At 46.9% G+C, this 111067-nt stretch overlaps 4 protein-coding genes, 1 long non-coding RNA gene and 1 other non-coding gene across 6 annotated transcripts; 3 read left to right on the top strand and 3 right to left on the bottom strand.

Moving 5' to 3' along the window:
- Positions 1-14003: 14003 nt before the first annotated feature.
- LOC135821693 (uncharacterized) lies at positions 14004-20371 on the bottom strand. The gene is made up of 3 exons (XR_010554390.1): positions 19972-20371; positions 15593-15639; positions 14004-14598 (listed from the first exon to the last, which is right to left on the bottom strand). It is a non-coding gene; the product is annotated as an uncharacterized LOC135821693 (long non-coding RNA).
- LOC135821684 (uncharacterized) lies at positions 14717-22776 on the top strand. The gene is made up of 4 exons (XM_065334685.1): positions 14717-15237; positions 16829-16980; positions 20918-21155; positions 21653-22776. The coding sequence occupies exons 1-4, from the start codon at positions 15168-15170 to the stop codon at positions 21898-21900; spliced, it is 708 nt and encodes a 235-aa protein (XP_065190757.1). The 5' UTR covers positions 14717-15167; the 3' UTR covers positions 21901-22776.
- A 1961-nt stretch (positions 22777-24737) lies between these two features.
- Positions 24738-42280, bottom strand: LOC135821674 (uncharacterized). The gene is made up of 7 exons (XM_065334676.1): positions 42005-42280; positions 38684-38896; positions 37768-37912; positions 36408-36679; positions 35976-36037; positions 27915-28000; positions 24738-25542 (listed from the first exon to the last, which is right to left on the bottom strand). Exons 1-7 carry the CDS (start codon positions 42152-42154, stop codon positions 25463-25465), a joined length of 1008 nt encoding a protein of 335 aa, XP_065190748.1. The 5' UTR covers positions 42155-42280; the 3' UTR covers positions 24738-25462.
- An 8289-nt stretch (positions 42281-50569) lies between these two features.
- Positions 50570-76828, top strand: LOC135821666 (alkyldihydroxyacetonephosphate synthase, peroxisomal-like). The gene is made up of 22 exons (XM_065334666.1): positions 50570-50994; positions 52901-52990; positions 54176-54266; positions 60692-60818; positions 62447-62521; positions 63118-63189; positions 63596-63675; positions 64331-64411; positions 65747-65872; positions 66193-66246; positions 66587-66641; positions 66919-67046; positions 67536-67587; positions 68185-68261; positions 68479-68541; positions 69169-69218; positions 70001-70070; positions 71634-71695; positions 72506-72595; positions 72781-72880; positions 75160-75217; positions 75942-76828. The coding sequence occupies exons 1-22, from the start codon at positions 50816-50818 to the stop codon at positions 76085-76087; spliced, it is 1926 nt and encodes a 641-aa protein (XP_065190738.1). The 5' UTR covers positions 50570-50815; the 3' UTR covers positions 76088-76828.
- Positions 67768-67839, top strand: Trnap-cgg (transfer RNA proline (anticodon CGG)). Its single transcript has one exon. It is a non-coding gene; the product is annotated as a tRNA-Pro (tRNA).
- Positions 76660-96029, bottom strand: LOC135821658 (uncharacterized). The gene is made up of 11 exons (XM_065334660.1): positions 95617-96029; positions 95453-95535; positions 90905-91000; positions 89709-89818; positions 88522-88693; positions 87830-87955; positions 81280-81376; positions 80819-80900; positions 79522-79797; positions 79017-79289; positions 76660-78428 (listed from the first exon to the last, which is right to left on the bottom strand). The coding sequence occupies exons 1-11, from the start codon at positions 95782-95784 to the stop codon at positions 77014-77016; spliced, it is 2898 nt and encodes a 965-aa protein (XP_065190732.1). The 5' UTR covers positions 95785-96029; the 3' UTR covers positions 76660-77013.
- Positions 96030-111067: the final 15038 nt, after the last annotated feature.

Below are 111067 nucleotides of genomic sequence, written 5' to 3'. Positions count from 1 at the left end.
ACGTAGACCTACGCGGTATGGAAGCAGTGCATGTACAATCAAGTAGATCTAACGTAAGTCGTTACGTGTACATCATGCAGGTGTCATAGGGCATAGGCATTACTACAACAACCACTGCAGTATAGTTTTATTACTATAGTCTATAGCAACCACTGCAACCACTGCAACCACTGCAGTATAGTTTTAGGTAAAACGTCTAACAAAAGTCTTTACTTTGAAATATGCACACAGAAAATGAAAGTACATGTACCAGTAATTCAAATTTGCCTGAGAAACAAGACAAAAGGGAAAATGAATTACTTGGTACATGTACATAGGCCTTTGCGGATAATGCCGGCAGAAAAATTGGCAGAATTCGGTGCTTTTTCTGGTAAGTTTCATGCATGTTTGGTATGTGGGTAAAGAAATGGAGCAGAATTCGAGGAATTGCCCGCCATAAGGTTTGTATGGTTCTGCAAATTTCCTGCTTTTCGAGCAGAATCCGCCAATGCCTACATGTATGTGTACATGTACCTAGTAACGATATGCATTAACTTTTAAATGTTGAGGGAGACATACGACTGATATAAACATAATCAAATTTCTGTTGTCGGAAGTAATAGGGCTTGAAAGTGCTACGTCACAGCATAGCAACAATTTCAAAAATTCAAAAATTGGATCCACTTGGATCCAGTTTTTGTATGGATCCAAGCACATTTCAAGCCGTCTTACTCTCAGCAAGGTGATGTAACCAGTGAAACTGACTGATTTGGCTACTGGGGGCGGGGTTACAACTGGTGGCGAAATAAAAGTCACACCTGCATGCGACATGAGTGGGTTGCTATGCACCCACATACTTAGGCAATAGCAAAGTCACACCTTAGTGGATCCAAAAATAGAAATCTGATGTCAACTTACTACTCCCTGGCCATTTTGACGTCATCACTTTCAAGCCCTATGGATCCTAAGATGATTCTGGACGTCTGGTTCGTCTTTGACCTGGGAAGCATGGAATGCCAGTTTGACGCCAGGACTCCAGCTCCGACCATACGTTCGTTCTTGATGAATCTGACCCTTGTTCTGTGCACTGATGCGGAGTGCTCGGCGGGGCTCGGCGGCAGTTGCTGGAAACGCATGCACGACCGCGTACATTTTTGATGTCTTCATAGGACCTCGACCACACAGTCATTAGGCCTAGTTCCCGTTTAATTAAAATGCGCGAAATAAACCCACCAACCAACCAGGTACTATTAAAGCGTGATAAGCATCATCGACAGTACTATGGCCATTGGCATTGCTCAATTGTACAGCTTAGGAGTTTCAAAGCCCCATCGGCACAGCTACCGTGTGTGCAGACCCCTACTACGTGTAGTTGCAGACTTACAGATTAAAGCTAGATTGTTGGTTGCCGTATACTAGCACTGATGCACAGATGTATTGCATGGATAACAAGAAGAGCGGTGCATGAACCGTTCTAGGAATGGGTCGATTCACCACTGCACTGCTGGTATCGATAATTATTATTCATAATCACAACCGCCGCACCGGATCATTCTGAACTGGTCATTATCACCAGCTGATACCGCGTGTCGTTGCTGCTGCATCCGTCAGCTTGCGGCTTGCTACACTATTGAAGTGTCAGTACATGCATACCACGCATCAGTACAGGGCTGGAGTTTGGCTCTTTTGGGAACGACGTAAGTCGTTAGCTCGCAGATGTCCGGAAGATTCCAAAGCACCGCGTAGAAAGGGGAGAGAGCAGTCAATCGGGTGATCCAACTACACTGTAATTATGCAAGTAATTAGGCACGATGCCATCACAGTTTACAGTAATATGCAAGTGAGAAAAACCCAACACGGGGAAACAGGAACGTTTACGCATTCTCTCCTTCGTCTCCCCTCCTCTTCTTCCTCTTCCTCCTCCTTTTTACCACGACAGTTGTAGCAAAGATGAGTGTAGATCTACATGAGTGTAAGGTTTGCACCAGGGAGTCGTATAGACCCGGGTCTATACGACTCCCTGGTTTGCACATCCTGACAGTATGGGCTACAATGTCATAATAAACGTAGCTGCTGATTATGGTCTTCACACCTCTCTACGTACATTTTTCATGAGCAACTAGGGACCATAGTTTTGAAGCGCGATTTGGCATGATTGTTATGTAAGTGACCATGGTGACAGGTCCACCTACTGTAGTGCATGTACATTGTTCTGCACCTGTGTACATGGTGTATGATTGTACCCCTGGCCCTGTTGCCACTGGTCTTCGTGCAAAGGGGGATATGCGGGGGATATACTCGTACATAGCCCTTGGCGGATTATGCTGCTCGGTAAATTGCTGAATTATGCTTTCCATTATGCCCAAATTATGACAGTGATTATGCTACATTTAATATGCTGGAATTATGCCACTTTGTGTTACTCAGTACACAGCATACTCGTCAGAAGGGGAGAAGACAACAGAATACAATAACAAAACAGCAGGGAGAGTAGGGGCTGCAAAGCAAGCCCGTGCTGGGGAGGCAAGCGCACAACACCCACCTATGGTCTCGGCGTTAACTGAGGCTTGCGCACCATAGCCTAAAAGAAGTGAGTGATTTAGTGCGATAAAGACAAGAAAATGTGAGGTAGAATTGTTGAGGGAGAGAGAGAGAGAGAGAGAAGAGAGAGAGAGAGAGAGAGAGAGAGAGAGAGAGAGAGAGAGAGAGAGAGAGAGAGAGAGAGAGAGAGAGAGATAAGAGAGACAGAGAGAGAGAGAGAGAGAGAGAGAGAGAGAGAGAGAGAGAGAGAGAGAGAGAGAGAGAGAGAGAGAGAGAGAGAGAGAGAGAGAGAGAGAGAGAGAGAGAGAGAGAGAGAGAGAGAGAGAGAGAGAGAGAGAGAGAGAGAGAGAGAGAGAGAGAGAGAGAGAGAGAGAGAGAGAGAGAGAGAGAGAGAGAGAGAGAGAGAGAGAGAGAGAGAGAGAGAGAGAGAGAGAGAGAGAGAGAGAGAGAGAGAGAGAGAGAGAGAGAGAGAGAGAGAGAGAGAGAGAGAGAGAGAGAGAGAGAGAAGAGAGAAATGATAGCTTGGAGTCAACCATAACTCCGAGAAGTTTCAGGTGTGGCTGCTGTGGGATGACCTCACCTCCAAAGTTTATTGCAGGGATAGGCCAAGGCTGTCGATGGCAGGAGATTTGTAGAAGCGGCGACTTAGATGGTTCAAACCGTACATGCCACTTTGTCCCCCATGCATGTATCGCACTGACGGAAGCTGGGAGACTGTCAGCTTGGTGTAGGGCATCGTCGCGTGTTTTGATGCAGGCGCACAGCGTAGTGTCGTCTGCAAATGTTCCCATTTCAGACCCAAGAACCAGGCAGCTATCAGCATCATTCACGTAAAGGAACAGGGACGGTCCAAGGATGCTGCCTTGTGGCACTCCTGCAGAGATCGGATAGCGATCGGAGCTCTTGCCGCCAATGACCACTTTCAGCGAACGACCTGTTAGGTAGTCTGTCCAGGAGGGTGCCCTTCACACCAATGTTCTCCAACTTTTGCAGTACACCTGTGTGTGAGACTTTGTCAAAAGCCCCGGCGATGTCGACAGCAAGCACCTCCACAGATCCACTAAGGCCAGATGTGGCCGACCACTTGTGGTGTACATTGTAGTCCCGTAAGTAGATCGGATGGACCTAGACCTTGGCGAAAGCCACATTGCGTTAGTGATAGGAGGTTTTGTCCCTGTAGACAGTTCATTAATACGCTGGAACATAGAGAAAGAGCAGTGAGACTGGTCGGTAATTCTCTTCAGCGGATTTGGAGGACTTTTTGGATACTGGAACTACTCGAGCAACCTTCCATGCCTGTGGTTGGCAGCCTGTAGTGAAAGAAAGGGAGAAGAGACGTGCTAGGAGCCCAGCAAGCTCAGTTGCGCATTCCTTGAATACCCTAGCTGGGATATTGTCCGGTCCAGTGGGTTTGGATGAGTATCGCTTAATAATACACAGAAAACTAACACTTTCTCTCTACAGCTACGCGAAATAACATCATTAATTTTGTCAAGCTTTGTTACCTGCCTCCATGAGAATGTTACGTAGCAATTCACAGTAACTAACACTTTCTCACACATTTCATGTCGCGCTACATACAGTATCATAATAAGTATGATATGTACAACTGCCATATCATGGTAATTGTTATACAGCTGCACTGGGCACTGGGCACTGGGCACTGGGCTTGACACTGATTCATGCCGGTATAGAGCAGTACTCTCAGGGCAGGGTCAGATGATCGATTCATTTCGTGAAACTCAGAATTACGAAAAAGAGAATCAGTGTGAGTTTTTCTCAAGGTCTCACTATAGCTCTTGCTTTTCGTTTATGTAAAAACCTTTTTTGCTAAAAATCCTAAAATGGAATCAGTCATTATCCGGCACGCTTGTATTATATCAATTGTACCACATTAACCACAATGTGTAACTGGAAATAATACAAGTCCTGTTGTCACCTCATGCTTTATACCCATGCTTTATACCCATGCTTTATACCCATGGCCTTCACCTGCAGTTTGTGGATTCAGACCACCTCCATGATAACTGAGTCTCAGAGAGTACTCATAGCTGAGTGCGCACTTTTTCAGCTTCAGCCTCTCATAACCACTCATAACCAGGTTCTATCTGAGGCTATTCATGTGATTGCCACTAGGGAGTCGTAAAATACGTATTTTACGACTCCCTGATTGCCACACCTTATAAAATACCCGTATAATTTTGAATACATCCTGAGACGTGTATATCCTGATACATTTTATTATAAAGTTTCAGTGCAGTAGGGTGGATCCCAGGTGGCCCCGGCGGCCTAATGGGATACGTCACAGGAAATGAACATTACTATTGACGAAAAACCCGTTTTGCAAGAATTGAGTGGGTCAACTCTGCATTGGCTCAAATTGTCTTGTATGCATCATGTGTATGTGGTGCGACCTCAATGTATACATCTACATGTAGCATTCCTTCAGTCTCCTGGGCCCAAAAGCATATATCCAGTAATAGTGTGGTCCGAGACTCCAGGGAGGGACCTGCTGAGCTCAATCGAACGTCTTGGCACCACAAAATCATTTACTTAGCGATGTACCTACAAGTGAATGTTTAATGGGAATACTACAAGTCATGTACAGAACTGTGGGAAGTGTGCTAATGCAGCGAACAATGGCTGGGATGTACCCATGAAGACAACGCGGACAGGGCAAGACCTGCTTTATGTGAGAGAAAGAGGAGAGAGAGGGCCTGGCTCCGTGGGGAAGGAAGGTTATGGCGACTGCTGGCGAAGAACCGCCGCTTTGCACTGAGGACGAGAAGTGAATGGATAAACAGTGCAGCCGCACTAGGCGGCGTGAGCGTGTATCACGTTGCCATCTGGAATGGGGACAGGTTCGCTGATCCTGAGGCCCAATTGCAGTTTGCAAAAGTTGGGCTGGAGACACGGAAGACCGGGGCTCTACCCACCGTGGATGGTTGTAGTAAGGGACACTGCTTCCGAACATATGCACGGTGTGTGTCCTCCGCCTTGTAACATGCTGTCAAGTTTCAACCAACAACAGACACGGAAGGAGTGGCAGCACCCACGTCCCTGGAGGATAATCAGTTTCTGGTTCACTAAAACACGGAGCTACAAATTGTCAGTACTGTCCTATTGGGCACGCTGCTTTAAAGCCTGGGTGGTCAGGTGATACAACCGAGTTCCCTGTCGATACTCCCAACAGTTTCACTCTTCCTGCAACAGTGGCTATCAACCTCCCTCTCCATCGTCGAGAATAATTACATGTACATGTATCCCATATTCGAATTCCACAATATCACAACGAGCAGTATGCATCCTTGCACGAAATTATAGCGGATCAGCAACGTTGTGCCAGAGGTGATGTCTCTTCGGGAGGACATTCAGGGTCCCTAGGAGGGTACAGAAGACGCGATCTCTAACGACGTTGGGAATACATTGCGAACGAACTAATAATTACTTCTCTTTGATTGAAGATTCTGCGACGACGAATGTACCGGTATGTGCGCTGTTGCCAAGCCGTGACATGTGACGTTATCAGGCCCTCGCTCGGCGAAATACGAAAATCGTCTTCCCGCTCGGCTCGATCGCTTCTGGACAACCGTTCTTGTTCGAGGAGTCTTCTCTTACACCTACCTTCGTCTTGGCATCGAAAACTCGAGCAAGAAAGGTTTCTCTCCCGAACACGAATACGAGAATCAAAAAACTATACCAAGAGTACATAACCGGTTACCGGTTTGTAGTCTTGATTATACCATCCAAAAAAAGTCGGTGTGCAGTATCTGGGTGCGGCTTGTGACCCGAGGCGGCATAGTATGCCGCGGAAAATACGATGCAATCATCGGATGAATATGACTGGTACTGTCCCTCAGCACACCGCATACTGAGAAGGCCTTGCTGAAATCAGCTAGCATAATATTTAGCAGAAAATCGGAAAGGCGACGAGGAGACAATAATCTAAGAGTAGTTGCAGTAGTAGTAATAGTATTTTATTATTTTACTACTACTAGGGCAATCCCCACAGACTGTGAGTCTTTTTACAGGGTACCCTAGGTAAGTGCGTGAATCGATGATGATCTTAGTAATACATGATGAAACTCAGAGTTGCGACACAGCTTCCAATGTCTCTCTCTTGTGTAATCCCAATGAATAGTACAAAATGCGAAAGGTTCTCAGATAAACCAAACCGTTCCACTGGTGATGTGTGTATTGTTCATAATGACTCAGTGCGCATTTTGTACTATTCATTAGGGGTAAGCGGATTATGCCGGCATAATTTTTGGCATAATCAGGGCTTTTTTGAGAAGGAGCATAAAATGGTATCCGAAAAACAAGAGCAGATGCCCAATGAGGCTGTTATACACACCCGCTATTGAAGGCATAATTGAAGGCATACTTTTTGGCATAATCAGGTCCTTTTTGAGAAGGAGCATCCGAAAAACATGGGCAGATGCCCAATGAGGCTGTTATATACACACCTGCTATTGAAGGACCATACATAGCGCGTATTGTCGATTTGGAATAGTATTTTAGCAGCCACTATTGAACATCTCCCAAAAGTTCAGGGTTTGCTTGTGAATTTGGTATTCCTCTTGCATACTATTGTCTTGTACTTCCACAAAGCTCCCAGTCCACATCATGACAATGGTCTGAGTCCTTTTTTCATGACAATTATCTGTTCTTTTGGTCTTTTGGTGAATCATAATAATTATTATACATTGTAAAAGCAGGCTGTTTTCTCGAGCATCCGCTAGAGCATCCGCTAGAGCATCCGCTAAAGCACAATCTGGTCATTTTCCGAGCATAATTCGCTTACCCCTACTATTATAGGGTACCTCACTTCAAACTCTCCAACTACGGTCTCTTCGCTGCATACGTTCACTTCACTTCCAAAAAATATAAATTGTAACAGTTCCCTGTTAGCGCTAACCTTATCTGCCCTCTAGCTCTGTATCTTGCACCTTTCCCTATCCTGTCAGCACGCGCGTTATCACCTTAGGGCACGAAGTGCCCTATATCAGTTGTGTTGCCTTGAGCAAGCATTGTCTTTTCCAAGAATACCTTCAAACGGTTACACTGGTAGCAGAGGATGGTTAACATGGTGTTCTTGGAGCTCGCCATTGTCGTGGCGATCCCTCGCCATTGTCGTGGCGATCCTTGTTTTTTCTGTGTTGCTATTCAGGTTGGCCAGCGAGGTCCGTGAAGCCAGTCGCCAAGTCAGCGCCCGTCTGAGCAATCGACAACAACCGCTCCCTGTGCCGCCCGCTCATTCGTCCGGGAAGCCTCGGCACGCTAAGGAGCCGCCGATCTTCGATGGCAAGCCCTCGCAGTTCAAGGAGTGGGCTTTCTCCATTGAGCTGGCGATTCGGTCACTGGGAATCACCGACTCATCGGTGATGGTGGATTACGCAGCGGGCTTCCTGAGCGGCAACGCCAAGCTATGGCTCATCGCATCGTTGGATACGGGTGTGGAGTTCTCGACGTGGCCAGCGCTGCGTGAAGCCCTCGCCAAGGTGTACGGTCCGTTGCATCATCAAGAGCGGGTGCGACTGGATCTCTTCGCTGTCAGGCAGCACTCAAGCTTGGAGAGCTATGTCACCGAGTTCTCGCGCCTAAGCCTACAAGTGCCTGAGATCGACGAGCTGACCCGAGGACTGCTGTTCGTAAATGGACTGCACCCATCTGTCAAGACCCGGGTGCTGCGAGAGCACCCCACTGATCTGAGCCAAGCGATCAGGTCAGCGCAAACGGCGGACCAACAGCCGAACCCGATTCAGCACCGAAGTCAGCTCGTACGACCCCAAAGGCTAACACCGGAGGAGAGGCGTCACCTGAGTCGGCAGGGTGGATGCTTCGCTTGTCGGAAGCCAGGTCACCTAGCTCGGGATTGTCCCAGCAATCAACACCCAAACGCTGGTCGCCAGTGAGAAATGGCGTGCGCTCGCTGGCGACCAAGCGGAAAGCACCCAACGGTTACCCGGTTGACATACGCAACCGTTACAGCGTACTAGAGCTGGAAGAACCGACGCTGCAAGCTGATTCGGAAGATGTTGCCGAACAGGAATCCCATGTCAGCAACGTTGATATCGCAGTACAGGACACGGAGCTTCCTTTGGAGCATGACCTTCTCCGTGTTGAGGGCAGGATCAACGGCCGCCGGGCAATTATGCTTATTGACTCGGGATCGACGCACGACTTCATATCGGAAGCTTTCGTGCAAAGAAACGGCCTTGTTACGGAGAGCAAGGACGAAACACTGAAGGTAACCCTGGCTGATGGCTCATCGACATCATCGGAACTGCAGAGGACCGGTCCGGTAAAGGTTATCGTGAAAGACTTCAGCGACACCCAATCTTTCACAGTTTTTCCGTTGAGCCGCTATGATGCTATCCTGGGCAAGCCATGGCTGACCAGACACAACCCGGATATCAACTTTCAGACCAACGAAGTCAAATTGAACGGAGAGCCGCTCGTTGCTAAACCCCCTTCCGGCCAAAATAGTGATACGGAGCGTCAGGAGTCGCCGCCAATTGAGAGCATGCTCATATCTGGTTCTCAGGCTCGCCGCGAGTTGAGGAAAGGCGCGCAGGGAATCCTGGCGTGGGTCAACGCTACTGACGACGAGGAGGAGGACAGCAAGCCATCAGCCGCCAGACAACACCCAGATCATCAAGAGCAGCTGGCTAACCTTCTGCGGCGGTACTCGGACATCTTTCCAGACGACCTGCCGACCGAGCTTCCGCCAGAGAGGGATGTCGACCATGAGATTGTGACTGAGGAGGGTGCCGTTCCTCCATCACGGGCTGCCTACCGTCTCCCCAAACCCGAGATGGACGAATTGCAAGCCCAGCTCACGGAACTCCTCCGCAAGGGCTTCATCGAACCCAGCAAGTCACCATACGGTGCCCCAGTCTTTTTCGTTAAAAAGTCTGATGGCTCATTGCGCATGGTTTGTGATTGGCGGAATTTGAACAGGATCACCATCAAAAACAAAGCTTGCCTCCCAAACATTGATGACCTGTTTGATACCATTCAAGGGAGCTCATACTTCAGTAAGCTGGATTTACGCTCGGGATATAATCAGCTTAGGATCCGTCAGGAAGATGTACCTAAGACGGCTATCAATACTCCCTTCGGTCATTTCCAGTTCCGGGTTATGGGCTTTGGATTAACTAACGCCCCTGCCACGTTTCAGTCATTGATGAACAGTATTCTCCAACCGTACTTACGGCGGTTTGTGGTAGTGTTTCTGGATGATATTCTTATCTTCAGCGAATCCTGGCAAGATCATCTTGAACATATCCAGACAGTTCTTGAGACGCTCCGGAAAAATAGGCTATTCTGTAAGCAGTCGAAATGTGAGTTTGGTGTCAAGGATGTTCTGTTTCTAGGGCATCGCATCGACGGTGAATGTATCGCTCCAGATCCAAAGAAGCTTAAAGCAGTGAGGGAATGGCAGCCACCGACGACAGTTACGGAGGTGAGACAGTTCCTTGGTTTTGCGAACTACTTTAGAAGATTTATTGAGCACTACTCTACTATATCGCGGCCATTAGAGGAGATCACTGGCAAACATGCCAGGTTCGAATGGAGTGGCCCCCGTCAGCATGCATTCGAATCCCTGAGACAGGCCTTGTTGAGTGCACCGCTGTTGAAACTGGCAAACGTGCAGAAGCCTTTCAGAGTTGCAACAGACGCAAGTGATTTTGCAATAGCAGGCGTCCTTCTCCAACAAGGGGAACGCGATAGTCGTAAGCTGTCACAAGCGGAGCGAAATTACACTGCTGCAGAACGCGAAACCCTGGCGGTGGTGTTTGCACTGCGATCCTGCAGAATTTATCTATTCCAGCATTTTGAAGTGTTCAGTGACAGCATGGCCGTAGTCTACTTGAGCACAAAAGCCAATCTCACTAAGCGCGAAGCTAGATGGGTTGAATTTCTTGCAGACTATGACTTCACAGTTAATCACAAACCCGGCAAGGAAAATATGGCTGATGCGTTATCCCGCCGTCCTGATCTGCGCGGGTCAGCAATAGGCAATGTAGTTGAGGAAAAGGATTGCCCACCCATCCTACCAGCACCCCATTTGAATACGATTGAGTTTGCTTTGGAACTGAGTGATAGGGTTGCTGAGATGATTTCGGAAGCATATCAGAATGACGAGCAGCTTTCCCCAATAATTCAGCGGCTGCGCGGCGATTCCTCTGATAATCTACACGAGCGGTACTATTGGGATGAAGAGTCCAGGTACCTATACCTCCGTGCAGCACCAAACAATCGCTTGTGTGTACCCAAGTGTGCAGTAAGGCTTCAGCTCCTGCAGGAGTACCACGACTGTGTTACGGCAGGCCATCAGGGACGGGATCGTACATATTTCCGGCTTCGTCAATTCTTCTATTGGCCCAAGATGGGCCTTGACGTGAAGAAATTTGTTAAGTCTTGCGGCATATGTCAGCGCACTAAGGGTGGGTTGCCTAGATCCGGTTTGCTGCAATCGCTCCCACTCCCAGTACCAGACACCCCCTGGAAAGATATTTCCATGGACTTTATCGTTGGCTTACCCCAGACCCCTCAGGGCTTTGATGCAATTTATACATTTGTTGACCGGCTTACAAAATGTGTCCATTTAGTCCCCACGACTTCCAAAATTGACGCTAAGGGTTCTGCTGATTTGTATCTCCAGAATGTGTTTAGATTACACGGTTTGAGTTCCACTATTGTTTGTGATCGGGACCCAAGATTTACTTCTGAATTTTTCCGGGAATTGTTTCATCAATTAGGTACCACCTTGTCGTTTAGTACTGCCAATCACCCACAGACCGATGGGCAGACTGAGAGAATGAATAGAGTAATTGAGGATGTGCTTAGAGCGTTTGTTAACCACAAACAAGATAATTGGGACAAGCTTCTGCCTCTTTGCGAATTTGCAATTAATAGTTCATATCAGTCTTCCACTTCTAGCACGCCGTTTTATCTAAATTATGGACTTAATCCCAAGTCCCCACCAGATTTCCTGGCACGGAGGGGAGGAGGGAGTGCCCCAGACTGGATCCAGGATCGGGCGGATGCCGTCAAGTTGGCAAAGGACGCCATGATTGCCGCTCAGGCTAGACAAGCTCAGTATGCAGACAGGGGAAGGGTGCCCAGCAACCTGAAGGTTGGCGACATGGTGCTGGTGTACAAGGATTTCCTAACAACCGCAGAAGCCCGGGATCAGCCTTCACAGAAGCTACGCCCTAAGTGGTTCGGGCCCTACCCAATCATCAAGAAGATCGGACCCAACGCCTATCAGCTGGATCTACCCAGCGCTATTCGGTGCCACCCTGTCTTCAATGTCACTGCTCTGCGCCGGTTTGAGCAGAATACTATTCCCGGCAGGCGGCAGCCACCCCCGCCACCGTTCACTGACTTGCACGGTCAGACCAGATACATGGTGGAGAAGATTCTTGACGATCGCCAGCGAAGGCATCAGACTCAGTACCTTGTCAAGTGGCAAGGGTACCCAGACGACGAAGCGACCTGGGAGCCAGAAGAGAACTTGCTGGACGAGGCCGGTAGGCCGATAGTTGCTCTGAGGCGTTACAGGGCGTCCAGGGCATGTTAGTGACACTATGGTTACAGCGAAATATTACTCGCTCAAATTCAATTGCACGTGTACCTTGAGAATTCCCACTTGATCCTTGTTGTGTTAAGCAATCCATTCCCCTCCTGTTTTAGATTTTCTCCATTTCCGTTATATTCACTCGCCTGACTGTCCTTGGTTACCTTGCACGGTGCTTCAATTAGATGAGCGTTGTTGGGTTGACACGATTTCATTTTGATTATTCCCTTTCCACATATTCCTCGACTCCCTGGAGGCACATGTGCCTCGCTTAGGAGGGAGGGATGGTGTAACAGTTCCCTGTTAGCGCTAACCTTATCTGCCCTCTAGCTCTGTATCTTGCACCTTTCCCTATCCTGTCAGCACGCGCGTTATCACCTTAGGGCACGAAGTGCCCTATATCAGTTGTGTTGCCTTGAGCAAGCATTGTCTTTTCCAAGAATACCTTCAAACGGTTACATAAATAATATTAGATACAAATGGAATGCACCAAATTTTCGGGCATGGCCCATCTTCAGGGTGAAAAAAAACCATTCAACTAAAGCCAACAAAAACTGAAACGAGTATATATGCTGTGTGGTGCGGTAGTGCTGGAAATCTTTGTATGTGTGGAGGGTAGCAGCAATGGTGAAGTGTGTTGGTAGAAAGGGAAGGAGCGAAAGAGACCAGTCGAGAGCTGTGTCTGTAAGTGTGAATATGTGTTAGTGCGATGTGAAGGGAAAGCACGAGAAGTGTGGTTACCAGCAGCAATGGTGAAGTGTGTTGGTAGAAAGGGAAGGAGCCAAGCGGAGAGCTGTGTCTGTAAGTGTGAATATGTGTTATTGACATGGAGAATAGAATGCAAAGCATGCAATGTAGCTGGGTCCATGGGTGTGAAGACCAAGATGACGACAAATATTTGCTTAGCACTATATAACCATATAACCAGCTAGCACACATAAACATCAAATATCAAAATATTATCATATCTTATATTCGCAACATCACAGTCTACCACAATTTACAACACCAGCATCTAACACAATAGTTTCACACTGTGTCCAGCAGTCTCCAGCCACGATCCCTGTTATTTGTTAACACTTGGGCGTTTATCACGAATGAACATTGCTTCACGTATACGACGATTCACAAGGGACGACTGCTTGGCTCTCTGTCTCTCTGTCTCTCTGTCTCTCTGTCTCTCTGTCTCTCTGTCTCTCTCTCTGTCTCTCTCTCTCTCTCTGTCTCCTCTCTCTCTCTCTCTCTCTCTCTCTCTCTCTCTCTCTCTCTCTCTCTCTCTCTCTGTCTCTCTCTCTCTTTCTCTCTCTCTCTCTCTCTCTCTCTCTCTCTCTCTCTCTCTCTCTCTCTCTCTCTCTCTCTCTCTCTCTCTCTCTCTCTCTCTCTCTCTCTCTCTCTCTCTGTCTCTCTGTCTCTCTGTCTCTCTGTCTCTCTGTCTCTCTGTCTCTCTGTCTCTCTGTCTCTCTGTCTCTCTGTCTCTCTGTCTCTCTGTCTCTCTGTCTCTCTGTCTCTCTGTCTCTCTGTCTCTCTGTCTCTCTCTCTCTCTCTCTCTCTCTCTCTCTCTCTCTCTCTCTCTCTCTCTCTCTCTCTCTCTCTCTCTCTCTCTCTCTCTCTCTCTCTCTCTCTCTCTCTCTCTCTCTCTCTCTCTCTCTCTCTCTCTCTCTCTCTCTCTCTCTCTCTCTCTCTCTCTCTCTCTCTCTCTCTCTCTCTCTCTCTCTCTCTCTCTCTCTCTCTCTCTCTCTCTCTCTCTCTCTCTCTCTCTCTCTCTCTCTCTCTCTCTCTCTCTCTCTCTCTCTCTCTCTCTCTCTCTCTCTCTCTCTCTCTCTCTCTCTCTCTCTCTCTCTCTCTCTCTCCCTCTCTCTCCCTCTCTTTCTCTCTCTGCTATTGGCGCGCCTGGTTGTGATGAAGCCGAGACCCAAGGTCGGCAGAGCATCCCAGACCACGCCACCATTCCCCTTATTCATGGCTCACACATGACGGGTTTACGTGGCTCTAGTAAAAAAAAACAAAAAACAAAACAAAAACACGACAACAGCCTTCCAGCTTGGAAGGTTCTAAGTAGTTACAGAAATAACCGTGCTAGCATTGTGCTCATTCCAAATCGCACACTTTAACGCTACCTATAATGCTAGCATTAGCCATGTTATCCTCCGAGGCCTACTCACCATTCCTCTAAAACTAGTAAAAGCATATTCTGCTGAAAAATAATTGCCGATTTCGACAAGGCTGTGCCATGCAGCATGTGCACTGACTCAGTCTGAGGCACACGTAACGACGTTACGTGCACGATGGAGACAGCAGTACAGGTGCCTAGGCACACTCGTACTCACTTGGCAGAGTGATGATGCAGTTGATGATGATGCAGGTTCCGCCAGCATCAACTGAGCCACGTTGTCAGATCTGACCACACTGCCGCCTGCCGGCCTGCGCTGCATCATGGCCTGTCGCCAGACTCGCCACGCGACGCAGTCGATCCGTGAACCGGTTTCCAACTTTACGTGAAAGAAAAATCATGGCATATGAATGACTTTAGTTTTTGTAGTACCGGTACTAGTACTAATAGAGTAGTCAGGTAGTAGTCCGACTCCGAGCCAGTCCGACCGAGCCTGAGGTAAAACCAGTGAGGTCATTATTTTCACAGTGACGGCGGTTCGCACTTCGCGTTTCGCAGCAGACCACCACCGGCTCCATCGAGTTCAGACAGGTAGTAGCTACTTGTCCGTCACGTTCAAGAGGGCGATAGCCATCATTCATAGCCTATGTATAATTATATCGCCTGGTATCGGTACCGCAGTAGAGTTCACTATAAACTAGCGCAGCAACAATGGTGGGAGACAGTCACAAGAGACCGAGAACCCCAGTTTCAGCTCGCTGATTCACTTGACGAGTCGCAGGGTACATCAGTCAGTGTTCATTGCTGCAGCTGTTGTTGCCGTTTCCGTGGGTTCCATCTCCACAGATACCTCGGAACGTAATCCGGAGACTACAAATATCGGCAGAGTGGATTTGCATTCTTCAGGGAACATTGCTTCGGAATTTAACTCAACGAAAGACTATAAGCATGGGATCTACTTTAACACATCTCAGTAGGAAGCTAATGGGGAAGAAGGAGGTCCGTGTTCTCTTTGTCGGTAAGACCTTAGATCCATGCAGAGACTGTCTCAGTGTTGAGACTATGATTGAATCCGATCATGTTTGCCAAGTGTTAGAAGGTTTGCAATGACTAATCATTTTTTCTGCTTCGCACAAGTACGACGCTATCAACGTAAGGGAGGTTTTTAGATGTGCACGTGGACTAAACATACTGTGAACCGCCCACTATTCATGTCACTACAATTTTGTTAGTATAATAATTATTATATTCGCGATTACTCAGAACCAGCAAGTTTACGATGGCAAATGTTCGCGGAGCACTTTAGCCGCATACATATCGGTGCACGCTCTGTTGAAGTTTGACATGTCAATGACCTTAGATCCATGTATTACCTGACTTCAGTTCCGATCCACTGATGATTGGGACACGAAAATCGATTCTGGAATAACACACGTTTAAAAAAACTCAAAACATGTTGACATGTGGCATGGTTATGTCTGCAGCACTAATATTGTTTATACTTTATAGCTGTAATAGCTGCTGTAATTAAACAAGTCTCTGCATAGATTGTTTGTTATGCTCTTCTTGCAAAAATGGCAAACATTAGGCAGTTTACAGGAATTGTCAAAAATAGGGCACGTGATGGAGAAAGAAATGTGTACTCTCTTGTTGAGGCAAAACCGTTTGTCAGCAGACAAGGCAAGTCTGCTTGCTTGACAAGTTCAGATCTACAATGACATAAGGAAACATGGCCTTCTGTGTGACTCCATTTGCGGTAAACTACCCGTGCAGGAGCTCTGCCAGGTCAAGCGAGTACCCAGGCTTCTGGAGCTCTGCAACGTTGTTATGTACTTTCCGAATCAATCCCATGCCTATTTGTAGTGTAGTGGATATGCATAATTGTCAGATATGCAAGAGATATCTTTAAAGAAAACTTCCAGGACACCATAATTATTACTTTCTCGAGCGACACATACGTATGTCTTGTATACACCACAGCTACTGTTGGAGGAGACAGACGAAATGATTTTGTGTTCAACTAACGTTGGTACGCTCATACCTTGGTTATCCAGACCCCAAAGTTACGGGCACTTCGGTTTACCGGGCACCCTGTGGACGAGTTTCAGTGGAAATGCTACAACCACACTCTCAGTCAGTTCTCAGTCAGTTCTCAGTCTCTTTTGTCACTTTTTGTGGAAATTGTGACGTCAAAGGCCATATCTATGGCCTTTCCGTACCAAAATATATGTGATTCGGAGTTACAGACATTCCGAATTTACGGGCAGTGGCCGGTCCCGACCCGCCCGGATATACATGTAGGAGGTATGAGTGTACATGTAGTTGTGACACAGGCCAGGTACGTGTGCTGTCCACGCATGTACACCTGCATGGCTAGTGATCTTCTATGTGCCACATTTCCAAATATGCCGCGAACAAGAGCCAAGAAAGCCATAGGAAGACAGGCTAGGAAATCGATGGGCATCTGTGCCTTCATGTGAGAGCTCTTGGTGTCGGTAGGTTATATGCAATGCTGCGAGAAGCCTTACTACGGCCACCACCAATATACCGGTCCACGCATATGCAATTACCGGTACATGTGCTTCACCGTATTGTATTGTGATGCTTAGGTCTGGATGCTGCTGGCAAGACAACAGTGCTGTACAAGCTGAAGCTGGATGAGGTCGTCACCACGATACCAACGATTGGCTTTAACGTGGAGACACTGGAGTACAAGAATCTTATTATGACCGCGTGGGACGTTGGCGGCAGAGACAAAGGGGTATGTACATTATACCCATGTATAGAGACAAAGGGGTATGTACATACAGTGGCGGATCCAGGGGGGGGGCCCAGGGGGCCTGGGCCCCCCCTTTGAAAATTTCGACCTTGGTCTAGGATTACAGTAGACTGTAGAATGAGCGCTCGAAATTACTTGGCGTGTCAAGTGGGTCACGCGTGCTGGGTACTTTTATACGTGTCCGATCACTCCGGTACATGGTGTCACGCACCGAGCATGAGTCTGTACTAGTCAGCGCGCTGTGTACCGGTGTACAACTACTGTACGCACTGCGACCTGAGGACACGGCCGCACTTCAAACATGTGAAAAACGTGCCAAAAATGCAGGGCCTGGTACATAGTGCAGCGATCGCGTTGGGCTGAAGTCCTGTTTGGTGCACGGTGCTGTCGACTTCGTCCTTCCTTTTTTCTTTTTCAATTGTCAGAAACTACAAGTATACGCTCTCTAGCTCTCTACTTCGCTTGTAGCCAACGGGTTACCTTCAGATATGAGATGAAGAGGAAAGGGTCTGACATCAGGTCGTTCTTCAGTGGACCGGTAGATAAGAGAGCTCGCGTTGGAGAGCCGTCCAAAGGTCCGTCGCGGCCGCTGTCGAGTGGAAATGTTCCAGTGCAGTTTGAAAATGTCGTGAGAATGGAATAAAACTAGAAACCGGCGGATTCTGCTCGAAAAGGTGGCATATTCTGCTCGAAAAGCAGTGAAATTGGCAGAATCATACAAACCTTATGGCGGGCAATTCCTCGAATTCTGCTCCATACTATAGTATTTTTATCCACATACCAAACATCCATAAAACTTACCAGAAAAAGTACCGAATTCTGTCAATTTTTCTGCCGGCAGAATCCGCCGGACCCTAAAAACAACTGCTCTTCACAGCTTCAGGACTTTGTTGTTGTTGTATTTGTTGTTTTGTTTTGGGGGGGGGGGGGGGCGGATACCTTGGGCCCCCTCTTCGGCCAAGTCCTGGATCCGCCACTGTGTACATATACCCATGTATAGAGACAAAGGGGGTATGTTCATATACCCATGTATAGAGACAAAGGGGTATGTACATATACCCATGTATAGAGACAAAGGGGTATGTACATATACCCATGTATAGAGACAAAGGGGGTATGTACATATACCCATGTATAGAGACAAAGGGGTATGTACATATACCCATGTATAGAGACAAAGGGGTACATGTATGTACATATACCCATGTATAGAGACAAAGGGGTATGTACATATACCGTATTATCTCTAATATAAGCACAGTCTCCAATAATAGCACGTCTCCAATAATAGAACACCTTGGGGCAGCATTCAAAAAATATAGTGCTCAATCTCCATTATAAGCACACTGTGTAAATTCATTATCTGTACCGGCGAAAAAAACCCTGAAATGTGTGTGTCTGACAAGAATTTGGCATGGCAACAAGCCTCTGAAATGAGGTTGAAATAATAATGGAACAGTTTCCAATAAAGGAACGTCTCCAATAATAGCACGGGGCGGAGGTACATTGAAAAAATCAAGGACCGTGCTTATATTAGAGATAATACGGTACCCATGTATAGAGACAAAGGGGTATGTACATATGATATACATGACATGTATATGCCGTCTTCTCAGCGGCCACTTCTGATAGTCAGAGCTGTATACTGTAATTTGCATGTTTGCGGCCAAGAAGCTCATAATAGAGTATTACAGTAAGATCGGGCGCCGAAGAACGCAGGGGCTCGAGCGCAGCCTAGGAAAGTTCTTAAATTTTTGATTCTAGCCAGACCGTTCTTATTCACACGCGCGCGGCGAGTCGAGTGACGTCATGACGTTTGTCATGTACATGTACATGTACATGTACATGTAGTGCAATGTAGTACTTCTAAACTAGTGGGTGTCGTAAATGGGAATGACTGTACATGTAGCAGTTACTGTTTACACGTGTACATGACATGTACTCACCTCCCATGCATGTAGAATGTTCCAAATTTTAAAAGTGTTCTTAAATCTGATAATTCTAGCCTGGACTGTTCTTAAATTTTGCCGGTTTTCCAGCCTGGGTGTTCTTCGGCGAGGTGTTCTTCGGCGCCCGATCTTACTGTAGCATCGACAGCCATGCTATAGCCCAGGATCCAGATGAATTCCTGTGATAACCAGTTGTGATATTATACATTACTTGGACCAGAGAAATGACTAACCCTATGGGAGCTCCCCAGATGAGTTGTCACTGTGATATGAATTGGGGAAGTTGCCCATCAACTGGGCCCGGTGAAACAGCACTGTGGTCACGGGTAAAATGACACAAACTGCTGATTGCAAGTACCAGTAGCCATTGACCGATTGAATGCAAACTTCATGTGATCCACACCCACTGATTATTATTTTTAAGATTTATTTTAAATCTTGTGGTTTCACAGTGTTATTTAAAAATTAATAGACATGGTTAGCATTTTACCGTTCACGCTATTTTCGACGGTCGGCATGTAGAGGGTGAGTCTACTGATTCTTGTGTGTTTTCGAGACACGGTTAGCAGTTCGGCTTCTGAGTCCTGACTCCTGACGCAATGATCGACTTGTGACGTAGCCCTAGTTGGAATCTTACCGTTTCGTTCTACGGCTAAAAAGAGCTTTCTATCGTCGAAACGGTACCAAACCGACGGTATTTTGGGTGTTGGGTACGAGTACCGTTGGATCTAGCGTGAACGGTAAATGCCATGTATACACACACACAAAACGGTACAGGCCGACCGTCGAAAATAGCATGAACGGTAAAAATGCTAACCATGTCTAATAATAGTACTGTGAAACCAGAAAATTCCAGTGCTACATTAACCAAATGTTGGTAACTTGAGTACGGGGGGGGGGGGGTCATACTGTTTATTATTACAGTGTTCCATGATTGTATCTAAATTAGGGTGAGTTATGAGTATGTGAATGCAATAAGACATGGGCCACAAGTATTTTGTACCAAATAGATCTCTCCACCTACCTGTCGGGTTGGCAAAATACCAAAAACATCATCCAGTCTGCCACTGACGTTTCCTGGCTGTGAAGTATGTGATGGAAGCCAACCAGACTGGCTACAGGCTGGCTCACGGTTTGGAGTAAGCGCCGCATGGTGGCCATGTTGACGATAACATTAATAACCTGTTGACGGACACACAGTGGGACGATAATGTTATCATTCTTTTGTAGACATAGACACGATGACTCCGTGACTTACCAATCCAGAGTCATCTACCGGTACTTACATGTACTTTGGGCTAACTGTCATGATCTTCGGTGCTTACTTGAAAGATCAGGAGATAACCGGCACACATTATTATTTGAATATTATTATTTATTTATTTTACATCAGAAGCTCAACAGTGCAGCTGCACAAATATAAAGGGGCCGATGGGACAAAAATAAAAAATTGTAAATGTTTAGAAAAGAGAGTGGTGCACATAAAGCGAAAAGAAGAAAAACGTATGCTGAACCTGGGCAATAAATAGCTGGTGAGAGGCTAAACGTTCCCAATGTTGTCAAACAAAATTGCACGATATCGGTCAAAACAAACTGGATCATCCAATAAGCGCTTAATGCCACGATCAAACTGAGAGATAAACAAAGAGGATTTCAAGTCATTAGCCTGTAGAGCATTAAAAAACAGAGCAGCACGAAGCACAAAGGATTTTTGACCGAGTGGTGTTCTGCACATTGATGGGAACTTGGCCCATGCTCAAACAAGTACATGGGATATAAGCAGTACTGCCCTTGATTGATCCTGAATTTGGCTCAGTGCAACATGTACATCTACTGTGTAGTCTAGCCTACTACTGGCAGTACTGCATTATCATCTCACTTGAACTTGCATTGTTGCATAAGCAAGTGTATTGTAACCATGGTAACGCTATGTTATAATCCTGAATTTGATGCCATGTCTGCTATTGCAGCGGGCACTTGTTCGACACTATTACCAAAACACGTCAGCGGTGGTATACATCGTTGACAGCAATGATCATGATCGCCTTGACCAGGTGCGAGATGAACTGCAGATGGCCCTATGTGAAGACGAACTACGAGGAGTACCGTTCCTCGTGTTTGCCAACAAGCAAGATCTTCCGCACGCAATGAGCAGGGACGAGATTGTTGATAAACTCGGCATGAAAAAAATACGGTGCCGACCATGGGGTAAGCAGACTCAGGCTGAGATTCTTTGTTTTGTGAATCCACCATTATTATTATTACGGTATTATTCAAGCACGAATACAGCTCCAGTGGAGCCTTAGACTTCATTTTACTTCACACTGCTGGAAGAGTTATAAGTTGAGTGTTCCATTGTGCACGACTTGTGGGTTTACAAATGTGTGTTGTAAGTCAACCTATGTGTGGTTCATACTGTGGTGCCATGACTGCACTAGTGTAGTAGACTACTAGTAGTACTAGGAGTAGTAGTAACTAGCCAACTGTGACTCAGAACACACACACACTGCTAAGTGTAGTGCAGGTAGTTTGGGGGGGGGGGGGGGGTAATTGACTAGTAGTGGATTAAAGTGCAAAGGAACAAACGAAATGAAAACAGGATGGTGACTGAGATCATACAGTATCTGTCAGCACAAAGATGTGCACAGTGTGCTGTATGTTAATCACCGTGCCGTTTCCTGCATGCACTTGCATTGGTGTTACAGCTGCCTTCCCTACTTGTGCCACAACTGGGGATGGTCTGTATGATGGATTGGACTGGCTGGCCACTGTTCTATCCACAAAGCAGATGCATAATGCAATGGCCGAGCCCATCAAGGAGACAGTCAGCGAAGCTAAGGAACTGGCACAGGGCATGGACGTCATGCCGGTTGCACACTGGTTCAAACAACTGACCATGAAGTGGTGGGGATGGTCGAGCCAACCTACCCCAGATTCTGTGGATGCTTCATAGACCGCAACCATGGAAACGTGACAGACAATGTGGAGACAAGTATGCACATGTACATGAACAATGAGAGCTCTCCTCATCAGAACAATGAGAGCCCTCCTCATCAGAACAATGAGAGCCCTCCTCATCAGAACAAACAGAATCATGCTGAAATTGTGCTATTAGGATATTTTTCTGCAGCCTTTATTTGCTATCTATATATGCCTGTGCTGGTTGGCTGGTTGGTCACCTGGAGATCCGTCAACACAGGCATAGAGCTGAAGAGAGCGAGTGGCCGAGGTTGCGCTGACTAGTTGGTGGTGGCTATCCGAGATCCACGACATGCACGGCCTCAGTATCAGAACTGCCACCACAACACCGGCAATGCAAGAGCTGCAGAATGTTGGAATGTTTGAGTCTGCTTTGTTCGTTCTGCCATTATCATTTATGTCATGCAAGTACTGTTTTCTTTCTGAACCATTTTTTGCAAATGGTCAGTACTTGTACCCGGTGCTTTCCTCTTGCTGTGTAGCTTACGACTTCGGAGTTCTCGGCTGTAGTTTATTAGTAGAATTGTACAGTAGGATTGCTCGTATTATGTCACTTTTGATACTCTGTACGCCAGCTATCTGTATCATGATTACAGTACAGCACTCAATAGTTTTCGAGTTTTTACTGTATGATCTCCATTGTAAGCCCCGCACTTGAATTTTTCAACCAGTCCGGACCCCGGGCTTATATTAGAGACCGCGCTTCTAACTAGAGACTGGGCTTATAATTTTTCAACCAGGTACATTTTACATTGCCTATTATTTTTCATTATATCAGCAGCACAAAGTTTCCCAGCAGGTACCGGGACTGCAGTTTTGTGCTTCCTGGTACACTAGTCTGAACTTTAGAGCTCGGGGATCACAGACTTTTACCACAGCATGTGTTTATGTGATACCGTGCGACGTCAAACATGCATAGAAGAGGTGACGCAGCACATTCATGCTACTGTAGCGGACATGGAAATTCAGTCGATTGACCGGGGCCGGGGCCCTCAGCGCGTACAGAACGCTGCATGCAGTGCACATGTTGATCCGATGCGATCAGCGCGCTGCAGCGCATAAATGCACGTGTGTACCGCATTATCCATGGCTGCATGGCCAACGCCCTGGGGCCGCTAGACGTGCGACCGGATTTCCATGTCCATAACAGTACGAGTCGTACATCCTCATGGGATCATGGGGTTCCGATGAACGATCCCGGCAGTTTCAACAGAATAGAACCTTTGAGAGAGACCAGAGACAAGTCTACCGTGAACTTCAAGGGGACGGCACTACACCCGCCAAACCATCAGGTGGCACCTCACTTGACTCACAAGAAGCTGTCGCCTTCTGGCAAGGCATCCCGCAGTGACGCGTATTTAAGCGCATGTGCCTATATCCAGGCATAAGCGCACCCTCACAAATAAGCGCATGGGCTTATAAGTGAACCTAAATGCAATTCCATCCCGCGACACACGGAGTCACGGACACCACAAAAACACCATGTTCACATAGTTTAATGTGCAGTGCGGTATCGCACTATTAGCATAGTTATACAATGTACCGGTACACTAGCAACTCAAGCACATGCGCCTATGTGTGAGACAAAATGACCTGCAAAAAGTAGCAAATAGCGCAAAAACTCACTCATAAGCCGCGGCATGGGCCTTTATGTGCATCACTACGGTATGGCCGGCCTCACCCGTGACCATGGTGACATACTCAGATAATCAACAAGCAGAGTGGGTGACCACTGTGGAGAGTGAGCTAAGTGTAACGAAGGTCAGCTATAAAGAACTAATTCTCTTGCAAACTGGTGTTCGTTATATTATCAGGAGTCAACTGTACATGCTACATTGGCACGGCAACATTTTAGCGAAAACACTTCTTTCGAAAGCAAAGGTGCCAGCACCGACGCAATCCACACAGTCAAGTAATAATTTTGTAACTGAACGTTTTCGTTCCCTTCTCATCATGGTTAAGTACAGGGAAAACACTTCTTTTGCTAAAATCACTAAAATATCACCGGCGCTCAAGTAACATAGTTAGCTGTTTTACAGTACTGGAAAAATTTTGGCAGAGATATTATTTTCGGTAACTTAAATAAATTCGACGGGTTCGCGTACCGGGCAGGTCAAGAACAAGGAGCCGTACAACTTACAACTCCCTGGTCAAGAACCACCTTTCCGCTTCCGTGGGACGCCACCACCCCATGATCAGGCGTCAGATGCGGCTCCTAAACGGTGGGGGAGGATAGATCAGATCCACCAACCAGAGGCCAAAGGCCTCAATCCCATTTTGCCACATCCATGTATTACTCATGCCAGGCCACGAGTTCCCAATTAACTGTGGGTCGCAGCACGGTTGGAAAAAATCCTTCCGCTTCCAAGCAGGACTTGAACCTGGTACCTCTCGTTTCTCAATCATGGTCTTAGACCAACCCACTGTGCCTTCGGTAACTTCAGTATAGGTAATTTTCATCTAAAATAAAACGCGACCAAAATTCAACAATGCCATGCCACGCAGTGTGCAAAATGCATTTTTTTGGATCTGGAAAACTGGTTTACCGAAATTTTCGCGCTACCGAACCGTTGATTTTGGGAAATACTGAAAATATCACACCACCGAAAATTCCCGGTTTTACAGTATATCAAAACTGAAGCACATCATTCTGCAGGTGCAGTTTTCCCGGGCGCTAAGTTGCTCCAAAGAGCTAGGGAGTGATGGTCTGCTGCGAAGAGCTAGGCTGTAATGCTCAGCTTTTCTTAGGCTCCCGATCGAATTTCGAAATTTGTACATTTCGAGTTGACTTGGAACATGGTAGCATGAATATAGGCTTGGTCCTGGTTTATTACACAAGTGCATGTGGCAATGCAAACACTCAATGGAGACCTATACTATTTACATGACATTGTATACACCTAAACAGCACAGCAGTGGGACAAGGCTAGCCAGCACATTGTGACTGCATGAATGCATCCTTCTGTATTATACGTACAGATAAAGCATCACGCAATCACGCAGGTATGACCAGCACAGAAGTAGACAGCAGTTCAACAGAGAATAAGCGAAATATGATAAAAATTCAGGATAGCCAGTGCAATGTACCGTCCTCATACAGCTGGCCAGCAGTCTGCGATAATCCCAACCAATTACTGTGCATATGCACATTTTGACACACACAAAACACAAACGGGAAAGCAATATAAGCAAAAAACAAAAAGCGCACAGCGGGAAAAACTGAAGCATATAGCCACAGTCAGCGAGTAGCGAGTTAGAGACGTACTCCGCGAGAAGTCTGGAAACTGTAGGAGCAAGTCACCTACTTCTATTGTGAAGTCTGTATAGCACTCAAGGCCATAAATACAACAATTAGGTCTTGTCAATGAAACTTAAAGACGGCCAATGAAACTTAAAGACAGCCGGAGATTGTAAACCGTTGTATAAACACGATGGATAGTACAATGATGATAGAATCTGAGGGGTTAAGATAGCGCCCGTCATCCCACCATGCACTATATGAGCATGGCAGCAAAGTGAGACAGGCAATGGTTATGCTATGTTCTCTGCACAGTGTGAGGCAATGTGACGCGTTCCCTCTGCCGTGCTACAGCATAACTGTACACCATGATACCACCTGAGCAGCAGCAGCAGCAGCAGCAGCAGCAGTAACCGCAACACAACACAACTCACTCAGCTACTTGAAGCGTGAGAATAAGCACAGCTGGCAGCCAGTTGGCCCAACCGGCAGGAGACGTCAGGAAGGTGACTGCTCTTGCATGAATCCGCTTTGAGCAAGAGAAAGACCTGATTCTGTTTCACTTCAGGTTAGTTTAGTGTGTCATTGTAAAGCTCAACCAAAAACACTCGCACACTTGCAGTACACCGATATTAATAAACAGGTGTGTACTATTTTGGGCATTGGAAAAACAGCATCACCAAGTAGGGCTGTGTCAGCTGAAGTTTTCTTCGGGTTTCGAGTTTGGGTAATTTCCTACTATGGACAATGTCCCCCCCCCCCCCTCTCTCTCTCTCTCTACCTATCTATCTCTATCTCTCGAATAATATGTACCTCAAACTAAACACGCTCTTTGTGTGTTGGAGTTCATTGTAATCCTCTTTCCGAGAGCTTTTCAATGAGCCCCATACTGTCAAAATCAGCCAGTCACGGCAGAAAGTGCAATGCATGTATGTACAAGGTACGCCTCGCATGACCTACAGACAGGACCCCACGTTCAAAACACGGCCACAGGTGGGTGACGATGGTGGGGCGCTCTCGTGACACTTCACGGTACGGGCAACAGACGTAGTTTAGAGGATGCCACAAGAATGTATGATACAATGGGAATCTGTGATAGCTCTAACCGCGACATGCCACCTGCGAGTGCCAACATTGTGTGCAAAGTGCATGACGGGATGTACTTGTACACTAATACAAGCCGTGAGGAATGAACAACCCACAACCACCAGGCGAACAGTTGACACCATGCATGGTGACTTTCACAATTCATCCCAGTGAAAGGAGTTACACATCTAACTAAGGGGCTGCGTATAAGAAAAAAAGTTCGGGCTTATTCGCCTTGGGCTTATTTCAACCGTTTACATGACTGTTGTTTGGGGCTGAGTTCAGGTGGGTGACTGCGAGTTTTGCGCGCACTTTATTTTTCAAATCACACATAAGCACAGTGGTAAATGTTCGTGAACGATGAAATTTGGATCAAGAAGTGCCTGCTCACGCTTCTACTGCCTTTCCGATTGTCCCTTATTTTCGAAAAGACGACGCTTTCACTGAACGAATAATCAGAAGAAAAATTGCGAAGAGAAGCAAAAGAGACGCAATGTCCACGACGAAATCCTCTCGGGTTCACGAGGCAAACATTGAAAAATACGGAAAAACTCGCCTATAAGCCCAGGGCTTGTTTTCTTGACCGTTTACAAGAGAATAAACAGTTGACACCATGCACGGTGACTTTCACAATTCATCCCAGTGAAAGGAGTTACACATCTAACTAAGGGGCCGCGTATAAGAAAAAAAGTTCGGGCTTATTCGCCTTGGGCTTATTTCAACTGTTTACATGACTGTTGTTTGGGGCAGAGTTCAGGTGGGTGACTGCGAGTTTTGCGCGCACTTTATTTTTCAAATCACACATAAGCACAGTGGTAAATGTTCGTGAACGATGAAATTTGGATCAAGAAGTGCCTGCTCACGCTTCTACTGCCTTTCCGATTGTCCCTTATTTTCGAAAAGGCGACGCTTTCACTGAACGAATAATCAGCAGAAAAATTGCGAAGAGAAGCAAAAGAGACGCAATGTCCACGACGAAATCCTCTCGGGTTCACGAGGCAAACATTGAAAATACGGAAAAACTCGCCTATAAGCCCAGGGCTTGTTTTCTTGACCGTTTACAAGAGAGAATAAGCCGTGGGGTTCGATAAGCTCGGGGGTCAAGGGCAGGGCTAGAATAAGCCCGCCATACCATGTAAGCGCGCGCTCTAAAATGACTGGGTGACATATGAAGGCGGGCTTATCGTAATCCTAGGGTTGAACAAGCCCGGGCTTGTTTTTCTCACGTAAACGGCCCCTAAGGCTGCGTGCACACGGCAACGCTGGGGATGAAAAAAGGTGGCACTATCAGTACTGTCCAAGTTGAGAAGTAACAAGAAATAACGCCCAGTGCAATGATGATTTTCCCATACCCGCCAACCGTTGCAAACCTGAGATCAGGATAATGACATACAGTACCTAGGTATGAAAAATTGAAAATGTATACAAATGTAGCTGTGAGGCAAGCGACAAATGCACTTTTGGGTGCATATGTCCTATTACCACCCTGGATATCGGGACGGTCCCGGTCAAATCGGTATGGGTGGCAGGTATGTGATCCACTCAATCCACTCAATCCACTGCACATTTACAGCCATGCTGTGCCGTGCTAAAACAACTGCCAGCACATTGTCACCGATCATTTACACACATGAACTCAGGGCAGTATATCCAGATACACTTACATAGAGTCAAGGACACGCCCATGCCTGCTCGACCACTGACAGAGTGAGAGAAATACAGCAGTGCTGCCACAATCAAGAACAAGCGCCTGCACAGGCACATAGAGAAAGGGTAGACAGAGTGCAGACTTGCATCGTAAGAAAATCCACACGCAGAACAAGATGTATAATAGCACTGCCGCTCATGGCCAACTCATACTGCCATCACATATCGCACTTTCTTTTCCGGTAGGTTCCGATTTTCAGCACAGTGTTAACGGGCCTGTCCTTCATAACCCAGGTACTCTATATCAGTGCGGAAATGACTGGTACATGTATAGTCTAATTCAGGGTCGTCCTTGAAAAATGGTGCTTTACAAGTATAGCCCATTGATGGCTCGGTCTTTTACTCAGCCGATACATACTCTATTGCCAATATAGACCAAGTCTCGGTCAACATCTTATTGGTCGTCATCATTCCGCACCCCTTACTATAGGCCACTGTGCATTCTAAAAGAGCGAAACCAGCCTTCCAAAACTTCGCTTTTCAAACTTGGAGGAGTGCATGCTTTACTAGTAATACTACTGTGATACATATGTAGGTTGGTTCTCTTCATGTTATTGTGACCAATTTCATAGATGTTGGTTGCCTTGTTGCTTTCTCTCCCCTCTCCTCTCACCCAAGCCATTCTGCATAAGCGAAGCTGTGGACGCAGCATACTGCTGCTACACTTCAACGCGGGAATGCGTATAATAATAATAATAATAATAATAATAATAATAATAATAATAATTTGAAAGTAGGACGGAGGCAGAAAATATTACAAAAAATGTATTATCTACGCATGCATCTACGCAAGAGTCACCACCAGCCAATTAGGACATGTGTCACAGTATTGAACGTTTTCGTTCCCTTCTTGTCAAAATACTACAGGGAATGATGGAAATAAGCTAAAAGACTACAACTATAAGGAAAAGAAGTTCAGAAATATATCACTCCAATTATGTGTAGAAGTGACACGAAAAAAAAAATAATGAATCAAGAAAACAGCATGCAAATCCAGTAAGTGACAAAAACGTAGTGACAAGAAAAAGAGAGAAATATCAAGAGATCTATTTCGCACCTTCACGACGAACAGTGCCAAACAACTGCAAAGACAACACATTCTCCTTCTGAACACAAAGCTCAGGGTCTAACTTACGTATGTACAAAGCTTCCAACACGGCAAGATGTAACAAAGACCTACCACGCGACAAAACAGAGAATACATCATCGGAATACCACTCACGACAACTAGCACTGCCCGACAGGTGACACTTGATTGCCGAGGTACCGTTTCCCTGACCCGACGACTTGGCCGTTGTCACCTCCGATATTGCCGCTTGCGAATCTCTCCCATTACGCCCTGCGTCCCTGCAATTCCGATTGCCTCGGTCGAGATCAGTGTGCTGCCCCACGTCCAGTCTGTCCTGCTTCCGTGGTCTACCTCGTTTCTTCACATTAACCGTTGTTGTCACTTCCAGTATTGGTTCTTTTGATTCGTCAACAATTCGTCTCCTCAATTGACTTCTGGTGACTCGTCCGGGGCTCGATTGTCCAGACATGTACCGTCAACATGTACCGTTGAATCTTGTCCCTGTAGCTGCACGTGGTTCTCGACCTCGGCGTGGTCGTCCACCGAAGTGTCCAGTGCAGTCCATGTCTGAGGTGGACTTGTCCAAGTCCGCTGTGGATACGCTTGCCGACGCCTCCTCCTTTTCGTCGGGCGGAGGGCTGGAGCCAGCCCAAACAACAGTCAACAAGAAGAAGAGACCTATACGGAAACCACCGAAACTGACATCTGGACAATCGAGCCCCGGACGAGTCACCAGAAGTCAATTGAGGAGACGAATTGTTGACGAATCAAAAGAACCAATACTGGAAGTGACAACAACGGTTAATGTGAAGAAACGAGGTAGACCACGGAAGCAGGACAGACTGGACGTGGGGCAGCACACTGATCTCGACCGAGGCAATCGGAATTGCAGGGACGCAGGGCGTAATGGGAGAGATTAGCAAGCGGCAATATCGGAGGTGACAACGGCCAAGTCGTCGGGTCAGGGAAACGGTACCTCGGCAATCAAGTGTCACCTGTCGGGCAGTGCTAGTTGTCGTGAGTGGTATTCCGATGATGTATTCTCTGTTTTGTCGCGTGGTAGGTCTTTGTTACATCTTGCCGTGTTGGAAGCTTTGTACATACGTAAGTTAGACCCTGAGCTTTGTGTTCAGAAGGAGAATGTGTTGTCTTTGCAGTTGTTTGGCACTGTTCGTCGTGAAGGTGCGAAATAGATCTCTTGATATTTCTCTCTTTTTCTTGTCACTACGTTTTTGTCACTTACTGGATTTGCATGCTGTTTTCTTGATTCATTATATTTTTTTTTCGTGTCACTTCTACACATAATTGGAGTGATATATTTCTGAACTTCTTTTCCTTATAGTTGTAGTCTTTTAGCTTATTTCCATCATTCCCTGTAGTATTTTGACAAGAAGGGAACGAAAACGTTCAATACTGTGACACATGTCCTAATTGGCTGGTGGTGACTCTTGCGTAGATGCATGCGTAGATAATACATTTTTTGTAATAATAATAATAATAATACAAAAAATGTATTATCTACGCATGCATCTACGCAAGAGTCACCACCAGCCAATTAGGACATGTGTCACAGTATTGAACGTTTTCGTTCCCTTCTTGTCAAAATACTACAGGGAATGATGGAAATAAGCCAAAAGACTACAACTATAAGGAAAAGAAGTTCAGAAATATATCACTCCAATTATGTGTAGAAGTGACACGAAAAAAAAATATAATGAATCAAGAAAACAGCATGCAAATCCAGTAAGTGACAAAAACGTAGTGACAAGAAAAAGAGAGAAATATCAAGAGATCTATTTCGCACCTTCACGACGAACAGTGCCAAACAACTGCAAAGACAACACATTCTCCTTCTGAACACAAAGCTCAGGGTCTAACTTACGTATGTACAAAGCTTCCAACACGGCAAGATGTAACAAAGACCTACCACGCGACAAAACAGAGAATACATCATCGGAATACCACTCACGACAACTAGCACTGCCCGACAGGTGACACTTGATTGCCGAGGTACCGTTTCCCTGACCCGACGACTTGGCCGTTGTCACCTCCGATATTGCCGCTTGCGAATCTCTCCCATTACGCCCTGCGTCCCTGCAATTCCGATTGCCTCGGTCGAGATCAGTGTGCTGCCCCACGTCCAGTCTGTCCTGCTTCCGTGGTCTACCTCGTTTCTTCACATTAACCGTTGTTGTCACTTCCAGTATTGGTTCTTTTGATTCGTCATCAATTCGTCTCCTCAATTGACTTCTGGTGACTCGTCCGGGGCTCGATTGTCCAGATGTCAGTTTCGGTGGTTTCCGTATAGGTCTCTTCTTCTTGTTGACTGTTGTTTGGGCTGGCTCCAGCCCTCCGCCCGACGAAAAGGAGGAGGCGTCGGCAAGCGTATCCACAGCGGACTTGGACAAGTCCACGTCAGACATGGACTGCACTGGACACTTCGGTGGACGACCACGCCGAGGTCGAGAACCACGTGCAGCTACAGGGACAAGATTCAACGGTACATGTTGACGAATCCGTGCGCCCAGGTGCTGAAAGGTTCTACCTACGTACCGATTTTCACAATTTCGGCACTGAAAGAAATAGATTAAATTACTTTTGCTTAGGGTAGGTAGAACGTCCTTCTTCACGCTGAACGCACGGGTCGTCCCAAAGATGACATACAATTTGACACACGGATAAGAGGAACAAACAATATTCCGCACCTCCTTCTCGACGCGCGAAGAACCGGCACCAACCCATGGCAAACGTAGTACCACAGGGCATCTCTCTGGTCCAAAAGTAATCGTCTTTTCCAAGGTCGGTTTCTGGTTGATGAGTTTCATTAAAAGTGTCTTTGGATAGCCATTCTTTGTCATTATGGTTAAGATTCGTTCTAGTTCCTCGTCCAGCAGATGAGGGGAACATATCCTATGTGCACGGTAGACAAGGGCCTTGACGAGGTGTGTTTTGGACTTAGTTGGAGTAAAACTTGACCATGGGATATACAAGCCTGTGAAAGTGGGCTTTCTATAAATTGTCGTGTCCATGTTGTGCGTATCCATGTTACGAGAAATACTAACATCCAGGAAAGAAAGTGTACCATTGTTTTAACCATCTGATGTGAATTTTAATGCTGGATGTAAGGAGTTGAGAGTTTCCATAAACCTATCACAGGTTTCCTTGTCGTCGTCGTGACAATACACATCATCAACAAAACGACAGTACATTGATGGCCAAAGTGAAGGGTCAATAGACGACTCGCAGAAGCCAACAAATATGTTCGCCAAGACTGGTCCCAAAGGCGATCCCATGGCGACTCCATCATTCTGTTTGTACATTATATTGTCGAATGAAAACTCCACACCAGACGTGACCATGAACATAAGGGCCGGGTTCCACTGCGGCTCCGCTGCTCCGCTGCTCGTCTTTCGCGGCTTGAAACGTCATCATTACCATAGTGACCGCGGCTGGAGCTGGAGCAGCGAGGCCGCGGCTCACCGCGAGCTTTTGCTACGATTCTTGACCAAAAACTGCGAGCCGCGGTCGCGGCTCGACCTGTTTCCCGTACTTTGCATTGTTTCGGACGCCAGAATTTTAAAATTCAAAATTTATTTCGTTGCGCAGGCCAGAACACGAGGATTTTTTTGATTTCGGGCGCGCAGGCAGGTGAAACGTCATCAAAAAGTGTGGACCACGACCGCGGTACCGCCAATGGCGAGTGTCAGTGGAACCGCGCTGCTCCGCTGCATGCAGCCAAGTGCCGCGGAGCCGCAGTGGAACCCGGCCCTAAGTTTCACGAACTCTGTTTCATTCAAATCTGGGGGAGTGATAGATCTGTTATGGTATAACGCCATGGCGCAAATGTCTATTGTTTCTCGTAAAGGAACGTTGGTAAACAAGTAAACAAGCGAGAAACAATAGACATTTGCGCCATGGCGTTATACCATAACAGATCTATCACTCCCCCAGATTTGAATGAAACAGAGTTCGTGAAACTTATGTTCATGGTCACGTCTGGTGTGGAGTTTTCATTCGACAATATAATGTACAAACAGAATGATGGAGTCGCCATGGGATCGCCTTTGGGACCAGTCTTGGCGAACATATTTGTTGGCTTCTGCGAGTCGTCTATTGACCCTTCACTTTGGCCATCAATGTACTGTCGTTTTGTTGATGATGTGTATTGTCACGACGACGACAAGGAAACCTGTGATAGGTTTATGGAAACTCTCAACTCCTTACATCCAGCATTAAAATTCACGTCAGATGGTGAAAACAATGGTACACTTTCTTTCCTGGATGTTAGTATTTCTCGTAACATGGATACGCACAACATGGACACGACAATTTATAGAAAGCCCACTTTCACAGGCTTGTATATCCCATGGTCAAGTTTTACTCCAACTAAGTCCAAAACACACCTCGTCAAGGCCCTTGTCTACCGTGCACATAGGATATGTTCCCCTCATCTGCTGGACGAGGAACTAGAACGAATCTTAACCATAATGACAAAGAATGGCTATCCAAAGACACTTTTAATGAAACTCATCAACCAGAAACCGACCTTGGAAAAGACGATTACTTTTGGACCAGAGAGATGCCCTGTGGTACTACGGTTGCCATGGGTTGGTGCCGGTTCTTCGCGCGTCGAGAAGGAGGTGCGGAATATTGTTTGTTCCTCTTATCCGTGTGTCAAATTGTATGTCATCTTTGGGACGACCCGTGCGTTCAGCGTGAAGAAGGACGTTCTACCTACCCTAAGCAAAAGTAATTTAATCTATTTCTTTCAGTGCCGAAATTGTGAAAATCGGTACGTAGGTAGAACCTTTCAGCACCTGGGCGCACGGATTCGTCAACATGTACCGTTGAATCTTGTCTCTGTAGCTGCACGTGGTTCTCGACCTCGGCGTGTTTGTCCACCGAAGTGTCCAGTGCAGTCCATGTCTGACGTGGACTTGTCCAAGTCCGCTGTGGATACGCTTGCCGACGCCTCCTCCTTTTCGTCGGGCGGAGGGCTGGAGCCAGCCCAAACAACAGTCAACAAGAAGAAGAGACCTATACGGAAACCACCGAAACTGACATCTGGACAATCGAGCCCCGGACGAGTCACCAGAAATCAATTGAGGAGACGAATTGATGACGAATCAAAAGAACCAATACTGGAAGTGACAACAACGGTTAATGTGAAGAAACGAGGTAGACCACGGAAGCAGGACAGACTGGACGTGGGGCAGCACACTGATCTCGACCGAGGCAATCGGAATTGCAGGGACGCAGGGCGTAATGGGAGAGATTCGCAAGCGGCAATATCGGAGGTGACAACGGCCAAGTCGTCGGGTCAGGGAAACGGTACCTCGGCAATCAAGTGTCACCTGTCGGGCAGTGCTAGTTGTCGTGAGTGGTATTCCGATGATGTATTCTCTGTTCTGTCGCGTGGTAGGTCTTTGTTACATCTTGCCGTGTTGGAAGCTTTGTACATACGTAAGTTAGACCCTGAGCTTTGTGTTCAGAAGGAGAATGTGTTGTCTTTGCAGTTGTTTGGCACTGTTCGTCGTGAAGGTGCGAAATAGATCTCTTGATATTTCTCTCTTTTTCTTGTCACTACGTTTTTGTCACTTACTGGATTTGCATGCTGTTTTCTTGATTCATTATATTTTTTTTTCGTGTCACTTCTACACATAATTGGAGTGATATATTTCTGAACTTCTTTTCCTTATAGTTGTAGTCTTTTGGCTTATTTCCATCATTCCCTGTAGTATTTTGACAAGAAGGGAACGAAAACGTTCAATACTGTGACACATGTCCTAATTGGCTGGTGGTGACTCTTGCGTAGATGCATGCGTAGATAATACATTTTTTGTAATATTTTCTGCCTCCGTCCTACTTTCAAATAATAATAATAATAATAATAATAATATGTTTGGCTGATTCTCATCCTGCATTTCTGTTTGCGGGGTGGCGTCTCACGGCTGAACAAAGGGATCTCCAGTTCAAGGCTGTTGTGGATGGTGAGGTTATTCAGCTATCGGGAGATTTATTGTCCAATTCCATCAACCCAGCGCCCTAAGGCAATAGCGATTGGTTCACAAAAGGCCCTTTTTATCACACAATTTCTTGGCAAAATGATGTCTAGCAAATTGTGAGGTTGTTGAAAAAATCTTTTATTCTCACGAGGTTGTAGAGGTTGTTGATCTTGTACACATTGCTATCACTAAGAGAAAGATGCTAGACATAACACCTTTGTGGAAAGATAGCAACGTTTCACACAAGTTGAAGTTGCGGCTAATGAAGGTCCAACGTATCCAGTAACCCGAGATGTGGATATCACAGATTGCTTTTAAAAATGCCGTGGACTGATTCACTTGGGAGTCCGGTTTTTTTTTTTTTTTTTTTTTTGCTTGATGGAGGGTTCTCGCAAGCGCGGTAGACCCTGTTTATGCCATTCTGACAATGTAGCGTCTTGGAACGGATTTTCTCTTCATGATAACATGTGCCGTTCTGCGGATAAAAGGCCTTGGTGGACCTCTGTCTTTTGCTGGGCCTCCACTTCACACATACAGTCCTGCTCAATGAAGTCCAGTCGCGGCACTCAAGTTTGCGCCTTGCACCATTTTGAAATCCATTGTTCGCAGGTCTAGGGCTGCGCAACGCCCAGCGCGTACATGAGTGACGCGACTGGATTTCATTGAGCAGCGCTGTACATCTCGTCTTGGTCAATATCCTACAAGTGAATTATATGTTATATCCAGAGTAGTTTCCACTGAAGCGTCAGGAAGTTTTCAGCACTATTCCTTCCTGCTACTTAAAATGGAATTCCCCCAATTGCCTAACACCATAGGAATGCATATTACAATACTGCAACGAAGCCTTAGAATCAGGGGCAAACTCTGTCACCGTGACTTCCAACTTATCAGCATGTTAAGTTAAAAGCCCAAAAAACGACACTCTCCCAGTATTGCCTACATACCTTGCAGCATTGGCCACGGAGTGAGTAATAGGGCTGGTTAAGAAAAGAAAGTTGAACGAGGCCTGAAAGGATACATTACAACCATACATCAACATGAACATACAACATGAGGTCAGGCACATGAGGTCAGGCACATGCACATCAAGTTCATCAAAACTCATTTGCAAAGAAATCCTTTCCCGCGGAAAAGACTTTAATACAAGCAATTTGAAACAATAATTTTCGCGTTAGAGAAGTTTATCAAGTCGTACAGCTAGTGCGCAAACAGTTTGACTTGGGATAAACTCGTCAGCGACTTGTTTTGTTCTTGTTCTAAAAGCTGCTAAATCTTCCATAAAAAAACACAATACCCCCGCCCCTCCCAACACACACACGTAGCGCACACACACGCGCAGCACACGAGCCCATGCGGTTCGCTATACGCTGGCTTACTTGGTTATATATCCAGTGAGCTACTACACCAATACCGGCGCTGAGCAGAAAGTCTACAGCGGACTCTGGCGACATGTCCTGGATCTGAGTGTTCATCCAGTCTCCGTACAAGTATTCGCACAGTAGCCACAGGGGGATGGTGTACACAGTGCCCAAGATACTCAGAATCAGAAAGCAGTCGATAACGTCCACGCCTGAACTGGTGCTGGTCTTCTTCGACAGTACATTGCGCGTGCCAAAGCAAAGGTTTGACGCCATGGCCAGAAAGAATCCTGTAAAACAACAAAGAGAAGCAGACCCCAGGCCACAGCAGTATAACAAAGAGCTTATGACTCATACGCATGTCAAGGTCATGATACGCATATGGGCACACATTTTTTTTGGACTGTAATGGCTAATTAAAAAGGTACGATGCCACTGTCTGAGAAGCTGACTAAAAGCTCAACATTTGTGGTATGAAACACAATCATATCAAAGGAATGCAGTTTTCTATGTTGGCTGCAAGTGCAGTGCACGTTCATGTATTATGCACAGAAACTAAAAAGACTGTGAATCGTGTGTATAAGACTCGGATTGAGAGCCAAGGATTAAAACGGAAAAAGAAGGACCAACGGTTTACAAGTTATCCGTTGTTGTGTGCTAAGCATCAGGTCGTTGAATGTCAGTATCACATCAGTCAGTGTTGTGCTAATTGTTGCACGTGCTGACTCACCGGTATCTTGCTTATATTTGTTAGTGTTTGGACACAAACAACGGATAACTTGTAAACCTTTGGTCCTTCTTTCTTCACTTTAATCGTGTGTATGTGCACGTTTTTTTGTGAATCATGCTCGACAGTGTCTGATGCCATGTCTCACTTTTTGAAGTACATTTGTGAATGTTGCATTCGCTTGTCCTTTCTTTGGGTGGGAAGTGTCGTGAACTGCATGAGTTCATGATGAACAATCTCCACTATCTACCAGATACCGGACATTGGGCGCGTCTTCTGCGCATACTTTATTGTTTGTTCGCCTCCATGCTATCCTTGGTTTCTTTCATTGAAGGCACACTGTCTTTTGTCTGCGTCATCTTCTAGAATAAATTATATTAGTTTCTCAAGTAAAGTTCTACAGGTCCCTCAACCTATGAATAGAGTAGATAAATGTTACTTTTAACCTCCACAATTGGCTCCTGATAGAATTCAGAATACCCTATCCAACATACAATGTATGTCATGCACACGGTACAAGGGTGGGATGCAGGAGAAGAGTGTGCGTACTGCATGTGTGCAGGCATTATTGCGAGACTGATGGGGCCTAAACAAATTAGACGGCGGACACATATGCAGAGCTGTGCATCACTGGAGTTGAAGCCTACTCACCACGCCACGTGAATTTCATGCTGCCAGTTGATGCAAGTCCTATGCCAGCTGATATCGGGATGAACGAGAGATACATGAGCTTGGAATGAGCTGCCGAGTCTCCGAGAATGCGCTGCAGAATCACCGCCACGAATGGTTCAAGTGCCTAGCAGGAGTAGTTTACATTACGTCAAAACATCACAAGCAAAGACACACATACATACACACACGCACACACACACACATATACGCACACATACACACACACACGCATGCACGCACAAACACACACGTACATATGCACATACATACTTGCTCACTGCCAGAATCTGGCCTCACAGGACTCCCCCAGCGAAAGGGAGAAAGATTTTACAGCCAGGGAAATGAAAAACTTCAAGTCGATTCCATACTAATTCGATTTGTAGCTACCTCCACATCACAATTCGATACACAAAATTAGTGAACTTGAAGGTAATAATATAACAAAAGAATTGCTGAATTTGATCGATTCGGACCTCAGAACAAAGTTGGAAATGTCATCCTCCTTCAACAAAATCTACTTCGAGCGAACGATCCAAGCTAATGGGCCTTTGGGTCAACATGTTTTGCTGTCACATTATTACAGAAAAGGTTCCACCCCCCCCCCCCCCCCCTCCCCACATAGAACGAACGGAAACTGGAGAAAATAGTAGATCCAGAATGCATCTCCGACCCGTGTTCTACACAATCCCAAGCAACTTGATGAAATGTATGTGTTGTCACAATGTAGGAAATTGCAGACATGCCAACTATTAGACGAGGACGCATGTTGGGTCACACCGTCATAAAAAATTTCTTTCAGTTCGTTTGCATGCAGTTGAATGCCAACCATTCCAAACAGAATCACACATCCATTATTGCACCATAATTTTACAACCAAAACATCTGTAAATCTCACCTTGACAGTGTGCGCGAAGGCTAGGGACGTTGCACCAAAACTATAGTTGGTAAGAATATGACCCAGTGCGTAGGCAATACTGACCGGCACAAACGATTTGATAATAGTCGGAGTGACACGTATCTCCCGTCTTAACAACACCAGATACAGCCATGTCATCACCGCCCCGACGGCAAACTCCAGCAAGGTCAGCTTTGCCACTGCGGGCAAGATCTGTGGTGACACACACACACACACATACACACACATGCAATCAAAAATTCCGGCCCATCTCTCTCTCTCTCTCTCTCTCTCTCTCTCTCTCTCTCTCTCTCTCTCTCTCTCTCTCTTCCTCTCTCTGTATCTACAGTATCTCTTTTGCTCACAAGCTCATATAATTTGTCTTTCCTTTCTGCGTCGTTCTGTGAGAGCTAGGAAAATTCACTTGCCCATGCAAGAAGGCAGCACTGCCTGTCCATTTTAGCACAGTCAAATAAAGTAAAGCTATGAAAATAATTAGCTGTGCTGTCATTCCAACACACACAGCAACATACTGTAAGAGTTGAAAGTGAGACGATTTGCAAAATGTCCCACTTGGCAGGTGCAGAGTTTAACAACCCTGCCATCACACACCTGTCTTCTGTTTCTCTAGTTTAAGAACCTTGCCATCACACACCTGTCTTCTGTTTCTCTAGTTTAAGAACCCCGCCATCACACACCTGTCTTCTGTTTCTCTAGTACAGAAGAGGAGGAATAGCATACATGCAACATTTCCTGAGTTAATGATGGATTCTTTCTCGGTTAAAACGCTACACTTTGTGCCCCGTTAGAGATTCAACTCTTACAGTAGTCGTTTCAAATAACATACTTGCAAGTAATGTATACCAACCAACCAACCAACCCACGCACACAGAACCATACTCAGTTACCACGTCACACACTTGCCAATACATCATAATACTTGGCAGTGAAATCCAGATTGTCACATCTGAGTGAAGCACTGGCCACCCAAGATGTCAGCTAGCTATTAGGATTGCAATACCCATGCAATGTACAAGTAGTGGTATAATCCTCGGCCAGCGCCTCTTCAAAAAACGAAACTCCTCAAAAGGTGTAGAGTGACAATTAATTTTCAACCAGAGCAAGTGATTTTGCAAGGAGAAGATTACATGACATTGCATCTTGGGAAATCGAAACTAGATTCGGCTTTAAAATACTAAGGTGAACGTTTTAGGGTTGGTTTATGAAACTACTTCTACCACTTTTGTTGCTGTCTAGTAAGCGACGGTGTCGAAATTTATACATTCAAATTATTAGGGCCGAAACGATTATACCGATTACTCGTATATCACTCGTTATGGATGAAATCGATAATCGTTATGATCGATAACGATTATGACTGTACAGTGCGAGAGCGGTCATGACGTCAGTGCATGCAAACCATGCATGGCATCATGCACACGCGTCATGCGCACAAGTACATGAACGTCGAAGTAGACGTGCATGAAGCCGTAGGTCCGTACAATCATTGCGCGCTTGATCCTTTTTGGGTAGTCGTACATCATGTACATAGTCACTAGATTCACTGCACTAGTCAGCGTAGCCGGAAAATGTAACAACCGGAAAGCTTCATTACTGTTAGGTTGTAGCGAAACTGTGAGTGTGGCTGCCGTCCTTCTCCCCCTCCCCTTTCTAATTTGTTCAGTTCTTGTCAAAAACTTAGTTAGTTTTGATTTTTTGGCGAGGAGAGCAGTGACAATGCTGCCGCCTGGAAAAGCGAAAGTTAGTCTGACCAAGAGATCGCCAGCGTGGGCATATTTCGAGGAAGCTGATAGCGTAGCGAGATGCAATTCGTGCAGCCGCGAGTTCGTCCGTCAAAGCGGCACAACCAACTTGTTCCAGCACCTGATTTCTGTTCATAAAGACCAGTACGCCGCTGCGGTAGGGAAAGGATCAGCAACCCAGTCGACAGCAACGGCGACTACCAGCAATGTTGAGCGCAGTGACAATGCGACGAACAGTGCTGGAATGAAGCCCATCACGTCGTTCTTCGGCACAGATAACTTGCGAACGTGCGACACTCAGCAGCAGGCGCTCAGGCATGTTGACGGAGTCGATCATCGACTGGATTGTCGATTCCAGTTGACCCTTCTCCATTGTAGAAGACAGACGACTGATCGTTGATGTTTAATGGCAGAGGAACACTGCTCATATCACGTTGCAAATTTCATTTTGGTCTTTTTGGGGCCTGTGTGGATCTTTCACCCATACGTACCTGTATATAGTTGAACAAATTTAATTGTTTTTGCTGCATACTGATGTCCAACATGACACGTATAAAACTTGTTCGGAAAATCGGTAAAACCAATAAATCGATCGTTAGTGTTATTGGTTAATCGTTAAGGGAAAATGGGCAATCGTTTCGGCCCTACAAATTATGCATGTAACTTAAACTTTGATGAAGTCACAAGAACTTGCGCCCTACTAGTACTAGCCAATGTATAAAATCATATACTTCATCCATTGCATTTCTTTCAATCGTATTTGTGTCGGGAGTTGCAGAACTGTCACGTAGAGCGGCAGAAGGATGGGTTGGTATGCTGACCTTATTTGCCATCTTGAAGCGACAACAAGAATGGCAAAGGAATCTGATCTTCAGCCTCAATTTAGGAAATTTTAGGATGAGTCTTCGGTCAAAATTTTGGCAAAAGTTTGGGTCCTGGCACAGGCAATCACCGGCGTGCACGGCCCATATACCACTTTTGCTCTAAATTATACGGGATCGTTGCCGGGACAGGCTGAAAGCGTTGGGAGCCCTCGTTGCCAATGATTTACCATATGATTTTGGTACGGATTGCAACGGTTCACACAATTACAGTCTGCCGAGAGAGGTTGGAAGAGGCACTGCCGGCCCCGGTGCGTACCGTTGATGTGTGAAGTAGGTGGCGTTGCACAATGGGGGATACTGCCTGGTTGGGATGGGAACGGGGATGTGTACCATGGTGTACGCACAGTCATACTAAAGCCATGTACTTAAATCTTCGTACTGTACACTTAACCTGATCACGTGCAGCGGGTAATGACCGTGGCATCTTTTATTATTTCAAACCTGATTCATTGCCCTCCCGAGCGTTACGCTAGCACCATGACAAAACTCTGGAGGTATGATGAAAACTAACTTGAGCTATCCAAATTTCCTATTGACTGTACTATCTCTATACAAGTAGTCACAGTGGTACAACACTACAGAACTTCCCAGTACATTATAGATCTACCTGAGTAAGTACAAGACTCAAGAGCGTCCAAACAAAACAAAATAATTATGAAATCAAAATTTCTTACATTTATCGTTCGCTTGATGTAAATAGAAGACAGAGCTGAGAAAATGAACCACGCGAGGCCCAAAACCACGACGCGGAGTAAGTACATCATCCTCCGCCGTCTAGGTATCTCGCCACCATCGCGATCTTCCTCACTGAAGTTGGAAACCATACGAGCGAGATTTGTAACTAAATTACTTCAGTCTTCAGTCTATTTTTGGTACGAAGCTACAGCCCAAATACGCATAGACGCTCCCGCCGGGTCTGCACTCTGCAGTAGATCTACGACTCGTATGTCGGTATGATCTACTGAACCGGACTCCCGCACAAAGCCGTCAAAGGTGACTGCACAAGTGCGGTATGGCTATGATTCGACGTTGGTGCAATAATGCACGAGACAGTAGTCAGTAGTGAATCGTTACGACGTTAGTGCCAGTCGACTGTCAAGGTTGAGAACATGCTTGCCCTCTACTACTACTACTACTACAGTACAGTCATGTACTAGTACTACAATGTAGGCTGAGTTTTTTGTAGCTCTCTGGCTTGTGTGTTATTGATTCTTCGTGCAGATATCGGCCGCGCCGGTATTGCACTGGTCCTTGTGCAGTAATACATACATATCCGTTGGCATAGCTAGCTCGAGACGAATCATTGCATGCTTGCGAAGAAAAAAAACAAAACAAAAAAAGGGACACGAGAGCTATATATACAACTTAAAGGGGAAGTATACCCTAAAATCAAATTTTCACCAGTTGTAGTCTTCGGGGTGCTGAGTCGAATGGTCTTGGTCCGAGGAAGCTGAGACGCTCCCTTCCTACTTGAATCCCAATCGAACTCGCGCACTTCCACCGAAACTGGGTGACTGCGCCCTACTAGATGGGGATTTGTATGCAAAATGTCACTAAAAGCGCCATTTCGTTCTTATAAAAGCACGGATGATCGCGATTGGCCCATATGTTGTAGTCTTTTGGACGCTGAGTCGACTGGTTTTGGTCCGAAAAGGCTGCGATGCAGCGTTCCTCCTTTATTCCCAATCGAACATGGTTGAACAAGCGGTCACGTGCTCCTGCGTACACCAGTCACCTGGTCACCGTGCCTGCAGGGTACAACTTACTAGCCTGTTTGACCTTTTTTGGGTGCAGTCCTGTCACTCGAGTTGAACTCGAGTTGAACCTTGGTGTGAAAGTTGTCGCCTGCTGGCGCGGTGACCAGGTGATTTGGGCACCCAGGAGCACGTGACCGCTTGTTCAACCATGTTCGATTGGGAATAAAGGAGGAACGCTGCATCGCAGCCTTTTCGGACCAAAACCAGTCGACTCAGCGTCCAAAAGATTACAACATATGGGCCAATCGCGGTCATCCGTGCTTTTGTAAGAACGAAATGGCGCTTTTAGTGACATTTTGCATACAAATCCCCATCTAGTAGGGCGCAGTCACCCAGTTTCGGTGGAAGTGCGCGAGTTCGATTGGGATTCAAGTAGGAAGGGAGCGTCGCAGCTTCCTCGGACCAAGACCATTCGACTCAGCACCCAGAAGACTACAACTGGTGAAAATTTGATTTTAGGGTATACTTCCCCTTTAACTACCGGTATGTAAATATTGTTACTTAGTGTAGCCCAGATACATGTAATAATATTAATAATAATCTTTATCACATGTCACGTGAGTGTTTCCTTGGATCGGGCCAATCACTGGTCTGTATGAGCGGGCAATAGGGAGGTTTAGTCCCACGTAATTCGTGGGTACTTTACGTGTGTGTACCACGTGATACTCAGTGACCCACGTACAGACGTTTTCTGATTCACGACATACCGTGTATGGAGGCTCACCCACGTTCCGCCAGAACGTGGGTGAAAATCAGAATGGAGTGCATTGTGCAAGCTGTGAGGGTGCTCAGCTGAAAAAGTTTCCGAAGCACGAAATCAAAATATTGGATGAGCTTCTTAGGCCCGGGTAGCTTCGTCTTTGACCAGGTTTGGGCCTTTCGCTTCATGCTTTTGTTTGTTCCGTGTGACTAAACACAACATTGCAACGTGGGTGCCCCTCATCCACTTTACGTGGATCACCCACGTAGACCCGGGTGCTCGAATGAGACACAGGGTACCAAAACAGAAACACCCTGAAATTGTACCTAAACTTGTTCCGATTTCGTTTAGTTTTCACAAATACCATCAACATACGGCCTGCTAACGGTATGCCAAATTTCAGCGCTGCCCGGTAAACACTTTTTGAAATACTCGCGACCCACTTTTTGCTGGGTCCTTGATTCGAGGATATGGGTCTCCTGTACGGTGCTGCCAAAGACCTGCTGAATCTGCGGCTCCACTGACCATCTTGCTCTCAAAAATGAAGTAGTAAGTTACTACTCCCTGCCCTCAACTGCCACACCAAGCGTAGACGATGGCAGACCCGTGTGCTTGAATCGGAGACGATCTGACGAGTTCGCTGTTTCTGATTCGAGCACCCAATTTTCAAATAAAAAATCCGAAGGAAATACGACAATTTTACTGCGTCTGTAGCTTGTGTTGTAGCGCACCCAGGTCCTGAATTCCTGCTGGGTGGGTCAAGCCAGACTCTCTTCCCTGTTCCATCGCCTCTCCAAAAGTATATTCTGCCATTGTTGAGATTTACAGATGAGAAATTGCACACCTGTCAAATCGTTTCTGATTCGAGCACCCGGGTCTACGCGTTTCCGTTACGTGGGAACTAAACCTCCCTAATAAATCAGTCCAACGCCCGCGTCCAAAGCCCGTCGTCAGTGACAACCCTGACTGAGACTGTACGCGTGAAATCTACGGGATGTTACATGAACATGAATATGAAGGGCATATGGTGACTATGGCGCAGTGTGACATGTGAACGCGTGGTCGAAAGTGGCGATCTCAGCTTTCCTCGCGTGACTACGACGACTCTGTAGAATGTACGACACTACGACGAATCGCAGTGTAGCATTGAGACGAAGATGGAATTCTTTTTGGAGATGGACATCCCGGCAATGGACGTGGCCTCGGACGTCTGCCGTGTGGTGCTTGCAGGGATCATTTGTTCAGTCATGTTGGCAGCCTGACCGTCAGTAAGCTTTTGGATAAGATTCAGTTCTGCTCGAAGTGGTACTGTGATCACAAACAATTATTTGAAATAACACAAATTCAACTCGGCGTCGTGCGTTTTCAGATCCTCGCAAAGTCACTGCCTGTGTGTGGTCTTCATGTGCCACGCAAAACTCTTACCAGGCTCATCTGTCCTCTGCCTTCACCTTTGCTTGAACAACAAACATAACAATTCAGGAATGTTTTGCAATGAAAAATACAGCTATCTGGAGCTGAAAAAGAAGAAGAAAAATTGTCCTCAGAATTACACACCAGGGAGTCGTCAAATACTTGCACTTGTTGCAGTACTGTATCTGACAACTTCCTGATACACATGTAAACATGAAGAAACTCTTTGTGGTAGCACTCTTAATTTTTCAACTGAAATTATGGTTCTGCTGTATTTATTGTCGTTGCCATGTCTATTGCTATGACGATGCGGTGCCGGCACTTTTTTTCTGTCTCCGTCTTTCAGTACTGTATACTCTCTGATGGCCTGTAGCAGACTTTTTGTTAGGGTGTAGGAGAAATATCTTCATTTTTCCTGTTTTGATAATGATAGCACATCAATATACATTGTGGTCATAATGTGTTGGCATTTGGGCTAATTTCAACAGCAGCCCAATGGTCTGCTCTGTGGGCCATGTGATAAATTTGTTATCGCATGGTTGCTGCGGGCCTTATGGCATATTAGGGAGGTTTCGCTCTACGTAATTACGTATGAAAATCCGTATGTCGTACGCGCCGGGGAGCGAGGGCAACTTTCATACGTAAATCTCTCTACGGATTTCCGTAGGAAAGCTCTTTCCTACGTTGGGTCCTCCGTAGGACTTTTTGAAATATTTTTTCGCATTTTCCGCATTTGTCCATGGCAACATTCAAGCCGCGCGAAACACAAGGTACACACACCGTACACCACGTGCAAAATATAATGGAAAACGCGGTTTCGGTTCATGGTGCATACGGTGGGCGCATGCAGCCAACGCATCTCCAAAGCAACAACGCATGTTGAGCAGTCGTGGAGAAATCACGTAGAGCGAAACCCAACAGCTCTGATTTTTACGTATGAAAATTCCGTGCAGTTCATACGTTATTTTCATACGTAATTCCGTAGAGCGAAACCTCCCTATTATTGCCCCTCGAGGTTAGCCCTCGGGCCTACGGCCCTTGGGCTAACCTCTCGGGGCAATAATATGCCATAAGGCCCTTGCAACCATGCGATAACATATACTTATTTCAGGATTACCCAAAGGCTAACGCCTATCTGTGGGGGATCTCCTGTGTATGTACTAGTAGCATAGTTAAGGATGCGAGAGAAAGTGCGCAACGTGAGTGTGAAATGTTGGATTTAAAAAGAAATAATAAGAAACACAAGGAAAGAAAGTAAGACAGAAAAGAAAAGAACAAGCATGTAAATCAATGATTGCACAACAAAGGTGTACCAGTGCATTCAAACTGATACTTAGCAATGTGAATACGTAAATGACGCTTGAATTCAGATAGGGAATCTAAAGTTGTCAATCGGGGTGGAAGACAATTCGAAAGAGAACCAGTTTTCTGTAGGAAAAGGGATGAAAAAATACGACCATGTGAGTTAAAAATGAGCTTTTTGGGCCTACGGGCACTACGCGATATGGTTATCGCAAAGCGGGAGATGCCATGCGTCACTTGCTGTATCGAAGACTACTGACTGTACTGTATGTGTAGCAATCAGTATTTCAATCTATAGTTCCTACTGAAGTACTTATATTGTGGTTTATAAGTAACCTTTTCTGAAGTTACAATGCAGGCGGCTATTTACTACTTCGAATGGTTCTTCACTTTCGGTATCACACCTTTTTGTAATGAAGATGACTACTGTATGTGTTGGATCAAATGAGAGCAGAACCGTCACCAAGTCATCTAGATTCTGGGCATCAGTGCACTGACAGTGTGTTCTGTGGCTAGGCTGTGCACGGTGGAGCGATTCTACTGCATGCTGCCATTCCCTCTACAAATGATTATGTCGTCCCTAGTTCTAGACTAGTATTACTAGTAATGACGTGACGTCCCTTGTATTGTAACACATCATCAAGTACAATCATGCACGAGTGCATGCCGGTTTCCACTCCAGGGCTCAGGGTGGGCTGTCCCTGGGCTGTCCCTACTAACGACCACACACGGGTATACTGTATGGATGATTTCTGCACGGTTTGCATAACTCAATCCGGGCATTCCGAGTGATTGGTCGCAAGTTTCGTGACTCCGAGATTGATATCATTATATGTAGGTCTGATTCACGGTCATGATCACGATCACGAGTCACCATGGAGCATGGAGAACTAAGTTTCTTCAAAGCCCAGGGTCGAACCGCACATCATTCCGAGTGGGTATTATGGCCTTGTGTCGTCTTCCTGAAGGATACGACTTCCTGGTCTACACCGAAGCAACGTGTTGGCGACTTCCTGGTCTGCACCGGAGCAACGTGTTGGCCATGGACGGTAACGTATGTTTACAACGGTGAGGAGGTTATGTTTACCCCCCGGCGCCGCTATATCATACACAAAGTATGACGGCCTTTGAGTTTCATACTTTGTGCCGGACCGGGAATTAAAAACTACAGTTCCGGTGGTCCTGGATGAAATCCTTCCGAGTTGCCCATTCACCTCAGTCGCAACATCTGCCGGAAGACAGAGCATGTACCGTATTTCCCCGTTTGCAAAGTCGCACTCGATTGTAGGTCGCCGCACGTGACCCCATGTTCCAAGTCCACTATGATGTCACATTGTTTCAATATACCGGTAATCACTTCAGTAGTATGTCAGTATGTCAGTATGTCGTGCTCGATTGTAACTTAAAGTCGCACCCCCTTTGTTGGCCATGAAGGTAGGTGTAAAAGGTGCCGGTTACAAGTGTACAAAGTAATGTATTCGGGGAAATACGGTAGGCCTGCGATGGACAACTAGACTCAGGTTGGAAAAGTTCTTTGTTCCAGATCACACAGCAGTTAACGGACTCTGTCTCAGTGTTGTGTAACCTGCATGGTTAAGTCCAGTGTCTGCATGGATGGTTCTGATAGTTACTGCCAAGTATAGATTGTGGACCAGCCGAGCCCAACACAGAAGACGATACGAGCGTAACTATGAGCCAGAAAACTAGCTCTCAGTTCTTCACGGGCTATTAGGGAAGTTCAGTGACTCGCTGCAAACTTCTACATGACGAAATCGATTTTGTTTTGTGTTCTAATTGCGTTATGCGTAAAAGAGGCCCGAGTTCCGTGACTTGTGAACAAGGTGCGCTTTGATTGCCATTGCGAGACAATGGCAACTGAAATACAGGTACAACTGTGCGGGTTCTAGATCGTACTTCTTGTTTTGCCATGATATTTCCTTATAGTGGGGTCTCGGAGCTAACAGCCCGGACTTGTGTAAACAAATTCGATCTACAAGATCGTCACGAGACTCTAACCCAGATCTCATCCATTGACTCGTTGCATATAAAACAAGAGAGTCACTGAACCTCTCTATCCCAAGCTGGCTGTCAGTGACCTCATCCTATTCCTACTTGGGTAGAACTAGTAGTGACTGCGGCCTAGCTGACTGGCTGAGCACAATTTCCCGGTATCAATCGAACACACGTGGAAGATGGGACTTATATCTAATGCTGCCTTTCAAGACATGTTGCTGCTCACTGGTTCTTGGGGGTTTGTTCTTCTCATTATTATGTAGTAGATCTACTGTTAGCACATCCGTGCTGACAAACCCCATTAGCCGCATCCATGTACCGTGCCTGGCCACAAGTTCCCAATTGACTGTGGGTAGCACTGAGCACGGCTGGAAAAACCGCTCCTAGGCAGAACTTGAACCAAATGCCTCTCATATCTCAATCATGGTCTTTGACCAACCCACTGTGCCTACCTGCCTACCTTGTGGGGCCGCATGCAGACCAGGTGCACTCATGCTGTCATGGGCCACATGCCAGTCATTTAAAAGTGTTGCTTGTACGGTAACCTTGGCAAGTAGAACTATAGTGCTGCTCAACTTGATGAAACTCCCAGTTCAGCCATGTCACCAGTCCAGCCATGTCACTCCAGTACGCATCGGACGTTGCGCAGCCCTTGACCTGCGAATACTGGGCTGAAAAATGGTGCAAGGCACAAACTTGAGTGACGCGACTGCATTGAGCACATCATTACATGTACTGCCCTGCACAATGGTGTTCGTTGTCATGGTTATCAGGGGTCGGCTGTACTGGTAATACTACAGGTCGTCCCCCGTTAATACGAGTCCGGTTAGCACATAAACCCCGTTAGTACATAAGAAATCTCAAGTCCCGGACGAAACGTGGTCTCTTCCATACAAATTTCATCGGTTAGTACATAATTCGTTAGTACATAAACCCCGTACGTTAGTACATAACATTTCTCCGTACCCACATGCCACTTACTGTATAGCAGGAAATTTTCGGACGGAAATATTTTCGGACAAAGCCGAATTTCGACCTTTCGTACGGATTTTATTTCCGTACAGTGCTGCATGCTAAATGCACGTGTTCTCATGCGGTACGCATGTATAGTGTACATAACTTCAAAGGAACACATTTTAGTACGAAATTAATTTTAGTACAAAAGAGTCCGTGTACGAAATCGTCCGAAAATAAATTCCGTCCGAAAATGTCCTGCTATACAGTACGTCAATAGTACATAATTTGTTGGTCTTTTGGCCATCGAGTGGAGGCACATCGTTTTCTAGTTTCTACTTGTGGACGCAATTAGCTCAGAAATCAGAGCGCACATCACAAACCGACAAAGCTCTGTTTTTTTCCGAGTGACTGTACAGGCGCGGCTGGACATGTATCACGTAAACTGCAGAATCTTCGCTGACTGTGACCGTTATAACATAATTTTTATGTTATATTGAGGGAATCAAGAATATCTCGCTCCCTTGTCATGGTACATGGTAGCAAGAAACACTCAGAAAAGTTGAAAAAAGTGAAAAAATTCTGGTACACAAGTCCCCCTCGCCGTTAGGGGCTGCATCTGCCACCCTGGTATCACAGGCATGGTGGTGGCCTGGCACATGCGAAACTTCCTAAGCTGGTTGTGTTTCTCGTACAGCCGGTGGTAACGCGGACGTGCAAACTTTACTTTACGCAAGTAAGTTACAGTACACTTTCGTTTACTACATAATCTCTACTTCACTTGGCAGTTGACGTCTCCTGCCTGAGTAAGTAGTTAGTTGAGTGAGTACTGTACTTTACTACTATTGTAGTAGGAGTTTAGCTGTAGTACTAGTACTCAGTAGTACTAGTTTGCAGCTGCTCAGCTCGAGCCGGGGGAAGTCCCACCGAGCGCAAGTAGAGTTTTATGGTGTTTTTTTTTGTTGTTGGAAAAGTTCGAAACGTGACCGGCGACCTTTGCTATGCGACATGACATACATGTACATGGGCCCATGACCAAAACGTGAGCTGCTAGTTGTGGACAAGCCATCCCATCAAGATTTGACTGTACAGTAGAGATGAAAAAAATGGGTGGAAGTAGGGTTGAGGTTGATCAGGGCACTGAAGCCATACGGCCTAACTAGAGCCTAACTAGAGCGTCTTTACTTACTTGTCGACTTACTGCGCGGCGCACAAGGCTGATTGAGTGCCTTTGCCATAGCGAGTGCTTGATCAGGTTGAAACAGACTTGAAACTTTCGAGGGCCTTCACTCCCGCTATCACTTCACTAGCAATTTCACCTCGTGTTCGGACGAAATAGATAAGCAATGGCTGAAGGACAGAGTGACCCCAGCGCAGCGCAACGAAGGTTGGCTGTACTTACCGGGCACTTGCGAGCGGGAAACATTTCGCTGTCAGCAGAAAACTGTTCGAGCACTGACGCTCGCCGAGGAAATCGTGGATCCGCTCCCTCGTCCGGTGATCAGAGAGCCTTCCCGGTGAAAAGGTGATGACGAAATTTTTTCTTCATGTGTGTACACTGTGCATGTGCGAGCGCGAATTTTAGCGCCAGTACACGATTGCATCTACTGGGGAGTGGGGACTGGGCACACGACTGCAGTCACGGGTACAAGCAATAGTTTTGCACTCCAGTACTGTAATAGGATTAAGCTGATTTAGCATTGAGTGATCTTATTATGTTTTGTACTCACATCCATATCAAGTATGCGGTGACATTATGTTTTGGTGCCCATTGACGCCTCCCACTGTCCCAGCCAGTGATACTTTGAAACAACGGGGCCACCTTATATATAACGAAGTGCGACTGATTACGAGGAGAACTCTTTTCATTAATATAGAAAACGTTATACAGAAATCCATACATAATACTAGTATACAGTATACTGTTGCTAGTGAGCGTTGAGAATGAGTGAGGATCGCTACCACATAAACCAGTCAATTTTGGGAAATCGTTGGATATGCGGCTCGCTAGAATAATGACTTTTACAATAAGCTTGTCACAATGTCTTGTTTATGTGGGCGGTTATCGGTTTCTTCACAGGATATTATTATTGTGTAACCTAAGTTTAAAATGCTTTCCCCAATATTGCATCAGTATCACAAAGTTGGTGATAAGTTTACCAGTAGATGTATTATAAATATTCAGGATCAGCATACCGGTGATAATGATCCAGCTATTATAATACGCAAGAGGTACACAAAAGGAAGTAAACAGGGCTGTTTTTTTGTTGTTACTCAGAGTTTCATGGCAAAAACCAATCATCAGACAGCAGCTATTATAATAGAGATTCTGATAATCAGTGAATGGCATAATGGGCACAGTGACACTATGCTGGACAACTATCACCACCGCTACGAAAATCATTAGAGTAGAACCCGGGTTAAGGGTCACACCGGATTAGGAATCGGAGCCCGGGGGGGGGGGGGGGGGGGTCACTTGGCACGTACATTGTGCGGGTGATCCTTATACCGGGATTTAATTTCCGGCCCAAGGGGGGGGGGGGGGGTCCCCCGTCGGTTTCCGAGGAAGCCGTAACTTTTTTCGCTCCAAACTATTTTGCCAAGGTCCATCTACTCACAAGAAGTCGTTTTGCACACCTTTTTGCCCATCCCTGTACAACTGAGTCCAGCTATGTCCGCGCAGAGTTAGGTGGATCCTTAACCCGGGTTCTACTCTAGGGTGCATACAGTTTTGCTACATGCAGTCTTCCATGGATTCTACTACACGCAGGAAATGCTCATAGAGAGTTGAATCCCGTGACATGCTTCAATGGCATGGTCATTGCTCACACATGCATTCTCGCTACAAAAGGCAGCTCTGGCACCTTATCAGGCTTTCTCCAGTGTGTAGTTCGCGCTAGGTTTCCGGTTGCCAATGAAATACTTTGAACATAGTCTCTACTAAGTTTTAGACTGTGTGTACGATCTCTTGCTGAGTTTAGTTTGCAATGTTGAGCTTTGGGTTACCGTAAAGTACCGTTGATCCCGCCCCCTGTCGATTTTCTACCTGTGAAGCGATGTCGGCGTATACAACGAAATACGATGTTGAACCGACGCTTGCATTGCTGTACACAATACATGCCAATCCAGGATGAAAATGTGCACAATCCTGCACATCGAGTCTGATCCTCCACGTTGTTGTACATCGTACTGCACTTCACAGCCTTGATCTAATTCCCGCCCCCTGCCTAAAAACCAGCTGGGAAGCGACATGGCGTGGGGGCGGATCAACGGTACTTTACGGTATAAGTGTCCAATGTACAGTTTCTTCTTTTTGGTCCCTTAGAATAGCGGCAGACTGCTAGTTGTATTTTAAGTAGCTTAGCCTTATACTCTGGTATCGCCTCACGTGTCTGTACTGTTTTGATATGATTCTCTGGTATTGTCCCTAGGCAAGAAGAACTGAAGTGGAATGGATGGGGCTACTTGGATTCAGGGTTTCGGATGAATGAAAATGGCCAGATTGAGTTCCATGGCAAGAGGTAGGTTGGAGCTTATCCTCTCTAGAGATTATGCGGATGACAGCAGTTGCATCATATGCATGTATGCAATGGGTATGGAGTGACATCAGACGCACTAGTTTGCCACTCTACCATTTCTAATAACGATGTCTCTATGCTGTAGAGTTGGAGATTGGATGCCATGTGAAAACTAGTGCCAGAACACCATTTAGACTCAGGGTGATGCAATGGCATCACAAAAATGCTTCCGTGAATCCCACTTTATAGATTGGAGTAAGGGGCTGAAACTAGCTTCCAGTCTTTCCCTACACCATAAGGACAATAACTGGGACATGCGCAATCAGTCATCCGCACCAGTTGAAGACGCCACACTTCGTTGGCAGGCTCATGTCGACGTCATCCTTCCAACACCACACAGGCTGGCCGTCATTGTTTGTACCATGTTGAGGTCCAAGCATTCTGGAAGAGACAGGGTATTTCGCTGGCTTCACCACCCCCTCCATGACCTTTAGAGCAAGGCACAGCCTGAAAAACACATGCAATTAATTACGTACACCTACTGTACACCTACCGTACACCTACATTTGCCTACATTATACAGTGGTTTGACACTTGATTAGCGACGATATCTTTCACGTGATTTTGACACTATCGCAGTGGTAGGGAGCACGCACACGGAGGCTTGCATTACACCAACTTATCACAAGCCACACACTGTCCCTTCTCAATCCATTCCAGCAGAGTCAGTGCACTGGAAAGTCAGTTTGCTGGAGAAATAGGGGCCAGCACGGAAAAGGGTTAACCTCGTCTTGGAAGAGGGTTTCTTGGTCCACTGTCAATTGTCGGCGGGAGTATCATCCCATAAGCAGTGACTAAACTGCACATAGACTGTAGACTGTAGCATTTGAAATATACTGAGAATGACCAAGCTGATCCTTCCGTTCTTCGGCAACCAACAGTAATGCATTTACAAAGAAATCAATACTCCCCCCCCCCTTCCTTTCAACTCCCTCAACTAATGGGTATCAATACTTTGTTTTTTGAATATTCTGTGTTAAACCTGCAGAAAGGATGGATTGGTAGGGGCTGGTAAATGCTTGAAATGCTTTTGTTTAAAAAATCGGTAAATCCGAATGGCCTCTAAGCCAGGAAGCCAGATGAGCTCAGTTCATGTCTGTGCTTGGTTGATTTCCTGATCGTGAGCAGGTATCTTATTGGTGGACAGGAGCTGCCACATTTGAGAGATTACCTGGAGCAACATCTTGGTCTGGATGAGAGCATGTACCGGCCACCAAGGGTAAGCATATACTAGTAGCACATGCATGAGTGTGCAGGTGCAGTAAATGTGCGGGTTGAAGCTGGTGTTAGCTGCTAAACAGTCCTTTTCAAGGCCCCTTGAAGTACACCTGTTACACTGGACTATACCATTCGTATGTAACATGTTGCACATGTTCCGTTTGGCGTAGTAATATTTCCACTCTTGATTGTAGCTAGGAATGTGACTCTACTTCATGACATGTATGCATACGTCATTTGTACACACTCACAGGCACACACGCATGCGTATCTTTTCGTTGGCTCGCTCTGTTATGATGCTGGTTTTCCTTTTGCTTCGAGAGAATGTTTTGGACTTGAGAGTTGCAGTTTTGATCTCAACGTCTTGTCATGGTTGGAACTGGTGCCTGGCTGGGGGCTGGGGAGTTTACGCTCCTGTGAATGTAATTGTAACCTCAGGCCAAGGTTACACGTGGTGGCAGCGAATTCGAATTCCACGTCTTGTGAGAGCACGCGTACCAAATTATTTGTGGAAGATTGATCGTGTAGAGATGGCTCAGCAAGGTGGCGCTCCTCCGCCCCCTCCACCACCACCACCGGGCCCAGCGCAACAACCAGCACGTCAACAACAGCAGATGCGGGCATGGGCCACGCCAGAGAAATTCTCTGGCGAGCGCAACGCCGACTGGACATCATGGATTGGCCATTTTCGCCTCGTCGCGAATGCAAACAACTGGACACCGGCAGACCAAGGCAGGTACATTGGGTTGTACCTCACCGGCCACGCACTGTCTTACTTCCAAAGTTTGGAAGCCCATACGAGGACAGGCCCATTCGACCAGCTGCTGCAGGCGTTTGAACAGCGATTCGGCGACGCAAACTTCATCCCCACGTTCAGAGCAGAGCTGCAGTCACGCCGGCAAATTCGTGGCGAGTCCCTGTCGGATTTTGCGGAAGTCGTCCGCAGGCTCAGTAGACGGGCGTACCCCACGGTGGCTGGAGCAGTGCAGGATACCCTGGCGCGCGACACCTTTGTAGCCGGCCTTGACAGCAGGGACCTGCGCCTGCATGTTCGTGGCACGGACCCACCAACATTGGATGATGCACTCCGACGGGCTATGCATTTTCAGTGCATCCTGGAGGCAGACCAGCAGCAGCAGGCAGCTAGCCCAGTTGTATGTGCGGTGCAATCTCAGCCCAGTGACCCTACACTCAACGCCCTGCTGTCGAGGATGGCAGCCCTGGAAGACAAGATCTCCAGGCTCACGCTGGAGAGGCCAACTAATCTGCATCGGAGTGGAGATGGTGACACCAAGCGGTGCTATGTGTGCGACAGCACACTGCATTTCGCACCTGACTGTCCGCACCAGAGATACACACCGGCTAACCGTGGTGGTCACCGGGGTCGTGGACGCGGTCGGGGAAACTGAGCGTCGCTGACAACCAGGGTCCGCCGTCAGCAACCTCCCCAATGGACCCATGTACCGGTAAGCAGAGTCAACCGTGTTCGGTGTGTCATGAGGCTGTCTGCTTACCTACTGAGACAACTTGTAAGGCCTGCACAACTACTCCAGCCGAGTGTCCAGACAACTCGATCGTCCTGCCTCTGTCGTGTCTTGCAACACAGTCCGACAGCACGGTGCAGATCCAAGGCACGGTCGAGGCTGTGCCAGCCAACATGCTTGTGGACACCGGCAGTTGCGTAACGTTGTTGAGCACCAGCTTTGCTAAGTCTCTCTCTCATCGTAATGTTCATTTATCTATCTCACCCGTTAATACTGTTCTTAAAGCGGTAAATAATTCTTCTGTTCCTGTGCTCGGGGAAGCTGTCGTATTGTTAGCAACTGGCAAGCTTGCTGTACGCCACAGAGTCATTGTTGCTGACATTATGCCCGATGTGCTAATCGGCATTGACTTCTTGCAATCTCATGGCTGCACAATTGATTTCGGTCGCAACATGCTCGATGCAGGCGGTGTCGATGTACCCCTAGAGCCCACCCATAATGCTAATCCTGTAGTCTGCCGTGTTCATCTTGCTAATTCGGTTACTGTACCAGCATATACACAAGTCATTGTTCAAGCGCAGCTGCGTACCGATGATAATCATTTACCTAGCTCTGCTGGTTTTGTTTCACCTTCAGAGAAGTTTATTTCCAAGTTTAGCACTGCTATGTCACGTGTGGTGGCTACTCCTGACTCTGCTGGCCGTGTTTGGATTCGCCTACAAAATTTTCTTCCTCATTCCACAACTGTCCCGAAGAATTATCAAATTGCTGAATTTGATTCTGATATTTACATTGACGATGATCTCAATGATTCGCCTACGCATGCTGCCTCTGTTGACGAGCATAGCTGTAACGCAGTACAGGAAGAGAGCTGCTCACCTTCCGAGCCAGACGATTTATTTGACTTACGTCACCTCGATCCGCAAGCGCAGTCTGCTATAGCTACTGTGCTCAACGACAATGCCGATATCATCTCGCAGGGACAATTCGACCTTGGGAAGACTGATGTAGTAACACACAACATCCAGACTACATCTGATCAACCTAAGAGACAGCCACCCCGCCGAATTCCTCTCAGTCAACGAGCCGAGGTAAAGCAGCACGTTGATCAACTGCTTGATCATGAGATTATATCTCCATCCAGAAGCCCTTGGGCTGCTCCGATAGTTGTCGTACGCAAGCCTGACTCATCTATCCGGCTATGCATCGACTACCGGCAGTTGAACAGTATCACCGAGAAGGATGCCTTTCCCCTTCCTCGTGTGGATGATGCTATCGACGCTATGGCTGGTGCACGCTACTTCTCTACCTTAGATCTCGCAGCTGGCTATTGGCAGGTGGAGATAGATGAAGCTGCCAAAGCTAAGTCGGCGTTTGTGACACCGTTCGGATTATTCGAGTGGAACCGTATGCCGTTCGGCCTGTGTAACGCACCGGCAACTTTTCAACGCCTCATGAACCGGGTCCTTGGTGACCTAGTACCCAATATCTGTCTGGTCTACTTGGACGACATTATCGTGTTCTCATCAACGATTGAGGAACACATGAGTCGTCTGCAAACAATATTCAGTCGTCTTCGTCAAGCTGGCCTCAAGATCAAGCCCAAGAAGTGCTCACTGCTTCAGTCCTCAGTCACGTACCTGGGATTCTTATTCTCAGAGCAGGGTGTGGCACCGGACGCAAGCAAGTTCACGGCTGTTCAAGACTGGTCATCCCCAACATCACTGAAAGAGGTGCGTAGCTTTGTTGGCTTCGCATCGTACTATCGCCGCTTTGTGCCACATTTCTCAGAAATTGTAGAGCCCCTGAACCGTTTGTCCCAGAAGAATGCCACTTTCAACTGGACAGATGAGTGTGAACAGGCATTTGCTGAGCTGAAGTCCCGACTAGTCAAGTCACCTGTTCTGACATATCCTGATCCTGCCAAGCGCTTCATCCTGGACACTGATGCGTCAGATCTCGCCATGGGAGCTGTTCTCTCGCAAGTCAATAGTCACGGTGAGGAAGTAGTGATTGCCTATGCCAGCAAAGCATTAACGAGATCCCAACGTAACATGGGCAGTACACGCAAGGAGCTGCTTGCTGTTGTCACATTTACTGCACATTTCCGCCATTACCTACTTGGAAATCAGTTCACATTGCGAACTGATCACAAAGCGCTCATCTGGCTACATTCGTTCCGGGAAGTGGACGGTCTTCTAGCCCGGTGGATTGAGCGTTTGGCCGTCTTCGACTACGTCGTCACACATCGGCCCGGGAAGCAGCATGTCAATGCAGACGCCTTGTCAAGACTCCGCTACCACAGCCCGGCTACCGCAACCTCACCGACGCCAACGCCCGAGCAGAGAGTAGGTGAGCAGAATATTGTTGTCAATCACCTGTCTAGCGCTAGTCCTGATAGTAATCCTGTAACAGTCAATGCTGAAGTGTCGCCACCCAATTGGTGTGAGTCTTTCACTGTTGAAGAGTTGCGCAGAGCTCAATTAGAAGATGCAGATGTGAGTACAATGATCGGCTGGCAGGAGGCATTACTTGACAGGCCCCTGCGTAGTGATTCTGCCATGCACGGTGCGTCTATTGCATTGATACGATTATGGAGCCAGTGGAAGCGTCTTAGACTGATTGATGGAGTGTTGTACCGGGTTTACCACCCCGAGAATAGCGACACACCGTACCTACAATTTGTTGTACCACAGTCTCTGCAATCCCGCATGCTTCAGTCTGTGCATGCTGATGTCTCTGGAAGCCACTTAGGTATTGAGCGAACACAAGACAAGCTTCGCAAGCGGTGTTATTGGCCCTTCATGTCGTCTGCAGTTAGTGATTTTTGCCAAGCATGTGATATTTGTGAGAGCCGCAAAGCACCGCTACCAAAGGCCAAAGCCCCGCTTGTCCAAGACCGCCCATCATTCCCGCTAGAGAAAGTTGCTATTGATATTATGGGCCCACTGCCTACTACGCCTAGCGGTAACAAGTATTTAGTCGTCATTTGTGACTATTTCACTAAGTGGCCAGAAGCGTTTCCTGTACCGAATATTACTGCTGAAACAATAGCACATGTCCTTGTTGACGGCTTCTTCTGTCGTTATGGTATTCCATACCAGCTGCACTCTGACCGTGGTGCGCAATTTGAGTCGAGGTTATTCCAGCAGATCTGTCAGTTGTTGGATATCAGAAAGTCACGTACAACAGCATACCGGCCCCAGAGTGACGGCTTAGTCGAGAGGATGAATCGCACACTGGAGCAAATGCTGGCTGCTCACGTCGACGACCACCACACCAATTGGGACCGTCATCTGCAACGTTGTCTGCTTGCCTACCGGTCTAGTGTGCACTCCTCGACCAAGGAGACGCCAGCGATGCTCATGTTAGGTCATGAAATCCACCTGCCAGTTGATGTGATGTTTCAGTCACCAGACTCTGAGCGCTCCCATGTGAACACGTATGTTATCAACTTACGACGCAATCTACAACGAGCGTTCTCGCATGCCCGTGATGCTGGAGCAACAGCCCAGCGACGGCAGAAGGCCCACTATGACAAGCACGCTAAACAACCGAAACTCAACGTTGGTGACATGGTTCGGTTGCATTCTCCTGCCGTCAAACCAGGTACGACTTCCAAGTTCCATCGACCTTGGAAAGGCCCGTACACTGTGCTAGAACGTGTTGACGATGTAGTACTTCGGATAGCTGACAAATCCGGCACGACCCAGACTGTTCACGTTGACCGTCTGAAGGCTTGGACTGGCTCTGATCTGCCTGCAAGTGCCAATGAGCTCGTACCGAACTCGCCTCCGACTTCTATTGCCGACTATACGCCTGATGTTGAGTATAATGTGCAACCAGTACCAATCCCGGCTCCAGTGCAGGCGCCACCTGCACCAGTAATTGCTGCTGCGCCGGTGCCGCCACCAGCCGCAGCACTGAATCATGCACCTGTGCCTGTTGTGCACCACTATGATCTGCGGAACCGTGCAAACATTCAGCCGCCAGCAAGGTTTGCTCAGTGAGTGTCTATGACTGTACAGTGTGATTATTGAGAAATTGTACATTCTTAGTTCAGAAATACACATATTTCACACAGTCCTACCTGTTGTTAGGTTAGTATGAATAATGTCGAGCATTTCACTTGCTGTTTCACAGTCCACTTACATAGCATTAGTAGTTTCTAAACTTTCCATTATACCTCACACCGATTAACTACACTTGTACCATACTTGCGCCACACTATTTCACTTTCCAGTATTTAATTTTCTCATGTAGAAAGCTATCACGGATATGCTCTAAGCTTTGTAACTTTCGGTCACTATCGTTCCCTCTGTAACGAGGGGGGAGGTGTAACATGTTGCACATGTTCCGTTTGGCGTAGTAATATTTCCACTCTTGATTGTAGCTAGGAATGTGACTCTACTTCATGACATGTATGCATACGTCATTTGTACACACTCACAGGCACACACGCATGCGTATCTTTTCGTTGGCTCGCTCTGTTATGATGCTGGTTTTCCTTTTGCTTCGAGAGAATGTTTTGGACTTGAGAGTTGCAGTTTTGATCTCAACGTCTTGTCATGGTTGGAACTGGTGCCTGGCTGGGGGCTGGGGAGTTTACGCTCCTGTGAATGTAATTGTAACCTCAGGCCAAGGTTACACGTATACATGTATCAGTGACATATCAGACACATCACATAACACATCAGAACTCGGGTGTCTCATGATCAACTTCATATGGTATAGTAGACGTGTTGAGTGACAAGTCAAAAAAAAGTTAGTGTATGTATGTGTGTGTGTGTGGGGGGGGGGGGGGGGGGGGGGGTGGTCAGAAAGACATGACTTGTGAGAAAGTAGCTAATGCCGAGTATCCGTGTCTGTACATTGACTGTTTCCAGTAGTACTACGGGTATCGTGAAGTTGTGTCCCCACACTCACTGATTTTGCATTACAGGAGCTCCCCAACGAGGCTGACATCGCTCCACCAGTCCTGAACAAGTCCTTCATTGCTGATCTGACTGAGCGAGTCAAGGATATTCTCCAGTCATCAGCTATAATGGATCGAGTTGTCCATTCACATGGTAAGCGGCAATCACACTGGGTCACTGTCACAATTCACGGAGTAGAAGATCTTAGCTGGAACACACCGTACACTGACGTATAGCAGAGACCTTGCACACTTAACCAGTGTCTATACGCCGGCACGGCTGGTATAGCGATACAGGTCTATTTAAATTGGATCATGCATGGTCCTTCCAAGTAATGCTTATAATGCGGGCAAAACCAAAAAACCCCAGAGATGTGTGGTACCCGTAACATGGCTAAGACAAATCGGGTCGGGAGGTCGATTGTTTTTTCCTTCAAGATGTTTGCATGCATGTGCGACTATAAATGTACGGAGAGTGTTTTTGCAGAAGTTGTACCAAGCCATGACTCACTGGCCACGGGTGTTTCGCAGTGGCCACTCGTCAAGATGGCGGCAAATCCGAGAGTACAAAATTTTCGACTCTGCCTATGTGCGCGGCGGATGCGAATCTCGCACGTGCATGCAAAATCTAGCCTTCTGCAGATCTGGGTAGAGCAAGTGTACGTGTGTGGGAACGACGACCTTTTCCGAGAGAGAATGTGGCTCTTTTCATCCCAATATTTTACACGCCACGCTCTCCCTCCCAGCTTATTGATACGAGTATCTGCTACCGAGTAGAAGTCTCGATCTTCACAGTAGGCCAGGCAAAATCGCAACGTTGAAATACTTTGCTCACTTGGTTTTTTTGGTCCTTTGAGATGATGTGGCTGTTGTGTACAACTCGAAGTGACAAACTTGAGACCCCCGCGCCACAAAAAACTAAGGCGCGCCACAAAGTTTCGTTTGGCTGTTCAATGAAAGGATGTATGGAAGCAGGGATAAAAACTATCGTGGCTGCCGGCAAAACTCCTAGTAATGTAACAAACGGGGGTGTGACTTTGGTAATTCCAAGGAGAATGTACGCACGGCCATTCCACAACGAAGACGAAACTACGAGCTCAAAAACACTCCGATTTTCAAACAAACGACGCAGGAAAGAAGACATGGCCACAGTGTTCCCGCGTGGTCTTCAAAACACCTAATTTTACTTCGATAGCGGCTGGTTCAGGGCAAATTCAGGCCCAATTCGACAGCGTCGTACCGCTCAGATTCGCCCAAAACACGAGGAATTGTACGGTAGATCCAAATGCGTACGCATTTTGCGTACGGGGACGACTGGCCAGAGTTCATGCACTGCAAACACCCGTGTGGCCGGAGGCATTGTCCTCTGCACTAGCCCATGATATGCCAGCAACCTGCATGCTGTCTGCATGCACATGCCTTAGTATGCATGCACATGCCTTAGTATGCATGCAACTACAGTAGGACTTCACTGTAGTACTGGAAACCATTTTCTGGGTGTGAAAACATGGTTTGCCAGGTTACCCAAACACACACCCGTTTTAGTTAAGCCTTGTCATATCTTTTTTTAAATCTGATTATCATATCGTTGTCACCCTATCGTTGTCACCCCAGCATCTATGGTACTTGAACTTTCCACCGTTGAAGGGATCTCTAGGTAACTGATTTCTTGAGGGGGCTAAACTAAGAGCAGCCTTGGTGCACTGTCACCAGTGGTTTCTCTACACCTATGTTATTGCAACAGAATGATTTCTCAAATATTTTCGATCACCGTATCTGCAGGTCATACTCTAGAGGAGATGTATGCAATGTGCTATGGAAAGATGTCTCGTTATGTGGACTACGTTGTGTGGCCATGTAAGTATTTCCAGATTCTCGGATGATGGGTTGGAGGACAATGCTAATCCTTGTGCGAGTTCTAGTTCTGTGTGACTGCTTACAGCTGGGTTGCATAAGTCTACGTGACATGTAGACCTATTGTACTGGTATTTTAGTTCTTGCTTTCGTGCTCTGTGTTAACTGCATGAGGATTAGCAAACACACCAGTCTCACGTGTTGTTCTAGTGATGGCAATGATGTCACTGCTGACAGATGTAACCAGCCTGGAAGACAAGTGTTTGCGTGTGTGTGTGTGTGTGTGTGTGTGTGTGTGTGTGTGTGTGTCGGTGTGTGTGTGTGTGTGTGTGTGTGTGTGTGTGTGTGTGTGTGTGTGTGTGTGTGTGTGTGTGTGTGTGTGAGCGTATGCGTGTGCGTGCGTGCGTGCATGAATGTGTGTGATATGAGGGTAGCTTAGCATTGAAGGGGTAGTGTGTGTGGGGGAGGGGGGTGCCATACTTTTCTGTCAGGCTTTGGCTGAAACTCTCTTTCCATTGCTCCTTGCACCGTGGCAAGTACACGCATCACCATACACACTCCATTTCAACACCTTGTTGGTGTCGTGTTGTGCTTTACAGCAAACCATGATGACGTATTGCAAATTGTTGAGTGCGCTGCACAGCACAATGTTTGTCTGATTCCTTGTGGCGGTGAGTCAGCAGCTCTGTGAACACCCATGATCAGTGTTGGCGAGAGTGAAGACGTGCATTCTGTTGACATACAGTCAACCTTGCCAACAATGCCCCTTGATTGTGCATCAGAAAAGTGTTATTCGCGAGTTGCCGCTATTGCCGCTATTCGTGAGTTGTTGAAAGTATGCAGTGAAAATGGTCACTAGGTCTAAAGACCGTGTCGTCATTCGCGACTTGTTGTTATATCCGAGGTTGTCATTCACGGGGTTAGCTGTATGTTGTTCAATATTGCTGTTAGCATTATTCTGAAGTCAGAGCACCACGGATAATGTTCTGGTCAGATGCTTGTTCTACATGTAGAATGTAGTCTGTGTGTGCCATGCTGAAACTACTTCCTCTAATGTTTACGCCATGTGCTGCTTAGGTGCTACCAACGTCTCTGGTGCTCTGATGTGCCCGACGAATGAGAAGCGAATGATCGTCTCCGTTGACATGACCAAGATGGTATGTACATCATTACCATGATTCACACAGCACTTCAATCTCGCTTGAGCATGGGTTTTTACTTTCTACTTTACCTCTCTCTCTCTCTCTCTCTCTCTCCCCCCCCCTCTCTCTCTCTCTCTCTCTCTCTCTCTCTCTCTCTCTCTCTCTCTCTCTCTCTCTCTCTCTCTCTCTCTCTCTCTCTCTCTCTCTCTCTCTCTCTCTCTCTCTCTCTCTCTCTCTCTCTCTCTCTCTCTCTCTCTCTCTCTCTCTCTCTCTCTCTCTCTCTCTCTCTCTCTCTCTCTCTCTCTCTCTCTCTCTCTCTCTCTCTCTCTCTCTCTCTCTCTCCTTTTCATTCTCTGGTGTGCGGTGTAGTCCAGTGGCTGGTGTGCTCATCTGATTTACAAAAGGTTGCACGATCCAATCCCGCAAGGTTTGGGCTTGTTATTTATCAGCCATTCCCAGGTCCACTCAGACTCGATGGACACACAGCACTGCTGAGGAGAAATGGGATGAGGAGGAAAGTGATAGCAACCCACCTCAATTATGGTGTTTGCCACAAAATGAGCATCGCTAACGTATCTACGACCAAAGTTGATAAAATGGATGTGGAGTAGAGTCAACCCTTACCTTTCTTTATGTTTCTGCTACATGTCTCATTCCCTCGTGTCTGTAGAATCGTGTGCTGTGGGTGGACAAGGAGAACCTCACGGTACATGCTGAAGCGGGCATCATTGGACAGGACCTTGAACATGAGGTATGACTCCAATCACCTGTTTCACCTGGATGAACTTCTCATTATTTTCAGCAGGCACTACTAGTCACGGATCTCATCACCAAGATACAGCCCAGTGTTTGGGGCTGCACAGTGCTTGGTGCAGCTGCCAATTTGCTCACACAATCGGATATTATTGGCCTGCGCTGTACGTCAAGGATGCTGAGCGCTCAAGAAAAGGAGAAGACTTCGCCGGTGTTGGAGGAGCATCATTATATCTGTACATTGACCCATGGCGTACACAAAGACCTTATCTGTACATTGACCCATAGCGTACACAAAGACCTTATCTGTACATTGACCCATGGCGTACACAAAGACCTTATCTGTACATTGACCCATGGCGTACACAAAGACCTTATCTGTACATTGACCCATGGCGTACACAAAGACCTTATCTGTACATTGACCCATGGCGTACACAAAGACCTTATCTGTACATTGACCCATGGCGTACACAAAGACCTTATCTGTACATTGACCCATAGCGTATACAAAGACCTTATCTGTACATTGACCCATAGCGTACACAAAGACCTTATCTGTACATTGACCCATGGCGTACACAAAGACCTTATCTGTACATTGACCCATGGCGTACACAAAGACCTTATCTGTACATTGACCCATAGCGTATACAAAGACCTTATCTGTACATTGACCCATGGCGTATACAAAGACCTTATCTGTACATTGACCCATGGCGTACACAAAGACCTTATCTGTACATTGACCCATGGCGTACACAAAGACCTTATCTGTACATTGACCCATGGCGTATACAAAGACCTTATCTGTACATTGACCCATGGCGTATACAAAGACCTTATCTGTACATTGACCCATAGCGTATACAAAGACCTTATCTGTACATTGACCCATGGCGTATACAAAGACCTTATCTGTACATTGACCCATGGCGTATACAAAGACCTTATCTGTACATTGACCCATAGCGTATACAAAGACCCGGCGCTTCCACTTTCATGTGCATACTGGAGATGATTAGTATCATTACAACCAAACTAAGAACTCACCGCCTTTTGAATCTGATAGAAAACACCATCTTGATGTTCTGATATGTGACGCTTCACCACCTTCAACAATGAGATTTACTTGGTAAGCTCTGCTTTCATACATGCCAAGGGTCACTTTTTATCAATGCATATGGATATGTATGTGCTTGTGTATGTATGTGTATGCATGTGTTTATGTGTGTTTGTGCGTGTGTGCGTGTGTGTGTGTGTGTGTGTGTGTGTTTGTGTCTGTGTGCATGTACATGCGGGAATGTGTGCATGTGTGTGTATGCTCCTGTAGCTTGGTAAACTCGGATTCTGCACTGGGCACGAGCCAGACAGTATGGAGCTCAGCTCACTGGGAGGCTGGATTGCGACACGGGCATCAGGCATGAAGAAGAATGTCTATGGCAACATCGAAGACCTTGTGAGTGACTTCTTGAAATACCTCATCGGAGATTTTCTGATGGACTCTTGTCAGAGAGAGAGCATGTAGTGTGTGCGTGGTGTTTTCTTGTCATTTTATGACGTCAGTCAGGCTGCACCGTCTGTTCGTATGATTGTCTGTGTCTGTGACCAGATTTGTGAATGGGTTTGCTCTCTCTCTCCCTCTCTCTCCTCTCTCTTCTCTCTCTCTCTCTCTCTCTCTCTCTCTCTCTCTCTCTCTCTCTCTCTCTCTCTCTCTCTCTCTCTCTCTCTCCCTCTCTCGGTCTCCCTTGCTCACTTTCTCTCTCACACATTTTCCAGGTGGTTAGAATACGCATGGTAACTCCAAAGGGAACCATGGAGAAGAGTTGCATGGTAAGATTACCTGTCAATTATCCAAATAATCGGCTTTCCTACACAACTGGTCATGCTGAGTGGCGAGGACATTAAAAAAAGATTTACAGAGCTTTTGCGATCCGCAACACCACAGTAATGGTGCACAGCCCTGTGAAGTACAGCAGAGTATTGTGTAAACATATCTCCTCCGTGGTGTGTACAATCTGACTGGACTGTACTGCTGTTTCACTGTACCGGCGTAGGCTGACTTGAAGCCATTGATTGAGTTCTTGCCAATACAATGAAACTCACTTCACAGTCCACTATCAGGTGCCCATTAGTGTCATAAGATGTACGGCTAATTCTCTTTATTATGCAGGTACCCCGGTTGTCGGCTGGACCTGATATCCACCATATGATGATGGGATCTGAAGGTAAGCCACGCTGAGTGCGCATCTGTTCATCATCCACTGTGACAAATCAACTAGCTATATTGTACTCAGTTCTGTTCCCAGCCTGAGATTGCCGTGAGGGAGGTTGAAGGCCATGCAGCCGTGAGGTTGAAGGCCATGTAGCACTGCTATTTTCCTGTGTCCTGGTCACGGTTATTGAGCAGTGTTGTACTTATGTGAACTGTACGGTTGAAGCATATCACACTAGCACTTGTCGCCTCAAATGGTGCCATTTGCTTTGTTCATTTGCTTTGTTCAGGAATGTTTGGAATTGTGACGGAAGCCACTCTGCGGATACGTCCAGTACCACAAACTCGCAAGTACGGCTCTATCCTGTTTCCTGACTTCACCAATGGTGTTGGATTCATGAGAGAGATTGCTAAACAGGTTAGTTGCAACACAGCAGCCACTGAGCAATTAGCTGGGGGTCAATTGTTCGGGGCTGCTTCTGCGTGAAAAGTGAAAATGAGACTAAAGGGAGTTAGAGAGGGCTCTTCTAGAGATTCACAGGTAAGCATATTTAAATTTCATTTCCATCTTGCCAATGAACTCGAATGGGCAGTCTAACTTGCCCCTAAAAGTCTCTGCACCCCTCAGCCACCATGTGCTTTGTGCGCGGAAATACGGTAATACGGTACCAGTTGGGGTACTGAACTGTATAATTATATGTACATTCGTGTAATACTGCGGAGGCGCTGGACCTTATCCACTGAGTGTCCAGGCTGTAGCTCGGAGCTCAGAGAGCTCAGAATTACTGATTGTTGTGAAATACCCAAAGCCAGTGTCTTGAAGATGTCAGACTCACTTTAGATCATGATTGGCTTGGTCTCCATTAGTCCTTATTGTTTTTTACAATCTTGGTGGCATCATGTACAGCGATGTGCACCAGCTTCTATCAGACTAGTGGACAATGAGCAGTTTCAGCTTGGTAAGCTAGTTGTTCCCCCACATCAACCTCAATTATTCCCTGGATTGGAAACATCTCACCTGTAAAAACCGTGCTGGTGACAAGTGCTCTACTTTACTGCTAAGTGGGCATGTGTCAACCATGCAATCTTCCATCATACCTTGTCCTCTATCATACCTGCTATCTCCAGGGACTTCCGTTGGCTTGTTGGTCTAGGGGTATGATTCTCGCTTCGGATGCGAGAGGTCCCGGGTTCAAATCCCGGACAAGCCCAACTTTTTCCAGTTTTTTTCCCTTCCAGCAATTCACTGAGGTATTTGCTTTTTCTCATTCAGCTTTCTCCTTTCCGTATGGAATATATTTTAGATTAGTGCTGGTACTGACCCAAGGAATGACCCAGCATTACATTAGTTTACGGTATGATTGGTTTGGATATGCAGAATGTTGCTTGCCTCACAGCAATTAGGAAATTGTGTACTCATTTGTTTTCATTTGTTTCATTGCACAGTTCACTCTGACCCCAATCTTCCGGCTTCTTTCTGTTGACCGTGACTTGCACGCTATGTTGTGTGACGAAACTGTACTGAAATATTTAGTGTTGTTTGGTTCATTCTTCAGGCCATGCCATGAAGGGTCCTCCAGGATCAATGTTCACAACCTGGATGGATGCAATGAAGAAACTCTACGTCACCAAGGTAGGAAGTCAATGGCAGTGTGTGCATGTGCTACAACGCCATTGGAACTGACCAGACATCATGGCATGCAGCATGATCATGAGTTTAATCTTCCTCGTAAATAAATCTATCCTGATCTCTCCTCTTGCGTTTCTATGGCCACCCTCTCTTGCGTTTCTATGGCTACCGTCTCTTGCGTTTCTATGGCTCCCCTCTCTTGTGTTTCTATGGTTACCAGTTCAAGGGCTATGATCCACAGACGCTCACAGGCTGTACATTACTATTTGAAGGCACAAAGGAGGTAAGGCGTTGATGGTCACGCGTAATGTTCATATCTCTCTCTCTCTCTCTCTCTCTCACACACACACACACACCTTTGGACCTTTGGAAAGCCCATCGCCGAAGGCGATGATAGCTATTAGGCGAGGCAGTAGTTCTTGTGTCGGGATAAATCATTCGGACGGCGAAAGTCGCGGCCGCAGACACAGACGAACACTCTTGGTTGGGGCTGGCTTGGTGGCTTCCGACGGCTACGTTCGCGCCAGTCCCTCCGGTCCTGAGCAAGGTGGTACCATTGCGCCTCCGGGATACCGGTCGCACGCAGGTCTGAAGCTGCCACATCTCTCCAACGACACACACACACACACACACACACACACACACACACCAGTGCGATTTATACGTTCACTGTGTCAACACCAACACGCCCTGTATTCTTCCTACGTTGAAATTGATAACTTCCCGCTTCCACGCTGTTATGTTGAATACTCTTGACGTAATATTTCAACTTACATGTGTCAAGTTGGGACTTAGAGACCTGCTTTTGTTACAATGCGGTTTCATTGTGGATCAGTGCCTGCGAAATGTGTTTGCAGGAATTAGTCCAACCTGGTCACTGCTAACTGTTGATCTGTCCTTTACTGCTCAGGAAGTAGCAATCCAGGAGAAGAGAGTGTACAGCATTGCCGCACAGTTCAGGTAGTGTGACTTTACTCCCGAAGCCATGCATGTCACTGCTATGTTACTGCTATGTCACTGCTATGTCACTGCTAGTCACGGTACAGTGCGGTATTGAGTGGTAGCTTGGCACTACCAGGCAGTAGAACGTGGCAGTGAACACTGTAGCTTGGCACTACCAGGCAGTAGAACGTGGCAGTGAACACTGTAGCTTGGCACTACCAGGCAGTAGAACAGTGAACACTGTAGCTTGGCACTACCAGGCAGTAGAACGTGGCAGTGAACACTGTAGCTTGGCACTACCAGGCAGTACACTGTGGCAGTGAACACTGTAGCTTGGCACTACCAGGCAGTAGAACAGTGAACACTGTACAAAAAATATACAAAGAAAGTCATCATATTGATGTCTGATGTATGCTAAGATGTTCTAGAGGCATCAGTGTGTATCCAAATCCAGGTAGTTATGTCTGATGCCATGTACAATGGGTAGTTACGGAAAGTCATAATATTATTGAATGCATGCCGCGGCAAGCAGTCAATGCATCATCTTCCTTTTACGATACACTTCATCGGACTATGGATCAACTGTTCACAACAAGACTAAATGTCCCGCACCGTACACCTAGGCAGTGGTATGCACACATCACATCCATATTCTTCGCCTTTCCTTTCCTGTTGTACACATTCCCCAGTCATTAATGGCACTGTTGAAAGCATGACTGTGACTTGTGAGGCTGAACTGGAGACCTTATGCATATTATTGTAATACCTCATGCATATTTTGACTTTACTGATATGCACAGAGGGATGGCTGGAGGCGAAGAGAATGGACGGCGTGGTTACCTGCTGACTTTCCTCATTGCCTACATTCGGGTAAGCCCGGTACATAACTGTCAGTTGAAAGGTGCTTTAGCGCGGCCATCTCACAACTACAACTCGAAGTACAACGATCCCCCCCCCCCGGAGATTGAGTACAATGATCCCCCCCCCCGCCGCCGCAGATTGAGTACAATGATCCCCCCCCCCCCCCCGCCGCCGCAGATTGAGTATACAATATACATGTATACAGTTAGCCTCAGATATAACAACAACTTGCGAATAGCAACCGACTATCTTCAGATATAACAACAACTTGCGAATAGCAACCGACTATCTTCAGATATAACAACAACTTGCGAATAGCAACCGACTATCTTCAGATATAACAACAACTTGCGAATAGCAACCGACTATCTTCACTCAGATATAACAACAACTTGCGAATAGCAACCGACTATCTTCAGATATAACAACAACTTGCGAATAGCAACCGACTATCTTCACTCAGATATAACAACAACTTGCGAATAGCAACCGACTATCTTCACTCAGATATACCAACAACTTGCGAATAGCAACCGACTATCTTCAGATGTAACAACAACTTGCGAATAGCAACCGACTATCTTCACTCAGATATAACAACAACTTGCGAATAGCAACCGACTATCTTCAGACCAAGTGACCACGTGATCGCATACTTTTAAACACCTTGCGTATAACAACACTTTCCTCATGGCCAAGCGAGGGTCGTTATTTGCAATATTGACTGTAAATAGCTCCGAGGTTATCTATGACTGTCCGCTTTCAGCCCGACCTGTGCTTATTATCAAGAGTTTACAAGCAAGAGTATGCAATTCAGGTTACCTCAGGCCTTAGTCTTTTCTATGGGCCAGATGTGCGATGCACTGCCTTCATTCTATCATTCGCCTACATCCGCTCACTGTGGAAAAATCGAACACCACATTTTACCCTGTGGTTTGAAACCAACATTCGTGCGGAACTGAAGCTCATTCACGTTATTCAAGCAAATCAAGTGAAAATGGTTATGGTGGTAGGAGAGATTGCCGGTTTGAGTGCATGAGTAACTAGTTACAGGGCATAGTGCAGGCAAGCTGTCATGCAACGAAGGCCGCAGCGTGCCGCCATGCATTGACCCATAATCATGGTTGTATGTTGTATGTTTCAAGTATGGACTCATCACGGTCATTATTCTGTCAGTGTTATCCTATCATTCATATGGAACTACTTCGAAGTACTCCCCCCCCCCTAAAGACTATGAATCTGATTGATGGTGCACACCAGCTTCACACACAGGCAATTCTTCCACTGTGCACAACTGCCACCGTGTTAATGCACTGTGCAAGGAAGGAAAGCATGCTGCTGCCGTATCCGGTCGGACTACGACACTGCCAAGGACCAAAAGTGCCAATAGGGCGTAATTGTTGTGCAATAGTTTGTAAAACGAGTAGTTCCTTGAAGCCCTGTACATTGACTGGCTCTAGATAAAACCAGCAGTCTGTGCTTTGTATGTCTGGGTATGTTCAGTGGTGAGTTTGCAGTATGGTATGTGTTACCAACTGCTCATATTGGTGCTGGTCATTGTTGTGCCTGTAGGACTTTGGCCTTCAGTACTTGTTTGTAGGCGATTCATTCGAGACATCAGTACCATGGCCAAGGTGAGTGAGTAGAGAGTAGGCTGGACTCAGTGTTATTCTTGTAAAACCTATGACCCGCAAACCTATGACCCGCAAACCTATGACCCGCAAACCTGTGACTCGCAAACCTATGACCCGCAAACCTATGACCAGCAAACCTATGACCCGCAAACCTATGACCCGCAAACCTATGACCCGCAAACCTATGACCCACAAACCTATGACCAGCAAACCTATGACCCGCAAACCTATGACCCGCAAACCTCTGACCCGCAAACCTATGACCCGCAAACCAATGACCCGCAAACCTATGACCCGCAAACCTATGACCCGCAAACCTATGACCCGCAAACCTATGACCCGAAACATCACTGAGATATATTATTGGATGTTGAGGAAAAGCCATCCACACCAAAGGGAGAGTTATAAGTCGAAATTGCGGAATGTGTAGTCTTTTACGGATGCTGAATCAACTCCAGGTCTTGGTCCGCAGAGGTTGGGATACATCATTTCTTAAATGTCTGGACTCTGAGGCTGTGATGCCATTGCGGGCATGCCAAAGGGAGCAGTGGAAGTGTTCTTTTGGTATAGCTGACCTCTAGTTCATTGTCTCCTCGCACCAAGACCACCAAACTCAGCACACAAGGCATTTTGTTGCAGGAGTGATAAGCAAGTTAAGGGTAGTACATGTGTAGTAATCTTCTACTAGAGCTTGCCTCAGTTCCACCATAACTGACAAGGCCTATACCAGTGTATGCATGGTCTTGACATCATGACATGTAAAGACCCAGTAGCATCTTTGTTGAATGACTGTCTCTTTGTCAACTGCAGAGTTCTTTCACTGTGTCGCAACGTGAAAGATTGTCTGCGAAGAGAATGCTCCAAACTAAACCTAGTTCATCCACCACTTATCTCCTGCCGGTAAGCTCTTGCCGCAACTTTGTAAGACGTACATGTACCATGTACTCGTCGTATGTGCTGTGTAGTGTGAACGCTACCAGTATTTGTGTAAAGTGCACATTACTACTATCCTGCTCCAGACTGAAGTTTACGACTGTATACAGAGCTGTGCGCGGTGTTCTTGTGCCGTTTGTCTTCTGCCGCAGAGTGACACAGACGTACGACTGTGGTGCCTGCGTGTACTTCTACATGGCAATCAACAGCAAGGGTTTAGCTGATCCAGTGGCTGCAGCTGACACACTAGAGGTGAGTGGACTGCTACCACTAATGTACTTTTTACTGCCTGCCTGTGTGCCTGCCTGCCTGGGTAAGCCTGCCTGGGTAAGCCTGCCTGGGTAAGCCTGCCTGTGTGCCTGCCTGCCTGCCTGGGTAAGCCTGCCTGGGTAAGCCTGCCTGGGTAAGCCTGCCTGGGTAAGCCTGCCTGGGTAAGCCTGCCTGCCTGGGTAAGCCTGCCTGGGTAAGCCTGCCTGGGTAAGAGTTGTGACAGTTGTAACATTTCCCATTGGGCAAATTTCATGATTTTTTGAATGATTTTTTCATGGACAGCATGAATGGTAAAAGTAAACTGGAGGAAATACTACTAGTACCACACAGTGACATTCATTGGCAACATAAACTGAGATTAGTATTATAGGTCTCTCGTTTGCAATATGTTACAGTTTATCGAAGTGCTGATAAGCCTACCAGCGCTTTGTCCGAGTGGTTGTAGGCTTGCCTGCGAATCACAAGGTCCCGAGTTCGAGACCCGCGCTGGGAGCAGGGAGCGTGTACTGTGCTAAAAAATGCGGTGATGCATGCGTGAACCACTATACATGCAAGGAACTGCACCGACACCCACGGTCAACTGGGTACTCACTACTCGGAGTGAGGGTAAAATGGATTCAGCTAACGAGGTTCGCCCCTTGTTGGGCATTGGTTGTGAGAGTTACTACCTCGCCCTCGCCATTAGGCGCTGCAACTGCCGCCCTGGTATTACATGCATGGTGGTGACCTGGCACGAGCGAAACTTCCTAAGCTGGTTGTGTTTCTCAACGCAATTGTATAGCCGGTTGTAATGCGGACGTGCAAAATTTACTTTTTGATAAGCCTACACAAAGCTAAAAACTTTGCATGGCACCTTGCACCTTCCAAACAGCAGATTTTGAGATATCAATCATGGTAGACGAATCTAACGCGGAATTCCCAGTGATTTGCTTTATCAACACAGGACCCATCCACACAGTAGCAACATGATCATACAGAAAAGAGCCACATGATGAGAACAATGCATGAAGCTAACGCTAGGATTCAACTCATGATCATTAATATGTTTTGTCACAATGGCCTAATGAGAAATGCAGCCGCAGAGAGGAGAACTCAATACCTGCTGTCTAGTAGTGTATACAGTCATGGGGTTAGCGTATACAGTTCAAGAGACTTTTCTAAGCCCACCTCTCAAGGGACCTTCAAATTTCGGTCGCTATGTACAGGTGGTCTCTTTATCTAGGGTCATTTGTCTGCAAACAACATCACTTGGTCCTAGCAAGAGTACAGTCATAATCCCCAAGAGTGTGCAACTCCAGCTATGGGGTCTGCGACGGCAGAACTAACTTCACATCACGTGACGAACCCTTACACATTATTTGCACCCTGTGCATGATAGATACAGGGTTGTTCGCAACGCTGCTCTGGGTTCAACTCTCTTGTGGCCACTTTGCACTGTTTCCCAGCGTAACCTTTTGAACCATGTCACGTGATGTGAAGTTATGTGAAGTTCTGCCGCCGCAGCACTGTAACGATAGAGGTTGTGCAGGCAGTTGCACACTCTTGGGGGTTATGTACTCCTGGTCCTAGTTATTGTGGTCCTCTACTAGGACAGGTGGTCACTTTATCAGAGTGACTTAGGCAGGGTGGCAATGCTGCTGCTCAATGTAATCCAATGATGTGAGCCAAGTATGCGCTGGGCACCCTGCAGCAGCCCTATACCTGCAAACACTGGAATGTGAACTGGTTCAGGGTGCAAACTTGACTCACCCTTTCGTTTTCATTGAGCAGCACTTTAGTTAGCAATACTTACTATTACTTAGCGGCATTGCGGGCATACTGCAGGCATACTGCGGGTTATCTTCTAGAAAATTGATAATTGATGGATCACCTTTCAGGCACACAAATGGATCATCTCCCGTCGAAACACTACCGGTCAGGGAAATGTAGATTCATCCTCGGCTACAGTGCCAGGATTTTGTTGTGCAGCTATGCCGCACGACACGCATGCTGGGTTGTAGTTTGCTGGGCACTTCAAGTTAACGTTACTCGAGCCTACTCCCCTGCTTCATTGGGTTCCACTGTGGAAACATTGACCCAGCATAATTCAGCTCAGTGACATTCACCAGACAAGCCCAGTAGCTTTCTGAAACAGAGTACTTCTGAAGTACACGTGTACAACTAAAGGCTGAGAAGGCCGAGTCCAGGTGAGCTGCATGTCCTGCTGCTGCTTTGTGTTCAAGTGTGATTCTTGGTTTAACTTATTTGTTATGTACTTGCAGGTTGCAGCTCGTAATGAAATTCTTGCCAGTGGGGGCAGTGTCTCTCATCACCACGGCAGTAAGTCACCGTGGCACCGTTTAGTGTCTACAGCACTCGCTAATGCAAGCCTAAATGGTGGTAATAGCAAGGCAGAAGTAATGTGCACCCATGCTGCTCCTGGCCTGATAGCACTTCCTCATTGACATTGCTGAATAATTTCTTCCTGAAGAACACCAGTACTGTCAAACCCTTTGCTCGTAATCAGTTCTGTCTCCCCGTGGCATAGCGCATGAACTGCCATCCTCCCCGTGGCATAGCGCATGAACTGCCATCCTCCCCGTGGCATAGCGCATGAACTGCCATCCTCCCCGTGGCATAGCGCATGAACTGCCATCCTCCCCGTGGCATAGCGCATGAACTGCCATCCTCCCCGTGGCATAGCGCATGAACTGCCATCCTCCCCGTGGCATAGCGCATGAACTGCCATCCTCCCCGTGGCATAGCGCATGAACTGCCATCCTCCCCGTGGCATAGCGCATGAACTGCCATCCTCCCCGTGATCAAAATTAATGTTAGCAGTAGGTGCATATTACCCTCTTCATAACACCTCTTCAGGCTCTTGTCTCTGCTCTCGTCACCATGATTGAATTGCTATGAGCAATGCGGTTTTAGTTGCATAGAGGAAGTAGTGTTCAGAGCCAAGCTAACTAATGCATACAAGACATAACGAATGGACACTTTTTAAGTTTTATTTTTTTTCAAAATAGACACATTGCTTTTTTCTATCTTCTTTCCTGTACAGTCGGGAAACTCCGCAAGAAGTGGGTAACAGAAACCCTGTCATCCGAAGGTGTTGCTGCAATCCGTGCACTCAAGGACCACATTGATCCCAAGAACATCTTCGGAGCCAATAACCTACTGCCGGATGACAGCACCACTGGCCATTGATTAACAGCACAGTGGCCCGGAATCTGTGCACTCAAATAGTTGAAGGTCAATTCTATGCTACCTACATTTGGTCTTCCTACAGATAGACCAAGACTGCAAGAGACAGAGCTTTCGCTTGCTAAGTTGCTATTCTATTTTAGCTTTGATATGGAGACGTGTATTAATTTATCTTGCAAAGACGTGCTCAATTGTTCAAGATCTATGAATACCCTATGAACAACCTGTGCCAATGGTGTGTGTATTGAATGCACAACTTGCTTTACTTATTGCATTGATCTATGAATACCTTTGTACTTTATTGCAATTGCTCTGCATCATTGTTTCGTTTTACTATGCTGCTCTCGTACTTCTTGTATTGGAAAGTTATCAGAGATCAGAAAAACACTCCAGATTACAACATATGCACACCATGAGAAGCATGCAAATCTGCCGGCTCCACACCAGCTGAGTTTTCTTATAGGAATGCATGTACAAGCATGCACGCACACTTTACCCGCAGGTTAACTGCACACATTTAACAAGACTTTTTCTCTTGTAAAATAGTGTCCTCCACACTTTGGTCGCAACATTGATCCAGGACCATTCATTGACAACTCAAATTCTATTATTGATATAGGCACCAGATTGCATGCAGTCTGCCCAGTTTGATTATGCATAATTGATCTTTGTAGTCATTTCATTTAGAACGGATCTCAATTTGGGAAGAAAGTGATAAAGAGATGTCCTTCATGAAGTCTGGTATACGTCTGAAGTTTGATGTGAACGTCGGGAACAGCATTACTAACATCTTGTCTTCAGTCAACAGCATCTGAGAAAAGGGTAGCCACACTACTTTGGAATGAGGAGAATGTCTCGAGTATAGGCCAGCATCAGTACACTTGAAACATGATGGGGTAGTTTGGTCATCTGGGGCACATAATGAAGATTCAAACACACGTTGTTACTCCTGAAACAACAGACTGTGTATCCGGATCTTTCTTGGCATCCACACTCATTGTGAGAAGACGCAGTCCACTGGGAAGGACTGGAGCACTGCGCATGGATGAACACACTGACTCACCATCTGATGGGTTGATCTCACTGAAGTAATGGGCCCATGCGCGCCGTTCCTGCATCATACGTTTGGCTAGCTTCCTGCGCTGCATTGCGTCCAGAATTTTGGGCTTGACATCTGGCTTGCTATTGCTGCTGTCCTCTGCACCATCTGTCATAGTCGTTGCCGTAGCCATATCACCATTGTTGAGAGCTGCTGCTGCCCTCGCCATAGCCGCGGCGGCTGCTTCAGCCGATGTTCTAGACTTCTTGCTCAGTGCGTCTTCTGGCTGCTCGGGTAGGTTAGAATGAGTACGTAGGCTACGGTTGGCAGCATGATGCTGGTGTTGATGTGGACTTGGTGAGTATGTTTGTTGTGGGTTAGACTTGAGCACTAATGGTTGGTATGTATAGTGCTCCACATCAGTAACTGCCCCACTACTAGCACCGTAGTGATGATCATTACGACAGCGCTTGTTTTGACGGCGACGACGACGCTCACGCTTGCGCTCATTGTGCTGGCGAATCTGCTCATCTTTATCACCACAGACACAGCGACTGGAGCGATGTGAGCGAGATGGACACTGCTCTCTATTCTTATTGTCATACAGTACACCATGACTGAACATAGACAAACGACTATGGTGATCAAACTCAAACGCAGCCTTTTCCTCCTTATGGGATTGTCCATCACCCGACTCGCGGTTCACAGACTCATGAACCTCCATAGCGTTGAAGTGGGTGGTTTGTTCTAGGGCCTGCGTTCGCTTGATATGCATATAGCCGGTTCCTCCAGCGGCATACATGGCAGGCCTCATGGATGATGTGCTGTTGCATTCCTGCATGGACATTGTAACATGGCTCACAGCACTGCTACCTCTAACCCGACCTCCAGCACCAGCAGCACCGTTAGCAGCACTGGCATGACCACCATCAGCTCCTCCAACCTGACCAGTACCAGATTCAAGGTTTGGCGAATGTGCACTTAAAACAGGTGGCGGTGTGACAATCACCGGTGACAGAGCTACGGGTGTCGTCGTATGGTGACTGTTGTCTGCATCGCCGCCGCCGCCACCGCCTGAACCTGCGCCACCATCAGCCACAGCCTTTCCCCTACCTCTGTACGGTGATGTTTCTCTGTCAGAGGATTTATCATCATTGCTGGAAGATGATGTTCGGCACATTAGCAATATTACGATCCACACCATACTGACTCCCAAGGCTGTACACCCACATGCTACAAATATCAGATTTTTAGTCAGAAAGCTGGCCGTGGAATTCTTAGACGAATCGCCGGCAGTTGCATCACCTGAGAAAAGAGACAAGAAATACAGAAAATCTAAGCCAAAGGAGCAGTACTTCCCTTTCCAAGTTAACTGTCCACTGGACCTCCCACTTTATACTCAAACAAATCCTCATGCACCCCTCCCCCCCCCCCATTTTCCAAGGATCAAGTCGCATCTTTTACAAATAACCTGTGATACCATATCAATCAACATCATTCTTAGGTGTGTGTTGTTAAAAGAACGTCATTCTTAGGTGTGTGTTGTTAAAAGAACGTCATTCTTAGGTGTGTGTTGTTAAAAGAACGTCATTCTTAGGTGTGTGTTGTTAAAAGAACGTCATTCTTAGGTGTGTGTTGTTAAAAGAACGTCATTCTTAGGTGTGTGTTGTTAAAAGAACGTCATTCTTAGGTGTGTGTTGTTAAAAGAACGTCATTCTTAGGTGTGTGTTGTTAAAAGAACGTCATTCTTAGGTGTGTGTTGTTAAAAGAACACACACCTAAGAATGACGTTGATTGATAGTATCACAAATGCCCAGAAACTCCAGGCCTTACCAATTCCCAAGGGAGTAAAGGGAGTAGAACTATGTGTTAGCAGAGGCACTCGTTACTGACCTTTATCAATTGAATAGAGAACAGGTATACCAGTGTTTCCCGCTCTGTCAACAGCCCGCACAGAAATGTTCATCCTGGCCCCGGACTGCGATATGGGCTGTGTGCTCTGGTAGCCACCCCAGCAGGGTACAAATGATGTCGTTGGGTTGTCCCTGACATCATGACTGTAGCATTCATACATGCAGTTAGCCTCGTCACATGTGAATGCCAGAACAGCCCGGTCCGTCTTGTCCACAGCAGCTAGTATAGACGTCATCACTGGTGGTCTTGTATCTACATGTATTGCAGGACAATATGAACAACATAACTGAATACCGGACACCACCGGCACTTAGCCAGATTGTGCGAACACAGCCTGTGTGCGACACTATCACTCGTTCTGGACAGTCCCTTACCAATTCACCACTTAACTCAGCACTGCATGTTGGAATTACAACCTGTATGGAAAAACGACACTGTTCTCGTGCATATCGGATACAAATACCACAGCTAGGAGAAACCTTACCCACACTCCAAGTGTAGCTGGCAGCAGAATAGTTGCGTCCTTGCAATGTCACGGGAATTATGACCAACGTGTGTGGACCTTCCTCCATCATTATGGCAGTCCAAGGACTCGAGCAGCTGGTTGCCATTGGTGCATCATCATATCGACACATGAACGACAACGTGTCCTTCTTCGGATTGAAGTCCGGTGGCATGGGACTCAGGTCGAACCAGATCTTGGCTGTGCGGCTGTTTGTGACCCCTATGGGTGCGGTGTGGATTACCAGTGCTGGATTACCTGGGCCATACAGAAGTCAGAGCATGTGACAACTTGAATGATGGCACATGTATCCAACACACCACACACATACACACACACACACTCACAGAATAATCACGGACTGCCTTATGATGATGATGTACCTCATCACAGTACACGACAAGGATGAAATTTAAATCCAGCCGGTCTGTCTATTCCTTGAAGCATCCATGACACCGTGTGCATGCGGCTGCTAAGCAGCACAACAGTCTACCCATGCACAGCGCTGGACAGTGAATGACCGATGTACAACTCCGAGTTGCAATGAAACTTCCTGTCCTTGCTGTGTGAAAAAGCTCTGCTCCGGGGCGTAGAACAGTCTTTGACCAGTGGAGAAACTTACAAGTACGTGCAAGAGTATATAACCCCCCCCCCCCCCCCCCCCCCAAGAGTGTGCAACTCCTGGTACCCTTCTATGGGGTACGCCGACGGCGAAAACTCACATCACGTGGTGTAGTGTCGCAGTTGTACGTTTCCAGCCCGTTTTTAGCGAGCAGAGTAATAAAAAAGCACTCTCTGACAGAAACTCACTGCGGATATGCAAATCCCCAGCATGATCATGGCAGATATTCGGATTGCGCGCACGCTATCCTTCGTTTGTACATACACTCATACCTCGGTTATCCGGACCCCGAAGTTACGGGCACTTCGGTCTACCGGGCACCCTGGGGGCAAGTTTCAGTGGAAATATTACCACTCCTTTGTCACTTTGTGTGGAAAAAGTGACGTCACATGCCGTGTTCTGTGCACACTTGTGCACTTTCCCCATCAAGATGTATATGATTCGGAGTTACGGACATTTCAAAGTTACGGGCAGTGCAAGGTCCCGGACTGCCCGGATAAACGAGGTATGAGTGTAGTACGAATGAATCTGAGACACGTGATGTGAGTTTTCGCCGTCAGAGACCCCATATGCAGAGTTGCACACTCTTGGGGGGTTATATACTCTTGGTACGTGTTTGTGTACAGCACAAGTATGTACAGTACGTGAACTACTTACCACTCATGGTTGGCGTTTGACTAACAGTGTCCGCTGCTTGTACTCGCACCTCAATCGGATAGTGTTCACTAACCATCAAAGCCTGCCGAGGCCATAACATAATAGAGATAGAGACTGTGAAGATGTTTTCAATGGATTTTAAACATGGATGAAGTTGCCAATCCCCCCACTAAGATTGGCCGGGTTACCACTGGCTCGGAGAGCATTGAGCATTTGCAAATCGTTAAACCATAGCCTCGTCACACTTTCAACTCTTACAGCAGAGCTTACACCCATGACATCATTCTATAATAATTATGCTTTGTATGGAGTAGCAAATCGGTGCTTGCAATGTCACTCCATACAAAAGATGATGAAACTGTTGCTGTTTGCTATTTTGCGTACCGCATGTGTACAAAACCAGGTGCATCATTTTTTTAAATTTGTTGTAGCACTAGTTGGAGATGAAAACAAGTCCATACCTCGTCGGTTGTCAGTGCATATGCAAGGTCGAATCGGAACACGGCCGCTGAGGAAGCTACAATCGACTGTATCATAGCCTGACCACTTGCTACAAATCTGAAACAGATACAGCAGAAAGTCGACATGTGTACTATTGTGGGTTGTAGTACATATACATTTTTGGAGCATGAAATTCTCACTTACGAGCATACGCGTGATGCTAGTTTGAAGTACACACAGCAGAAACAATGTTTCATCCAGCATTATAATAATGCCAATATTATTAAAATTGAGTTGGATACTGAGCCAATAAATATAATTAAAATAGATGAAATCACATGGAAACGAGTTATGAAGCAACTATCCACAACTGTAACGAGATAATAAGCAGTCAGAAAGTGCGATAACAGGGCACAAAAGTTGACAAAACGGACAAGTTACTGTGACATTCAACGACCTGAGACCTAGCTCTCACACACCTCCGGTGCGCAAACCAACAGCCTTCCAGCTTGTTGGAGGTGTGTGAGAGCTAGGTCTCAGGTCGTTGAATGTCACAGTAACATGTCAGTTTAGTGCCCTGTTATCGCACTTTCTGACTGCTTATTATCTCGTTACAGTCGTGGATAGTTGCTTCATAACTATGAACACCCATTCCCAAAGCACTGCAAAGGACCGAAGCAATTCTTTTACGTACAACATTTGGGCAATATTGCCATCGTCAGGTACGAATGAAACAGTGATGCCACGCAGCCCAAAAAAGCAGGCAAAATTAAGGCTTCAACCGGCGTGACATTTACACATGGCTGGTGCACACTGGTACTGAAGCTAATATTACCTCTTTGGCAGTTTCTGGTGTCATGTGTTGATGTTAACCAATGTATCGTGCTCCTACATCATCTTGGAAATCATATTGTAAATCACCCCCAGGCAGTGGATGGCTGGATGGCTCCGGAAGACTTAGAACATGTTCAAAGTGTGGGTGCAAAAGAGTTGTTTTAGTTGTAGAGACCATTGCTGCTCCAGGCAGTAAAGTAAAGTATTTTGGCATTTTTTTCTCTCGTATTTTAATCGTACTCAAACCATATGCAAGTACATGTAATCTCTGGCTGCACCGGGTGTTCAGGTTCGACCTCAACTAACTGAACTGCTACTGATCTGCATGATATCAGTCGCCATGTATCTGACTTTGCATTGTTGTCACTACCTACATGTAGTGCACTGTTAGCTGTGTTTTAGGCCAAGTAAAAAAAATCCTAGTTTATCGTCCCCGCCCGCCCCATTTTTCGAGGCCGCCCGGAATTTATTTTTATTTTTTAAATCTAGAATTTTGCCAAAAAGCTTGATTTTTTACGTCGGCTAAGGCTTGAAAACACAGCTTCGTCTTTCTGCCGAAAGTCCGTCTTCATCCTGTCGAGACCTCGACAGTTTTCCGTTCTTTCCGTAGTTGCGACTTTGTTGAGAAGCGACATGCCGTTTGTTTTGCTGCAAATCCGTCGCGGGTTGAAAGTTCTGAAGTCCTGGTATGGCTGTGTTGTCTCTGCGTCTTCAACTCTCTCGGACATTTTCACCCAGTTCAGCGCTGGCGAGTTGGACCATGGGGAGCGCCTTGAGGAGAGCGACGTTGTCTCTTGTGTCCAAGCTAGTGTTGGCGACACAAAGCAAGAACTATAGTAGTCTGTAGCACATCAAAAAATAAAAAATAAAAATAAAATCCGCCCTCCCTCCCCGATTTTTGTGAAAAAAAGGACGATAAACTGGGATTTTATTTTACTTGGCCTTAGTGTCGCGCGGTATCTGCGTGTCACGTGTTTATTGCTTTGCGCGGGCTTGTCCATACTTTGAGTGAGTGGTGAGTTTGTGCTGAGGGAGTTCTGGAGAGAGAGAGTTGGAATGACGGACATGGTTTTTCGAGTGGTTTTCCCTTTTGATATTGTCTTGTAGTATTGTCTGAGATCATGATAGTCTTAGTAAGAGATATCTCAGAACCCATCCAGTTGTTGTCTAACAGTCTGCGAACGAGCGAGCCCGACTCAACATTGGCGCAGTGAACAGGATTTGGCACTCGTTCCGAAAATCTGACTGACGACGGCGACAACAATGGCATCGAAAGTCCGCGTATCTGTCAAGCTGGACTTAGATCACGAACTCGGCCATGACCATGACCAGACGTGGAGAAGTCAACTGGACATCGGCTTCCAGCTCCACGAGGTGACCAACAAGAAGAAGCAGTACCTGGCCGCGGCGGCGAATCTAGGAGAAAATGCAAGCTACTATTTGTGGCAGAAATTTCCCACGATCCCTGAGGCAGACGACCCGTTCGCGGAACTAATTGGGCTCTTCGATGAGTATTTTGGAAGCCAGCGCAGCACGGATGCCAGGCTTGCTGAGCTGTTCTCCATTGAGCAGCAGCCTAGGGAATCGATTCAGGCGTTTCGGGTCCGAATCGAGAAAGAGATGAGAGTATGCAATCTCACTCCAGGAGCTGACCTAAAAGATGTACTCGGCACAGTCGCCGTACATTTGTTTGCACGTGGCCTGTCTGTGAAAGCGGCCCGGAAGAGTGTGTTACAAGAGGGAGGCAAGGACCTGACGGCTGCAGCCAAGCGAGCTCAAGCAGTTGTGTTGGCGCGCGAGACGCCAGCCAAGGAAGTCGAGGTCAGCTACGCCGCTCCCCAGACACAAGGCCGACCCAGCCTTCCATACACCAGTAACCCCGCTTGTGGGTACTGCGGAGCGACGCACCCACCGGGAAAGCGGCACTGTCCGGCGGCCGACGCCGTGTGCAACCAGTGTGGACGGAAAGGGCATTTCGGGCAAGTCTGCCGTTCCGGCGCAGCGAAGCCCAAGCCGAAAGGCCAGTACCTGGGCACGAAGCCAGGGATGACGGCCAGCCTGGCCATGGCAAATGATACCCGACCAGCAGCAACGCCATCGTCCAGAAGTCAGGTGTCTTCACCGAAACTTGCGGAAATGGATGACAGCGATGACGACGACGATGCGGAATGTTTCAGCGTCTGGTCCGGGAAAACTGGATTTGTGCTTCCACTACGATCGGTAGTGCTAGATGGCAAGCACCAAAGGGCTATGCGCGTGGATTCGGCCAGCATGGTGACGGTCCTGCCTCAGTCACAAGTACCGAGCGAGTATCGGCTATCGTCATCGCCCTGCCCATTACGTCCGGTAGGAACGTCTCAGCTCAAACCTGTTGGTGTTTTCGAGGCGTGCATCACGTACAACCAGTTCACTGTACAAGAGACTATCTTTGTTGTTGACGACTCCAAGCAGCCAGTGCCGGCGCTCCTGGGCGAAGGTGTGTCACTTGCATTAGGATTGTTGGCACCACCTGTCGCTGGCATCAGCATTCATGCCGACACCGAAACTGGGACTGGACTCCAGCATGTACACAGGCAGCCGCCGCTGTGCGACAACACCTTGCAACCGAGCCCGTGTTGGCACTCTTCAACCCTACCCTGCCGACGCGCGTTGAAGTCGACGCCTCTGGTACGGGTCTAGGAGCCGTCCTCATGCAGAAGCACGACGGTGACGAGTGGCGTCCCGTGTACTATGCTAGTCGTAAACTGACTGGACCAGAAACCCGCTACGCTACGATCGAGAGAGAGGCACTGGCGATAGTCTGGGGCCTGCAGCGTTTCCGCAGTTTCATCACCAGCCTTTCCGTGACAGTGTTGTCGGATCACAAACCACTTCTGCAAGTATTTGACCGTGCATACAACTTGTCAGCCGCCAGTGTACGGGTGCAACGGCTCATCCTGAAGGTGCAAGACCTTCACTACCAAGTCCCAGGGCCTGCTGGAGAGCCGGGTCAGCCGGGTCACGCGCCCGGCTGGGGAACTGCACGACCTGGCTGAACAGATAACACCGGGTCCTGTCTGACTCGGCTGAAAAATGTCTCAAACTGACAATGGATTCCTAAAAAACCGCTATTTTACGACTCGCGGACCCCATCTGTTGCAAATCTAGCGCAACCGTACACACTACAGTCTACAAGCGACAGAAACTCGGCTAGGGTCAACTGGGGTCAACTGGTTCGAGCGCGATCTGGCCAGCGGCGAGCAGGAAGTAAGGACATTCAAAGTCGATGGGGCAGGCAGTCAAAAGCGTAACTTTGGCTATAGCTTTTGACACAGGTGCAAGTTTTCAGCCGACTGGTGATTTGGACGATGGAGCCCACAGCGAAGAGAAAAAGAACTCACGCTTTCCAAGACACTTGGAAGAATGGTCGACCCTGGCTGGACTACGACCATGCCAGTCTATCCATGTCATACGCTTTGTGCAAGACGCATTTCTAAAGGAAGATGAGCGGCGGTGGATTACGTGGCGATGTTCTCTAAAATTTCCGGTTTCCGGATAATAAATTCGCCTTTCTGTTTTCCTGCGTTTTGAGCAGGCTTTTGGTTGTTTTCTGCCGGATGATCTGACCCGGCTTGACCCGGCTGGCCTGCATGCGCCAGGTACACTCTGACCGGGCTGTGTTGAATGTCTAGAGCAGGCCCTGAGTCCAGTTCCGCCCTGGCAGGTTCAACGTGCTAGCCGATGCTCTGTCACGTTTCCCGACCGAACCAGCAGACACCAGTTTCCTGGTCGTGCAAGCGATCTCCTGTGCTGACGGTCTACTACCTGATCAACGACGCAAGATAGCCGCCAAGACAGCCCAGGACGAGACGCTATGTGCAGTGCGCCAAGCTCTCCTGACTGACAAATGGCCGTCGACCTCCGCAGTGGCACCGTACCGTGGTCTTCGCCACGAGTTGAGTGTATGGCCGTACCCTAAGACTGACGACTTTGTCATATTGCGAGGGGAGAGGTTAGTCATCCCAGAGTGTTGTGTGCCGGAGGTACTCGAGCTGGCACATGATGGGCATCCCGGCATCCCGAAAACCAAGTCACGCCTGCAGGAGTCAGTGTGGTGGCCTGGTTGGGCCAATGCAGCGAAGCGGCACGTGCAAAGCTGCGAGCCATGTGCGCTCGAAGCTCGACCGACAAAGGTACCTCTGCAGCCCAGAGAGCTACCACCACGGCCCTGGCACACGGTTGCCATTGACGTCTTCTACTATGGTGGAAAGGCGTTTCTGAGTGTGATGGATTTGTACTCCCGCTATCCACTCGTTGCAGAACTAACCGGTGAGACGTCCTCGCGGGTGGTGACAGCGCTTCGCGCTATGTTCACCATGTTCGGGTATCCAGTGCGCGTCATCTCGGACAACGGTCCCCAGTTCGTCAGTGCAGAGACCGCAGCCCAGCTTCGTGACTGGGGCATCCAGCACGAGCGTATTGTCCCGTACACCCCAAGGCAAAACCCGGTAGAGCGTTTGCACCAGACACTCAAGCGCCATCTCAGAAAGTCATCGCAGGCGTCCCTCAAGCGAGCGATGCAAGAGTCGCTCGGTACCCTCCGCTCCACGGTGAATGCCACCACAGGGCATGCTCCGGCAGATCTGTTCCTGCGCGGTGGATTCCGCACGCAGTTGAAAGCTCTGCGCTGCCCCGGTTCAGAATCTGAGGAAGAGGACGATGACGAACTGGATGAAGCCGTTAGAGTGCGAGAAGCTGCAGTGAAGGCCTCTGTCAAGGACAGGTATGACACACGGTATCACACCGCTCCACGTCACTTGGCCGAAAGTGACGCAGTCTTTGTACAGCAAGCCTCCGGCGCGACAGAGAGAGCCACAGTGTTAGAGGCTAATGCTCATGAAGCCACCGTCGAGACCGAGGGTGGTGCCGTCCAGCGCCGTCATCTTGATCAGGTGAAGCCGTGCCGCGCTACGCCCGCCTCAGCGGACACCGAAGTTCCCATGCCGGTCCAGGAAGCGACCAATGTCACAACGCATCGATCCGACTGAGCCAAGAAGCAGCCTGATAGGCTCAACCTGTAAACTGCTAGTCCCTCCTGCTTTGAAAGAAGGGGAGGTATGTTGAGGTTCGACCTCAACTAACTGAACTGCTACTGATCTGCATGATATCAGTCGCCATGTATCTGACTTTGCATTGTTGTCACTACCTACGTGTAGTGCACTGTTAGCTGTGTTTTAGTGTCGCGCGGTATCTGCGTGTCACGTGTTTATTGCTTTGCGCGGGCTTGTCCATACTTTGAGTGAGTGGTGAGTTTGTGCTGAGGGAGTTCTGGAGAGAGAGAGTTGGAATGACGGACATGGTTTTTCGAGTGGTTTTCCCTTTTGATATTGTCTTGTAGTATTGTCTGAGATCATGATAGTCTAAGTAAGAGATATCTCAGAACCCATCCAGTTGTTGTCTAACAGTCTGCGAACGAGCGAGCCCGACTCAACACCGGGGCTGCCCGGGAGCCTAGTCATCTATGCGAGTCCACCCTAAGACTAAGACGCTGCTGTCTGAGAACCAACACTGCTACTACTCGGTATGGAATACAGGCCGTACCGGTCCAAAGCACATGCACACACACACACACACACAGGCCGTACCGGTCCAAAGCACATGCACACACACACACACAGGCCATACCGGTCCAAAGCACATGCACACACACACAGGCCGTACCGGTCCAAAGCACATGCACACACACACAGGCCGTACCGGTCCAAAGCACATGATGTTGATCTTGTTGTGGTCGTATCCGCTGAACGGGTCAACAGCCACTTGTAGCCACTACCCCTATCAGTCCACAGCAAGATCTTCTGCCAATTTTCCGATGGAAATGACCTATCACACGCATGTGCGTCACATCCACACGTGCACACATACACACACACACACACACACACACACACACACGTACACACACACACGCATGCACGCACGCACACAGTCACACACACACACACATAATGATAATAAATAAATAAAAACACAGTGCACTTGCAACTATTATTCTTAGCAGGAGAGTATCCTGACTGGCTCGTGGTAAGCCTTTGAAGCAGACAGTTGACAATTGTTGTCACAAAACTGATAGGGTCTTGCTACAGTGAGCCAAGGCCAGATGTGTTGCATTGACAATTCCTGGAACTACTTGATGTGTTGCATTGACAATTTCTGGAACTACTTGATGTGTTGCAGTGACAATTCCTGGAACTACTTGATGTGTTGCATTGACAATTCCTGGAACTACTTGATGTGTTGCATTGACAATTTCTGGAACTACTTGATGTGTTGCATTGACAATTCCTGGAACTACTTGATGTGTTGCATTGACAGTCCTGGAACTACTTGCAATGCATCTACTCCATCATGTACTATGCTAGGATAAGACAGTATGCATAGGCACGTACATGCAATCAGCATTCAGATTGCCCATCAGCAATACGTCGGGCACCGGACTGCCCTGCTGACTGAAGTGAAACTTGGCTTGTTGGATAACCAAAGGGAGTTCTTGAATCATGGCTAAGTTCTTGACCGGATCACTGCTTGTGTGCGCAGATATGCACAAGAAATCACGTACCCCTGGGCATCAAACACACACACGCGCACACACACGCACACATACACACACACGCACACATATACATACGCACACATACACACACACGCACGCACACATACACAAGTCCAATAGCATTCCTTACTTTGGTGCGTGCATTTTACGTCATGCATTGTCGATGCTTTTAAAATGTACGAGTACATACCGATACCACACACGCCACTGTCCAAATGGCTAGCAAATATTAAGCAAGACGGTGCAATTCAAATGACCAGTGATTATTGTGTGTCTGGTATACTCGTAGTATCAAGAGGCCAGCAAAGGTGCATCTTACCCACTTGGACTGGGCCCACTAACCAAGGGTAAGCAAAGTTCATGGCTTGGGCTTTGTAAGGAATACAATCACCGTCAAAGGACCAATGCATAGAAGACAAACTCATATATGTTCGTGACATATGGACACAGGAACTAGAACAAGTTCTGGTACACCTACAGAGCTATCTACCATAGTCACAGTCAAGTATTCTAGGTGTGGTGTCTGCTGTACAACGGCAGCCATTGACAGTCTGAACCCATGGAACAAACAGCGATCTTCCCGGAAAATTCCAGCACTGACCTCTCTCCCCCCCCCCACATTTCCCCCAATAGCGGTTTTGTTGCCTGTGTTAAAAACTTGGTCACACACACAGCTCACATGAGGTCGAGGGGACTTGGAGATATTAGGTTTTGTTTGCAACAGCAATGGGAAAAAGAGCTAAAGCAGTCACAAGAGGCTAAATAAGGGGCCTAGGTAGCTAGGGCAAATATGCATGATAAGACTTCAGTTACCCAGGTCAACGGATATTATGGGAAAGGGGGATCATGTGTGGGGTCAATGAGGGGTCAAAAGTTGGAGAATCGGGGAGCAGAAAAAGGTGCATGAGGTAATCGGAGTGTGAGTACATGTGTATGTGTGTATATGGGAGCGAGAACCTAACACCTGAAAGAGAATGTGACAGACTATGGCAACAGATATACGATAGTATTGCCAGTACTCACCCACACTGTCACTGCGCACAGGCTGAACATGCACAGCAAAAGGAGTAGTGTCAAAGGTTCCATTCCGATTGGGGTAATTCCAAGTGCCAACGATTGACACTGAAGAGCGTCTATAGCAGCCAGAAATGCAAACGTGAGAAAGAATGGTAGCCTTGTAGTGTGATCATCATTTGGATCATAGTCGTAACATCGCCACTAAGACCAAAACATCGCCACTAAGACCAAAACATCGCCACTAAGACCAAAACATCGCCACTAAGACCAAAACATCGCCACTAAGACCAAAACATCGCCACTAAGACCAAAACATCGCCACTAAGACCAAAACATCGCCACTAAGACCAAAACATCGCCACTAAGACCAAAACATCGCCACTAAGACCAAAACATCGCCACTAAGACCAAAACATCGCCACTAAGACCAAAACATCGCCACTAAGACCAAAACATCGCCACTAAGACCAAACCACATTAAAAATACCAAAGCTGTAATAACTATCACGCCGGTTTAGAATTTGTGGGCCCACTCCAGCCTGTCCAGGAGGATGGTGGGGGTGTAGAAGCGGACTTGACACCACCATGATGTGCGTGTCCGTTGAGTACCGTGTAACTTCAGGATAAAACGCGGGCCCAATTGGAGGCGCCACCGGTTTAGGTGTCCTCCTCGATTAGTTGAGAATCCACAAATCTAAATTCAACTTCAAGTGAGGGTCCCTAGTTCCACTCCTGGTGGTGATAGTCACATAATTCTTTAGATTATTTCCCATTGTCAGCTCCCTTAAACTGCATTAGATGTCTAGTTTGTGCGGTCCAAAATAAATATTGCCACTGTATACACGTGTATGAGTGCAATGTGCACTCGAGTACAATTTATGGTGTCAAACGTGAGGTGGATGATGACATTCGCATTGCCAGATACCACTCCTGACCGTCTTCTATACACTATAGTGATGTCATGGTCTAGCATTGCATGCAAAACAACTGCCCCAGGAGGCTTCCGTCAGTACTCACAGCAGAGGTAAAAAGGGATTCCCTACAAGACCCTGAGCTTTCCATCAAACTCTATAGTCCACGTTGTAGAAACAAGCATGCTAATGAAGAGTGGGAAAAGATGTGTTGGGATGTTTCTAATTTTTTTCGTTGTGGTACCCAAAATTGCATGGCACCCAAAATTGCAATTACATCGGTTAAAATACCTGTAAAAGAATACAAGCTGTTCTTCTGCACCTCTACCACCGAGAGCCACACTGTATATACTGGCAGTTCCATTTCCATTGGTATTGATAGCTCTCCTGCAAAAAGATCAAATCCATAACACACACACACACGCACACAAGCACACGGATGCAGGTACACACACACACACACACACACACACACACACACACACACACACACACACACACACACACACACACACACACACCATGTACCATGTATACACCCGTCGCAAGAGAAGCACGCAAATCTGCAAATGCACTGGATGTGCACCCACAGATTTTCTCTTATACGTTATAGCAACGATAGCCAACAAGATCTGAATGAGACAGATCAAGGCTTGCGCCAGATAACTGTCTAATCCACACAACTGGCGAAGCCATGTGAATCGACCACCAATGCACACCTGGTCTACACCACACAGAGTACATCGGCATAAAACGGCCAAGAAAGTTACCTATGCACACCCTACACTTCCTGGGGTAACCAGTATAGACAGCACGTTGCTTTGATAGAAGCAGACACTAGATGCACTGGTACCTTGAAGTAACGTTAGTTACTTTACCAACCAGCCTCGGCTACTGAGTACTGGGAACCCAGAGCCAACAGACATACCAACAACCTCAGCCATGAAAGCTATTATAGTAACGACACACTGGATTGTGGAGCCGAAACTAGTCCAACTTCCAAATGCTTTGGCAAGAAGGTAGCCTTCCAACAGGTTGGACACACACACACACACACACACACACACACACACATACACATACACATACACACACACTCTCTTCAGTTCAGTCACCCCTCTTGTAGTTCATTCATACAGGGAGTAGGAGTGGGTGGGTGATTCTTAGGGAGAGTCCCATAACATCAGCATGGGAATGATTCTGGAAAATCAAGCACCTGTCACCTGTTTCAGCTATCTTCCCAAGCCACAAACAAGATTTGAGGTGTGAAGCAAACTAATCATTTGATTACACGTACAACTAACAAGACCGCAATATGAATCAATACATCAAGAGCACTCCATAAGGCAAGTATGGAATACTCTGTACAAGCTGGTGCATGCAACAAGCCAAAAACCACAGACAAGATTATTGGGGTGTACTTGTGCATAATACCGTGTCTACAAGAACTATTCTAGCTCAAAATGTGTATCATTTTCTGCATGACAATTGACAGGTACTAGGTACACAACTTCACAAGGTAACAGTGCGTGCAATGCCCCCCCCCCCCCCCCCCCCCCCCTCTAGAAGTCATGTACATGTACAAGGAACATCCAAGGCCTGGGAAACTGTGTGACACTGTGTGACACTGTACAGTTGAAATGATCATGTGTATGGATACGGTGAATGAAGGGAGTACACTCAACTCAAGGCAGCTACACCAGGCTCAGCCTTTCATAGCTTTCAAAACCACAGCGCCAGACTCCAGAGAGAGAGAGTTGACTGGGGAGCCAAGACCACAACAAGACAAGAACGGAGAATAGAGAGACTTGAAGATAGCACCAGACTAGATTTCTACAGCTTTGAACTGGACCCACCGTCACGAGTAAAAACGTTGTTCAGCACCAGTCTAGTATAGTACAATCAGGTACAAGTATATGTAAGTAAGTATCGCATGCCTGCTTGTGTCTGTTCTGTCTGCCCTGCTGGCTGGGCTTTTCACAACAGTATGACAGTAAAGGCTCTTGGATAGGACAATGTAGTATATTGTAGCAGAGTACAAGTACAAGTACGCACAAACACTAGTAACAGTCCCGAATGATCCTGACACACACACACAATCATACAAATTGATAATTGTCTTGAAGTCCTGCAAGGCTATCAAACCCACTTGGAGAGCTTGTGATGCACCCACCTGAATAGCAGTACACCTGCTGGCATGGCCGCCCAGCAGCAAAGGGCAGAACACATACAGTCATGTACTTGCAGCTGTAGCACCTTCTACACCATGTTGCCAAGTGGGCATATAGACACATGTAGACACATGGGACATTGCCACTTCCTAGAACACGCCACCACTATCCCCATGCCCATGGATTTTTTCGGCATCAACCATGCTGATGTGTTTGTTATACCGTCATGTTCATACAGACACACTACCCAATATTACAGGTGGAATCCTGATAATTCGAATATGGCTTAATTCGAACATACCGCTTGATTAGAAGTTTTTCCAGGACCGATTTCTATCAATACGATTCCCACATAAACATTTCTGATAATTCGAACCTCGAACTGGATATGTCCGGTTAATTAGAAGTCCCACAGATTCCACTTACATAGAAAACACGTGGGATTTGTGCTGATAATTCGAAGTTAGCAAAGTGTAATTCGAAGTTCACTGTACACTGTACTGGTCAGTTCAGTTTGCATGAGCAGGCTGTGCCGGTCAGTTCAGTATCCGTGAAATCTGTGTCTAAGATCCATAGCGCAACTCTGGGTGACCATGAGAGCATTTTGACATACATATTGTGTTGTGGGTTCATGTTTGGATAATTAGAATGTCCGGATAGTTAGAAGTTGTTTCCTGGCATTTTGAGGTTCGAATTATCAGGATTCCACCTGTACAAGGATAGATCACCACTAAGGGAAAGCATTATGTTTCAAGAATGCCAGGGTCGGATGTGATATAAGTCGTGCCAACTAACTTGCCTTCTTGTCTACCAGTGGCCACATCGCAGTCAACCCATATTGGAAAAAGTCCATTTTGAAAGGGCCCCTGTCCGAAAAGGTGGTATGCCTCCCAGCGCAATAATTGAAGATCCTGCTGGCAGGAAGGAGAGCTCCAACGTTACTAGCAACTTCTTCAAATAGTTTGTATTGTAGTGATCAGGTTACAGTCATCTCTCCCTGATGTTACTATTACTAGTATTAGACATTACTCATTAGCATCATCATTAGGGCTGAAACGATCGTGGATTTTCACGTATCGATTACTCTTTAGCTTAACGATCGAGTAATCGATTATAATCGTTAGCAAATAGTGTCATAATTCTGTGCAAACATTACTCTGTTTCCACAAACAAATATGCATTAGTGAAAGGGTAGCTCCGAAACATGGCAGTTTTGAAGTCAATTTAACCTCAGAACATGAACCATACCCCTGGCAATTGCATACTCCCAGCGGAAACTGATTCAAACTTCTTAAAACGAGGGTTTACAGTACTTTCTGGACACAAATTTAAAAAACGCAAAATAATCGAAATCAGTAATCTAAACGATTGCTCGATCGTTAGAGTTATCAAACGAGTACTCGATTATTTGGTATAATCGTTTCAGCCCTAATCATCATACTACGGGGGGGGGGGGGAGGGAGTAAACGTGTACTTTAGTGCCCCCAGGTCGTCGGATGTCTCGTACTAAAAAATGTAGTATTCAGGTGATTTCAGCACTAAAATGACCACACTGTACAATGTATATCAGTGTTGTGCTTAGTGCCATAATTACAATGTATATGGGGGGGGGGGGGCGCTAAAGTACAGGTTTACCCATACTACCATCATGACGACATGAGTATCACTATCACTACTTTGCCTCCCCTGTTACTGGGTTTGATGTGTCAGAGGAACGGAAGAGCACATCATTACCCCTACAAGGATTCTGTGTGCGCAGGTTGCTCCAGCCACTGAATGACAGGCTATGCTGGCGACCAAGCAAATGGGGCGTTCTACAAAAATCATCTTGCGTAAAGCCTATGCCTGGCCCATGGGGGTAGAGTTACAAACAACGCAACGACGGGTTACGTGATTTAGATCAGTGTTCGCTGCTTTGTGCGCAGCCCAAGCCCGTGCGCGGGTACTGATGTAGTGCTAAACTGTCCATCATGCAGCGCGCGCGGTGCATCAGCTACAAGCCAGCTAGGAGCGCCCAGTCACGAGTGACACTGATCGGAAATAGTCCCTGTCGGAAGAGAGGAAGCGCTGTAGTGCTGCCTGCTAACATACTCACCGGCGGCACAACAAGGACTTGGACGAGTTTCTCACACAAAGACGGCAGCACCAACCGCCACCAATACAAAACAACATGAATGCTCGGCGTTCACGAGAGCGAGGAGAAGAGCCACTAGCAACAAAACTATTAATTTTAGAACAAGTGAACTGAAGACACAAACAACGCAACCTAGCAGTAGTACTGGATCTGGTGAAGGTGATCCTTCAACCGCTCAACCCTGCAAACATGATGCACCAATCGCCGAAGAAACCTTTTTGACAATACAACACGCCCCGTGGGGTCTACAGTCAACAAAACATGCAACAGAGATGATCCAGCTCACTTGACAACGAGTAGACACACACAACTACTTCGAAGTATGATGTTTTTCTTTCACTAAACGATTACGTACCAAAAATAAAATATGACAGTAGTAGATGAGGGGCCTTGATTACTGCTGCTGGTTGTGACCAGTGGCACAACTGGTACCGTCGCCTAAGTAAAGTAGATCTACAAGGGAATATCTCAAAAAACAAAAGCCCACGAACATACATGTACAGGTATGACTGTACTCGTGAGCTAGCACCATACCTGTTGACGGAATTGAGCAGTTCCTTTGCGGTCTGGGCATCAGCAATACTTTGTACAGCCAGCACATCATAACGAGAAACAATCTGTGAGGAAACGACGTTCAAAAACATGCCTGAGCAATCGCACAACACGAAAAAAAGGCTGCCCGCTCTCAAAGCACCAACCTTAGAAAGAAGCTCATTGATTAGAGGCGAGGCAACAGCAGCAGCACTACTTCCAACATCGAGAGAGCCTATTAGCAAGGAAGCCTCGGTATAGCCTATCATGCTGCCCAAGATGGAAAGAGCGACGCCGAAACACCACCAACAAGTGGTGCTACTGAGGCGATTCATTGTGACGGGTGCTCGCCGTCACCTCCACGGACGAAACATCAGGTCATACAGTGTATTTGGCCTGATTTTGAAAAGGCGGTGGCAAGACGGCACACCGACACAGAGCGTATACACCCGACGTTGGGCACAGACCGTGCACTATACGTTCGTCAAGACCGAACAAAAAATCAACAACATCCGCTAGAACTACTTCTGACTGAAAAAAACATTCCTTCCTGCACCTCCACTGGCTCCAGTCCAGACTTGAGAGCCCCCAGACCATACAGTACAGTACTAGATCTACTGACAGCTAGTGCTAGTAGCACTAGCAGTACTGCCAGTAGAGCACCGGTGAGTCGGTGACTGATACCCACACGCCTAGACTAGAGTACACACCGGCTGCAAGGCGCACATGTACTCATTAATTTTGTTTAGCCTAGGCCAAGCTGCAACGACGTTACGTGCAAGGTGACAAGGTCTGGACTCATGACATGACTAGGCCAAAATTAAATAAAAGAATATGCACGTCACGTCAGTCGTCATGCACACTATACTACACGCGATCAACACATTTTTAATGTAGAACTGATGTCAGTGATGAGTGATGATGCATACCCACTCTTGCACTTCTCCTTGTCTGTTGTACAATAGTCATGCAAATAATTCATACACTCAATTTCATACGGCTATTGTGTGTTTCGTTTGTTTTCTACATGGACATACAGTGTACATACGCTCTCGCTTGCTTTCGTTATAAGGCCAAGTTCGCCCCTTGTAAATAATTGTTCTGACGATGGGTCACTGGCCCGAAACGTCAATAATATATTCGACATCACTAATAAACGAATTTTCATCCAGCGCATGCATTCGCCAAGAGTGAATAGCAACTAAATAGAGCGGTTGCCAGTTGACAAACCCCCTTTTATTGTGACAATGCAGTTGGCAATGTTGCAACTTGCATGATGTCCACCACTTTATGAACTAGCAAGTAAGTAAGCCAACACATTGCAGAGGGATGGGGTTACCATGGTTACGATGGGGTACAGTGTGAGCTACTACAGGTAGGCATCGGCGGCTAATGCTCGACTCGTTTATCTTGCTGATATTGTGATAATGCTTTCGGCACTGCTCGTTATTTCAGCAATAATGCCAGTTTGAATGCTCGTTCTGCAATAATTATAATGCTACATGTAGTAACAGATGTGACTTAGGGCTTGAAAGTGATGACGTCAAAACGGCCAGGGAGTAGTAAGTTGACATCAGATTTCTATTTTTGGATCCACTAAGGTGTGACTTTGCCATTGCCTCAGTATGTGGGTGCATAGCAACCCACTCATGTCGCATGCAGGTGTGACTTTTATTTCGCCACCAGTTGTAACCCCGCCCCAGTAGCCAAATCAGTCAGTTTCACTGGCTACATCACCATGCTGTGGGTAAGACCGCTTGAAATGTGCTTGGATCCATACAAAAACTGGATCCAAGTGGATCCAGTTTTTGAATTTTTGAAATTGTTGCTATGCTGCGACGTAGCACTTTCAAGCCGGCTAGCCCTATTGAGTATTGTGAACACGGATGGACAGTTTACGTGAGACTTGGCTGGAGGCCGCGCTTTCCGCATCCACAGGATTGTCAGGAACGCCCTATAGGATCAACGCGCAGACGCAGCTGATGGATCGATGGATCGCAAAGACCTCAAAACCAGCTGCAGGATAACTTAGTATAAGACAGTGCGGTATGTACAAGGACATGCATGCATCCTTCAGGCTTCACTGTCTCCTGAATGACAGTGAATGTACATGTGGTGGAGTAAACAAAGTCAAGACTGGTGACTGTTCACATTGCGTTCTGCTTCTCTTTGTTGTTGTTGTTGTTGTTGTTGTTGTTGTTGTTGTTGTTGTTGTTGTTGTTGTTGTTGTTGTTGTTGTTGTTGTTGTTGTTGTTGTTTATTTATTTTACATCGCAAGGCAAACGGGCAGTTCTGCCCAATATTATGGAAGCGATGACAACCAGTAAGAAGAGTCAGAAATGAAGAGAAAAATAAATGAAAATAAAAATACGAAAATGGAAGTAGCAATGAGGGGAGGCAGGGTCAAGACGAGCAGAAAAAATGGATCTCAAATTTACAAATCGGCTCATCGTAGCATGATTCTATCGAGCCTCATCAGCAGGTTACGAAAGCCATTACAAATTTACATTTAACCGAAGTAAAATACGCGTAGCATGCGTTTGAATTCACGGACAGATACTATGGACTTCATACAGTCGGGCAGGCCATTCCAGAGTCGGCAGCTGGCTAGAAGCGGTCGGCATGCGCCAGAAGCACTGTGGGCCAGGGGGAGGGGAAGGTTGCGTCCCAATTGACCTCGAGTGGTCATGCCTGTCGGCGGGCCTTGCAATACAATTCGCGACGACAACAGCTCACTGACGATTCCAGAACGGATTCTAAATGTCAGGAGTCGGAGCTTGCATTCTCCTCGTTCCAGCACTGGGCAGACACCCAGCCTGGTGTACAGGGGAAGAGTGTGGGCCAATGGGTGCTCATCGGCTACGCAACGGATGCAACGTTTATCCAGTTTGGTTACTGTGTTCCGCTGCTCAGCGGACAGTCCTGGGAGAAACGCTTTGTAAAGTATGCACCTCAGGTGCAAGCTCACAACTCGGTGCTCAGTTTTCCACGGTTGTACTGCAGCATTTAGCTGAACTTCGATGTGATCTTCCAATGACCATTATGTATGTTGCTGGCTGCATGACATGGCAGACTCGAGGAGTGAGAATACTGGTTCAGCAGCTAGCTGCAGACGAGGGTGGGATGGTGAGTACGATCTGTTATCTTGATCCTTCCACCATGCCAAGCGATCAACACTGTTGCAGTGTTGGGAGCATCAGCTGCAGCAACTTTACTTACTTAGTCTTTGTAGGCGGCAAGCTCATCACCGATGACATCATGGTCATCACCAAGAATTAGAGAATGGGCAATGTCCGCAGCCTGGCGCAGGCTGTCAACTTGAGCCTGCGATGGATTCATCTCCCAGATGAGGGAGGACACAGGAGGCGAGCTGCCTTGTATGCAACGATTGCTCGTCGAAAGTGTGCATCTGTGTGATTGACCTCCTTCAGAAAGTACTGAATGACTGGCTGGACACAAGCCTTTGCATGCACCCTTAGCTGTTCTTGAACTTCACAGCTGTTGGGGGCAATTTGCTTCACAACAGCATCAACATTGGGGTAGTATCCATCTTGCGCAGCTGTGGCGACCTCCTGCAGGTGATCATTATGTGTCGACGCTCAGCGGTCCATCACCTTCTAGAACGTATGTCTTCTGCACAAACTTGGCACCAGCATCGATTGTAACTGCTAGCTCAACACGAAGCAAGGCACCACTGTTGTTTGCTGTTTCATTTTGAAGAATGGCCAAGCAGTGTCTGCAGGCAACTGGACTACGGTAACCTCACAGTCATGGAGGAATGGCTCAACGTCACCGAAGTACTGAAATAGTTGGGCTAGAACTTCCCAAAGGCTCCACCATCCAGTGTTGCTGTGAGACTTAGGAGAAACACCTGTTCGTGTCTTCCACGCGAGCCGTGCAGCCTGGCTCTTAGAGAAGAGGCTGAGCCGTGCAGCTGGGCTCTTAGAGAAGAGGCAAATCCGCCAATGAGCAAATTCATCTAGGGTGGGGGGTTGAAAGTGGCGGCCAACGTTGTCCAGACTGTACGAGGCACATAATTATAATACGGAGGATTAGCAAGACGAAATTCGCGTTCGCGTTCGCAAACATTTTTCAGTTCGCGAACTGGATTGCGAACTTTCGCATTTTTCGTTCGGAAAAGTAGTCGGAACACGAATCGTGGATTCGTGTCAGGGCAGTCATAAATTCACCACGCTGCACTGCCTACGTCGTGTCAACATCATGCATGTGCGAATTCTGTTTGCTAATCCTTCTCATAACGCGAATTCCGTCACTGAGTTCGACTTTCTTTGGAGAGCGAACGCGAACGCGAACTTCGTCTTGCTAATCCTCCGTAATGTCGATGGCTGTGGGGTACAGAAGACCTTGCACATGGGTAATTGCAGCATCATTGACTGCTGCTCCATCTCGCACAAATGCTACAGGCTTTTCATCGGAAATCTGCAAGAATCTGCTGAGACAATTACTGAGTTCACGTGCCCTCCAAACCAGTTAAGCTTCTTGACAGCACACACACTTGGACTAGACGCTGTTGCATGGTCCATGATTGGTCCCAAAACGGACCAAAATAGCGAATGCTTCTCCAAGATAACATGTTTTTCGATTTTGACAGCATGTTACAAGGCGAGGACGCGTAGTGCTCCTGACTACAACCATAACCCGGTTGGCAGAGTCCCGGTCTTGCGACCATTTGAACCGTATTGGGAAAACCCAGGTTCGGACCCTCGTTACTCTACGGGTTGGTAGGATTTTTATAATTTTCGTTTTTTGTGTTGTAGAACCTCGTCGGCAGCGAGCACCTTCTCACAACAGTCGTCATGGTGATGACTATGACTGTTACAGCTGACGAGCTGAGAGAAGGACGCCATGGGCAGAAGTTGGAAAAAGACAAGAAAAAGAACAAAAGAACAAAAGAAAAAAGAAATATAAATTACAAATAATTTAATTACAGAGGAAGACAAGAAAATAACATCACAAATCCTTCCAGACGTGATCGCAGCAGCGGCAGCAACGTGAACAATACTACGGCGGCAACACGACGACTTCTACAACACAAAAAACGAAAATTATAAAAATCCTACCAACCCGTAGAGTAACGAGGGTCCGAACCTGGGTTTTCCCAATACGGTTCAAATGGTCGCAAGACCGGGACTCTGCCAACCGGGTTATGGTTGTAGTCAGGAGCACTACGCGTCCTCGCCTTGTAACATGCTGTCAAAATCGAAAAACATGTTAAACTACCAAGCAAGGCTTCTGTATTCTCCAAGATAAGTAGTTCCGTCGAAGATTACGGCAATATGACTGGCTGCACTGACCTCCTCCTTTTTATTATTATTATTATTATTTTTTTTTTACTAAGTACACAACCTACTCGTCAGAAGGGGCCGGGAGAAGACAACAGAGTACTAATATACAATAACAAAACAGCAGGGGGAGTCGAGTAGGGGCTGCAAAGCAAGCCTGTGCTGGTGAGGCAAGCCCACAACACCGACCTATGCCTGGGCTATGGTCTCGGCGTTAACGTGAGCTTGCGCACCATAGCCTAAAAGAAGGGGGTGATTTAGTGCGATAAAGACAAGAGAAGGTGAGGTAGAATGGATGAGGAGAGAGAGAGAAAATGAAAGAGAGAGAGAGAGAGAGAGAGAGAGAGAGAGAGAGAGAGAGAGAGAGAGAGAGAGAGAGAGAGAGAGAGAGAGAGAGAGAGAGAGAGTGAGAGAGAGAGTGAGAGAGAGAGTGAGTGAGAGAGAGAGAGAGAGAGAGAGTGAGTGTGTGTGTGTGAGAGAGAGAGAGAGAGAGAGAGAGAGAGAGAGAGAGAGAGAGAGAGAGAGAGAGAGAGAGAGAGAGAGAGAGGGGGGGGGGTGGTGGCCCGGGGAGCGCGGATTTACTTGATGTTGTGGGCAAGAGTAACCTGTCGTAAGAGTTGCCGGGAGACTAATGTGGGAAGTTGGAGATGGAGAAGAAGTGAACTGTGATGGACTGGTGCAAAAGGGGGATCCGCAAGCAGATACGGGCTGCTCGTCGCTGAACGCGTTCTAATTGGTACTTCTGTGTGCGGCTGGTGTTGGATAACACGAGACTACCGTACTCTATAACCGGGCGAATGTAGGCGGTGTAGATTACGAGCAGATTGGGGGTGTTAAGTTGGCCTCGTGGTTTACGAAGTTGGTGAAGGAGTTTTTTGGATTTGCTTATTATGTGCGTGACATGTGAGTTCCATTGGAGGTTGTTTTGTAGTATAATTCCAAGGTGACGGTGTTCGTTGACTTGCTTTTTAAAAGGGTGTGTCGTTAAGAGTGATGTTGAGTTGGTGGTTTGGTGTGAACGACAAGGTAACGGTCTTTGTGGCATTGACGAGGAGGTGCCATCTGCGCAGCCAGGCTGCGGCAGCTGAAACGGCCCACTGCAGGGACAACTCCGATGTCAAACGGCTCTGGTGTGTTGCGATGAGCGCCGTGTGTCATTAGGCTCCGGCGGATTATGCCCGCGAAATCATGGAATTATGCTTTTTGGATTCTCGCATTATGCTCGCAAAATCCTCATAATTATTATGCTTTGGCACGCGGGGATACATATTCACTTTGTTGTACTTATGGAGCCCCAAAGTTCGGAAAATTATGCCTTTTTCGTACTTGCAAGTGGTCACAAGTACAACATGAGTATCCCCATACCAAGGTGTCCACGCATGCTAGAGATCAACCTGGAAAAGGGAAAACATTACTTCTTCTATTCTATAGGTGGCAGTACCCCTTTAAATTACCTGTTGCGAGAGATACCAGAAGTCCAGTTTGGCAGGTCATAGCCCAGTAAAACTTTGGCAATGGTCTCATAATGCATCTGGCCATGCGCACAAGAAAATTTAGAGCTCTATGATGGTTAGAAATAGTGAAATCAGTTTCCAGAAAAAAGACGGGCATATCGCACATATCTACAAAACTCAAGCCACAAGGGCAGGCAGAAAAATCTATAAAACAAGGGCAGTCATGCTTGTGCAGATGTACTATGGGAAGAGGCAGGTGAAAAACCTCAAATTTTAGTGAAAGAGAGAACATGAAGGAACACCCAGAACAGCCAAAAGTAGAATTAACGGAACGGCAACAGTTCTTACAAACGAAAGTCTTCAAGCAAGCCAAGCCAAAAGATGGTCAGTTTCTTAGTACAGATGTGAGGTTCAGCACCTTGGAAATTGTGCGTAGATAGGAAAAATGCCCTACATTGTGGCAGTGTGATGCACCAATCTAGAGATATGATGGCTCACAGCAGCCGCTATACATGAAAATAGGCCTAAAATCAGCAAAAAAAGGGACTCTTCAAAACCCACCGGCAGCATATGTTTCGCCTTCCGTCTCCTTCGTGTGGTCCTCGAAGCCCTTCTTCACAGCTCTCCGGTGTTTCCTTGCTTTCTTCTCTTTGTCTGACATCTTCCTCTTTCTGTGGTACTCTTTGTCTTGGTCTAGCATAGCCAGATTCTTCTTCAATTGTGCACCCACTGAACAGCCCATGCGACGCACAACATCAGCCAGGCTCCCATGTCCTTCATTGAAGAGCAACACTGCTACAGTCCATTTCAAAACTATAGACGCGTACCTAGGCAAAAACCGTTATGCCAGCATCTATACCACATAAAATCTGTGATCACTTTGTGCATAATTTTTTCCAAATTGGGCGTCTGTTATCCAATCCTTTAGAAACTATATGAGAGTAATTGTGGAGCGATCCTGAGCAATATTCCGAAAACTATTCACAAAAAGTTCCAGCCAAATTTGAAATATTTCAAAAACCCTACGCGTCTATAGTTTTGAAATGCTGCACTGTAGGTACAGAGCAGTTTCAACAGTCTGTGAGCCACAGAACATCTCTTTCGGGCATAAGTGCCAAATCATAGAGTTCAAGGCTTCATTCAATTCTGTGTGGCGCCACGGGTGCAGCGTTCCAGCAGCTGTAAGTCAGTCAGACGCATGTACAGTGGCTTCATTTCTTCAAACACAGCAAGTGGTATGGTATTGCTGGAAGAGACTGCACCTGTGCTTGCTTCACTGTGGCTGGACTGGGCTTTTTCTCGTTGATATCTGCACCATGACGTGCTGGCTTCTGGACAGAACTGATGTCGCTTTGTGAGGTCTGGGAATTCCACGCTGTGGCAAACTGATGCCCAGATAGCACGAGCCATACCTGATGTTGAGCCGGGATTGCTGCGGATGGCTGCGCCATAATAGTTCTGCAGAGAATCAATTTTGCTGCCAGTCAATCTTCCTTTTCCGCCAATGGGCTTCCCATCAGATAGTGGCTTTGACCCGCACTTCTGCTTCAGAGTACGTAAGTTGTGGCCAACACGCTTTTGAACGTGGCCAACACACTCCTCCTTATCAATACTCGTGTCACCATATGGCTTCAGCTGACATACACTGCGGTAGGCCTTCGAATCCCCATCACCAATGTAGCTTGTGTACTTCAGGCCATTATTCTGTTCAGAGCGACTCCACAGCAGTTTGACAGCCTCTGCTTCCATAGCTGGTGATGACACGGAAGTATTGGCTTGACAGTCAGCAGTGTGCGTCACTTTCCATGCATCAAAATCAGCCTGTGAAAGCTTGCCACTGGTAAGCCGGGCTTCTTTGGCAGTACAGCGAGTGCAGTGACGAGACAGCACCTCCACATCGATTACCTTCTGCACATCCCAACCAATTACCGACTGTACGCCATACAGGGATGAGTACCCTCTTCTCATCCAGGTGCCATCTGTACTGACAGCGATGTTGGCGGGTGACGTTTCTCCGCTGGCGGTGCGATTCGTCAGCACAGAACAAGCAGCACGCTTCATGCTCTGCTGGGCTGCAGCCTTGGCCGCATGGTGAAGCTTGTCGCTGTGACGTTGAAAATTTTTCTTCGTGACTGGTCCCGGCAGGTGTAGGAAAGCTGACAATTTTTTAAATCCTTCTCGTCCTCTGCCAAGCATCCGCATGCCCAGCACACTCATTCGGTTCAGATCAAAATGATGTGAAAATGAGCGTGTGACGAGGTAACATTGCCACAGTGATCTCAGGTCACTTCCACTGTTGATGCTAGGCCGGCACAAGCGCTCTCAGTCAACAATAGCTTTCCTTTCTTGCAAGAATTACAAATGGCAGATGTGTGCAATAAATTCTGCAACTGAGACAAGCTGAAAATTCGATTGCCACCCTCCAAAGTATCATCGATATCGCCCTCACTCTCAGATGACTCCTCTTCATCACTCGCCAACTCCCTTTCCTCCTCGCTCCATGGATTTGTAGAATCGTCACTGGAAACACTAATCTTGTACGCTCGTCACTATCAGCTGATGCGTTCTCTATCAAATTCTCACCACTTGCAGGCTCAGTCTCGACAGCCTGGAATTGGTTTCCACGGAACTGCCGCTTCCTTGCTCGATGGTGAAGGGACTTCTTCCTTTTACTTCCCATAGGAGCACAGGTTTGGAAAGAGAAGAGACAACTCGTAGATCTACCCAGCTGCAGATCAGAGACAGAGCAAATTTTTTTGTTGAAAACTTAAAGGGGAACTCCACGAAAAAATGAAAATTTGATAGCCTGTAGAGTTTCGGGCGCTGAGTCGAATGGTCTTGGTCCGAAGTCTCTACGAGAAAGCGTTCTTGAGATATTTCAATTTTAGCCACGCCCCATACCAATGTATGTGTGACGTCATTGTGGCATGGTGCGAAAATACTTGGATTTTGAATCTCACTTTCTTCAGGACGAAAGTCACTTCAGAAAGTAGTTTGCCAAGTCGCCTGAGCCGCTGCAATGCCAAATTGTTGTGTTGTTGATTGTGCCAGTATCACATCATCCTCCTGGGGTTAGTTTTCTCAGATTCCCAAAGGATGGAGACCTGGCAAAGCGCCGAGATGTTGCAATGCGTCGTGAAAATTTCAAGCCTATTTTCGCAGCACGAGCTATGTTTGCTCGCTGCATTTATGATCCAGAGGGACTTGAGAGCTGAGTTTTGACGAGTACGCCGTCCAGGAAAGCCCTCATCAGTGTACCAGTGCCCTCCGAACCGTGAGCCTCCAGCAAAGCGAACTCAACAAGCTGCAACTGAGAAAGCAGGGCGAGATACGTCCCATCAGGATCAGAAGAGTACATCACCCCATCAACTCCGACTGCAGCTAGCTGATGAACGATATTACCCCAGTAACTTTGCGCATACCAGTACTCAAACTGTGCACATCTGTCATCAACTGGGACGCAAACAGACAGACCCCCAGCAAGTACGAAGGTTACAGAACTGTTTGCTTGCGATGTGCAGGCAGCATGCACGACGAACTGTCTCACCAATCCTGCCAAACTGAACCAGTGTAAGTTGATTGCGTGGATATGTCTCTATTTATAACAGCTACCCTACTTCTAGGCATGGTTGCATGAATACCATATCACTCAGAGCAGTTGTTAGAAGTCTGGACAGCCTAGGAATAGTGCAAGCAAAGTGAAACAAAAAATTATTACACTCCGAGTTCCACGCTTGCGGGATCACCAGGCCAAAAAATCCAATTTCGAACAAGGAATGGGTTCTGGTTGTATGCGAAAGAAAAGTAAGTGAAGACCTATTGTGCAAGGAATACAGTGGGAACTACACATATTATACACATGCACTCACACCTTCACCCACATGCGCGCGCGCGTGTGCGTGCACACACACACCAGGGGCGTGCTCGGCCCCCCAACTAGGGGGGTGCACGGGAGCCGAGGGGAGCCCCCCCCCCGGCAATTTTCTGCAATTTGTTTGCAACCTTTCTTGAATTTTAGAGCATATTTGCATACATTACAATTGCCTTGGATCAGATTGAATTTTTTTGGGGGGTGCACGTGCCCCCCGTGCCCATCGCCGAGCACGCGCCTGCACACAACAACACACACACATACGCACCCACATACTCAAACTCACTCCCACGCACGCTAGCCTAAGGATAGTACATATGCTGTAGTAGTGGTGTACTTAGTGAAATGACTATGTGTACATCTAATGATGCCGCCACTCCACACCAGAAGACAACAAACATCTGCTGAACATTTTTGCTCCCGTCTCTTATGGGCAACACAGGGAATGAAACGAACAATGCAATTGAGAACAAGAGTCATCCTGTACGGTGAAGTTTCCATTTTCTCATACAGCAGTATATTGTCTAAGCAAGTGTGTTTTCTCCACATTCTTTTTGCCATGCAGGTATATCACAGTGTCCTGCCAAACTACATTCTCAAACGCATTCGTTTCTCAATTCTGGGGATGATTGGACACGCACATCTCGCAGCTCTTGACGACGTCAATGTCAACCGTCGCCACAGCACAACCAAAAAGACCAAACCCACCCACCCACAAACGAAAACATTTCGTTTTGAAAATATTATTGGTAACCTTGGACGGCCCCTAAAGAAGACTGGCCAAATAGAAATTATACGACAGAAAGAGCTATGAGTATGTTGACAAGCTCATGTGTGAGGTGGTAGCGGTTGCAAATGGCAACCTCGATGTTCCTGCCTTGGAGAAGCGAGTTTCCCTGCCAAATTCCAGGTGGAAGCCTCCTGAGAAGGCTGAGGTGGTGCAGAATTTGGATATCTTTGCCTGATGGTATTCACAACGCAGGCTGGAAGACGACAACGAACGTGCTTGCCCAATTTGCCGTGTACATAGTGTGTACTGCCTGTGTGCCGCATAGCGTAGAGATCTACACAAACACAGAATGTCATATGGAATGTGTATGATGAGTGCTTCGTGCTTGTACACATACCACATTGCTGTACCGTAATAATTATTATAGTCAAATACTCATTTACTCTACATATGCGCTGTATTGCACCTACCGGTACCTACCTGCACTTTCAGTGCGCGCGCCATACTAATTTAGTGTCCACTGGTACAAAGATGGAGGGTCTTGTAGAATTTACCATAATTGCTGATTTCAAATTGAATTCCAATGATCTGGGGGATGAATACTGATTAGGACGCGTTCGATTACCTACTAGTACAGAGATGTCTTGGTCAGAAAGTACAGATTTCTTACTCTCCTGCCAGAATTTGTGCATTATTTTGGTGTACACTTTCTTGACCCCACGCTTGTACGTTGCATGCCATGGTATACTAGAAAACGAGTTTATTGACAAAGTCTATCGCTTGAAACGATAAAGTATGGGTTCGGGTGTGATCAAATGCACCCATGGTGCTCATAAACTGTGTGCAGTGCCCTCTTCACCAACAGAACACTACCTACCATACTTTGTAGATCTCGTACCAATCCAAGGGAAAATGACAAAGACAAATGTGAGTCATGCATGAAAACTTGTGATAGCACTATAGTACAGAACAACGTTGTTCGTGCTATGCCTGACAACAATAAGTTACACACAAAACATTACGCGCATCGATCCTCACAAGATAAGTCAAGACATACTCGGAGCAAAGAGAAATTTGTTTGTGTCATGCATGGAACTTGTGATAACTACCAGTACAATGTCTTTCTTGTGCGACGCCTGCTGTAGTGCGCCTGACAACAATAAATTTCCCCAAAAAAATAAGAATAAGTGTATCATGCTGATACGCGCTCCTCACAAGACAAGTCAAGGCAAACTAATTGAGGCTTACCTAATGTCAGACTCTTCTGTCACTGGCATTGGCGGCTTCTGCATGTCGAGATAACCTCGAAGAGCAGTGATGGGCACAGCCTAATGCAAGGATACGATCTCGTAATCTGCGAGGTCCGCTACGCAAGAAACCTTGGGCCGTCTTGTCGACAACGACGGCAGCATCCTACCAGCAAAATCATTCCCGCAGGCTGGGCATGGCTATACACTTTTGTTCACGCTCGCACCAGTCGGAGTCCCAAACGAATCGAGATTCTGGTGGCCAAGCTACTCGTCTTCTGTCGGACGCAGCTGCTGAAGCATCTTCTTCCTCAACATTTGTTACACGCGATGGCAGCTCCTCAGCAGAGTATCTGGGCTCCCTGCCCCAACCATACGCGGCGGTGGGCTGTTGGTCGTCCTCACTGGCCTCAGCATCGCTGCCTTCATTGCTGGGGACAGAGGATTGTTCGGAATCGCCCATCTTCCCTTGAAATACCAACTAAAATTAGTGCTTGTACTAAGTTGTAGATTGGCGAAGAGAAACGACTTTGCCACAATGACGTAGGCAGCCCGTGATGATGTAACCAAATGGCCGCATGACGTCAGGGCGCGGCCCCCGTTTTTGCAATTTCAAAGTGAAATATCTCAAGAACGCTTCGTCGTAGAGGCTTCGGACCAAGACCATTCGACTCAGCGCCCGGAACTCTACAGGCTATCAAAGTTTCATTTTTTCGTGGAGTTCCCCTTTAAAATTAACTGCAGATGATCATGACGGCCGCGCGCTTGCTGTTCGCGCGATCAGGTACGCACTGCGCACTGTACTGGGCCGTTCTCGCACGATGAACCAGGAAACTTGCAACAAACCGGTCCCGTGTACCTGGTGAATACCAAGAGCAATGTGGGCCATGGGGGTGGGCGGCGCGGCGGCCACGATCGGATGATGATGGACGAACGAAAAAATTTCGATCATACCCAGTGCGTACCGTACGCATTGCGTACTCCAAAATTCAAATTTTCAATTCGAAATTTGAAATTTCTCAACCGTCATTAGGTTGATTGGCGAAAAAATTACATATTTGGAAAATTCAGCACTCCAGGAATCGAATGAGCCTATGAACACCTCCAAATTCGAATTTTCATTTTTTGGCCATTTTTCAGCTGGCCGAAAGTGGCCTCGTGGTTTACGAAGTTGGTGAAGGAGTTTTTTGGATTTGCTTATTATGTGCGTGACATGTGAGTTCCATTGGAGGTTGTTTTGTAGTATAATTCCAAGGTGACGGTGTTCGTTGACTTGCTTTTTAAAAGGGTGTGTCGTTAAGAGTGATGTTGAGTTGGTGGTTTGGTGTGAACGACAAGGTAACGGTCTTTGTGGCATTGACGAGGAGGTGCCATCTGCGCAGCCAGGCTGCGGCAGCTGAAACGGCCCACTGCAGGGACAACTCCGATGTCAAACGGCTCTGGTGTGTTGCGATGAGCGCCGTGTGTCATTAGGCTCCGGCGGATTATGCCCACGAAATCATGGAATTATGCTTTTTGGATTCTCGCATTATGCTCGCAAAATCCTCATAATTATTATGCTTTGGCACGCGGGGATACATATTCACTTTGTTGTACTTATGGAGCCCCAAAGTTCGGAAAATTATGCCTTTTTCGTACTTGCAAGTGGTCACAAGTACAACATGAGTATCCCCATACCAAGGTGTCCACGCATGCTAGAGATCAACCTGGAAAAGGGAAAACATTACTTCTTCTATTCATTAGTTGACTTCTTTTGCTTTGAAAGATTTTTTCATTGCCAAATTTATAGTTTGAGTTACCTTTGAAAACTGTCAAGTTCGACTGTCTTCGTAATCGTCATACTCGTCCAACCGATGTCACCCTAACCCTGCGAATTCTCGTAATCAGCTCATCTCTCCCGTAGCTCCAGCTCTCCTTCCATCATGACCGAACATCAACAAACTTACTATACCTCAATTTGTTTAAAGGGGCACTCCGGCTTCATTTTCGACGCCGAGTTTTCGATGCCAAGACGAAGGTTGGTGAAAGAGAAGACCCCTCGAACAAGAACGAGTCTCCAGAAGCGATCGAGTCGAGCAGGAAGACGACTTTTGAATTTCGGCCGAGCGAGCGCTGATGACGTAATGAGGGATTAGCTTGCCAGTGGAAATGCATCTGCGCACATACATTTCACATACTTTTTGGCCAATTTTCAATCGAAGAGGAGGTTGTTTTCTATGTTCTCTCAACGTCGTGAGCGATCCCGTCTTCTATACCCTTCCAGGTACCCTGAAGGTCCTCCAGAGGAGAATTTAGCGTTGTTGATCCGCTAAATTCGTCTCGAGACATATTCACCCAGTGCAGTGCTGACAAATGCAGAATGTTGAATGTGTGATAATTGTCGACGATGGACAGAAAGGTTGATAGCCGCTGTCGCAGGGAAAGTGAAGCTGCTGGAAGTAACAACGGGGAGCTTGTTAGCATCACTTGATCAAAGCAGCTAGACGGAATCGGGGAGTACTGACTATTTGTCTCGCCCTCAGTTTAGTGAATTTTATGATCAGAAAATGTTTCGATCAGGATCCCTTCTGCAAGATGTGTAGTACAGCCTACAGGTGATTTCTGAACTTGACGATATGGAGACCGACCAGTAGACCTACCAACAACGTGTACCTGCAGGAAATTCACCCAAGGCTCTTGCTAATGCTATCCTCTTCAGGGGCTGTTTTTTTTTTAGTAAAAATATGTTCACTTCTCTCAACATACTCCTGCATGGCAGCAAGAAGGTGCGCTATGGAATTCAACGCCACAATCTTCGCCCAGCTGTGGATGAAGCATGGTCAAGTCATGGCAGTACATATACTTGAACCAGATGAGAAATTGAAGTTCATTTGTGATGCGAAGTTTGACAGCCCCAGTGACCGAGTCAAGCGTTGTCTTTTGCCGTGGCACAAATTGCTGAAGAATCCGAGATGGTCTTGGAATTATGCACATGGATACTACCAAAAATAATGGTGGTATGAACCATTGTGGA

Source organism: Sycon ciliatum, chromosome 1 (assembly GCF_964019385.1).
Source record: "Sycon ciliatum chromosome 1, ocSycCili1.1, whole genome shotgun sequence".
In the NCBI taxonomy this organism is placed as follows: Eukaryota; Metazoa; Porifera; class Calcarea; order Leucosolenida; family Sycettidae; genus Sycon; species Sycon ciliatum.
This window is presented reverse-complemented; position numbering and strand designations above follow the sequence as displayed.

Bases quoted from the DNA above. Each gene is read 5' to 3' on its own strand.
- LOC135821674 (XM_065334676.1), bottom strand. From the start codon at position 42,154: ATGGTTTCCAACTTCAGTGAGGAAGATCGCGATGGTGGCGAGATACCT. The intron at 36,680-37,767 runs GTGAGTAGGCTT...GTTGTTTTACAG, and splicing joins CATGAAATTCACGTGGCGTG to GATTCTTTCTGGCCATGGCG. The intron at 36,038-36,407 runs GTAAGCCAGCGT...GTATCCTTTCAG, and splicing joins CTCACTGGATATATAACCAA to GCCTCGTTCAACTTTCTTTT.
- LOC135821684 (XM_065334685.1), top strand. From the start codon at position 15,168: ATGGGATCTACTTTAACACATCTCAGTAGGAAGCTAATGGGGAAGAAG. The intron at 16,981-20,917 runs GTATGTACATTA...CTGCTATTGCAG, and splicing joins TTGGCGGCAGAGACAAAGGG to CGGGCACTTGTTCGACACTA. The intron at 21,156-21,652 runs GTAAGCAGACTC...TTGGTGTTACAG, and splicing joins AATACGGTGCCGACCATGGG to CTGCCTTCCCTACTTGTGCC.
- LOC135821666 (XM_065334666.1), top strand. From the start codon at position 50,816: ATGGCTGAAGGACAGAGTGACCCCAGCGCAGCGCAACGAAGGTTGGCT. The intron at 64,412-65,746 runs GTATGACTCCAA...ATGCTCCTGTAG, and splicing joins GACAGGACCTTGAACATGAG to CTTGGTAAACTCGGATTCTG. The intron at 72,596-72,780 runs GTAAGCTCTTGC...CTTCTGCCGCAG, and splicing joins CCACCACTTATCTCCTGCCG to AGTGACACAGACGTACGACT.
- LOC135821658 (XM_065334660.1), bottom strand. From the start codon at position 95,784: ATGAATCGCCTCAGTAGCACCACTTGTTGGTGGTGTTTCGGCGTCGCT. The intron at 79,798-80,818 runs GTAAGTAGTTCA...TGTATGGCCCAG, and splicing joins TCAAACGCCAACCATGAGTG to GTAATCCAGCACTGGTAATC. The intron at 78,429-79,016 runs GTCAGTAACGAG...CTCTTTTCTCAG, and splicing joins TCTCTATTCAATTGATAAAG to GTGATGCAACTGCCGGCGAT.